Here is a 108157-nt window from a genome sequence, read left to right as displayed (position 1 = left end):
TGATTGAAAGTGATGATCACTGTTTTCAACACTCTCCAACATTTACCTGAAACTGCTGAAAGAGATCATCCAATGATTTGGGGTTTGGTGATGTACAAACATAATTGTACATTACCACCCTGGACCACACAGATGATACTGTCAACGTCTTGACCCCAATGTAGTGTGGGGAACTGGTTTGGGTGGGTGTGTGTGAAACATGCTGAGAGTAAACTCTGAGATGTTTCAGTTGTTGTTTGTTCATCATGAATTCCTGACATCTTCATTTGATGGGGTTAGTACTTACAGATGCTACTGGATAGGCAAATTGAGGGGGGCTTCACCTGGCTTTGACTTGCATGAGGTTGCAGCATTACCTGGGATGACAGGATCTCACAAGAATGACTCACAACTTATCACCACACTCGTGAAACCAAAGACAGCTTGGAAGTTTCAATTAGTATAGAATGCAGTTGCCTAATTGTTGCCAGAAACTTGCCAAGATGAGCACATTACACTTTGAGACCTGAGATATCTCCACTACCATCTCCTCCACTCACGTTCATCTACTGCTCCTGGGAAAATCTATTAATAGTCCCCATTTCTGGGTGATAATGAGGATGGAAGATTGCAGATGTGGCTTTTTGGTAGTAATAGTGATGCTATGGAACTCTCTACCCTGAAATCTAATCAGCTTTTAGTTTCAGAAAACTACAAAAACAGAGCTGTTTAATTCCATTCAGTTGTATATGTCACCTATTTTATTGCTTTTTGATAAGTTGGTTTTATTATCCATACTTCAGTTATTAAATATTGTTATTAAACTTATTTATACTGTGGATGTTTATTGAGATTCACTCCACCAATGGGCTTGGATTATTATTATTTAATAAATAAATGGCTGACATAGAGCAGCAAGAAACCTGATAGGGTTACCCAAGATCATTGTATGGTTTGATGTTAGCCCATAACACAATCACAATTGAGGGTGAAGGTTTGTTTCCTGTGCTTGTGGAATCACAATTTATTGGATTTTTTTAGGAATTGAAAGGAGTGGATCATGCCTGAACCAGTTACTTTGTGCAGTATTAAGAGAATTGGAGAAGACAATTTGGCCTTTGAATCAAATGAGTCATGTAAGCATTTGTACTTGGAACACTTCTTGACTTCATAGATTAAATTAGTAAACATGATTTGTTCATATCATTTCTTGGTTATGGTTTATTATATGGTCATTTTTATTATAATGTTTTCTCTACTATATTGCTTTTACTTTGCTATACTAAAGTACCATTAAAATAGATCCTAATTCACAGGGATATAAATCAAATCTTGTCCCTTTTTGTCTAAACAAATATTTGTTGAATTGGAGGGCTAATTGCTAAGTTTTGGCATTAATAATAGTCTTCAACATCTTTCAGGGATAAAATCGTGCTCGCATAAAGGAAAACAACAAAACTGATCCACTAATTTTACTAAAACCTAAAAAAACCGCCTCTCAGTAGCTATTTAAAGTTGTGTTTTCTCCCAAAAGGGCAATTCCATGTGTTGCATGAAAAGTCCATGCCCTTTGAAGCATATTTTTCCCTTTAAATCCAAAGTCCTGCACATTTTCACATAAATGTATACATGTAAATTGCAGTAGCCATTTGATTGCTGTGCAGGATATATTCACAGTGGCATGCAGTATAATGTCTGGTTTTTTTTAAGTGCCATTATCTTTATGAAACATCTAGCCTTAAAGGTGCGAGTATTATCTTTAAAGCTGTTAATGAGTTGGAGTCCAGCTATTCATTATCTACCTGCTTGGTTACGTTGGGAGAGTTTCCAGTGATGTCATGGCAACACAGGCGCGGGGAAGTGAAGCTCCGTTCCCCAAGCCCAATTTCTATCAGCTGGGGGGTCCAATATGACCGAAAGTCGCCCCGTAAAGGTGACTAGTCAAAGGGCGAAGCTTTGTAGATTGCGGGCCAGTGATAGCTGACCCACTTGATCCAAAGTAGCCCTCAGGACTGGCAGGAAGAAAGGCTGACCGCACCCATGCAGTCAGAAAAGGCCTTTTTGAGGACCCTCACCTCCACCACCAAAATCCTGCCTGCCTGCTACACTAGAAGGGGCTTTCTCCTGAGAAGTTCTCAGATGGAAGGACACACTCCCTGGGAAGCTATGTTTGGCCCAATATTCAGGAAGATAGAAAAAAGACATCTCTTCTACCAAACTTTTAATAGTTAATGCATTTTAATGTTTAATTTCAACTCCAATTTTAACTGTATTAATGTTCTCATTTTTTTACTCACTGTTAAGTCAGCATGATTATTTTTTTAAAAATGCAGAAAAGCAGAGTGGAAATCTAAAATCTAAAATAAATACTTTATAAAATGGGCAGAGTTAGATGTTTGAGTAGGCAACGGCAAGATAACTGAAAGCATAAGAGGTTTAAGGAAGTGTCAGAAGGGTTTTTGAATTAGTTAAATTAGAAAGCTAGTTTTCTTCCTATCTCAAAAGTGCTTTTTCAAGAGGCAACTGGACTGTTTTTTTCCTTGAGGAAAAAATAGTTTTTCTCCTACTTGAGAAAGAAGAAGTAGTTTTCCTCCTCCTACCTGTATTAAAAAGACAAAGATCAAAACTAAAATCTTTGTTATTCTTCATCGTGCATAAGGAACCAGTTTAGAGAAACAGAAAAGATGTTTCAATTTGGTCTATTTTGAATTTCTACAAAAGCTATGAACTCAAAGTCAGGGGAATCATTAATCAAGCACTGCATTGTGTAACTAAAAGATCAATGTAGCAAAAAGCAAGTAAATGGATATAGCAATTGGTAGGAGGAAGAAAAATATTTTGCTAAAGATTTAACTCCCACATTAACTCCCATGTGTTTTTTTTCCCCAACAGATAATGACATCAGCAAAGCAGAGTAAGTCAGAGCTCTAAAAGGGTGTAGAAATGAGGCCTGCAAAATATGTTGGATGTTGAGCTTTTATTTTTCCAGATGGCATCTACTCTGGCTATTTCTTAGGACTCTCCAGCTCATTTTCTCTGCCTCCCCTCCCTCATTGCATCCCCTGGTTGCTGAGCGTGCTCACCTCTCAACATTTTTATTCTAAGCTGTTTTGCTCTCTCTGCCTGGACTTCAACTCCCAGAATTCCTGAGCCAGCCATGCTGAGGGGAAAGAGAGAGGTTTCCAAGCTGAGCCGTGCTAGCTCAGGAATTCTGGGAGTTGAAGTCCTCTTGGTTCCTCTGAGCATGCTGGGTCCCACACCTTGTGAAGGTTTTATGTGAAGACTTCATTGAGGCATTTTGTGGAATGCGAAGGGGCTATTCTAGCTATTTAGCTAGAAATGGCCTTCTATATGTGTATGCCTTTGCTTCAACCCACTGTCTCCAATTAAGCAGCCATTCTGCTCTGCTGTTTAGAACAGGAGCCCTGTGGCTCAGCTTTAAAGGGGTGCTTTGACCGAAACTTCACCAAAGCAAAGTATCCTTTTAGAGATTTGTACAACCCCTCACTTCTTTCCCACTTTTGTCGGTTTTTCTACTGTGCTCAGTCTCCATCAATAATCAGCATGCTGTGTATGCTAAACCTGGTTCTGAATACCACTCTCTTTTCAAAAAACATACCGAAACAGGCTTTTGATTAGATGGAAAGCTCATTCTGAATAAAACCCACCTTTATATATATATATATATATTTCACAGCTTTTCAAATAGTTCTGTTAAAGATAATGCTCTTATTGAAATCTAACACAGAGAAAAAGCTGCAGACTATATTTAGAGGAATATTATCAGTGGGATGGACTCTGAACAGAACTGGACAGTTAATCTTGCTCCCAGTGAGAAAAATGTATTGCTTTTTGCAGGAGTTTTGGTGGGAAAAATGAAGCCTCTTCAAAGAACAATGCAAAAGCACACAAGTAAGATAAATGTTCTTCTTTTCTAGTAGTGCATTTGCTGATTTCATTCATTCCATTAAGCTTTTTTTTGTGGGGGGGGGGAGGAAGAGGAGGCAGGATGGAATAATACCAAGAGAATAAAACATTTTTATATGGTAATGCAAAAAATTAAATAGTCCTCAATCTAGATGCCTGAACAGGTTGGCTTCTGCTTAAAATATCAACCAGTTCTTTAAAAATGCTCTTATCTTTTGAATTTATAGCCTTTGGACTAATTATCTACCACATTTTCCTCTTTTTCTGGAAACAGCTGCCTGTGTGTCCTTATGTAACCAGTACGTCAAACGTTTCCCTTATCTACTTCAGGACGAGGCTTACAAAATCAAACTCGGAAGACCTCTTTTTTTGGTCACTGTCCAATCATTGGTTTCATGTGCAAAAGCTAGAGCAATAGCTTGACCAAACAAGACTACCCTTCCCTGAATAGTTGTTCATTTCCTAAAGTGCTCTCATCATCAAGAAGTTTCTTCCAATGTACAAAAATCTGTCCTCCTGTAACTTAAAAATCTAGTCCTGCAGAAAAATCACAGTGTCCTTTTCTGTAGGATAGTTTTCCAGAACTCCGAGAGTTCTATCATGTCCCTTCTCAGCCTTCTTTCCCCAGATCCTTATTAGGACTTGTCCTCTGTTCCTATTCTATTGCCTTCCTCTGACCCAGTTCTAGTCTGTATTCAAGTGTTTTTTTTAAATACCTGAAGTCCAGATTTAGCATATTAGATACTGCCTATTTTTATATAACATGGGACAATTATTCCCCACAATTTGGAAAGCGAGGCGATACTAATGCTTCCTAAAGTTCTAGTATTCATCCAGCTCTTTCAAATTTGCTCAAATGCAAGGCAATCACTAGGGACGGCAATAAGTCCCTGGAGTAGCTAATATGTGCAAAATTCTAAAAGTAAGGAAGCTGAATAAGAACGAAAAGATGTGAATCAGTGATGTCATTGGTGAGCTACTGATTCGACCTTTTCAGAAAACACAAACTAATCTCTTCAGATTTCCCCAATCTGTTGTTTCCCCATTATCTGGTACTACAACTCCCATAATTGCCAGCCTATGCAGCCATTAGCAAAATTCCCCTTTGCTTTTAACATGCATCAACAAAGTACTTCCTTCCAAGAAGTTACAGATATCAGACTAAGCGTGTTTGTAACACTTTCATATATTACTGCCAATGGTTGATTGTTCCATCAATTAACTGATGAGATCCTGTGAAAACCAAATCTGCACAAGGATGCTTAGGCATTTTATTTATGAGGCGTATTTCCATGCTGCTGCAATCCAAATGACTTTCAGCAGATTACAAAAAAAAAAGATACGATTTAGAATGTGCACAGTGCAACATAATACAATAAGCACATGATAGTTCATAAAACTAAAGATAACGGTGTCAGTCTCAACTCAGGGAACAGGTCTCTGGAACAGTTCAGGCTTTAAAATTTCCTAAAAGCCAGTAGAGAGGGTCCCTCATCTTCATGGGAAAGCCATTTTACAACATTTGATTTGAATGGGGGTCATCTGTGAGGCAAATCTGCTAGTAGGAAGATGCTGTCTTCCATCTTGGGATGTTTGAAGGAGGTCCTGGAAGATCTACTAGATAGAAGGAGAAAAGCTACATGTATAATGCCCCGTGTTTTTCTTTCTTTGAAGGCTACCACACAAGAAAAAAGATGGCATTCGAATTGGATTCTTTCAGCTGGTAATAGCATACCTGCTTTTTATTATTTTTCACATATAATGAGAGCAAGGCTCTCAAACATTTCTATCTAGCCCCACCAATTCATCTGTCACAAAACCTGATCCAATCAAGACAGAAACAAAAGCTCAGTTTTCCAAGAAAGGCATTTCTGTTTATCAGCACTCTGTTATTATATTTATGAGAGCCCTCTTGTTGGAGGCTGAGGCATCAAGCTAGAAATTTGGGGGGTCATGAGTTCTGGTTCCACCTTAGATAAAAAGCTATCTGGATGACCAGTCACTTTCTCTCAGCTCTAAGAAGGAGACTACAGCAAAATACTTTTGAAAACCCTTGCCAAGGACTTGTCCAGGCAACCTCTGACAATCAGATACAATTGAACAGAAAGATACGTGTATGCATGTATGCACATTCTGTTAAGACTATGTATCTAACCTGAGTTCCTGTATCATCAGTTGTGAGCTATGGTATCAAATCAAGGGGGTGGGGGAAGAGAAGAGAACAGCTGGTCACTTACTCAAAGCTCAATGTTTACAGACTGAAGCCAGATGCAAAATGGCCGAACAGAAGTTCAGCCTGGAAAGTGGCTTTCAGAATCAAGTGTGAGGTCCCAGTCATTTCGCTACACAAAGTCAAGCCATTTTTCTTCTCTAGATATTCTACTGGTACTCCTCATTTAACAACTGCCTCCTTTAGCAACTCTTCACAGTTACAACAGTGATGAAAAAGTAACTTTGCAATCAATGTTCACATTTACAATCTTCGCAAGTCTCTGAAGCAAAAGAAATCTGAAGATTGTAAGCACAGTTGTGATTTCACTTAACAACCACTTTGCTTAATGACCAAGTTGCTGGACCCAGTTGTGGTAACTAAATGAGGATTATCTTTTCAATTATCTGTGCGGGGGATTTAATTGAGAAGGTCCTCGGTTACAAGCTGAAGTTAGGAAGAGGGACATGTTACACCTGAAAGAATGCAATGCTACGCCATTAATAAAAATAATGGACTAGTAATATAAAAGCAAATGATGTGAAAACTACTGATGAACAAAACCTGCCTCTTATTCCTTACAGTTCAGATTTGCTTCTTCGGCTGAGATACTGATGATGCTTTTGGGAAGCATCTGTGCCATTCTTCATGGAGTAGCCCAGCCAGCCATGCTGATTGTTTTTGGGATCATGACAGACACATTTATTCAATATGACATTGAAAAACAAGAGCTGGAAGACCCAAACAAAGTGTGCATGAATAACACAATAGTTTGGATTAACAACTCTCACCATCAGAATGTCAGTAATGCATCAATAAGTTGTGGGTGAGTGAGCACAAAATATTTTCAATTTTATCAAATGGTGTTGGCTCAGTTCTTTGGGAGTTAATCCAGTGGGTTATCTAAATCAGCAAATGATTGGCCTATTTTGGCAGATAATTATTCCATTAAACTGAGTGCTGGATTTGCAGCCTCTGTTATTAGAGAAGTTAATATATTAAAAATGATAGTGTCTGACCACCTTCCAAATCATATGGGTTTAAAACAGATCTTGACACTTCTCCAAAGATAGGAGATATTGCAGCTTACTCAAGAGTTGATAAGCGCTTGTGTTAATAATCTACCACCACCTACACAGGGGCTAAAACTTAGAAGAACTATCGAGTTTAACAGATTTCAAAATGCTGCATTGTGCAATCACTTTTTTTTTCTTCAAGATTTGGTGATTATCCTGAAATAAAGAGGAAAATCTACATTGTTCTGTCACCTTTCTCCCTCCCTTCAGTTTCTATTATCTTGCAGGGGAACTAAGAATAATACATCTAGTGTATTAAGTTTCTGAGTCTATCCTTTTAGGCTTCAAATTCTAAAGCCAGAGTGTAGAAACTGATCATCGCAGAACACTTGGCTCAAGATTCAAAAAACAGACTAAATGTGAGGTGCATTTCATAATACAAAACTTCAAAAGAGTCCCTTGATTCAGTGGTGTAATTGAACCATCACATCAAAGCAGTTTGCAAACCAAAGGGTGGCTTTGCAGATTTCTATGCTGTTGTGGTTGTTATAGATGCAATGCATGTTGCAATTTCAATTCCATATGTGGAGAAGCTGAGGAAGGATTGACTAGTCCAGGGGTAGGCAACCTCGGCTCTTTTATGACTCATGGACTTCAACTCCCAGAATTCCTGAGTCAGCTGACTCAGGAATTCTGGGAGTTGAAGTCCATGAGGCATAAAAGAGCCAAGGTTGCCTACCCCTGGCCTAGTAGAATCTAGGTTTCTTCTGTGTTGTGGCCACCACAAGTCTTCACTTTCTTTCCGTTTGTGTCGATCAGAGGTCAGAGTGGTCCTGCTTGTTCTGTCCAATTAGCTGTTGGCACTCTGCATATGGGCTCAAGACCGATTAGTACATATTTTGTCCACAACACTGAAATCAAAACCTTGCCCCTTTTTAACGTGTTCGTTACAAATGCAAAAGAAAGGACAGGGCTTCAATTATGCCCAATGTCTTGGTTTGGTTTTTTTCATCCACTCCCTGTGGATGCCCCTGTTCTTAGATCAGATTTTGAGTAGGCAGTTTCAGTCTTTGGAAAATGACTGAAAGAATAGCAAGCTAAAATTGAACAGGTTTGCCCTGGAATCTTCTATTGCAAACTTAAATGAAAACACAGCATTTTTTGAATCTGTGATCTTCCATGTGAACTGAACTAAGCTGATTTGCCTGGAGCTACAGTAGTCAAGGTGGGGTGTCGGGAGAAGACTGGTTCCCTCTCTACAAGTATTGAAGAATGGGAAATCATTTGGTTGATTTATTGTCTGAGATAATAGCTGAGAAAATATCAAGGTGAGGTTTGGGGAGAAAAAGATTTTGATTTCTGTCTGTTTTCTGTTTTTCTTTCTTTCTTTCTTTCTTTCTTTCTTTCTTTCTTTCTTTCTTTCTTTCTTTCTTTCTTTCTTTCTTTCTTTCTTTCTTTCTTTCTTTCTTTCTTTCTTTCTTTCTTTCTTTTTATAAGTTTTTGATTGATTTTCCAATGTTACAATAGTATCTTTGAACAGCAATGTGGTGTCTGGGATACAATAGTTCCATTTCATACAAATACATATTATTACAAGTCTCCAATTAGTTGTAACCAGTATTTCCTCTCTTATTTTCCTTAAATACATATGTATTCTGTTTTTCTTTCTATAAAAATCCATGGATTACATTAGAATTGGTCCCTAGAGTTGACTTTAGATTTGCTCTGAGAAAAAGCAGATGTGTGTGATATTTTCATCCTAATTTCCCCAAAAGTAAGACTGAAGTAGCTTCAGGCAATTCAGTCTTCCCTACTTTAGCCTAGGCACCTCTGTATTTTGTCAAATTCAAGTAACTTGAATTGGACTTGGAATCTCTCTGAACTGCAACTATGGAAAGTTTCATTCAGAGTTTTGATTGCAGTCAAATCTTGACTCATTCTCAGAGATATAATCAGAACGATGTTTTGTTAATCTCCCCTGCGTGCAAATGCTCATTTGCATTTACAGGAGGAAGAGGTTGCTGGGAAGATGCTTTGGTTCCTCTTGCCTGAAAAAAGAACTGGAAAAATATCCAGGTGGAATTTTTAAAGGAAATTCTTATTTTCCCCCCCCATCATGTCTCTTGTAGACATGGCAAAGAATATGCCTGGCGCTCTATAGCAATAGCAATAGCACTTAGACTTATATACAGCTTCTCAGTGCTTTAGAGACCTCTCTAAACAGTTTACAGAGTCAGCATATTGTCCCCAACAATCTGAGTCCTTATTTTACTTACTTGGGCCCACCTCAGGATCGAACTGCCCAATTGCTGGCAGTCAGCAGAATTAGCCTGCAATACTGCATGCTAACCACTGCACCACCATGGCTCATCATGCATGTTGTTTCACCCATTGGGAAAACTCTTTCTATAGTGTGAAAGAGTGACTAGGAAGGTATCAAGGCTAACCTCTGGAATACTTGTAGTATTTTTCCCAATGAGTGAAACCACATGCATTAAAAAGGTTCAATGGCAGATGTTTACGTATAGCTTTATATAATACATGAGCTTAAATATGCTTTTTTCAGTTTTATTTCTTTTGCATAAGGGTATTCTTTATGCTAAAGTTGTTTGTAGCTTTTGTTTTGATTTTTTGGGAAGTATACGTGTTTGGTAAGATTAGATCCTGATGCTTTTGTCATGGTTCCAAGAGATGAAACCCTTCAAAAGAACTTCAAGACATTGTTTTCCTTAAAGAATCTTTTATTCAGGAAACAAAGGATCAGCACTACATAGTTGAACCCAAAAACTAAATTCCCTTCCCCTGGATACAAAGTAACAAAGTACAATTCCCACCCCCCAATAAACAGTCATAAAGCACATTCCCCAATTAGTGTGAAGCGTGGGCTTTCTCCTCATCTCGTCAGCCCGCCAAAATGTTATCAGCTCTGGACCCAGTTTGTCATTGGACGGCATAGTTATTATTATTATTATGACTAACTGAACTCTCATTCCAATTCCCCCTCCCAGCACTAACTAATTCTAACAGCACAGAGAAAATGGCTGCATTTTCATCTGTTGTCAAAGCAAGAACATCCGATGTTAGCAGCGTTGACAGCATTATTTTACTGTTTGGGGAATAATAAATAAATGTCAGACTTTATATTGGCTTGAAATATAATACAGATAGTCCCCTACTTACAGCCATTCATTTAGTGACCCGTTTGAAGTTACAACAGCACTGGAAAAAAGTGACACGACTGTTTATCACACTTATAACTGTTGCAGCATTCCCATCATCCCATGATCAAAATGAGGGATGCAAGGCAGCTGGCATGTATTTATGAGGGTTGCAGTGTCCTGGGGTCATGTGATTATCTTTTGCGACATGACAAAGTCAATGGGGGAAGCAAGACTCACTTAACAACCATGTTACTAACTTAACAACTGTACTTAACAATTGTAGCAAGAAAGGTCATGAAATGGGGCAAAACTCACTTAACAACTGTCTTGGGCTCAATTGTGGTTGTAAATCAAGGACTACTTTCATTTAGTGAATCAATTTGCTCTGGTAGTTAGAGGCACCAGGCTAGAAACCATAAAACCAATGTAAGTTCTAACCTTGTCTTAGGCATGAAGCTGGATGGATGGCTTTAGCCCAGTCCTTCTCTCTCAGTCCTAGAAATGGTAAACCACTTCCAAAATCTTGTCAAGGAAACTGCAGGGATTTGATTTAATTTAATTTGATTTGATTTGAGGGCAAGACAGACTTGAAGGATGGTTGTTGTTTTTTTTTAAAAAAGCAGCTTCTGTATGGAAAAAGAGGCCCAGGTATTTGCTGCTCCTGTTGTGAAAATAAGAGGAAAAAGCCAAGATTATTCTGATCAGGCCCCTTTGTTTGTGTCATTCTTTCTCTGATGTTGTCTGAATGCTATCTTTGTCCACCAAAAACTGAAGCCATTTTGGCAGCTGAAGCCATTTTGATGCTCTTCCATGGGATTTGTTTACCCTTGAATCACAAACACAAATAGAAACTTGCTGTATTTGGATTTGGGATCTCCAATTGAATCTCCTTGTATTTGCATAGGCTAATGAGTCTGGGGTTTGGGGCAAACTGTTAATCTCTTCCTCCTCTGAATGCAAGTGACCAGCCTATTGCACCTGTTGTAGAATTTGTTAGAAGATGCCAAAGGCAGAGTTGTCTTAAATAAGAGCTGGAAGAATCAAAGTGGATTTAAGAGAGAAGAACCTGTTCTTTCCATTATGTTTGAGTAGGGGTCTTCAAACATGGCCCCTTTATGACTTGTGGACTTCAACTCCCAGAATACACTGGCTGAGGAATTCTGGGAGTTGAAGTCCACAAGTCATAAAAGGGCCAAGTCTGAAGACCCTTGTGTTTGGGTATATACTTTGCTCTGCTTTTAGTATAGGTAGTTAAGAAGATGCTTGAGTCACCATAGCCTGAAAGAGCAGCTAGACAAGCTAGACAGGAGCCTGCATTTCCTGCATCAGATGAGAAGAGCACATCTTAATGGACCCTGAGCGGTTCCAGGCGGCGCTTGGGTCCCCACCTGCCTCCTTTGCTCACAGATCGGCCGATGCCCTAGTGGAAGCCTGGGAAAGGGCAGCCACAGAGGCACTTGACCGAGTTGTACCCATGCGGCCCTTGACCCGGTGCAGATCCCAATGGGCTCCATGGTTCTCCATGGAGCTCCGGGAGATGAAGCGTCGGAGACGGGGCCTAGAGAGCTGTTGGAGGTCCAGCCGATCTGAATCCGACCAGTTGCGACTAAGGTCGTTTACGAGATCTTATCTCACAGCGATGAGGGTCGCAAGGTCTAACCACTTTGCCACCCTCATTGCGTCCGCAGATAATCGCCCAGCCGCCCTGTTTAGGGTAACCTGCTCCCTCCTTAATCAGGAGGCGAGGGAGGAGCCCTTGCAGGGTCGCGCCGAGGAGTTTAGCCGATATCTGTCGGACAAAATCGCTTGGATTCAGACCGGTTTGGACTCCGATTGGGCAGAGTCTGACGATGAGGGCACGGGCAGTCTTGTCGATGTTATCTGGGAGGAGTTCGACCCTGTGACTCCTGAAGATGTGGACAGGATCATGGGGAAGCTGAGCTCCACCCCGTGTTTATTGGACCCGTGTCCCTCCTGGCTGGTTTATGCGGCCCGGGATGGGACATGAGGCTGGCTCCAGGCAGTGATAACTGCTTCTTTGAGTGAGGGTAGTTTTCCCGCCGCCTTGAAGGAGGCGGTGGTGAGACCCCTCCTCAAGAAGCCTGCCTTGCACCCAGCAATATTAAACAATTTTTGTCCGGTCTCCAACCTTCGCTTTCTTGTGAAGGTTGGTTGAGAGCGTGGTGGCGCATTAGCTACCTTTGTTCTTGGAGGAAGCTGATTATCTGGACCCGTACCAATCGGGTTTCAGGCCCGGGTACAGCACGGAGACGGCATTGGTCACGCTGGTGAATGATCTCTGGCGGGCTCGGGACAGGGGTTGTTCCTCTGTCCTAGTCCTATTAGACCTCTCAGCGGCTTTCGATACCATCGACCATGGTATCCTGCTGCGGCGTCTCAGGGGGTTGGGAGTGGGAGGCACAGTTTTTCAGTGGCTCTCCTCCTACCTTCTGGGACGTTCGCAGTCGGTGTTGGCAGGGGGGCAGAGGTCGACCTTGAGGCCTCTCATTTGTGGAGTTCCCCAGGGATCGGTCCTCTCGCCTCTCCTGTTCAACATCTATAAGAAGCCTCTGGGTGAGATCATTCGTGGTTTTGGAGTTGGGTATCATCAGTATGCTGATGATACCCAGCTTTTCATTTCAACCCCAAACCACCCCAGTGATGCCCTCGACGTGGTGTCCCGTTGCCTGGAGGCGGTCCGGGTCTGGATGGGGAGGAACAGGCTTCGGCTCAACCCTGACAAGACTGAGTGGCTGTTTGTGCCGGCATCCCGGGAAATTCAGATTACTCCATCTCTTGCTATGGGGGGTGAGCTATTGCCCCCCGTAGATAGGGCGTGCAACTTGGGGGTCCTCCTAGACTCACAGCTCTCTTTAGAAGATCATATAGGAGCTGTGACTAGGGGGGCCTTTGCCCAGGTTCGCCTGGTGCGCCAGTTGCGGCCCTATCTGAACTGGGATGCCTTGTGTACAGTCACTTATGCGCTCGTGACCTCTCGTTTGGACTACTGTAATGCTCTCTACATGGGACTGCCCTTGAAGACCACTCGGAGGCTCCAACTGGTGCAGAATGCAGCCGTGCGAGTTGTGTTGGGAGTCTCCCAATACTCCTATGTTACACCTTTGCTCCGCGAGCTGCATTGGTTGCCGGTTGTCTTCCGGGTGAGATTCAAGGTGCTGGTAATGACCTACAAAGCCCTACATGGCATGGGTCCAGATTACCTATGGCAGCACCTGCTGCCGGCGTCAACTTCCCTCCGTCCAGTGCGCTCCCACAGAGAGGGCCTCCTCAGGGTGCCTCCGATCAGAGAATGTCGACTGGTGGCCCCCAGGGGGAGGGCGTTCTCTGTGGGCGCGCCAGACCTGTGGAACCACTTGCCGGTTGAGCTCCGGATGGCCCCCGACCTTCGCTCCTTCCGGCGGGATCTAAAAACCTATTTATTTGAGCAATCCGGCCTGGTCTGATGGGTTTGGGGTTGGGTTTTTAATATGGTTTTAACTATTGTATATATCGGGCATAAATTATTTAATTGTTTTTTAACTTTTGTACTTTGTTTTTTAATATTTATTGCCCTGTACACCGCCCTTAGTCCTTCGGGAGAAGGGCGGTATAAAAATTTAATAAATAAATAAATAAATCTTTCTCCTTCTGTCCTGGCCACTTTTTACAGAGGCACAATTGAGAGCATTTTAACAAATTTCATCACTGTCTAGTTTGGTGGCAGCAGAGCCTCAGACAGAAAGTCCACACAGAGAATGGTAAGGACAGCCGAGAAGTTCACAGGAAGCTCGCTCCCTGGTATTCAGGATGCTGCTTATAAGCACTATGTGCTTAGAGCTCAAAGCATTGTTAGAAACTCCACAGGCCCACTTTACGGTCTGTTTCTGTTGCTCCCCTCTGGGAGGAGGTTTCAAAGTATTTATAGCAGGACTACCTAATTCTGTAATAGCTTTGCTCCCTATGCCACCCGTTTGGTAAACTCGCAAGATACGTTTTTCTCGCCATGCACATGTATACAGTACATAGCCCAAACTAGTCTGTTGTCTCTCTGTGTCATATAATATATGTGGGTATATGCATAATTCTGTATTTATTTATTTTTGTCATATTTATGTAGTGTATATTGGAGGTCATGACCCTTTGAGAGCTGAATTCAACAAAATTTCATTTTAATGTATTCCGATTAGTGCACATTCAAAGTGACAATAAAGTTATTATTCTATTCTTCAGAGTTTAATGGTTCAGGGATTTTTGAGCACTGTATGCATGGCACTTTTTTGTGGGGTGGGTGGGAATTGCCATAACTGTTCCAGAGTTCATTTAAATGTAAGCTTTTTTGTTTGAAGGACTAGCTTTGTGTCTTTTACATCTTTGATGTATTAATATGCTGTGACTAAAATTATAATAAGTTGCTTAAGCTTATTTGGAATGAGGGAGTGTGAGTTGCAACAGGGCAAGCCTTATCAACTGATTGTGAAAGGAAGATCAATGATAATGTTACACAAGGTTCTACAGTTTTGTTTTGCTATGTTTGGTAAGAGGGCATGGCTCAATTAGGTGAAGACACAGATCTAGCCAGGCCGTTGTGGGGAAAAAAATAATCCTGGTGCATTCTTATAGCAATAGCACTTATATGCTTATATACCACTCCATAATGCTTTACAGCACACACTGTGTGGTTTACAATGTCAGCATATTGCCCTCAACAATCTGGGTCCTCATTTTACTGACCTTGGAAGGATGGAAGGCCGAGTCCACCTTGAGCTGATCAGGACTGAGCTGTTGACAGTGAGCAGAGTTTGCCTGCAATACTGCTTTCTAACCACAGCTCCTTATGGGAGAAGCCTGGGAGCAGTCGATTGGAATGTTGCCAGCTCCTAAGCCCTTCCCTGTCCCTTCGTGTCATGTGATCTACAAAGAAGCGCCTATTAAGGGAGGGGGGAACTTGCCCTATTTTCTTTTAGTTAAATATCAAACCACTCAAAAAAAAATTGGTTAGCCCTTGACTCTTGTATTATATACAGACATCGAGATATTTCCTCTTCAGTTTGAGTTAAATCTAATTTGATTTGCATTGGCCTATCAAGATACGGTTTGGGCAGAAGAATATGATCTCTATGTTCCTCTCTATGCAAATGAGCACCCTCTTTTAGCTGCTGCCTGTTGCCCAAGGAAGGGGGATGGAAAAGAACCAAGATGAGGCTTTGGTGGAAAAAAAATTGAGTTGGCACCACCTGTACTTGTATAATTTGCCACATTCAGCTCTTGCAGAAGTGCAATGGGCACCATAACTTGAAAGACTCTCTAGGATTATCAAAAGAGAGAGGAACATTTTTTAAAAAAAAAATGTATAAATGATTAGTTTGTTCTTAAAGTAAGTCTGGAAGATGCTGGCCTTAGAATTAGGTGAAAGAAGGTTGAAGAGTGGAAACAATTGCTCCAAAGATGCCAACATCTGCCTACCAAGCCCGGTTCCCTTCTGATACATGCTCAGTTCCCAACCAAAGGGTCTTTTCTTTCTGGGCTAGCTATCACCTGCCAAACAGGTGGCAATCCTGCTCCATATTGGCACAATTTTTCAACCCTGAACCAAATATACCTTTTCCTTTATTCCCCAAGTTGGCGTGGTCTTTGAACTCTGATCCAGGAGTATTTTTCCTCCACATTAGCTTTCTACCAAAATGGGCCCCTCTTTTGGCAGATTCTCATAACTCTGGGACATTGGCATTTTTGTCAAGCAACCCATTTCTGGTTACAGAAGGAGAAAACCCTCTCCATGGGCATCCCTTTAAATCACAGAAGTAGAACAAATCCAGAGGCAATTGAGGTTCTATCCCTTGGTACATGTGCGGGGCACTGATGCATGTACAAAGGGGCAGGGTTTCGATTGCACATTTGCTGCGGCCATCTTGGGCATCCCAGGCTCTTCCGTTTTTTGCCATTTTGTCACAGAATGCAAACAATGCAGTGCTGGCTTAATCAGCTTGCCAATGGCGCTGAGAGCCCTCTTGGGCCGTGTTTCATTTTTAAGATTTGCAGGATGGGGAGGGGTTGAACTGAACCCTCTTACTGGTGAGGATCCTGCTTTTAAAATGGGGTATGGCAAGACTTGAAGAACGTTTTTTTTCTCGGTGGCTTGCACATTTAATTTTATCATTTATTCATTTCCCGCCCTTATTATTTTTTATAAATAACTCAAGACAGGGAACATAACTAAAACTCTCTTCTCCTCCTACTACTTTCCCCACAACAACCATGTAAGATGAGTTGGGCTGAGAGCGAGTGCCTGGTTCAAGATCACCCAGTTAGCTTTCATGCCTAAGGCAGGACTAGAACTCACCGTCTCCTGGCTTGTCGCTTGGGGCTTTCACCACTAGGCCAAACTGGCCCTCTGGCATTGTATCTCACTGGGCCACCATTTCTGCTTTCTTTTGCCGTGTGCCACATTGCCAGTTAGATAGATCATCCTGACACCCCTCAAAGATCCAGTGACGACGCAGAGCAAATCTTCAGCACCCAACAAGCAGCTTACATGGCTGTTCTGTTTAGAAGCTGCTCAGTCTGGCAGTCCATCAAAGCTTGTGAGGGGGGACGGAGGGCGGCAGACTTGCCCACACACTACACCGACCTTCTTGGTGCCCCAGAAGCGGATGACTGAAGATTGTGCAGCAGGGATCAGATCAGACCTAGTATCCCAGCAGAGCAAGACAGTTTTGGAAAACTTTCAGCTTAATTTTATTTACAGTCAAAAGCCCAAAGTTTTGGAAAACCTATATTTTAAAATTGGAGTTGCCCCTCTTTTTTGGGGGGGCGGCGGGGGGTGGGGTGTCAACCAGCTTCGCTATAGCTAGGCAATGGGGAAGCTGTTTGTTTCTCTTTTCTTTTGAAATCAGGAAGGTGCAGTATTTCCAAAAATGATAGTGATAAAATTATTGAATGCATCCGGCTGATTTTTTTTTTAAAATCCCATTTATATCCCGCCCTTCTCCGAAGACTCAGGGCGGCTTACAATCTAAGAAGCACAAATCAATGTGCTTAGCAATAGCCTTCATTCTATGTATATGCCTGCTTATTAGGGCTTTTGCCCCCCCCAAGCGGCATTATTACAAAGTCAGCTTATTGCCCCCAACAATCTGGGTCCAGATTGATGTCCATTAAAGAGGCTTTAATGTCTGCTATTTTCAGCCTATTCTGCCAAAAAAAGCCATTTCAGTTACTTTGAATTTTCCCCTAAGAACCTGTGGACAAATATGGAGAAAAATCTTGATGAGTCTCTCTTCTGTATGCTAATGAGCAATCTGTTCAAGAGGTGGGAGAAAAATGCTGCACTCACTGTAGCCTAAAAGGATGTCAGAGGAAGCTGGTATAAGTTGATATAAGTTGAATTATCTTTTTCCACTTTATCATACAATGTTAGATGATCTGATGGTTAACAACAGGATAATAACGAGTTAGAATACAAATTTGTTTTTGTTATTATTTGGTGGGCTAAATCTTGTAGGTATGGTCTTATTATGTGTGTGTGTGTGGGGGGGGAATAAGTAAGATTGTACTAGATGCAAGTTAGTTTTGTTTCTTTTGTAAGTAAGAACAGCTTTATTTTTCCTGAGGGATAATCAGTACTATTAAGACTACCCCCTTCCAATTTGTTTTTCTCCTTGAGAACATGAACTCATGGTTTAACATTAGAGCAGGTCAAAACTGATTGTCCCTCTGGGAATACGGCTAACATCCTCTCGTGCTGCCAAAGACTGAAGCAGCCATTAGAATGCTTTCTTGTTAGATTACACATGATTTTCTGGAACTAAAATCTTGAACCATCTGGAATGAAATCCTTTTGCCTTCAAACCTCAAGACTGAACATATCCCTCCTCCCTCCTCCTCCTCCTACTCCTCCTTCAAATTTCCTGTCTTCAAATTGAAATGTGTCATGCCTGATTTCTGCAAGGGGGGGCCCTATCAAGAGGGGGCTTGAGGGGTCCATATCTTTCCCATGCATGCAAATGAGTGGCCTGTTGAATCTCCAGGAGGGGTTGCTGGGAAGATGCTCGGGTCCCTGCTGCCCAGAAAGAAGGAGAGGCCAAAAACCAAGATGGAGCTTTGGGAAAACACATGTATCTTTCCCTCTTCTTTTTATTTTATGGTTTTGCCTCTTTCTCAAACAGTAAGACAGTTGCTTGACTCCCCCTAGCTTGAAACAATGGTTAGGAATGTGTCAGGGTGGGATCGCCGGATAATTGAGGGGTTTCTTTTAAAAGCATTTTGTTGAGGAACTAGCATCCTGTACAGTACTTGCTCTCTTTTTTTTGCTTATTAAGTTCCTTGTGTACTTTTTCAGAAGTAGTTTTATGCTTGTGATGGGATAGTTGTTTGAAATACAGTTTTTGTGATATATGAGTAATTTATTCCTTTCTGCATAAAAAGTTGGCCTGAAATCCTTTTCCAGACATAATTAAATAGTCTTGGAGTTTCCGCAGGAAGTCCTGACTGGGAGAAAGTTGACATTTGTTTAACTCTGTTTGGGAACAAGAGGCTGTGTGTATATCATTTTCAGCCAATTTTGTTCAGAGGGAAAGGGGCACGTCTTAGTCTTCCTGGGGAAAAATGTTGTCAGTGTGAATAAAGGTTGTCAGTACGATTAAGGTGGACTTCATTGGTTTACTTTATAAGCAATCTTCATTTAGTGGCATTTCCGGTTAGAATGGGGATGAAAAAGTATCTTTACAACAACTCCTCACATTTATTTTTATTTATTTTTTATTTTAATTCCATTTATATCCCGCCCTTCTCCGAAGACTCAGGGCGGCTTACAAGCTTAGCAGTAGCCTTCATTCTATGTATATGCCTGCTTGTTAGGGCTTTCACACACACCCCAAGCGGCATTCTTACAAAGTCAGCTTAATTGCCCCCAACAATCTGGGTCCTCATTTTACCTACCTCGGAAGGCTGGAAGGCTGAGTCAACCTTGACCTTCACAGACCCATAAAGCAAGCAAAAGCTGAAGTAAGATCAAAAACACAGTTGCGGTCTCACTTAGTGAATGTTTTGCTTAATGACTAAGTTGCCAGTCCCACTTTTGTTCACTAAACAACAACTAGCTATACTACCTCTGAGGGTAATATAGTGTATTGAACGGGAAACATTTGTCCAGTCTCAAATATTTAGTGAAGCAACAGAGGCTTTAATAAATCTGGAACTTTGGGAAGCCAATATTAAGCCCTACCTCATTTATATGCAAATCATCAACCTATTGCAGTAGTTAGTGCTGAGAAAAAAACCAAAGCCAGTGTTGTCTGAAAGAAGAGCTGGAAAGATTTTGAAGAAAAGATCTCTTTTCTTCCTCCATTATACTTAAATATCCCACTGTTTGAATAGATGGCAGATGCTGAGCTTGTCGATCAGAAGGTCGGCAGTTTGGCAGGTCGAATCCCGAGTGCCGCGTAGCAGAGTGAGCGCCTGTTACTTGTCCCAGCTTCTGCCAACCTAGCAGTTCGAAAGCACGTAAAAATGCAAGTAGAAAAATAGGGACCACTACGGTGGGAAGGTAACAGCGTTCTGTGCGCCTTTGGTCTAGTCATGCTGGCCACATGACCACGGAGATGTCCTCGGACGAGCAGCTTTGAAACGGAGATGAGCACCGGCCCCTAGAGTTGGAAACGACTAGCACGCATGTGCGGGGGAACCTTTACCTTTACCTTTATTATTATTTTTTGTCCCTGTACCCTAAAAGAAAGGTGGAGAAAGTATCAGTAAGGGATGCTGGAAAAAGGAGAAAATCAGTTGTTTTCTGCTTTGGAATTGTATCTTAAATAGGGGTGGAGTTATTGCTGTTTGGAAAATGGTAGATTCTGGGTTAATGTACGTAGAGTGGATTCTTGAAGATGCCTTGATTTCTGTAAGACTAAAATTGTGAAGTTGCTTTGTTAGCAAAGTGTAATCATAGGTAAGGTCAGGATAGGCTACAAAAGAAATGCAGAGCTGTGTTTTCTTCATGACTCACGTGTTCATCTTATCTTGACAAAAATTGAAATAGCTGTAGGTGGTATGATGTTTCCTTAACTATAGTCAATTGACTATTTTTTTGAATGGAATCTTGAAGCAGGTTGATCACAATTTGGAACAGAGCCATACCCCTTTCAAATCACACATTTTTAATGTGAATCTAATTACAACCAATTTAAAATGAATTTGAACTGGGTGCCCTAATTAACTGCATGTCGATCTTCAAGTTCTCATATCACCGTACTTACTCCGAAACATTTCTCCTTGATGCCCATAGGAAAGAGCACTGTAAAATCAACCTTGTTGAACATATGCAAATGCTGGCCTTTAATTTGTTAGGGAAATCAGAACGGTTTTAATTCCTAAAACTCTAACTGCTTAAAACAGTGTGACTCTTACTGTCATCATCCCGTGAAGATCATAAATTCAAGAGCATATAAATATTCTGTAGCCTTAGGAAAGTGTCTGCTTTTACAATGCAATCAGTGGCATATGGCAATGCATATAGGTAATGCATGCTATTGGATGTTTGGCATTAAAAAGCATCCTTGTCAGTGTTTCTGTTTGAAATTAGAGCACTTTTTTGGTTTAAAAAATTGATTAATTTTACTTGCTTTACTCTTTTTGAATAAGTCATCTTTTAATGCCAGTGTGGAGTTACAGAAATAGATACAGTTGCTGGATCCATTGTGTCAGACTACCTGTCTACGTATGTCATATTATGTTTTCAGTCTACGCTTGTGCTATGAATTATTCTGCCCTCTGTGGATTCTTGACTGATCTTTAGCAATCAATGCAGCTACTGTAGTTGATTGTAAGACAATTCCAGTTGCCATGCTATTTGCTCAGCCAATTTAACCCACACATTTAAATTGATTCACTGAAATGACAAACCTTAGGATCCCAAAATTATATCCTTCACTTCTATTTAATTAACCCAAAATAAAATGGGCTTTTCATGGGACTTGGCTCTTGAGATGTTTCGGTCCTGATTAATTTTTCTTCTTTTCTTCATAGGTTGCTGGATATTGAAAGTCAAATGATCTATTTTGCAAGTTCCTATGCAGGAACGGGCTGTGCTGTTCTAGTGCTTGGATACCTCCAAGTCAGTATTTACTTCTAGTCCTTCATTTTTCTCCCCACTCCAGAAGGGTAAAGAAGTCAGCTATTTAACAGCTGAGACTCATGACAATTCAAGACCCTATTAACATAATTGATTTGGAAATCAGCAACACTTTCTGTATCATATAAGCCATTTTTCTACCATAGACTCCTGAAACAGGCGATTCCTATGTCACTGTTGATTTGCATACATGTTAAATAAGCAATATTAATCCAAGTTGAGTCATGCAAACTACTGTGCATTAATACATAGCCTTCCTTTCTTCTCACTTCTTACATGCATGGACATCTCTGTGGACAAAATGATAAACCGTGATGGAAATAGGAACTATATGCCTTCTTGATCAGAGACGATTTTTTGATCAGAAACAAATATCAGCTTTGGGACTAGGGTGACTGAATAGACATCCTTTTACTTATAAAACACAGGGATCCATTTGCAAAACAAGTCCTTCAACACAATGTGTGAGGTAGATGAAGAAAAATGTTATACCGGTATTCTTCAACTTACAACCATTCATTTAATGACCGTTATGATGTCACTGCAAAAATTGACTAACCACCAATTGCAAGATAATGGTAGCAGAAGGCATAAAATCAATGCTAGGAATATTGAGATCGTTTTCCATTTAGCTTACTGGGCCCTCAGTTGGGCATTGTGTTTTAGTAATCAAGGAAAGGTTTGTCTATCTTCTAATAGTGTTTCTCCATCCCACCCAACCCTTTTTGTTAGATCTGCTTATGGGTAACATCAGCTGCTCGCCAGACCCAACAGATCCGAAAAGCCTATTTCAGGAAAATCATGAGGATGGACATAGGCTGGTTTGATTGTACATCGGTGGGGGAACTCAATACACGAATTTCTGAGTGAGTAACTCATGATAGCCACTGATGGGACTACGTATCAATTGACAGACTCTAGAAAGTCAGTGAATGTTTAAAAAGTTATTTCTACCAGCTTGATTCTCAGCTGTGCCAACTTGTCCACAACTGTTATCCATAGCAAGCCTGCAAATGGCTTTATGAAGTTGCTGTTGACAGGGCCAGCCCTGCCATTATCACCTGCCTGATAGGCCTTGTTTCTTGCCTTGTGAGAGCCAATATTTTGTGGGAGTGTTGAGATGTCAATATAGGAAGAATGATAGCGGCGACCCTAGACTGAGCAAAGAGTGGTTGAATCACATGGAGCTAATAAGAGAAAGATGGCACTTAGACATTTTTCTAGATTAGAGTTCCCCAAACTTTCCGGCTTTGCGTACTGGTGGGGGTGGGGGGGGAGAGGGGATAATTGTATGTGAGTGGCTCAGCTTCCATGGCCTGGTTCCGAACAGCTCACAGTCTAGTAGTGGGCCATTGCCTGGGGGTTGGGGACTCCTATTCTAAATGGATAAAAATGTCTGAGGAAAGGCCATCTGGCCAGATGATTGCAAAGAAATATGATCCTTCAACACCCCCCCTCCCCCACATCCAGTCAGAACTAATCCTTCCATCGCCCCCACCATCCCGCCAGAACCAGTGAAGTTTCCTGGATGAGAAGCGAAACATCTTCCTCAAGGAAAAACAGTCCAGTTGCCTTTTGAAAAGGCACCTTTGAGACAACTATGAGCTGGATGACTGAGAATCTCCACAGATGTCCATCTGGTCAGGCATTTTTCACAAGCTGTTGGTGCTTTACGAGCATCTGTGCAAATGTTATTTTCCCCATCTTGGCCTTGTTAAGCAGAATCTCTGCAGAGGGTCCAACCAATTGTCAGCTACTGGGGTGGGGGTGGGAGGATGAAAAATAGAAGCTTACATTTCATAACATGTAGAATCTTGGCGGGAATACTCCAGCGGGGCAAAATACTTGGAAATATAAGACCTTCTGCCTGCACCACGTTTAAGGTGAATCTTACATACAGGAAATAAACTCCCCAGACAAAAGAGTGAATAATTACCACGAAAAATCATTCTCATCCACATTTTCCCCAGCGTAGAAAGGAGTGATACCGTTTTGTGCCCGTTGGGAATTGTAATGAACGCAAAATGTATCTGCTGCTTCAATTTTTCTTGTTCTCCACAGTGACATTAATAAAATAAATGATGCTATTGCTGATCAAGTAGCCATCTTTATCCAGCGCTTCACCACCTTTGTTTGTGGATTCCTGCTAGGATTTGTCAGAGGCTGGAAGTTGACCTTGGTTATTATCGCAGTCAGTCCCCTAATTGGGATCGGAGCTGGCATAATTGGCCTGGTACGGAAGAATGTCATGTCTGTTGAAGGGGAGTTGCTGAGGTTATTTAGAGGGAATTGGGGGAAATTGGAAGGGAGGGGGAGGAGAGATTCCTCCATTTGGGGGAAATTGGGGAAAGATGTTCAAGTTATTGACCATTTCAGGAAGTGCCTTGGTAACCCTCCATCAAACCATTTACCAGTGCTTTTTCTTTTTTAAAAAAATTAGCCGCCATTTATTTGGCACAATTTCTCAGCAATAGTTTCTGTAGTTCCTTATAAGAACTGATAGGTGGGGCACCTCAAGGAATCATTGGCTTGCCATTGTTTTCTTCCTGAGGGCTGAGATGGAAAAACTGGCCCCAAATCATTTAGTGGGCTTCGTGCCTAGGATGTGACTAGAACTCACAGTCTCCTGGTTTCTAGTCTAGTCCTTGAACCGCTACCCCACGCTGGCTTCCATATGCATATACACACACCAACATTTTTTTTGTTTCATGCAGTTGATGAGCCATGGTGGCGCAGTGGTTAGAATGCAGTACCGCAGGCTAATTCTGCTGACTGCCGGCTGCCAGCAGTTTGGCAGTTCGAGTCTCACCGGGTTCAAGGTTGACTCATCCTTCCAACCTGCCGAGGTCGGCAAAATGAGGCCCCTGATGGTTGCGTGGGGGGGTATAATATGTTGACTCTGTAAACCGCTTAGAGAGGACTGTAAAGCACTGTGAAGTGGTATATAAATCTAAGTGCCATTGCTATCAGAGAGCTCTGATGTGTGACAGCTTATACTGCAGAGCATGGAGTCGCCTTTAAAGCATCTTGCCACTCTTTGCTGCTTCATAAGTCAAGGCTGAGTCAGTGTTCCTTGTTTAATCAAGGTGGTCATCTCCTTGGATTTTATAACTGTAAAGCAGGGGTGTCAAACTGCCGCACACAGGCTGGATGCCTCATGCTGAAACCCCGCCCACCCCATTGCCGGCAATGGAGAAAAGTTGCGATACGTGTCACGTGATGTTGCGAGTTTGACACCCCTGCTGTAAAGGCAAGCCTTTAATTCATCTCAGCTGTACCTACATGGAAGTCCTCTGCATAGCCAGAAGGTTGAGAAAGCCTTCCTAACAAACAGGTTTCCCCAAAGGCACAAAATATTGTGTTGACCTGCTCCTGAGTCTGATTTCATTAACTGAGCAAATTAGTTAGACCGGCAGTTGTTTCTTTTTAACTTGGCCACTGAAAAACGTCCAGAACGGGAGTGGAAGTTCATACATTTTATAGTAGCAAAATCTAAAAAAACAACTTGAGTTCAATTTTGGCTTATATAGCGCCATCAACCTTTTAAAAAGTGCCTTTGTGCCACATTTGTTCTTCTGACTTTTGTTTCTGTTGTGTTGAAGTCTGTGGCAAAGTTGACGGGTCTAGAGTTAAAGGCTTATGCAAAAGCTGGAGCCATTGCTGATGAAGTGCTCTCCTCGATCCGAACTGTGGCTGCTTTTGGAGGAGAAAGAAAAGAAGTTGAAAGGTTGGTAATATATATAGGTTGCTTCTGAGCACTAAATAAGGTGACGGAATCAAAACAGACCCTTATTGCTTAAGTGTTAAAGATGAATATTAACATATCATGACAATGGAAAACAAGCTCTTTCTTGAAGGAATAAACTTAAGCTGTGTCCAGGAATATTTTTACTCTAGCTTGTGCCAGATGCATAAAATGGGAAGGATGTCCTAAGAGTTTCCTCAGATTTAACTGCTTTAATTATACCAGCAATATTGTAGAGTTGGCCATGTATTAGCTAGGTGAGCATGTGCTGCCTGTCACACAGCCTTCACTTTAATTAGACTAGCATCCGATATGATGGTGATCCCTCTTTTGTTGCCAGTGTCAAAGTCTTTTTTAGCTCACCTGGAGTCATCAGAAAGCCATCTTGTGCTTTGCCTCCGGGATCAAAATGGTTTCCTGTGGCATTTTCAGTATTAATTCAAAACAAGACCTGGACATGTGTGATGGGGACCTAGAAAGCAGCTTTAATCTAAATCAGTCTTGTGGTTCCCTTAATTCGCTGTTTTACAAAGTGGATGGCTTCATCTATTATGCTTTTGTAAAAACACAGAGTTAGCCTTGAATAATGCAACCACCATTAGAGAAACATCTACTTAGCCCAAAAAGACAGGAGGGGGTATAGAAGAAACTCAAGTTTCTTCTGTCTTGACTTTCTATTGTTATAAGTGGGAAGGAAAGAGAATCTCTCTCGGACTTACTTTATTGTTATAGAATATAATAACAGAAAGCAGAGTGGTAGGCCTAGTAGAAAGTAGGCCTCATGGTGTCTGATTCCTACCTGGCCTACTTTGAATGGCTGATAGTGCTAGGCCAGGGGTAGGCAACCTTGGCTCTTTTATGACTCGTGGACTTCAATTCCCAGAATTCCTGAGTCAGCATAGCTGAGTCCACGAGTTGAAGTCCACGAGTCATAAAAGAGCCAAGGTTGCCTACCCCTGTATTTAACCATAGTTTCTTGATTAATATATGCAACAAATAAGGTTGAAAACCAAAGGTTAGTAACCACAATGGCTGAGCTCATGCAACCTGCTAAACCAAAATTAAACAGATATAGCTTAGCCTCATATGCGAACCCAGTCACAGATAGGCCAGCAAATAATCAGAGTTTAGGCAAGGGTCTTTTCCAGTCTTTCTTGGGAACGCAAAGAATGGACTGTGACACCACACGACAAGGAATTTTCCCATAAAGCCTCCCAGTTCTTATTTTTCAGCAATGAAAGCTGCCAAATGATCCTTTTAAATGTGCTCTTCCCAATTTTTTTTTCTTTCCTCAGATATGACAAAAATCTGGTGTTTGCTCAAAACTGGGGGATCAGAAAGGGAATCATAATGGGATTCTTCACAGGCTACATTTGGTGCATCATTTTCCTGTGTTATGCGCTAGCCTTCTGGTATGGCTCAAAACTTGTCCTTGATGAAGAGGAATATTCTGCTGGCACCCTTTTGCAGGCACGTGCTGTCTAAAACCTTTCCTCCTTTGAACACAGTCATTTAAATATGGGGAGAGTCAGTGACACCCAGAAGCCCTTCACTTGCTACCCAACTGCTTGGATAGGTCCTGGAGTGGATTATTTCATAAACCTAACTATTTAAAAGGGACGCGGTGGCTCAGTGGGTTAGGACGCTGAGCTTGTCGATCAGAAGGTCGGCAGTTTGGCGGGTCGAATCCTGAGTGCCGCGTAACAGAGTGAGCGCCTGTTACTCGTCCCAGCTTCTGCCAACCTAGCAGTTTGAAAGCACGTAAAAATGCAAGTAGAAAAATAGGGACCACTATGGTGGGAAGGTATCAGCGTTCTTCATCTCAATCAATACAATCAGAATAGAGCTGGAAGGGATCTTCGAGGTCTTCTAGTCCAGCCCCCCTGCTCAAGCAGGAGACCCTATATCATTTCAGACAAGTGGCTATCCAGTCTCTTCTTAAAAACTTCCAGCGATGAAGCACGTACAACTTATGGTGGCAAGCTGTTCTAGTGATTAATTGTTCTTACTGTCTGGAAGTTGCTCCTTAATTCCAGGTTGCTTTTCTCTTTGATCAGTTTCCAAATATTGTTTCTTGTCTTGCCCTTGGAGAATAATTTGACCCCCTCTTCTTTGTGGAAGCCCCTCAAATACAGGAAGACTGCTATCATGTCGCCCCTATTTCTTCTTTTCTTTAGACTAGCCAAACCTGAGCCATTCTTCATATGTTTTAGTCTCCAGGCCTAATCATCTTAGTTGCTCTTCTTTGCACTTTTTCCAAAGTCTCAACATCTTTTTTGAAATTTGGTGACCAAAACTGGATATAGTATTTCAGGTGTGGCTTTATAAAGCCACTACGGTGGGAAGGTAACAGCGTTCCGTGCGCCTTTGGCGTCTAGTCATGCCGGCCACATGACCACGGAGACGTCTTCGGACAAGTGCTGGCTCTTCGGCTTTGAAATGGAGATGAGCACCGGCCCCTAGAGTTGGAAACGACTAGCACACATGTGCAGGGGAACCTTTACCTTTAACTATTTTTAAAAAAATGGTTGACCTTTGTAGATAGCACTGAGGTAGCTATCTGCTTGGAACCTGCAAAGTACAAGAAGAAAAGCCATCCATTTGGGTTTTCCCATTTCTTTTGTCCTGCCACAGCATCCAGTGTTTCCAAAAAAGATTGGTGACAAGCCCAAATGAAGTGAAATTTTCAGAGCATAAACGCGAAAGGGCGAGTGGCAGAACCTTTCCGCTGACTCCAAGGGCTGGGTTGGATCTAAGCCCTGAGGATGCCAAGTCAGTTTCACCCTTTAGAAGGTGGTTCTGGTAGGGATGATTACAGTGCAACATGGGTACTGTTGGCGGACCCTTTCCAGGACCTTCCATTTTAATGCTGTGCAAATCACTAAAGGCGCTGCTTCCTTTGGAGACAGAAATGAGGCATCTCTTTTCCAGCTGTAAAAGCAGCTGTGCCTTTCACAAAGTCCAAGCAGCTGCTTCAGAAGTGATTCTCAGTTGCTCTCATGCAGAACCAGTTGACTTCAAGCCACTACTTTGCCCAGCCTTGCTCAATTCCATGTCCTTTCTGCCCGATGTTCTTCCCATCCCTGCTGTTGCAGTTTTGCGGCCCAGTGGCCTTGCATTGTCGCTAAGCATGTCTGCTGTAAATAGATCTGTTCTGGGGAGTTGGGGAGCTGTTTCTTTCTTTTCCTGAAGGTGAGTTGAATTTCTGTAGGCCATGCAATTGAAGCTGGTTAAGGCTTCCCTATTCTGTACTGCCATAAGACTCAGTGATTAGTTCATTAGAATAACAGAGTTGGATGGGACCTTGGAGGTCTTCTAGTCCAATTCCCAAACCTCCAGTGATGGAGCACCCACAACTTCTGGAAGCAAATCGTTCCAAGGATTAATTACTCTAACTTTCAGGGGATTTTTCCTTCGTTGTGTAGATTGGTTCTTTCTTAGTACGTACCGTGTATTTTCTAGATCTCTACAAATTGCTTTGAATTAAGGGGCCAGCCCCAGACCTGGAAACTGAAATGGTTTCCCTAGGCTAAAGTCCCTTTAATTCTGTTCCTGCCTTCTAATAGAGAGGAAGAGCATCTTGGATGTTATTTTTCAAAAGAACTAAGTATTTTATCTGCCTTCCAGAAATACCACTTTGGGGCATATATATAGCTTCTGGTTGTAATTTAGTATTGGCATGCAGAAACTAATTTTTTTCCCCTGTACCCTTCTCAGGTTTTTCTTGGCGTCCTAATAGGTGCCTTAAATCTTGGACAAGCATCCCCTTGCTTGGAAGCCTTTGCAACAGGCCGGGGGGCTGCCACAAATATATTTGAGACAATAGATGAAGTAAGTAACTGTCGCTTGCTTTGGGGGGAGGGGATGAGGAGAGCTTCAAGGAATATAAAGTAAGCTTCTGCCATGAGTGCAAATTAGAACTATTATAGTGATTAGAAGAAATTGATTGCAAGTTAAAGCAAACTAGTATCCTGCCTTACAAAGAGTGCATTCATCCAAATGACATTCCTAAGTGATTTTCTTATGAATATTCAGCTTCTCACTGAGCCCCACTCTGTCTGTCAAAGAGGGCTATACTTTATAAGGTACCTGATCATCAAGAAAGGCAGTGAGGCAATTTGCAAATTAAGTGGTTTTAGGAACTAAGTCATTCTGGCCCCTCAGGCATGTGATTCTAAGAAAGAAAGAAAAAAAAAGGAGGCCAGAAACTCCAAGAATGAAATTAATATGTATGGCACTGCCAATGCTTCAGAATTTCCCAAGGGGGAAAAAAACAACACTCATTAAAACTTTCCTACAATAATTCTGTGGATACCAACAAGCTATGGCTGTAGAAGTCAATGATATTCTATTCGTTTTATTTTTTGCTTTGCCAAAAATCAGTGAAATGCATATAAATAGGCAATTCTATGTATACTGAACAAAGCCACTGTGGACGTGTGGTTAAGGCATCAGGCTAGAAGTTAGGAGACCGTGAGTTCAAGTCATGCTTGAGAGCCAAAGCCAGCTGGGTGACACTAGGGCTGCTCATTCTTGCTCAGCTCTAAGAAAAAAAGCCAGGGCAAATAATTTCTAAACATTCTTGCCAAGAAAACTGCAGGGATTAGACCAGGCAGTGCCCAGGAGTCAGAAATTGACTTAAAGGCATCAAAACAAATCCATATAAAAACATATACTAATTTGTTTATTTAAGTAAGTCTTTTCTGCATTGGAGCACACAATCCAACTTCTGGTCCACCTTAAGCATAGAACCTGCCTGATGACTTTGGGCTTGTCACTCACTCTGAGTTCAACCTATCTCATAGAATTATTGTGGGTGAAATTTGGAGGAGTGATTCCTGTGTGTGCCACCTTTTGTTCCTGATAATAATAATAATAATAATAATAATAATAATAATAATAATAATAATAATAATAATAATAATAATAATAATAATAATAATAATAATAATAATTTTATTTGTATACCGCCCTTCTCCCGAAGGACTCAGGGTGGTGAACAGGGCAAACATATAAAAATACAAAGATACAAAAGTTAAAAAAGAATTAAACGACTGCCCAGGCTAAAACAATAGGTAAAAATATTTACAACAACAATAAAATCCCAACCCATCCCCCATCAGGCCAGGCCGGCTTGTTCGAACAAATGAGTCTTCAGATCACGCCGGAAGGAGCGAAGGTCGGGCGCCATAAACTAGCAAGCCAATCATTTGTATGGTCTAAATGCTCTGGGTGCCATGAATGGATGGTATAAAGCAGTGCTTCCCAACCTCGGCCACTTGAAGATGTATGGACTTCAGCTCCCATAATTCCCCAGCCAGCCAGGTTGAGGGTGGGCCCTGGATGGTTACATCTAGGGTTTCACGAGTTTGACACATTCTCTAGCTAGAAACTAGGGGATTTACCGAGACATTCATGGAAATGTTAAGTACTGAGTTGGGAGTGGAAATCGATAAGAGATGGAATTGCCACAAGGGCGTTTCTGAAGGTCTGTTCAAGGTCTAAGGGAGGAAAGATAAATCCTTCAGATGGAGAGGTGAAACTAGCTACTCTGTACTGAAAGAAAGCTTCTTGAGAAAAAAGCAGATTGAGCGATCTGATTACTTCTGCCCCAGAAACCTAGAATTGACTGTATGTCAGAAGATGGCTACAAACTGGACAAAGTCCGGGGTGAAATTGAATTCCATAATGTAACCTTCCATTACCCATCCAGGCCGGACGTTAAGGTAAGAACTCAAAGGTTCTAATTTGCAGCATTGCCATAATTTACAGATACCTAACTAGGCCTTTTCAAATGCAAAGCCATTTTCTTTCTTTTTTAAATCCAGATTTTAAATAACCTCAGCATGATTATCCAGCCAGGTGAAACCACAGCCTTTGTTGGTCCAAGCGGAGCAGGAAAAAGTACCACAATTCAGCTGATCCAGCGCTTGTATGACCCTACAGAAGGCATGGTGAGGCTTTGACCTAACTCTGCCATCTTTCTTTCATTGGAAAAAAAATCCCGAAGCTTGATCCATTCTTGCTGCAAACTTATGTTTGCAGTTTACCATGACGCCATGCCCTTAGCCTCCTCTAATCAGCCGGTCTTTGAACTCAAAGAGCAAAATAATCATTTATTTACTGAACTCAAATGGCTACCTGTCTCATATAATGATCCTAGCCAGCCCATAATAATCAACACCAACAGAGATAGAAATAGAACTATCTTTCCCACCAGGTGCCAGGCCAAACAGCCTCCCAGCTCAACCTCCATCCAAGCGCATCTCTTCATGGCCTTCTGAATGTTAAAAGGGTAGGGAACCCTTGAATCTCATGGAGGAGGCTGTTCCAAAGGACAGGGGCAGCTGTTGAGACAGTGTGCCTCTAAGGTACCATCAGATGACAACATTTAAGGAAGGGGACTGGACCGTACCCACCTAGCAAACCTAGTAGGATGGGAAAATCACCTCAGGGACTCCAAACATGTCAAAGAGGAATGAGGCCACATCCATATTATATGAGAGATGCCTGGGTTTCAAAACTGGGAATGGAAAACTTTGTTCAGCCTTGTGATTCCCCTCCCCTCCCCACCTCACCCCACCCCATGTGCACATCTCTGAGTGCATGGAAAGGCATCGTGTCATTGGCATGCAAAATGAATGGAGATGTTTTCCACTGTGTAATACATGAATATGAATGGGATATTTGTGCAAACGGAAAAATGTATCTTGGCCAGCAGTTCTCTCAAGACTCAGATCAGTTAAATGTCGTACTTTGTGGTAAGCTTCATGAACCCTCATTAAGTCAGAATTTTCTTAACTCTGATTTTGTTGAGGAAGTTAGCTGGGTACACCTATTTCATTAGGACAAAATGAAGAAGAAAAAAAATCCATTATGTTGTGCTCCAGGATGTGGCCCAATCCATCCGTATAAAAATATTTTTAAATTCTTTTCACGGTCTTTTAATATCCAATCCACCTAGATAAATGAAATTATTAAGTAATATTATCTCACAGGATTGCATCTGAATTAAAATGTCCAATAAAAAGAACATTAATCTCTGGGAAATTCAGAATTGGTTTGCACAGCCATCCTAAATACCGGTACCTAGAATTGTATCATTGCTTGTTTCATTTCATTGCTAACCAACTCTTACATATTTTACTAAGGAATTAAGTATATCATTTGTTCTACTAATGACAACTCCTGGGGTTCTTCCATAGGATACATCTGCAGAGGCATATCAATACAATGATCAGAATTCAAAGAATTGTGAAGCTAATGCCATGTGTCCAGAAAGACCTTGTGTTATTCTTACTTCCCCTTCCCTGCAAGGGATGCTCAGAAGTTCTAGAGCAGGGGGTCTTCAAACCTGGCCCTTTTATGACTTGTGGACTTCACCTCCCAGAATTCCTCAGCCCGGCATGCTGGCTGAGGAATTCTGGGAGTTGAAGTCCACAAGTCATAAAAGGGTCAAGTTTGAAGCCCCCTGCTGTAGAGCAGGTTATGTTTGAAACCAAGAGACATTCGTTTTTCTTTCCATGTATATATATATACATCTGAACTAGACTGTGTTGTTTCTCTGGGCCACATAGGTGTGTGCATCTGGGTACATGCATAATTTTATGTATTTGTTTATTTTGTCATAGTTATGCAGTGTATATTGGAGGTGGTTACCCTGAATGCAATGAAATCTCATTTTAATGTATGTTGATTAGTGTACATTTAAAGTGACAATAAAGTTATTCTGTTCTGTTCTGTTCACGTATGGCTTGAGATTAAGGGAAAATTGTGGAAAATTAATAGGCTAGACTTAGCCTCAGTAGCTGTGCTTCCAGGCATTGTATGTAGGAATTAGAAACGAAGCTGGAAGCAGCAGAGTATAATGCTGCTGTTTTAAGAAGTTTCCTGTTAAGAGAGGAAGATGCGGAATTGAAGGTGCAGGTGGCCATAGTCTTTACCTACAAACTGTTATTGTGCAGGTTACCCTGGATGGACACGACATTCGTTCCCTTAATATTCAGTGGCTGCGTTCTTTGATGGGTATCGTGGAACAAGAACCCGTCTTGTTTGCCACCACAATAGGAGAAAACATCCGCTACGGTCAGGAAGATGCCACTATGGAAGACATCATCAGAGCAGCCAAAGAAGCCAACGCCTACAACTTTATCATGGATCTGCCCCTGGTAAAAGGAACTCTATCCTATCCCTTCTCAGTCCTCTGCCAAGATTGCCTCTTAGACCACATCTGCGTAGTTTGAAATCACTAAGTCAGGGGTTGGCAACATGCTGTCACTCAATATTAATTTGGTTAAATGATCATTTCTAAGAAATGACCAGCATATCAAGACCTTCTTAAAGCTTAAGAACCCTTGCACACAATCTCCTTATGAGATTGTCCATATGCCCAGAACTGCCCGTACCTAGCTAATGGTTAGCAGTACTCAATGTAATGATCTATCTAAGGATTGTTTGTGTATCTAGTGAAACTTTTCAGACCATTTCTGTTTAATAGCTTTGCATAGTACAACATACAGGGTGCTTCATCTTATCCCTGCTGAAGCCACTTACACCTGGGGTAAAGGACGGTAGAAAACACATTGCTTCTGGTGAAGGAATAGAGGTGAACCAGTCTTTTTTTCACTAAGATTTTTCCTTGAAAAACTCTTAAAGGAGATTAAAACAAACAGAGCAGCTGCAGGAAAAAAAACCCTCTTGAAATCATAATCTATATGTGGATATGCACGTAAGGGTTATTATGCTTTATCGTGCATGTGTAATTATACGTGAGTTAGAGTTATTGTTATTTTTTTCCCATGGAAATGGAGGATATATATAAGAGTGCTACTAAAAGCTGAATTCGGTAGTCAGTAGTATCTTCAGATCTCATACATAATACATAATAATACATACCATTGTTCTGTACCAGCCTGCTACCGGCCCTGCAGCAAAAGCAGGGACGACCCCTTTACAAACGGCAAGAGGCTGGAATAAAGCCTGCCAAATTTATTCACATAAAACAAGAGCAAGACAAGTCACCAACCATAAAACACGAGCTAAGACGCAGGAACAATCCAAGCGGTTGCCTTCAGCAAACCAGCCCTCCCACACATTCCCCTTAAATACAGTTCAGGGCGTGGCCTCTCTGTGCCTCCTTCCGAGGTGCCCCATTGCCTCCCTCTGTTTACTCCTGACTGACTGCCTCCTGCGTCGGGCGTTCTTGAACAGGGCCAGCTGTGGGTCATCTTCATCCACGCTGTCACGCTCACACAGCTGGGTCTGCATCGTGACCAGATGAGAGGGGCCTTGCTGGGGGCTCTCATCAAACTGTCCAATCCCCTCAGCAAGCTCTTCAACACCCCCCTCCTCCTCCTCTGAGTCGTCCGACCCAACTCCCGAACCCACAGGCTGACCCTGAATCACAACAACCATGTCCAAATTCACTGCGATTGTTTTCAGGAATGATGACTTAGGAGTTAGACTTGATCTAAAGCAGCACCTTATCTGAGACCAGCCTTTGATGTTTTTCATATATACAGGTAGTCCTCAACTTACAATTTTCCATTTAATGACCAAAGTTACAACGCCACTGAAACAAGTGAGTTAAGACTGTTTTTCACACTCCCAACCATTGCAGCATCCCCGTAGTCACGCGATCAAAATTCAGATGCTTGGCAACTGCTTTGTATTTACGACGGGTTGCAGTGTCCCCGGGGTCACGTGATCACCTTCTGACAAACAAAGTCAATGGGGAAGCCAGAATGACTTTAACAACCGTGTTACTAACTTAATAATTGCGGTGATTCATTTAACAACCGTGGCAAGAAAGGTCGTAAATTGGGACAAAACTCACTTAACAACTATCTCGCTTAGCAAGGTGAATTTTGAGCTCAGCTGTGGTTGTAAGTCGAGGACTACCTATATTGGACTTCAGTTCCAATATAGTTCCTAGGCGGTGAGCATAATAGTGAGGGATTCTGGGAGTTGAAGCCCAATCTATCTAGATAGTAGCAGTTAGGGAAGTTGTTTTCCTCTTATATCCAAGAGTTGTACAATTGTTGCCCAGCAACATCTTTTTATTTCCTGTCTTGAACCCAGATCTTGCTTTCCTCTCGTCCCCAGGCCTGGAGTGAGCTTAATCATCTGTACTCTACCATTTTTTCCTCCATCTTGGCCCCCATACAAGCAGCCCCACAGCGGGTGACATCGTTTAGGCTTTTAAAACAGGCCTCAGACTGGCCATGGCTTGAAGCAGAGGCAGGGTAGGGATTAGAAAAACGCATGCCAGGATAGTTTTCTGCTGGGTCAAAGATTTGCAGAGCAGCACCAGCTCAGCAGCGAGGAGAGCCCTTAGGACTTCTGTTTTCCCCTTCTGCAAGAATTGTTACAGGATTGGCAGTTCCCCCTCCCTTGGCACGCTTCCTTTGCTGCGTTTCTCTTGCTGCAACATCCTTGCTTCATGAGCACATGGACCTTCCCTCTTGTTCTGTACCAGCCTACTACCGGCCCTGCAGAAAAGGCAGGGACAACCCCTTTACAAACGGCAAGAGGCTGGAACTAAGCCTGCCAAATTTATTAACATAAAACAGAGCAAAACAAGACACGAACCATGAAACAGGAACTATTCAAACGGTTGCCTTCAGCAAACCAGCCCTCCCACACATTCCCCTTTTAAACAGTTCAGGGCGTGGCTTCTCTCTGCCTCCTTCCGAGGTGCCCCATTGCCTTCCTCTGTTTACTCCTGATTGACTGCCTCCTGCATCGGGCGTCCTTGAACAGGGCCAGCTGTGGGTCATCTTCATTCACGCTGTCAGGCTCACACAGCTGGGTCTGCGTCATAACCAGATGGGAGGGGCCTGGCTGAGGGCTCTGCGGAGCCTCAAGGCCATCATCAGCAAGCTCTCCAACACCCTCTGCAAGCTCTCCAACACCCCCCCCTCCTCCTCCTCTGAATCGTCCAACCCAACTGCCGAACCCACAGGCTGACCCTGAATCACAACACCTCTGGAGCAAAGACAGGCTTCTTTTTTTTCACCACGTCTTTCGCCAGAAGGCCAAAGTCCCAGTTATTCCATGGCTGCTTCTCTGTCTTGTTCTCATTCGACATAATATTTTTGATTGACCTAAGGCAGGGGTGGGGAACGATGGCCCTTTTATGACTTATGGGCTTCCACTCTCCTGAGCGTGGCTGGCTCAGGAATCCTGGGAGTTGAAGTCCACAAGTCACAAAGGGGCCATCGTTCCCCACTACCTCTGACCTAAGAGGACTGAGATGAAAGCACTTTTAAACTTTTTGCTCTTTCCACTCTTTCAGCAATTTGACACCCTCGTTGGAGAAGGTGGTGGCCAAATGAGCGGAGGCCAGAAGCAGCGAATTGCCATTGCTCGGGCTTTAGTTCGAAAACCCCAAATCCTGTTGTTGGACATGGCTACATCAGCACTGGACAATGAAAGCGAGGCTACTGTGCAGAAGACACTCTCCAAGGTTATTGTACGATTTCAGTTCAGTGGGGTTAGGAATCCTTTGCTTTTTCAGTCTCTTTTAAGGACGGCCTCTTTACCAATAGAGGTGCGCCTTTTCCCTGGTTTTAACAACAGCTCTGGGATATAACATTATGATTAATGTGGTAAACTGGAGTCTCGGATGAGGAGTAGGAATTTCTTTTTGACTTTTCCATCCACCACTTAGGCAGATGTTGGCCGATTTCATACAGGGCACTACTAAGCGTGTGGTTTGCCTCGCTTCGGCTTTGCATACTGTATGAATCCAGACATCGTGCTTTGCAAATATGGTTTAGGGCTTAGTTAGGTTTGTGAGGGCAACTAATCTGCTTTATTCAGTTTAGATTATGGTTTGGCATAATCAATGAATTTGAGCGCTGTTTTAACTGTGGAGAGGGTAAATCTTGAGTGGGGAAGGGAGGCAGCTACAGTATTTCCTCTAAAGACGTTTGGGAACAACAAATAATCGATTTTATTTAGATTTTGCATCTTGTCCAATGCACGCAAGAGCTGTTGCTTGCTGCAGTCTTCCTTTGAAACGAACGTGACAGCTCTTGTGAACAGAAAGGCCTGTGTGTGCACTGGAACTCCATAAAGGTTTGTTTAAAAAATAGCGACAGAGACGTATTTCAAAACATTTAAACCTCACAAGCATTCGTTGTCTATCGGATGGGCTGGCAAGTTTCCAGAGAATTAGTTTCAGTAAGAATGGGTTGGAGTTCAGGATCTGAAGCCTGAGAGAAGCTGGCAAAAAGAATGTAGGGATATGCAGATCAATTCACCTGATGCTGGATTAGCAGGGCAGCATTCTGGTCCATTCAGATTTCGTAATCAGGTTTTTCTCTAAAACCTTTCTTCTATTTTTACCTGCAGTCTTGCTTAAGATACAGAAATTTGTGCAGTTTCCTACCACGTATATATTATTGCCGATTTGCAGGAAAATTGATTGCCGCTCTCTAAGAACTACTGTACCTTTAATCTCCTGAAGAGTCTGCAAGCATCATTTTGAAAAGAGGGTTGAGAGAGAGAGAGAGAGAGAGAGAGAGAGAGAGAGAGAGAGAGAGAGAGAGAGAGAAAAGGAAGGTATCCTTGTAGGGAAGGAAGTGGTTCTCTACTTCCTCTATAGCTTTTGCATTTAGAGTTTTTGTAATTTTTAAAAAGGACAGATGAAAGATCTTTGCTTCTTTTGTCTGCTGTGGTTCAATCACATTGCTCTCTAGGTTATTTCTTGGAAATACTATATTATTATTGTTTAAAATACATTTTAAAAATCGATGCATAAATGCTGCACGCAACAAATGCATGTTTCCTGCACACAACACATCCCGTTTTTCAAAAGCATTCTTAGCTCGAAGTAGATATGAGGCAGTGCTTTAAAAAATGCAATCACCCAGAAACAGCTGTGTTATTAAGAAAGAGGGGTGGAATACTCCATAGGGATTTCATTGGGGTTTCAGTAACACCGCTAATTTTATTTTTTAAAATATGATTTATGCATTTGGACCTACGCAGATGACTTTCTCTGTTAAAGAAAAGGAATGAGAGATTTTGCAACTTCATGGAAACTTAAATTCTGAAAACAGACATAGGTAAACAACAGAGGAAAATTAGATTGAAATAAGCAAGGGAAGAATATGTGATTGCTTTATCTTCTTGCAAAGTGTTGTAAAGGAAGATTTGGCAATAACCACTTCTGTAACCTCCAACCTCCAAAGATTGTACTGTCAAAGTCATTTTTTGCACTGTCATCCTCCTTCCTAGGCTAAGATGTGCACTGCCATGCTTTCCGCAGATCACAGAGCCTTTAAATGATAAGAAAAACGGTGCCCTGGCAACCCAGGAAGGTGCCCATCTTGGCACTGAGTATTGCACGATTCCTCAACATGGTATCTGTGGGGACGAATGTCCACCTCCCTTGGAATCCTTGGGGATTTGAATACTAGCCACATTGTAGCTATTTTATGAGTGAGTGAGCATGGGTGCAACATGGTTGTGATGGCAAGTCTCGTCTGCAGTGGTGGGATTCAAATACCTGAACAACCAGTTCTCTTATTGGATGCAGGCCTGGGTCTCTGAGGCCTAGAACGGACTTCCGGAAGTGGCATCCACACACTTCTGGTGGGCCATTCTAGGCCTGGGAGGCCTCCTCCAGGCCTCCGAGGCTAGACCGGGCTTCCAGAAGCAGTGTGCATTCAGCCGGTTCTCTGAACTCAGCAAAATTTAGCTACTGGTTCTGCTGAACCGGTGCAAACTGGCTGAATCCCACCACTGGTCATCTGGTACATTAGCCAATGTATTCTGCACAAATTGAAGCTTCCGGATCGTGCCCCATTTGGTAAACTGTGAAGCCCCCTCCCATCACCACCACCACATCTATCTGTCATGAAACAGGAGCTATGAATCCAGCAAATCCTGCTCTTTCGGGGGAAATGCCTCCACACACACACCCGCCACCAGAACATGACTGTCATAGCCATGAATGAACGAACAATTTCTGTCAATGCGAGAACAATTCAGGCATTCAGTTCACACAGGTTTATTAAGGTTATTTTGCTATTAAGTTACATGACACCTCAGCCCCCATATTAATTTAAGGAATCTTTTGACATTTATACACAGCATCCATACTTGTAGAGAGGAATCAGCTGATTAAGTTTCTTTCCATCCTCTGGGAGTACAGAAGTGCAGACCTAACTATTCTAGCTGTCATGAATGGTTGTGCCTCCAAAGATCATTCTTTCATTGCTGTAGGCTCGTTCTGGGCGCACTGCAATCTCCATAGCTCATCGCCTGTCCACAGTGAAATCTGCTGACATCATCGTGGGGTTTGAGCATGGAAGAGCTGTGGAAAGAGGGAAACACGAAGAGCTGATAGAACGGAAAGGAGTGTATTTCACACTGGTGACGTTGCAAAGCCAAGGCGACAAGGCACTCACGGAGACATCAATGCAAAGCAAGTGCCTGATTCTGTATCTTTAATGTTCCTAATTCAAATCATTAACTTCCTGTTAATGAAGCTTGAGTTTTATTTTCTTTGGGTCCACAGAGAAATTAGACTTTGCATATTTCATACCGAAGGAAGCCGTCCACTTTAGGATCAAATGTTTTCTTCTTGCATTGTATTAAAGATAGCTCAGATGTTATTTACTCTGATATTAGCTCTTTCAAGGTACTTTAAAAGCCTCCCATTTCTTTGAATTGAATATGCCTAGGGCTGAACCTTCAGCTTTGTGGAGGCAACACATGGCTCTGCTGCTACCAGGCAACAGGCCCTATGAAGAGTTGATGCAGTGATTTGTGGAAACCTACAGATACCTTCAGCCAGAGTTTTTTGCATATATCCAGTAATCAAATCCATTTGTGATGCAATAGTTCTTCCAAAGTATATTTTCTTTCACCTAGTGTTCTGAAAAGTGCTTTAGCAATAGCACTTAGATTTATATGCCGCTTCATAGGGCTTTACAGCCCTCTCTAAGCAATTTACAGACTCAGTGTATTGACCCCAACAATCTGGATCCTCATTTTACTGACCTCTGATGGATGGAAGGCTGAGTCAACCTTGAGCCGGCCAGGATTGAACTCCTGTCAGTGAGCAGTGAGTTAGCCTGCAATACTGCATTCTAACCACTGTGCCACCATAGCTCCTTTATCCAATGATAACTCTCATCTCCAACTACTTATATTTGTAGTGCAGGATGTGGTGGATACAGAGGCTCATGAGGAAGACTCTCTGCTGCCAACAACCATCTCTTGACTAGCATCACTAGCAGCACCTTAGCACCATCTGTTCAGGGTTCCTCCTCATCTCTTAGCAAATCTAATAGATGCTAATCTATTAGCGACTATCTCACTGGAAAGGGCCTTTATTTTAACTCTGTCAAAGAAAACAAGCCAACCTTGTGCTGGGCTCTTCCATTTTAGAACGAGGGAAGAAAAGCTTTCTCCATATAAAACGTGTTTGGTTCCAGAGTAAGTGGCCCTAGATCAGGGGTCTTCAAATGTGGCCCTTTTATGACTTGTGGACTTCAACTCCCAGAATTCCTCAGCCAGACACACTGGCTTAGGAATTCTGGGAGTTGAAGTCTACAAGTCACAAAAGGGCCACGTTTGAAGACCCCTGCCCTAGATTAACTTTCCTCTCAACTTTCTTGTAGTGAGTTTGTAACGATAGCTCGATAAAGGGGAGGACTCAAATACAACCGGGTGGCTACTTGAAACATGAAATGATACGACCAGGAACAGCACCTTCCTACGCCTTTGCTCCTGGCAAGGAGCTAGATGAGGGGCTCTTGGGTTTCACACAACTATAAGTGCAAGGGGCAACTGGTCTTCTTAAAACTCCCGGGCAAAGTCCAGTGCTACTGGAAGTTATGAAAAGAGATGACAGCTTTTTTGCCAAATGAGCAGAGCTAAGAAGGTGCTTTACCATCTGTTTAAATGATCGGAGAAGAATGGCAAGGCTTGAGAGGCAAGTGTTCAGTACCGTACAGAAATTTTCAGTCAATTTTTTTTAATAATAGATTGGCTTGATGTGATTGCTCTTTGACTAGATCCTTTTTTTTTCTCCTGGATTCTCCTACCTTTGATCGTTGTCATGAATCTTCTGTTATTGTATTGACAGTATCTGACCCAAGACTTGAAAAAACGCAGCCTTTCAGCAGGGGAAGCTATCAGGCGAGCTTACGGTAAGCTGGATGGATCCAAAATAAATGTAGAATTTAAACAAGAACGTATGGCCAAAAGTTTGATACTATCTTCCTGTGCGATGGTTTGAAATTTAGGAGAATGCGTTATGAATGTACCTATGGAAGTAAAAGGGAACGTTTTGCATCATACTTTCCGTAACAGTTTCTAGAAAAGAAAATAGATCCACACGCGTGGCTATAAAGAATGGAGTTGTCAACGCTGCTAACATCGGATGTTCTTGCTTTGACAACAGATGGAAATGTAGCCATTTTTTCTCTGTCGCTTTTAGAGTTCATTGATGCTGGGTGGGGGGATGTGGATGAGAGTCCAGCTAGTCATAACAACAATAACTCAGCCATAGGAACACAAGGTTATTAGGTCCAGAGTTGATAGAGATTTGGCGGGCTGGAGAGATGGGGAGAAAGCCTGCGCTTCAAGTTAATTGGGGAATATGATTTGTGACTGTTAATTGGAGGAGGGAATTGTGCTTTGCCGCTTTGGGCCCGGGGGTGGATGGGTGGGAATTCAGTTTTTGGCTTCAACTATGTAGTGCCGATACTTTGTTTTTTGAATAAAAGATTCTGTAAGGAAAACAATGCCTCGAAGTTCTTTTGAAGAGATTCATCTGTCGGAACCATGAAATTCTCTTTGTTCTTTACAAGTACAGAATCAGAAGCTTCTGGTTCTGAATAAAGATAATATTGGTAATAATGGATCCACCCCTTCCCATTTTATAATATTGCTGAAGGGGATGTCAGATGTGGAGTTCAGTCTTATTTTGCAGAAAATATTATGCTAAGAAAATGCCTGGTTTTCCCTTACCCACTTCCTGCATTTCCTTTTAATTCTTCTTGGAACATGGCAAAAGAAAGGAAAGGAATTGGAAAGATACTAACTAGATCTAGGACAGGGGTAGGCAACCTCGGCTCTTTTATGACTCTGGGAGTTGAAGTCCATGAGTCATAAAAGAGCCGAGGTTGCCTACCCCTGATCTAGGACATACTGTTGTGATTCAGGGTCAGCCTGTGGGTTCGGGAGTTGGGTCGGACGACTCAGAGGAGGAGGAGGGGAGTGTTGAAGAGCTTGCTGAGGGGATTGGACAGCTTGATGAGAGCCCCCAGCAAGGCCCCTCTCATCTGGTCACGATGCAGACCCAGCTGTGTGAGCCTGACAGCGTGGATGAAGATGACCCACAGCTGGCCCTGTTCAAGGACGCCCAACGCAGGAGGCAATCAGTCAGGAGTAAACAGAGGAAGGCAATGGGGCACCTCGGAAGGAGGCACAGAGAGGCCACACCCTGAACTGTATTTAAGGGGAATGTGTGGGAGGGCTGGTTTGCTGAAGGCAACCGCTTGGATTGTTCCTGCTTCTTAGCTCGTGTTTTATGGTTGGTGTCTTGTCTTACTCTGTTTTCTGTGAATAAATTTGGCAGGCGTAATTCCAGCCTCTTGCCGTTTCTAAAGGGGTTGACCCTGCCTTTTCTGCAGGGCCGGGAGCAGGCTGGTACAGAACACATACAAAGGTTGATGTATAATAACATATAACCTGTATACTGGCATTACCTTGAAAGCAAACAAACGCAAATATTGCAGATCAGAAATCCTTTTAGACTTTCAAAAACCCAAATAACTCAAATTATATGACTTTTAGGCAGCTAAATTTAAAAGGTTTTTTTTTTGAAGTTAATTTATTTGGGGAGATCGGAAAGTTTTATTTGGGAATGATAGAGTCCTGTCCCAAGAAATGGTAAAAAGTATGGTATCTTCTCCCCCTGTAAATGGTAAACCTGATCTTCCCAATGTCTCTGCACACTTAGATTTAGATGTTAAGGGGTTTAAAAAAAATCCTCTCAAGCTGCAGATGTATGAGAGAAAGTACAGAACTATGGGGGCATGGAATTAAAAAATTCATTTACGCCAGCTATCATGAATTGAGGCTATAAATATTAAGGCTGTGTGCACTAAGTATAATTAATACTGAGGGGGGCGGGTTGGATCTTATGTAGATGCAGTACCCCCCTGGGTTTTTTTTAGGAAAGGTCCCTTACCGTATCCAGGTTTCTGCACAAAGCTGGGGGGAAAAAAGGGACTGCTGCTGTAGCAAGTGGATTCCTCAAGAGTATTGACTTCTTTTTTTGCTGGCCTTGAGGAAATTTTGTCAGCCAGGTAACAATGAGGCCCGTGACATTTTTCCCTGGGTCTCTGGATGACTTAAACTGAACCGTGAATCTCAAATATCAGATGCAATAAGATTAATAGCGGCATCAGAATAAAGCTCAGGGTGGCATTTTATATTAGATAATAAAGTTATTTAATAAATGCCTTATTTCCTGAACTCCTGAGACAGACAGGAGTGCGACTGGACTTTTCTCTCTCTTTCTGTAGAGCATCTCTGCGACAGCGTTCCAGATCTCAGTTGTCAAATATAGTCCCTGACCATCCAGCATCAATTGTAGGATCCTATTCGGAGCACAACGGTAGCATTTCTCAGTATGAAGAAGATGGAAGTCCGTTTGTCAAGGTCAGTCAGAGTCACTGCAAGATCAAGAGAAGCTTCTGTTTGAGGTTCCTTTGTCTCTTCCCACCACATGACACCAGGCCTGGCCTCAGGGATAATTGTGTTGGGATTAAATAATTGCAAGTTACTCTCCTGGAGGCCTCCAATGAAGAAGCTTTGGAAAATGCAATTGGTTCGAACGTAGCAATGGCAAGGTGAGTGAGGGTTACAGGCAGGGATGCAGTATTACACTGGTCCTGTAAGAGAAGCAATGACTACTAATTTGACTGCAAGCAAATTAAAGCAGGGGTCCCCAACTCCCGGGCCGCAGCCCATTCAGAACCGGGCTGCGCGACTGTCAGGCTAGTGTGTGAGTGCACACCACTCCATTTACGTGATCAGTGCACGCGTGTGCTTGCAACTCCACTTGTGTGAGTGGAGGGTGCATGTGCCTGTCGCTCGCACAAATGGAGCTGCGGTCCCACGCGCACACACCTGCTGCTTGCACGGAACCCTCCCCTCCCCCCCTGCTACCAGTCCGCCAAGCTGGAAAGGTCGGGGACCACTGTCTTAAAGGCCTAAGCGGTGTAGGTCCAGATCAGTTTAGGAAACTGCTTGCTGTCAGCCTAAGATCCAATGGAGAGGCCCTTTCCCATGCCCAGGGTGAGTCAGAGGTTGGATGGGGAAGGACAAAAGGCAGACTTTCTTGGTGGTTGCACTTAAGCAGAGGAATCCTCCTGCAGAAAGCCACGTTGACAACTTCACCTTGTTAGCAACAGCGCAGTGATTCCCTCAAAATCTAAAGACCTATAATGAGGCGGAGATGTCTGCTGGTCCTGAGGCTTTCATAAAAATGATGAAAGTAGCACTGTGCTGCTGTAGCACATTCCCACCCTTTTATGCAGGTGCGTGGGATATCACACCACATATAGAGAAGAGGCGAAGGCTTTGCATCATAATGTTGCAAGCCGCTTTTCTTAGTTCCCCCCCTCCTTTTGATTCTTCCTGCAGAAAAATGGCAAGGGGGGGGGAGTGGTGGAGAGCTGTTTGCTTTTGTCCTCTGGCAGCAACATTCTTGAAGGTTAATATTTCTCTCTTTCCTTTTTACAAGGGACGGCTTCATGAAAAGGATGAGGAAGAAGTCATACCTGCTAATGTGACCAGGATTTTGAAGTACAACGCTCCCGAATGGCCCTATATGGTGCTTGGATCCCTTGGGGCAGCTGCCAATGGGGCGGTCAACCCTCTCTATGCCTTGCTCTTCAGTCAAATTATTGGAGTAGGTCCTATGACCAATGTTGTTTGCCTTGTAATAAATGATACTGAGCATCCTATGTTGTGCAGGAAATGGTGTGCCACGCTGACATAACCATTTCCTTTCTGTTATTTTTAATGAATTCACACATCACTCTCAGCTATAAAGTGGCTTCTTTGGTTTGTCCTGCAGTTTGTAAATTGTGGCCCAGAGCTTAGGATGAAGCTGGAATCTTGCCTAACGTGTGGCTTATCTAAGAAGCCACCGTTTTAAAAATGTACTTCGATGCAATAAGAAAATCTAACCACTGTGTTTGCATATAATCAAAGACACGTTCTGAAGACAAGTTTAAGACTGGTTCTCCAAGCAGGCCCTGTTATCCTACCAGCAGTATCCTAGGGAAGGAAGATGTGACAGTTTCCTTAATGGGCTCAAGATCAGAAGAAGTCTTTGGAATGTAGCTGGCAATTCAAAATTCTGTGGAAAAGCCAATTGTGTATCCCTATCCAAAGGCTAGTTTTCCTGTCTGTTTTGCTTTCAGCACAGAAGGAAATAATCCTACCTCTGATCTCAACATGATTTAGCACTAAAAAAAATCTCTCTGTACAAGGATGCTAGAGATGCTAGTTTTGGAGAGAGGCAAGACAGGGATGTGGCAACACTTGCATGATTATTGCTCCTAGCACTTCCTTTTTCCTTTAAAGCAGGCATGTCAAACTCGTGACGTCATGTGACATCACGCAACGTATCACAACTTTTTCCCTATTGCTGGCAATGGGGTGGGTGCGGTTTCGGCATGATGCATCCGGCCCGTGGGCCGGCAGTTTGACATGCCTGCTTTAAAGCATTTGAAAGGGGGTATTAGATATGGATATTTATTTATTTCATTTCCCCAGTGAGTAAATGAGCAAGTGGGGAATAAATGGGGAATTAGGAGCACCGGTGGTGCAGTGGTTAGAATGCTGTATTGCAGGTTGACTCTGCCCACAGCCTGGAGTTTGATCCTGACTGGCTCAAGGTTGACCTAGCCTTCTATCCGTCCGAGGTCAATAAAATGAGGACCCAGATTGTTGGGGGCAAAATGCTGACTCTGTAAACCGCTTAAGGTAAAGGTAAAGGTTCCCCCGCACATGTGTGCTAGTCGTTTCCGACTCTAGGGGCCGGTGCTCATCTCCGTTTCAAAGCCGAAGAGCCAGCGCTTGTCTGAGGACATCTCCGTGGTCATGTGGCCGGCATGACTAGACGCCAAAGGCGCACAGAACGCTGTTACCTTCCCACCGGAGTGGTCCCTATTTTTCTACTTGCATTTTTACGTGCTTTCGAACTGCTAGGTTGGCAGAAGCTGGGACGAGTAACAGGCGCTCACTCTGTTGACCTAGCCTTCTATCCGTCCGAGGTCAATAAAATGAGGACCCAGATTGTTGGGGGCAAAATGCTGACTCTGTAAACCGCTTAGAGAGTGGTATATAAGTCTATTACTTTTGCTAAATGTCTCCACTTAATTTGATGAGGATTCAGGGACATATGGTTGCCAAAGAAAATATGAGGGGGGGGGAATAAGATAATTGACCTACTTGTCCTACTGGGTGTTTCTTTGAAGAATCATTAATGGGTGTGAGACTTTTAAAAGACTTATGACATTGATTCTCCCTTCTTTTTACTGCTACTGCTCTTTCTTACTCCTCTTCGGAGCTGGATGGCTTTATTTGATCCATCATTACTTTCTTTGCACTTACCTAGATTTCTGCCTTCTCAACACATGCATATTTCTTCTGATGTATTTCATAAGGAGTGGGGAGGTGCAGTGTTAGGTTTCCTGGAGCTATACCACTAGAACAGTACACTTTCACTTTTAAAATTAAAAGAAAGGTGCTGACAAACTGGGAAGGGATCAGAGAGGGGCAACCAAGATAGTCACATGGAAGGAGCGTGGTGACTCATGTGGTTAGGATCCTGGGTTGGATGTTAGCAAGCTGACGTTTGAGACCCAGGTGCTGTCCTGGGTCAGGGTGAGCTCCCAACCTTTCGTCCAGCTCCTGCCAGGGATAATGGAAGGAACCCCCAACTGGGCGTCCCCCAGCAACAGTGATATCAGCAACTAATCTTTCTCAACCCGGAAGTGCCTCGGTGCTTCTGACGTGAGTGCGATGCTACCAGCATGGAAAACACTAATACGGAGATTCTGCTCTCTGATATTCATTTTTTACCCCTGATGATGTGAACAGCCCTGTTATGAACATTTGAAATGCCAGGCTGAAATAAACATGGATTGGCCTACGCAAGCATGTGTTTTCCTACATCACTGTGACTACCCTTTGGCCTAAACGCTCAACAAAAAAGTGTGCTTTCAGTTACCTTGTGCAAAAACTTATGTTTAATCTTACAGTGTTTCCTTTCCTTTCCCCAAGACCTTTTCTGTGCCTGATGAAGAAGAGCGAAGATCTCAGATCAACGGTGTCTGCTTGCTCTTCGTGGTTGTTGGACTCGTCTCGTTCTTCACCCAGTTCTTGCAGGTGATGACAACCAAATACTGTAGGCTTCTCAGCACGAGGGTGCCATTCCCTTGCTACTCTCTCTCTCTCCCCCCCCCCTTGTTTTCTTCTTTTTTGTACACGTGGACAGATGCTTAGATTTACACTTGTTAAAAATCCCTTGCAGGGGTATACTTTTGCAAAAGCTGGAGAATTGCTTACACGACGGTTAAGGAAAATTGGCTTCCAGGCTATGTTAGGCCAAGAAATTGGTTGGTTTGATGACCATATAAACAGCCCAGGGGCCTTGACTACAAGACTAGCAACGGATGCCTCTCAAGTTCAAGGGGTAAGAGTTTTTATTTAATAGCCGTTTCACAAATCGCCCGATATGATTTGCTTCAGAGTGAAGCAAAATAATAATTGCTACTGACAAGTGTATATTTCAGTAATTTGACAAAGGAAGAGTATACAATTTGAGTCCCTCCTGGGGCCGTGGACACAGCCTCCAAGGTGGGTGCAAAATTCCCAATGATCTATAATTATTAATGTAATAAAACAAGAAACTTACAAGGTATTATTAATACATGGTATGCAGATATCTGAAGCATCTAAGGCTGACTTCTCATTGCAGTTGTAAATCTGTATCTTCATTATAGTCTTTTCATCAGCCAGTGGAAGGCTGTCATGATTTATTCTGGCTTATTTTATTAAACCTTTCTCTCTTGCTCTTCTGTTGCAAACGCCACTGCTCAAAGCAGCTTTATAAAATTATGATTTCATCAAAACAATCATGTAAAACAACGCAAGGAGACAAGGCAAGCCGTTAAAACCCGGTTGTAAAATTATTATCTGCACATCCAAGGGCACAAAGCAGTCTTCAAGAACTGGTGATAAAATGGATGAGGGGAAAAAAAAGATCAGCTGCAATTTTTGGAGCAATACTTCCTACAATATAAGGCCTTTGTCTTCACTCATTCATTCACGCCCAGCTCCCTAAACCAGGGGTCCTCAACCTTGGCAACTTTTAAGACTTGTGGACTTCAACTCACAAAGCTGGCTAAGCAATTCTGGGACTTGAAGTCCACAAATCTTAAAGTTTCCAAGGTTGAGGACTCCTGCCCTAAACGGTCTGCCTATTGCAGTGTTTCCCAAACTTGGCAACTTGAAGATGTGTGGACTTCAGATCTCTTGAAGTCTACTGGAATGTATCCTCCCCGACAAGAGAACTTTACACACTATACAGAAAACACACACACTTTCCCTAGTCATCTATGGCACACACATAGGCAAGATCACATTTTCTCCTTTGAAGTTCCACTTCTGGTTTGACTTTGGGAGCAAGACATTCTGTTTACATCAGTAAGACGCAAGGTAAGACGCAAGGAACCAGAGCAATTCTGTGAGTAGACCAAAGTAGTTTCTTTATTGTTGACCACTTATTTATTTACAAGAGTCTTTGCCAGACTAACTGTATTCTCTTGGGAATAGGCAGATAAAGGCTTCAAGACTCTGGCCTCTGCCGCTTCCAAGCTAGATGACCTTTTTACTCTAGCTGGTGATTCCACCACTGTAAATGTGACTTTGGACCACTTTTGACTTTGCTACCCCTCTTGTCAGGTTACTACAAGTTGAGAAACCAAGAATAAAACAGACAAAGAACAAAAGTAGCAGTGACTACGTTGTGGCCGATGGGCCTATTTTGCAGTTAGAAATATCAGAGGTGGTCTGGTATACGTAAGAAAATAAAAAGAGCTGGCAATAGGTCAGATGGAAGTCATGAACTTTCATTCTTCCACAGTGTTCTGCTAATGGCGGCTCCGTGCTCTTTGTGAGAGAATAAGGGCTAGCCCAGGGGTAGGCAACCTCGGCTCTTTTATGACTCGTGGACTTCAACTCCCAGAATTCCTGAGCCAGCATGGCTCAGCATGGAAACCTCTCCCTTTCTCCTCAGCATGGCTGACCTGGATTGACGACGGGTTTTTAAAATGTTTTAATTTTTAATTGTTTAGTTAATTTATTTTGGGGCTGTTTATTTAATTTCTTTTAACTTTTGTATTGTTGTTTTTATTGTTGTTAGCTGCCCTGAGTCCTTCGGGAGATAGGGCGGCATATAAGTCCCAAAAATAAATAAATAAACAAATTCTGGGAGTTGAAGTCCACGAGTCATAAAAGAGCCAAGGTTGCCTACCCCTGGCCTAGCCTAAGATACTCTGAGCCCGAGAGGGCTGCCAAAATGGCTCACTCCTTTCCATGTAAAGAAATGGAATGACTTTCAACATGAGTGACTGAGGAACAGAATGGAGTAAGGCAGATGGTGGGACATATACACACCAGTCCTGGAATATTGCGTTGCCTCTCTGAGCTCTCCAGTGTCTGCTGCATAGAGCCAGCTTTGTCAGAGAAACTGTTGGTGATTGACTGATTGATGTCCCTTCCCTCTCCTCCTTTCCTAGGCAACCGGCACCCAGATAGGAATGATCGTGAATGCCTTCACCAATATCGGAGTTTCCATCATTATCGCTTTCTACTTCAGCTGGAAACTCAGCTTAGTCATAACTTGCTTCTTACCTCTCTTGGCTTTGTCGGGAATGGTGCAGTCTCGAATGCTGACTGGCTTCGCATCTCAGGACAAGAAAGCAATGGAAGCTACAGGAAGGGTAAAGGGCTTTATTTCTGTTTTACTCTTAAGACTGACCGAGATGATGAATAATTGCTCGAGCAATTGCCTTTGTCGGGTAATTATATCTGTATCTATCTCTCTGTGTATACACACATGCACAGAGCTTATTAAGCAGCAGAAGCTTCCCAGCTGTTCCCATTTCTAGTGTTCGAAAGACGGCTTGCTCCTTAGAGAATCTGTGGCTTCAAAGTGTCCACTTCTAAACCTGAAAAACATCATCATCATCATCATCATCATTGGAAGGGACCTTGGAGGTCATCTAGTCCAACCCCCCTGCTCAGACAGGAAACCCTATACCATTTCAGACAAATGGCTGTCCAGTCTCTTCTTAAAAACTTCCAGTGTCGGAGCATTCACAGCTTCTGGAGGCAGGTGGTTCCACTGGTTAATTGTTCTGTCAGGAAGTTTCTCCTTAGTTCTAGGTTGCTTCTCTCCTGGGGGTGGGACAGTTGTAAATGGCAGCTAAAAACTGGATTCAAGAGTGGACCCTCCCAAATCTTGTCATACGGGCTCTCCCCCACCCACCCACCCACCCAATGGGAGGCCCTTGTCTGCTGGAAATACTGGATGTTCACCGATTTTAATTTCTGAATTTTAATTTCCGAAGGCATAGATACAAGTGGTCCTTGACTTAATGATCACAGTTAAGCCCAAAATCTCCTTTGCTAAGCGAGACAGTTAAGTGAGTTTTGCCCCATTTTACAGCCTTTCTTGCCAAAGTGGAGTCCTTGCAAATTTTACTCGACTAGTTGTTGCCAACTATAAGGGGGTGGTGCTCATCTCTGTATCAAGGACATTGAGCCAGTGCTGTCCGAAGACATTTCTGTGTTCACCTGGCCAGCATGACATCATGGAGTGCTGTCACCTTGCCACCAAAGTGGTACCTACTGCAATTCTGGGAAAATAGTTTACATAGCTGTCATGTGACTCTCACTTCCTCAAGGGGTTTCTTGTGCAAATGCATCTTGTTCTTTTTTCCCTCTTCCTAGGGGAGGCTAAAGGGCTGAGAGTTTCTTGTCCAGGATTTTGCTTCTTTTCTTTTAATACCGCATTAGATTGGTTCCAGCCAGTCTGCAACATCTGAGCAATAAAAACAGACAGAAAAAAAGAGAATCACTAAATTGGGCAAAGTGCCCTCTTTCTGCTCATCCCTTTTTTATTCATTCTTAATAGCATTACAATTTACATTTATTGAGAAAACAGTTATTAATTGTAACATTATATATAAATGAGATAGTTTTATAATGAGACAATTTCCCACCTGTCCCCCGTGTGTTCCCGATAAAGATGATCTCCCCACCAACGTACAATATTAGCAACAAGCGGTAAAACAAGTTTCTGAACTGGAAAGCTTCTAAAACTTTTGAAATTTAAGGGCTAATCTATTAATTTTTAATTTTAATTATTTATCACATTTAGAAACCATCTGTCTCCCTTACAGAGAGACCCTGGGTGGTGTACAAACGTTAAAAACGTAAAAACTGAATACAACAATTTAAAATAGGGCAAGAATAGTTAAGAAGGCAGCTTATAAATTCAAACTAGTTTGAGACACTTTGCTGCCAAGGTCCCCATCTAGGAAATCCTGAGGAATATAGTGATTTTCTCACAAATTGTGCCACTAGATAACTTCACTCATGCACTCCTCGTGCTGAAAAGCAATAGCGATAGCCCTTAGACTTATATACTGCTTCACAGTGCTTTTACAGCCCTCTCTGAGCAGTTTTACAGAGTCAGCCTATTGCCCCCCAACAATCTGGGTCCTCATTTTACCGACTCCGGAAGGATGGAAGGCTGAGTTAACTTTGAACCAGTGAGAATCGAACTGCCAAACTCCTGACAGCCGGGAGCCAGCAGAAGTAGCCTGCAGTTCTGCATTCTAACCACTGTGCCACCAGAGCTCTAGCAGTTGGGAATAATCCCATGTTGTTAAGAAAGGCAGAGAATAGAATTATTTTCAAACTACAGGTAACTACAGGTAACTTATAACCATTTGTTTATTGATCATTTGAAGTTACGAGGGCACTGAAAAAGAAAAAAAGAAACTTATAATTGGTTTTCACACTTATCACTGTTTGTAGCATCCCCAGAGTCACGTGATCAAATTCAGGCCCTTGGCAACTGGCGCTTTTACTCTCATGGGATCACAATCTGCAACCTCCCCAGCTGTCTCCCAACAAGCAGAGTCAATGGGGGAGGCCAGATTTGCTTAACGACCGCTTGATTCCCTTAAAAACTGCACGGATTTGCTTAGCAACTGTGGCAAAAAGATCATAAAATGGGTCCAAACTCGCTTAGCAGCTGCCCTGCTTACCACGGAAATTTTGGTCCTAATTGTTGTCGTGAGTAAATTGAGGATTACCTGTACAGGTATATTGCTAGATGCAGGAACATTAACTATCGCTCAGCTTCATAAGGATGCAAAAAGAAGTCTTGACTACCGTAAGATCTGAATGTTACTTCATTTCCGTCCCCGCTCCTTCCTCCGGTTAACTCTGTGATGTGATATAATTTTAAAGACTTTATTCTGAATTCCGAAGGATATATTTGTTCTCAAACAAATTCAGTACCAGCCAGACTTCTGGGAAATGGCTCCTTAACTTGCATTCAGTTTATTGAACTTCAGCATAATCAGACAAAGAAGGAAAGGGGTTTGCAGAGCACCTTTATGAGCCTGGGTCCTGGTTTAGCGGTTCTGAAAATGCAAATGACATTAAAAACAACACCCTCTTGATCCTGAAAGAGCAGGCACACTCCTGGCTAATGCTAACAACCTGAGCACAGAACCAATAGGGCCAGTCAGCCGTAGCTTGACAGGGTTATTCAGGGATAAACAAGGTATACCTGTAATGCAGGACAGCCTGAACCTTACCCAGATGAAATAATTCATGCCACATATCATCAATTACAATAATAGTCTTGCCCCAGACAGGACAACTCATCTCTAGAATAATTATAGTTCTTGGATTAACACCGTGTTAAGCCTTAATTCAGTTCTGGCTACAGCTGGAAAGTAGGTCAGCTCTTTTCTTAGGAAGCTAAGCAATGAAGGGCAGAGGATCAGAATCAGAAATCAGAGTTTAGGAGAAGCAGAGCATTTAGGGCAAAGTCAGCCCAAACCATCCCCATGTCTATTCAGTAAGATAGTTCTTCAATCTGAGGAAATGACAAGTGTGTTGGAATCCCAACAAACCTGTTATGGAGAACCTTCTCATGAACAGTAATATAATTTTAATGTGAGTTTGGCTGAAATTAAATATAGGGTTTCCCCACCCCTGAGCTTGTCCACTAGTTTGACCCAAGGTTAACTACTTTTTAGAGTGATCCTCACACATTATCCAAAAGGAAAGAAGGAAAGAAAGAAAGAAGGAAAGAAAGAAGGAAGGAAGGAAGGAAGGAAGGAAGGAAGGAAGGAAGGAAGGAAGGAAGGAAGGAAGGAAGGAAGGAAGGAAGGAAGGAAGGAAAGAAAGAGAGACAGAAAGAGAAAGAGAAAGAGAAAGAGAAAGAAAGAAGAAAGAAAGAAAGAAAGAAAGAAAGAAAGAAAGAAAGAAAGAAAGAAAGAAAGAAAGAAAGAAAGAAGAATCTCCATTAATCTTTGAGGTTAGCAGGCATCATAAACAATCAGGGCTTATTCTTCCAGAGTTGTTAAGAGGCAGATTCTTGGTGACAAAGGAACAATAAACTAATCAGTATTTAGTCTAGTGTTCTATAGAAACCATCTCATCCTGTTGTGCATGATTTGCTGTCTGCTTTGGATTTGCCAATTCCTACTTCAGATGTCATGGAACCCCCACTTTAATATGTGAAAATCACAAGTCTGTAGTTCTCTAAAGTGAAATGTCTGTACAATAGTTGATAAACTTTTGTATAATCCTTAACAGACTTTTCTTTTTCTTTGGGAATCAGATTTCCAATGAAGCCCTTGCAAATATTAGGACCATTGCTGGCATTGGAAAGGAGAAAACGTTTATCGATGCTTATGAGAAACAGCTAGAAGTCCCTTACAAAGCAGCTGTTAAAAAAGCGAATGTTTACGGAGTTTGTTTTGGCTTTGCACAGTGTATTTTGTTCATAGCCAATTCCGCCTCTTACCGATACGGAGGATTTTTAGTTGAAAACGAAGGACTTCACTACAGCTACGTCTTTAGGTAAGAACACCCCTACATGGATATCATTTCTTTAAATACCACGGAATCTATGAATTCTCATATTGTTACAGGCAAATATCTGACTGTGAAAGCTAATCAATGTTCAAAAGGATGCAGAGGGGAGGTTATAAAATATTGTGATACCTAAATAATTTCCCTCACAATATTAAATACATACGTTAAAATCGAATTCTGGAGACCAGGCAGAAATAAGAGGCTCCAATTTTTACACCTTGGTTGTTAGCTTCTCAAGCCCAACTTGCTGATCCTGGTTGGAAACCCAACCAGAGATTTTCCAACTGATTCAGCAAAGCTTTTTTTTTTTTTAAAGTGCCCTGCAAACCAAAACATGTCTTTTCCGATTTCAGGGTGATTTCCTGCATTGTTACTAGTGGGACCGCTTTGGGAAGAGCATCTTCTTATACTCCAAGTTATGCCAAGGCTAAAATAGCAGCTGCCCGTTTTTTTCAGCTGGTGGATCGGATTCCCCGAATCAGTGCGTACAGTGACGTTGGAGAAAAATGGGTAAGAAGAAAAGAATTGCTGTTATTTGAATCACATAATTGTAGGCTTGGAAAGATCCAAAGGTCAGACAGTCCTCTGCCGCCCTCAAGCAAACTAGATTACAGTGTGCGGTGTGCCAGGAAACTACAGGAAAAGATCAAACGTGTCCTGGTATTCTGGTGAGCACAATGTGAGCTCAGTGTTGAGCAAATAATACATATTTAAGACAATAGGAAGGCACTCTGGTGCCAAGGCTGGAGGGTGTAATATTTGCTCTTAGGCACTGTGATTGTGGCTTGACTCTTTTTGTCCTCTTCTTTATATCCCAGAAGACATAATATCCTGTTCTGTTGCTCTGTTCCACTCCATTCCACTCCTTTTACTCTACTCTACTCTACTCTACTCTACTCTACTCTACTCTACTCTACTCTACTCTATTCTTGTTACATTGCCTTGAATGCCCTGGGTTTGAGCACTTCAGTCAGTTACAGGCTAACCCCAGAAGTTCATTGTGTATTTCACAGCAGGACACCCCTCAACACACACACACACACACAACACACTCAGCTGAACCAATGCTTACCATGCTTCATAGACCATTTTCACAGCTGCCTTTTTTACTGTAAACTTTATTTTATTTTATTTTAATCCCATTTATATCCCGCCCTTCTCCGAAGACTCAGGGTGGCTTACAATCTAAGCACAAATCAAATGTGCTTAGCAATAGCTTTATAATGAACGCCAGCAGTAATGATTCCTGTAAGGGTTAGGGTTTCCTAAACTGTGAGATGTACCGCCCTTGGGTTGTACAGTGCTACAATAAATTCACATTTCCCACAGTTTCATTGTCTTATTTTCATAGTTCATTTGTACTCATTTGGGAGTTTGAATTAAGATGAAACTAAAGGGAGGTGTAGTGGCAAAACGTTTAGGAAACACTGCTCTAAAAGACATTGAAAACAAGGCAGCAAGTATTTTATTAAAAAGTGTTTTGTTGTGTCTCCAAGTATAACATTTTGATGCTTTAACACACACACACATACACACACACACTCATACATGTATATATAACTTGCACATTTACATCCACCCATATTGAGCCATAATAAACGTATTAAAGTATGTATATTCAAGAAGATCTGTCCATAGGAAGCAAAGTGATTGGCCGTGATTCTCCAGAAACCAAAAGGTGGGAGGGTCCAGCAGTAGTAAATTGACCAATGGGAAGTAACATAGTCTATAGTCCAGATTGACTATCTTGTGAATTTTTGCCAGAGTATATCAGTCAAGAAAGAATATGCTTAAATTGGCTTTGATTCAAGCCAGCATGAGACCAGGAAAGGAGCAATTTAAATAATAAAATACAGATAAGCAGTATAACTCATTGTACACTGGAGAATCCTCTGTTTAAAGACATTGGCCGGTGGGATTTGTTTGAAATGTTTTGACCTCAGGCAAAATGAAAAACTTCAAAATTCTGGTGCAAATCCTAGTATTACACTGTGGATTCAGTTCAACTCTTGCAGTTGTTAGACAGTTGTAAATGAAGCATTCATTTAATGTTTATATACTTTCAATACTGCTTAGTGATTCTATGCTTTTAGTATTGTCTATAAAAGGAAAAAGACAGTTGCAAATGGTGACAAAATATTTATTAAAAAAACTTAAATCTCGGAGGACTTCCGGTGGCTCCGCGGCGACGGAGACAGCCTTCCCGGGCTGCCCGCGGCTCAGCTGTTGTTTTTTCGCCCGAAACAGCGCCGATCAGCTGTTCGGGCGAATTTGAAGCCCCCTCCTCGGGAGAAGAGGAGGGGGTGAGGCCCCAGGTAGGGGTAGAGTTCTCCGGGGCCGCCTGAGCATGGAGCTTGGGCGGCTGAAGGATTGAATTCCCCCGAAGCCTGGGTTGCTCCCAGCTGGCTGGCGTCTCTGCTCCGGACTTCTTGGAGCAGAGCCAGGCGTCTGCGACCACCCCTGCCTGAAGAAAGGACTATGGATTAAAGGAGCAGGCAGAGCGGTGCAAGAGGAAAAGGTGAAGAGGATTATTTTATTATACTCTCGAGCTTGATGGACTTTTTAAACTTTTAGTGAAAGTGCGTCATAATTGAAAAGTAAAAGATGGCGGCTAAACCTCCCCCTAAAACTCTACGGAGTGGTGGATCTCCTCCGGTGCAACAATCATCATTACAGGCGTTGCATCCTCCTGATGTATTGACAGTGAAGGACTTACGAGATGCTCTGGATAAACTTTTGGAATCAATTAATCAATCAATGGCTGATAAATTTGCACAGATGGAGGAGAAATTGGAGAAACTGGAGGAGAGAATGGAAGAGAGGATGGAACAGAAGCTCAGCGTGATGAAGGTAGACATTTTGTCTTCAGTGCATAAAGTGGCGGAATGTGTGGAAGATTTAGATGAAAAATTGGATGATTTGACTCAAAAGAATGAAATATTAGAAGTTAAAGTACGGGAGAATGAAAGTTTAAGAGACAAAATGGAAAGGGAGTTAAGCCTTGCCCAATATTACCAGATGCAGTTTGCTGTTAGAATCAGAGGTTTAAAAGAGAACATTAAGGAAGATTTAAAGCAGCTGGTTTCTGAGGCTTTTGAAGTGGTACTGAATCAGCCAGCATCTGAAATAAGAGCAGCTATGGATAAAGTGTTCCGTGTAAATTCATGGATTGCCAGACAGAGAAAGTTGCCTAGAGATGTGGTGGTTTACTTCACAAAAAGAGAAATCAGAGATGAAGTTATACAAGCTGCTTATGATGCTAAAGTTGTGATTGCTGATCAAGAAGTTTTGGTTTTAAAAGAGATCCCTCCAAAGATTTTGAGGAGAAGGAAGGATTTTACATTTCTTGTGCAAGAGCTCAAGCAACGAGATATAAGGTTCAGATGGGAGATTCCAGACGGGCTGATGGTGATGTATGAAGGCAAAAGGTACCGGTTGATTACTGTGAAGCAAGCGCGTGATTTCTACAATACTGTTTTAAAAGCAACCCCATTAACACTTCTGGAAGCTGCAAAGGGATTGGGAGAAGGAGAAGGAGAACAAGAGGATGAAACTGAGGAAAATGGTGCTGGAGGAGATCAAGCTATAACTTCTTTGGATGATCCTAGAGAGCAAAGGGTAACGCGTGCTGCTTTAAAAAGAGCAAAGAAAATAAAAGAACAAGATCAGCAAAAGTCTTCAGAATCTTCACAACGTTCTCATAGCCAAGCAGTGGGAGGAGCACGGCCTAAAGAAGATAGCCCTTTTAAAGCAGTGCTTTGAGAGCTTTGGGAGGATATGCATGGCAACTAAATTTTTGACTTGGAACGTTAATGGACTAAATTCACCACAGAAGAGAAAGAAGGTTTTTCAATATTTAAAACAATTTAAGATAGATGTTATATGTTTGCAAGAAACGCATATTAGGGCTATGGACCAAAAGTTTTTATCGAACTCAAGACTGGGTACGCATTTTGCTGCTTCTGCAATGAATAAGAAAAATGGAGTGGTTGTTTATATTAAAAGTGCCATAACAGCGGATTTAATTGAAGCAGATAAGCATGGAAGATACGTACTGATAGATTTGATGTTAGAAGGCAAAAGGACGCTTCTAGTTGGACTGTATGCCCCTAATCAACAACAACAACAGGCTGACTTTTTTAGTTTACTTTATACAAAGCTTACCCAGTTGGATTATAAATCTTTTATTTTTATGGGGGACTGGAATGGTGTGATGGATGTACAGATGGATAAGGCTGGAGCTTTTAAGCGCATTCCAAGTCATGCTAGACTGCCTAAATCTTTTTTTGAAATGAAGGATGACTTGGAATTGCGAGATATCTGGCGCGAGAGACACCTGCAGGAAAAGGATTATACTTTTTATTCTGATAGACATAAATCTTTTTCGAGGATTGATTTTATTTTGGTGACTAATGACTATTTTTTGAGGACTAAAAAGGTGAAGATTTGTGCAAGAACTATCTCTGATCACAGTCCAGTGTGGTTAGAGATTGATAAGGAGAAAAGAGACAGGCGCTCGTGGCGCGTAAATGAGAATTTGTTTAGAAATCAGAGAAATGTGGAAGAATGCAAACAGCGGATGAAGGATTTTTTTGAAATTAATATGAACAAAGGTACTTCTATGGATATGGTGTGGGATGCTAGCAAGGCATACATGAGAGGGGTGTTGATATATATGAACAATAAACATAGACGTGCTGTGGAAGCTAGGAGGAAAGAACTGGAGAATGAAATAAAGGAAAAAGAAAAGGCTTTGATTTTGAACTCAGAGGATGTGAAGACTAAGGAGGCTATTAAATTGTTAAGAGGACAATTTGACAAATTAATGGCTGACCAAGTGGCAACCAATCTGCGGTTTGCCAGGCATAACACTTTTTGTAACGCTAACAAACCAGGTAGATGGTTAGCTTATAGATTGAGGAAAAAACAAAGGGCTTCTAATATAGACAAGATTGAGCATAAAGGAAGGGTTGTGTTTCAACAGGACCTTATTAAGGATGCTTTTGTGGATTTTTATTCTAAATTATATGCTAAGGAGAAAATTAATGAAAAAGACATTGATATATATTTGGAAAATGCTAGCATCCCGGTTCTTACGCAAGTACAAAAAGAAGGGATTAATCAATTGATCACAGAAGAAGAAATCTTTACAGCAATTAAGGAATTGAAGGTGGATAAAGCACCAGGTACGGATGGCTTGACTGCGGCCTATTATAAAAATTTACAATTAGAAATGATAAAACCGTTAAAGGAACTGTTCCAGACAATCCAGAGGGGGGGAAAGGTGCCACCGTCTTGGAGAACAGCTTTTATCTCCTTGATTCTGAAGGAAGACCAAGATGCTACTCAAGTTAAAAATTATAGACCGGTATCGCTTTTAAACACAGATTACAAGATATTTGCTAAGGTTTTGGCTAATAGACTGATGAGGGTTCTGCAACAGGTGATTCATGGGGATCAAACAGGGTTTATTAGTGGTAGGCAAATGAAAAATAATGTGAGGCATATAGTTGATGTGTTAGAGTTTTTGGAAAGGAACAACCAGGTTGCTGCGGTGCTAATTTTTTTAGATGCTGAAAAAGCTTTTGATCAATTGAATTGGAAATTTTTGTTGAAAGTTCTAGATAAAATGGATTTTGGGGAAAATTTTTTACAACCGATTAGGGCATTATATCAAAAACAAACTGCCCGAATTATAGTTAATAATAGTTTGACAGAAGTATGTAATATTGAGAAGGGCACAAGGCAAGGGTGTCCGTTATCGCCCTTGTTATTTGTGTTAACATTAGAGATATTATTGGTTAAAATTCGGAATTCGGAAAAAATTAAGGGGATTCAAATTGGAGATCAGGACTACAGATTGAGAGCATTCGCAGACGATCTGGTTGTTACAGTGACCCAGCCAGAGAACTCTGTTGTGGACCTGATGGAGATAATAACACAATATGGGAAGGTTTCTGGATTTAAGGTTAACGTACAAAAAACAAAAATTTTGGCCAAAAACATGACAACACCGCAAAAGGCCCTTTTAGAAGGATTAACTGGATTTGAGATTGTTAAAAGGGTTAAATATTTGGGGGTGATTTTGTCGCCCTCTAATACAAAGCTATATAAAAATAATTATGAAAAATTATGGGGAAAAATTCAAAAAGAATTGGAGAGTTGGAAAAAATTGCAATTGTCTTTGTTGGGACGGATTGCAGCAATAAAAATGAATGTCCTGCCTAAATTTTTATTTTTATTTCAAATGATACCGATTCTTAAGAAAGATTCTAATCTGGAGGAATGGCAGCGAGGTATCAATAAATTTGTGTGGGCAGGGAAAAAACCACGAGTTAAACTTAAGATTATGCAGGATACTCGTGAGAGAGGTGGCCTTAAATTGCCTAATTTTAAATTATATTATGAAGCTGCTGCATTAGTAGGAATAAGTGACTGGATTAATTTGACGCAAGGGAGGTTATTAAATCTAGAGGGCCACGATTTGTTGTTTGGCTGGCATGCATATTTGTTGTATGATAAGAAGGTAGACAACGTGTTTAGGGTGCATATTTTAAGACAGGCATTGCTGAGAGTTTGGAAGAAGTACAGACACAAGTTAAGTTGCAAGATACCATTGTGGGCAATTCCAAAACACGCAATAGAAAATATACATGCTGGCTTCAAACATGATCTGACTACGTATAAGGAGATTCTCAGTTTGGAAAGAAACGTTTGGTGTTTGAAATCATATAGCCTCTTGCGAGAAGAGAAGGTTGTTCAAAATTGGTTTCAATATACTCAGTTACGGGCCAGGTGGAAAGAGGACCAGAAAAATGGATTTACAATGACTGATGAAAATTTGATAAAGCAAATTAGGAATCAGGGACCAGCACATATCAAACGGATATATCTTGCATTGATAGAGATTGACTCAGAAACAGAGCTTGTTAAGGATTGTATGATAAAATGGGCCCAAAATATCCAGGAAGTCATCACAATGGATACGTGGGAAAAGATTTGGGTGAGGAACGTAAAATTTACACAAGCTCAAAACTTAAGAGAGAATTTTTACAAAATGTTTTATAGATGGCATTTAGATCCTAAAAAGCTTGCAAGTATGTATCCGAATTATCAGCCTAAATGTTGGAGGTGCGGTGATGAAGACGCAACATATTTTCACATATGGTGGACTTGTAAAAAGGTTAAGGCTTTTTGGATAAAAGTCTGGTGGAATATGCAGAAGATTTTTAAACAGAGGTTAAAGTTTTGTCCGCAATTTTTTTTGTTGGGAATAATTACAGATGCCACAGTTGTGGACACCAAGTTGATGTTGAATTTAATTACGGCGGCAAGACTTTTGATAGGCCAATATTGGAAGAAAGAGGAATTGCCGACCATAGAGGAGTGGACTTTAAAGGTTTCCGACCTGGCAGAGATGGCGAAGATTTCGGCCTATTTGAAAGATCATTCGCAAGAACGCTATATTATGGAATGGAGAAAATGGATTGATTTTATCCAGAACAAGTATAGGGTTAAGAAGTTTTATGTAGCATTTGAATAAGTCTTCTTTCGTTTTTTTTCTTTTCTTATCTTAGTTTCTTTTTATATATATTTAATATTATCACTATTTGTTTTATCCTATATAAGCTAGAGAGTGATGGATTTTAGAGTTTATAATTGCTAGTATATGATTGTTTATGATTGCTTTTTATACATATACCTTGTATTTAGCTCTGGGAAGTCGGGGGGGAGGGGGGGAGGTAGGGAGGGGGGAGGAGGGAGGGGGAAGGGGGGATTCTTAAAGGAAAACTGTATTTTAAAACTTTTCAATAAAAAAAAAAAACTTAAATCTCGTGCATTATACTGATTGGCCCTGAATCTGCTAATCTCTGCCCTTTCACTGAAGTTGTTCAACTTTTAACTTTCTTTGAAGATTTGTTAGAGTAGGAAGAAATACAGCAAAGTGAAAATCAGATTAAGATACTATTGTCCCTTTTTTCCTTCTTTACTTTTCACAAAATATTAACTTTTTACAAATGAAAATGAAATAGGAAAACTTTGCACTGTGCTGAATGCAAATGGATTTCAGTTTTGTCCACTTCCAGTTGATTGATTTAAAGAGAGGCCTGTGACAGCTTTGGGAGGTACAGAAATAATCATCATTAGCTTCCTAAGAGTCATTTGCAAATTCTGAAGCAGGATTTTCTTTTTGCTGTTGTATAATCAGGATAATTTCCATGGCAGAATTGAATTTCTCAACTGTAAGTTCACATATCCAACTCGTCCTGATACCCAAGTGTTAAATGGCCTCACAGTGTCTGTGAATTCCGGGCAGACCCTTGCCTTCGTTGGAAGCAGCGGATGTGGAAAAAGCACCTGTGTTCAACTTCTGGAGAGGTTTTATGATGCTGATGAAGGAAGAGTGGTAAATAGCTTTTGTTGCTTTGATAACATAAAAGTATTAATAACTAAATTGGTAATTTGGTCTTCATATATCAGTTGTTTTTCAACCTTGGCAACTTTAAGACATGTGGACATCAGCTCCCAGAATTCCCCATCCAGCTTGGGAATTCCGGGAGTTGAAGTCCACATGTCTTAAAGTTGCCAAGGTTGAAAAATACCACTCTACAGATTTAACAGCCCCCCCTTTTTTTTTAAAAAAAAGGCGTCTTTGAAATCAAACTTAATTCCTTGTAAATACGCATTTCCCATCAATCAACTTCTCAGTCCAGTTTTCTTTGTGACAATACAGATGTGTAAATAAGTTTATAAATAATAAATAAATAATTTATCTGTTGTCATATAGATGCCTATTTCATTTTCAGTGGTTCTAGGCAGCTTACAGTAAAACAAATAAAATACACAGCATTAAAAAAAGGCAAATAAAAATGAAACGCGTAGTAACCAGGTATAAAATAAGCGAAGAAAGGAGTATTATGTATGTTCAACCCCTTGAGTTACTTATAAAATAATAAAGGCAGGATAAAAATCAAATCAATCAAAAAATAGAACCAATCACCCACACAACCAGGAAATTGTGGGTCTGTGCCACGCCCTGGGCCCGACTTAGGCACAAAGCCACATTTTCAAGGCCTTACAATAAGCCAACAGAGACGGACCCAATCTAATCTTTTTCCTTCTGGGGTCCACCATCCAACACTCCCTAGCACTCAGTACCCAGAGCGTATCCTTTGTGTCACATTGGGTGGACACAACTGGGGAGAGATGGTCCCATAACCAGCCCAGTCCTTTGTTTTGTTTTCTGTTTTGCTTTGGGGGTTTTTTTCAACTTCTCACTATACAATCCTGATATTTCCTGATGATTTTCCATCCAAACACTAAGTAAGTCTAATCCAGTTTAACACTTTGAAGTCAGACCAGATCAGACAGGTTGGCCAAGATTTGGCGTGGGAAGGTAGACTGCATAGATTTCACATGTTAATATTTTGCTGCAGGTTTTGCTTGTTCATGGAGGTAAATTCAGCGGAGGCCTCCAAATCTTTAATTCCAGAATTAGACCTGGGTGTCTGCAGGGGACAAATTGTAAAATGAGTGTCATATGTATGCATGCATGCAAGGGGTAGTGTTGTGTCACGTCGCTCATTTTATTGTTCTGACGAAACCCTGAGATTCTGCAGAACTTGTAGCTTGCAAATGTATTTTTTTTACTGATAACACCCGTGCAATTATCCACACAAATTGTGGTACTTAAATTTCAGATATATCCGCAAATACGAGCAAAGGTCTGAAGAAGAAATTTTGATTTTGTACCAAAGACGTTCTGTATGTTTTGTGTTTTTGATGTACAGCTGATAGATGGCCGTGACACCCGGCAAATAAACATCGAGTTTCTAAGATCTAGAATAGGAATAGTTTCTCAGGAACCTGTGCTGTTTGACTGTAGTATTGTCGACAACATTAAATATGGTGATAACAGCAGAGAAATATCTATGGATGAAGTGATAACAGCTGCCAAGAAAGCCCAATTGCATGAATTTGTGATGTCACTCCCCCAAGTGAGTACAATTTTTAAAATGATATGTTATAGAAAGAAGAACTGGTCTGAACAGTCCCTTCACTCCAATTTAAAATATTCTTAATACTTCTGCATCACAATAATGTTTTAAGTAGTTAGCCCTCTGCTTGCATTCCTTCTTTTGTGAATTGTTTGGCTTTCTCACCTTTGACAGATGTATGATAGCCTAAATTACAGTTCCAATTCGTTTTGCTCACTTCTTCAGATCCAGGAAATTGCTTGAGAATATTTGCAGGGTCTCTTGCTTGTTTCCTAATTGACCCACACCACTGGAAAGACGAAAAAATAAAAATCCAGGCACTGAATCACAAGTTCCAAAAATGTATTCTCAGAACTATGAAAGAGTTGTTACGTTCCAACTGCATTCCTTAATCATCAGTCTTTTGATGTGTGTCCATGAAGAGTAGGAAGCCACACTCGTAGCTTAATCTCTCACAGGGTTGTTGTGAGGGTAATATGGGAATCAAAATCCTGTCTCCTGCCTGTTGTGATTGGCGAGGGAAAAATGTTAATAAAGCAAAGGTGCCCTCTGGCTGACCAGAATCTACAGCTAAGTGCCTTTCTGATGGTTTCCCACTGAAGTATTAACCAGGAAAAATTCTGCTTAGCTTTTGACCTCAGTCAAGGCCAAGTTGTGAATGGTACAGTTTATCCTACAGCCCCGGAGTCTCCTAGTGGTCTCCCATCCAAGCGGTAACCAGACCTGACTTGCTTCACTGTTTCCAAGATCAGCTAGCTGCTGTCACTGGCTGTGACTATAGAGCCTTTTGGACAACTTTTACCCTGATTAAGCTAAAGCTCATTCTATCTAATAATATAAGTTCATTCATTTTCTTAAAAAAAAATCACTCGGTAACTTTCCATGGCTTACTTATAAAGCATTCAACTAAAAATGGCCATTTTCAATACCAAAATTAACACAGACTTACGGTAATAACCACATACGGTATTTTTCCGGTTTGCTTCTTAACTGAAGGTTCCCCTGCCCATAAAATAAAAGAATGTTAGAATAAAAGCAATGAAGTAGCTTCATTTTCTCACCGCACTAATTGTAATTTTGTTCTTATGGTAAACAAAGTCAGTGAGCCAATAAATATTGGAGGGGTTTTATTTTTTGCAGAAATATGAAACCAGTGTTGGGGCTCAGGGGTCTCTCTTGTCTCGAGGGCAAAAGCAGCGCATTGCCATTGCGCGGGCGATCGTTCGAGACCCTAAGATCTTATTATTGGATGAAGCAACTTCTGCACTGGATACAGAAAGCGAACAGGTAAACAGCAATGAATAAACAATAAACAGCATTTAGGCATTAGATTTTTTTTTAAATGCCCACCTTTATAAGTAACTCAAGCTGGAGAACATATATAATATACTCCTTCCTCCTCTGTGAGGTGGGTGGGCCGAGAGGGAGTGGCCCAAAGTCTGGATTTCATGCCTAAAGTGGGACTAGAACTCACCGTCTCCTGATTTCTAGGCTAGCACTTCTTCTATTCACCACTATACCAAACTGGCTCTAAAATAATCTGATGCTTTCGGATATCGGATAGTGAAAAGAAAACATATTTGATGGAGCATTGAGAATATATACATTAATGCAATCACATGGTGTTAAGTCCAAAAGGAACTTAGTCTCAAATAAGTGAATATAAAATCTCAGCCTTAAAGGAAGGGAAAGGAAGGATGTACTCATTTCAGTGTTACTTGGAGGCTATTGTGGGGTATAAAAATTGAAAAGGGCTGTAATTTGTAACTGAGTCTGAATGCACCTGTGCAGTGGGCAAAGTATAGTACAATACACTCATTGTGCAGAGTCACCGCTGGGAAGGTAGTTGAAGCGAGTAAAAAAGGCACGCTCACCCACAGGGCCCTCTGCTGTTACAGATAGCATTGAATCCAAGAAATTCCCCCACCTGCAAACTTAGGCTGCCTTCGTACGACACACTGAACGGTCCAATCACTTTTAGCCACCATTTACCTAGCTCACCTTCTGCGTAGCGTAGTGAGAATTCAATGGATGGAAGAAGGTGGCTTCTTCCAAATCCATCAGAGCCGGCTTTGCACTTTGATGACAGTAGCAATAAATGATTGTCTAAGTCTCTGGGGGGAAAGAATAGTACAGATGGGACCCTTACAGGCTTCCACTACTGTAAAGAAGGCAAGTGCCAAAGGCCGTGTTTCCCGAGTCACATTGCAACTATATTGTGAAATTATTCAAGCATAACTTTTACTAGTTGCCTGGATGAAGACCTTTATGGATGGATTTGCCCTTGGAATATATTGAAGTTTCTTGCATCTCTGCCAGGTTGCTCCATCTTAGCCATATTTTGCTCCATCTGATGATGCTTAAGTGTCTCTGCTGTTACCAATGTTCCAAAATGGATAGCCTCCGAAATACCTTCTAGTCTACCAAGAAGCTAAAGGGACTGTTGAGATCCAAGGAAGATTTGAGAAATGATAGGACAGCAGCTTACTGCTCCATGTCCTGTTTTCCCAACTTTTCTGAACTGCCGAGAGTATTACAGCTCTTAGGAGCAGAGTTCACTGATACTTGTCCCTGGCAATCTGCACCCCTGAATTCATGGAAGGGGAAGCAGATTTGCCATGCTTGTGAGTTACCGCTTAACCCCGCAGAGCCCAATTAGGTACCTTCCACATGATCCATGGAGACTGGAGTTGTGGACAGTAGGAGCTCTTCTGTTCTCCTCCTCTTTGAATTCACTGAATGTTTGAGGAGGGTTTTCGACACCACTAAATTTGGTTGATCAATGCCTTTCCCAAAACACAGTGACCTAAAGAGGCCAATTGGCTAGGTTCGTATTAATATAACTTGTCATGATGACCACGTAAAGAATCCTTCCTTCTCTTTTCCTCTTCTCCCTTCAGACTGTGCAGGCTGCCCTGGACAAAGCTCGAGAAGGCAGGACCTGCATCGTCATTGCGCACCGCTTGTCCACCATTCAGAATTCTGACATCATCGCGGTCATGTCTCAGGGAGTCATCATTGAGAAAGGCACTCACCAACAACTGATGGCCCAGGAGGGGGCATACTATAAACTGGTCACCACTGGGGCACCCATTAGCTGAGCTTCTGAAGTGTGGGCTGTGTTCACTTTCTTACGGGATGTACTAAAACCATTATGAACATATCAACCAGCCTTGTGTGGCAAAAGACGATGACAAACCACTTTAACTGAGAAAGGGAAGCCCTGGAGGCCAGCTTTTGACTGAGCTGTTCTCTCAAACCGCTGCAACTCTGGTTTCTGAAGAAAATGGCAGCCGTCTACCGGAGAAGGAAGATTATGCAGGAAGAGTGCTCAGAAACCTTTTCAATAATTAAGTGTCCGGAGATTATTTTTATTATCTATTTCTGTTGCTCCTGAATTTGCAATATTCAAAAAGCCTCATGAACTTCATTGTAGATCAGGAAGGAGGCTCCAATCAGCATTCAATGCAAACAGTTGCATTGAGCTTTATTGTCTACTGCCCCATCATCATCATCAACATCATCATCAATTTAACCTATATACTGCTTTGACTCTCAATGATTCTGGGTGGCTCCTAACAGTCAATGAAATTACAATGAAATCAATAAAGATGACCAAATTAAGATAAAAGATGGCAAGAGTGATGAAGTGAGGGATCTCACTCTCCCTTGCCAAAGGCCTGGGTGAAAAGCCTGCTCTTCCCAGTTTCCAAACAACAGTAGAGTTGGGGGGGGCACCCGCATCTTGAGGAACCCTCGTTTGAGAGGGCAGGTGCTGCAACAGAGAAGGATGTCTTCAGCATTATGACGGAGGAATACCAGACACAGATTCTTACGAAAATAAAAGAGCGGTATTGAAAACTGACTCTGCCTATCACTAGAGACTCCCTTATGTATACAATATCTTCTGTGTATAATGGTTCTCTATGCAGTGTTAAAAGCACTTTGGCCAGATTACAAAATACAATTATTCTATTCACTGCCAGTGAGACTATCAGCCATTGCAATTTCCCAAAGGGTCGTCATTTCTTTCGCACGAAAAAGGAGCTCTTTACAAAATAATACATTTATTAATGCATATTCCTGTCCACTAACCCAGCGCCTACAGTAAATTGACTGAATGCATCTCGCAGATGAGTGTCCCACTAAAGGATATTTGATAGAGAAGGCCTGATTACTATGCATAGGACAGAAACAAACAATAGCGGGAAAAAGAATAAAAACTCGGAGAATTAAATAGCCATGCAGCTCTACTACTTTTAACTTGCACACAGCAATTTAGCAGGAGATTAAAACATGCTTGAGAAATAGGGTAAGCGGGTGGTAGAGGCTGTTATTAAATCAAGCAATTGTACTTTATTGAATCCTTTTAACTAAAGCAGCTGAATCTACTTTGTCAGTGGATTCCTAAGGGGCCTTTTGCAGTCTTGCTGTCTTACACCCTTCAACAGGAGATCCTTATGAACCAGACCAGAATCATTTACACAAAGAACTTTCATTCTACTGCTGGGAGCTCATTCTGTAGCGGCTGAAGCTTCTTTCTCAAAGTCCCCTGATCATAAAGTAGAACGGGACAACTCGCCATGGCTAACTTGCCTCGGGACAACTCACCGCGGGTCAATTCAATTTAATCATTTAAAATGCTCCAACACTGGAATTTTGTAAGAAGAGACTGGGCAGCCATTTGTCTGAAATGGTATAGAGTTTCCTGCCTGAGCAGGGGGGTTGGACTAGATGACCTCCAAGGTCCCTTCCAACTTTTATTATTACTATTATAAAATAATTTTTAAAAATATTTTAATTTTTGTCATTCACATTTCATTTTGTCCCTTCTTTTGCATCTTTTCTTCAATGGTTCTGTGCCGCTATTGCTTCAATATTAGTGTAAATCTTGTTCCATGACAAGTTGTTCCGTAGCGAGTTGGCCATGGCGAGTTGTCCTAAACCAGGGGTAGGCAACCTCGGCTCTTTAATGACTCATGGACTTCAACTCCCAGAATTCCTGAGCTGGCTGGCTCAGGAATTCTGGGAGTTGAAGTCCATGAGTCATAAAAGAGCCGAGGTTGCCTACCCCTGTCCTAAACCTATCACAAAGCCATGCTCCATGCTAAAGCCTGCACCTGTCTCGCCCCATAAACCAGAGGAAAACTGGAAATCCATAGGGTTGTTTCTCTCAGTGCTGCAGAAACTGGGATCTTGTAAATAAAGGGGATTGAAAAGACTGATTAAAGGCAAATGCTCCTTGGAGGTGAGGGAGGTGGCTCGTTCATGGAATGCCTAAAACTATAAAATAAGCAGTGGCTCAAGCTATGAAAATCTAACATTCAGGAGCTGTTGTGGTATGAGGACAGAGAGGCAAAGACACAACCAAGGTCAAGGAAAGTGTCCTTTTCAACTGACCCATTTATCTAGCTGGCTCCCTCAATGCTAATTTCGGTTTTGATTTAAACAGGCAACGTTACAGTTCCCACTTTTGCATCTTCCTCCAGCTACGAGCCTTTTAGCACCTAACGCTGCTGTTTTTTGTTTGCTTGTTCCTTGTAGAGCTGCCGTATGGACATTTTTGTCCCAAAGTCTTCCTGTTCTCCCTTTTGCTGCCCTGGCCAAATGACGAGATCTTATAGCAAAATGTCAGACCGTGTTCATTCAACTGTTGGATGGAACTTTATTCTCCTGGTAGCCAGTGTGTAAAGTGCATGTTTGTGTATATGTTTTTATGTCAGTGTTTGATTTCTGGCATCTGCCTGGACAACTCCCTGCAGTTTGCTTGGCAAGGTTTCAGGAATTGTTTGTCATTGCCTCCGTCCTAGGGCACAGAGGGAGGGACTGGCTCAAGATTACCCAGATGGTTTCGTGTCTAAAGCAGGACTGGAACTCGTGACCTCCCAGTTCCTAGCCTGGTGCCTTAACTACTACTCTAAACTAGCCCCCCTATAAAGGTATATTGCCTCTGAATCTGGTGCTTCAGTTTGCTATCAAATCTAATACTTGTTGCTTTTATCATAACAATTCCTTTGTTAAAGCCATTTAAATGACCCTATCTTGGGGGCAAGAATTCTATAAAATTACTGATGAAACCAAGTCTTTTGACTGACTCTTTTGCAGTGTAATATGGTGAAAGTTATTTTCTTCAGATCATTTATAACTTTAACAGCTCATTACCCATTTATGAATCTTTTCACATATGGAAGAGTAATTCAACATATTATCATTTTGGTTTCCTTATTCTGCTCTCTGTGTGTGCTGTTGTTTTCCAGACGGAGCTGAACCATCAAATAATGTTAATGCTTGATGATGATGGTTAATTTTCTGCATCATGCATCATGTTATTCCAGGGCACATTCTTTTATTGCTCATTCATTCCCTTTGGAGCCCTTCATGGTCCCATTTATTTTGGCCATTCATGCCATTTCTATTCTTGACCAGCTCATTGGTCTAGAGCAGCATTTCTCAACCTTGGCAACTTTAAGATGTGTGGACTTATTTGCATTTTAGTGACTAGGCTATTTAAGGCTATTCCTTAGGCAGAGCAAAACCAAGTTTCTCCAGCTTTTTTTGTAAAGTTTCTGAAGGCTAAGCCAATCTAAGCAAAGCAATGGTGCTAATCTTGAGCAGTCGTTACACCTTAAAGCTCAGACAATTGAATACATTTGATGGTCTGGATGGGGACCAGTGACAGTAGAAGCTTAGCTGGATGATGCCTTAAGTGAAAGGATTTGAAACAAATATTAATTATAGGGATTATAGTACATTAACATGCACTCCTTTAAATATTACTTGGCAATCTCCCAAATCTCAATACCTACACAGCAACATTTTGCAGCCTTATTGGGAAACGTTTGTGTAGCCAAAAAAGGGATATTAAATTAAAAACTAGAATCCCCTGGGGTGGCTATTAGCCATTTATAGAGAGAACCATTAATGGGGGGAAATAATGGGGATTGCAACTTGCATGAGTCAACAGTTGTTCCTAAATCTCTTGTTCCGAGTTAAAACTGTCCATGCATTGCAAATTAGGTTCACAAGGTGACATTCTGCCACTTGTAAAGTGGGTTGTTTCCTCCTTTGCTTCAGGCAGCAAAATAGCAGGGGCTGGTTTTGTCTCTTGCCCATTGAATGCTCTGCATCCCGTAGCTATCTTGTTTAAAAAGATGGACTGATAATTTCAGCTATCCCTGCAAATCTACTTGCAGATGAATTAAATACAGAAAGATGGTATGCATCATTGTTTTGGGTTGTTTGGCCTTTGTATTCCTTTAATATTGATTCAGCTGCATTCAGGAGCTGAACATTGCTAAACTATGGCATTTGGAATGTGAGGCTATTTAAGAAATGTTTAATATATAAATTCCATTTCTATTTTCCATTGTACATTAGGGAAAAGCCAGGGGAGAACAGTGAAAACACAAGTAGGATTTTAAAAGAAAAAAAAATTAGCTGCAGAATATGGGCCATTAGAATAGGCCTGAAAAATCAAGAAGTGTAATTTTTAAAGAAGCAATTACTTTTGCTTCACATAGTCAGAAAAATCTGAAGATTATGTTTATAGTCACAGCTGGGATTAGCCACTTTGTTTTCCTACCAATATAGATGGCGTCCATTTTTCAGCAGTCATAAAGTGGCTGCTGTATGCCATTTTGATTAATTCCACTTTGATGACAGTCATTTTTTTGGTAAAAACAAATTTTTTAAAAAATGTAGAAATCAACAATATTCTAAAAAATCTGAACTTAGCACAGCCCCATACTGTATTATGCAAAGTTTCCAAAGATTCAGAAATTTGCCTTACTGGTTAAATAAAAATGCACTTACTGATCATTGTCATCCATATCATTTTTGTCCCAGCCACTTAGGATGGGACCAGGGAAGAAATCTGAAACAGTTATTCCAAATCCTTTAATACCTGATAATAATTGTAGACCAGTCTTATAAAGTCTGCAGTCAATTCCAAATTATGACCACTCCATAGCCAACATAGATCCACCTGAAATGGCTAAAAACTACTAAGATTGAGTACCTCAGATAAGTTCCATTTCCTTTGCTCTACTGAATTAGTAGAACTAAAACCCTGAAGTAGAAGTTCTTGAAACAATACTTTGTGCATTTATATCCTTGGTAGCAGATTTATTGCAAAGGGCTTTTAAGTTTAAGAAATAAAGAGTGCATTTTCTTGTTGGTTGGTGATGTCACCAGATGAGAGGCAAGTGTTAAGGTTTCTTGTCCTTCTTTGCTGCCATCTACTGCTCACTTAGAGCTTTGCAGCCAGATTTTTGGTAGCCCAATTTTCACCCAAGATCCAACACTTCTAATTAATTAATTCTAATCTAATTAATCTCATCTAATTAATTTCACCTGCTGCTATAAAGGCTGGGAGAAATACATTAATAATTAATTACTCCCAGCAGAAATTATTAAAGCTTTGCATTTTTATTTCAAATTAAAAATTGCCAATGTGACCTCATTCATCACTTAGTTCAGCGATGCCTTTAAAGTGTGAATGCCAACAGTAAGAATATATAAGCAGTAAAGAAGAAGTTTGAAGCTGGTGGCTCCCAAATTTTATTTGCTTGGCACAAGACATTATTTCAAGCATTTATTTGCCACTTCCCACTAAAGAAAAGTTGCAGAAATTTAAAAAAAATATTAAAATAATGAAATCAATAGGTTAAAATACTAGGAAAGAATAAAATGACTAAAATATTCTAGAAAACACATAAGCAATGAAATAAAGAAAGAGTCAGGGATAATGTAAAAACAGTAATAAAAGGTAAAGGTAAAGGTTCCCCCGCACATGCGTGCTAGTCGTTTCCGACTCTAGGGGCCGGTGCTCATCTCCGTTTCATAGCCGAAGAGCCAGCGCTTGTCCGAGGACGTCTCCGTGGTCATGTGGCCGGCATGACTAGACGCCAAAGGCGCACGGAACGCTGTTACCTTCCCACCGTAGTGGTCCCTATTTGTCTACTTGCATTTTTACGTGCTTTCGAACTGCTAGGTGGGCAGAAGCTGGGACGAGTAACAGGCGCTCACTCTGTTACGCGGCACTCGGGATTCGACCCGCCAAACTGCCGACCTTCCGATCGACAAGCTCAGCGTCCTAACCCACTGAGCCACCGCGTCCCTTAAAAAAAACAGTAATAACAGCTGTTTATCAGTGTGTGTCACCCAGAGTCATATATATGAGATGGCAACTATATAAACTGAATCAACGAATAAATACACATTTATCAAAAGCCAGGGATGGGGGGGAAAGGTCTTTGCTTACTGCCAAGAAGATAATGAGGAGCATATCTTAGTGAGGAGGACATTCCAAATCTGAGGGAATGCTACTGAAAAGGCTTGCTGTTTGCTAGCCATTTGCTCAGTATGAAAGGATAACTGGAACAGCCTGAATACACTGTATAATATTCTTCTAATCAAGGCTTGCTCATACAGGGTCATATAGAAAAGAGCTGGAAGGGACCTTGGAGGTCTTCCAGTCAAACCTGCTGCTCAAGCAGGAGACCCTACACCAGGGGTCAACAACCTGAAACAGTGAAAGAGCCACTCGGAACCGGTTCCCTCACAAAAGGAAAAACTGGGAGCCGCGAAAAATGTGTGCGCATGCGCGTACATGCGTGCATGCGCAGAACAGGGTTTGACTGAAGAGTGGAGGCAAGGCGAGATATGCACCTACCCTGCATATTTGAATTGATTGGTTGAACTTTTTTAGTCCCATTTTTTTTTGACTGCACATGGCAGAGGACTGGGAGCTGCAGGAGACGGCTGAAAGAGTCGCATGCGGCTCTGGAGCCGCGGGTTGCAGACCTGTGCCCTACACCATGTCAGACAGGTGGTTGTCCTGTCTCTTCTTAAAAGCCTCCAGTGATGAAGCATCCACAACTTCTGAAGGCAAGCTGTTCCACTGGTTAATTGTTCACAGGAACTACAGAGATGAATCATAGAGTAGCAATGTGACACAGGAAACAAGTACAATAGAGATGAATGATAGAACTGCATATAAGGTAAACATAACACCCGTAACAATTCGTTTCCATCCATTGTTTCTTGTCCTGCCTTCAGGTGCTTTGGAAAAATAGATTGATCCTCTCTTCTTTGTGGCAGTCCCTCTAATATCGGCACACTGCTGTCATGTCACCCCTAGTCCTTCTTTTCTCTAGACTAGCTATACCCAATTCCTGCAACTGTTCTTCATATGTTTAAGTCTCTAGGCTCTTAATCGTCTTAGTTGCTCTTTTCTGCACTTTTTCCAAAGTCTCAACATTTTTTTATATATAATGTGGTGACCTAAACTGGATGCTAATCAAGTTTTGATTGTTCCCTCTCTTCTTCATGGCCTAATACAGTGTTTCTCAGCCTTAGCAACTTCAAGATAAATGAATGTCAACTTCCAGAATTCTGACAGTTGAAGTCCGCCTATCTTTAAACTGCTACGGTTGAGAAAGATTGGCCTAGAGCAGGGGTGTCAAACTTGTTGTCACAACTCGTCCTGCAGCAAGCAGGGCAGAGTGCCGAACACAGGAACGAGAGACTTCCGCTGCGGTCTAGAAGCACTTTATTTTCCAGGGCAACAGCCGCAACAAGAAACAAAGCCAGCGTTGGCCGCTACCTGCAGCCAACGCTACTATATACACACCCGAAAACCCCACCCATACTCCACCCAAACACGCCCATGCCCTCCCATTCCCTATAACTTCCCCACCCCTCCCCTACAAGGCCCTTCGCCCAACGCCCAGTCAGGTAAGCCCCCTCCCGTGCTTTGCCACCACCGTGCTCCTCCCCCTCACCCCCTCCCTGCCGCGCCCAACTCCGAACCCCCCTGTCGTCGTCCACGCTCGAGGCCTCCAGCCACCCGGGCACCGCGGCGGGGAGGGACCCGTCCCCTAACGGCCTCGCCAGCTCCCGAACAACACAGTCCCGCGCAGGCATGGCATCGGCCGGAGGAGACAGCCGCAGCGGCGGGGTCTCCAAAGCTTTCTGCTGCACGGCCGAAGCTCCCGAAGCCTCCCAGGCCGCCGAGACGCTGGGTTGGTCCGGGCCTCTACCGGACACGCCGTAGGCCGGGGAGCCCTGCGCAGACGCGCCGCCGGGCGAAGACGGCAGCCACGGCGCGTCTGGGGGCAGCTGAAGCGGCGGCGCGGTCCCCGGAGCCTTTCGAGCCGGGGAGCCCTGCTCAGACGCGCCGCCGGGCGAAGACGGCAGCCGCGGCGCGTCCGGAAGCAGCTGAAGCGGCGGTGCGGTCCCCGGAGCCTTTCGAGCCAGGGAGCCCTGCGCAGACGTGCCGCCGGGCGAAGACGGCAGCCCCGGCGCGTCTGGAGGCGGCTGAAGCGGCGGCGCGGTCCCCGGTGCTTTACGGGTCGCCGAGGAGCCAGGTGAGTTCGGCGGCTGGAAGGCAGGGGGTGCCGGGGGGGGGTGGAGGGGCCCCCCCTCGAGTGTCGGGCTCCCGAGGCCCGACACTTGTGACATCACATGACGTGTCGTGACGTATCGTGACTTTTTTTCCATTGCTGGCAACGGGGTGGGTGCGGTTTCGCCATGACACATCTGGCCCGCGGGCCGGCAATTTGATACCCCTGGCCTAGAGGCTGTTCTCACAGAGGCTATTCTGCAATGTTGTGGTGTGAGAGGCAAAAAACATAAGTTTTGATGGGTTCATTTCTTTGCTATCGTAATTACTGAGCTCACACAAAGTGATAAGCCTGTTTAGTAATGAACTAGTTCAGGGGTAGGCAACCTTGGCCCTTTTATGACTCGTGGACTTCAACTCCCAGAATTCCTGAGCCAGCCACGCTGAGGGAAAAGGGAGAGGTTTCCAAGCTGAGCCATGCTGCCTCAGGAATTCTGGGAGTTGAAGTCCACGAGTAATAAAAGAGCCAAGGTTGCCTATTCCTGAACTAGGTTCACTCCTCCTTGGCTCCGCCTGCAAGCGGAAGTGGCTACAGAAACCAGGAATTTGTAGCCATGGAGAGCATTTGGTCTGGTTTGTCTCTTGCATGGCAAGCTGAGATTTGGAATTCTTGGTTTAAAAATCTTGTTAGAGGGAATGAAATGCCAAGAGGTTTTCCTCATAATATCACAGCTGAGATCTTTGTTCCTGGAAACACTTGCACTTATAGGCCCATTTAGGAAAGCCCATTTGCTCATAGAGAAAAGCCAAGCAGCTCAAAAATCTGAAGTTATTCTCTAGTGCAAATGCAACTATTATTAGACAAAAAAAAAGATAGAATAAGGGTATTTTCTATTGTTTTCATGTAAGTATATCTCTAACATCTTGCAGAATACAAGAATTATATAAGACAAGATCATGAAGGAAAAGAAGAATTTGAACAATAACCAAAAAACAGCCTTCATGAAGCGATAATCCTTAAGAAGATAGTCCTTCTTTGGGCTCTGAATGCAGAATGTCCTTCTATTGGCATTAATTTGTTTTTTCAGGGCCAAGTACATCTACCTCTATTTTTCTAGGTTCCTTAGAGAGAGTTTTGAATTGTTGAAATGAAGTTTAATTTGCCATAGACAGTTTCGTTTTTACTTGCTTGCTTTATGTTTGTTCACCTATTTAACTTTTACAATTATTGTTTTGCTTCTTTAACTTTACGAATGCAGATTGCTCTGGAATTGCATTCAACAAAGAAACAGTGGAGAAATATTTATAATACGAGTGACAGTGGAGATGAAAAGTGGTTGAGGGGAACAACACAGATAATTGTTTAATAGAAGCATAGAAAGCTACGTAAAACAGGTTTTTCAATAATAATAATAATAATAATAATAATAATAATAATAATAATAATAATAAGAAGAAGAAGAAGAAGAAGAAGAAGAAGAAGAAGAAGAAGAAGAAGAAGAAGAAGAAGAAGAAGAAGAAGAAGAAGAAGAAGAAGTTGGAAGGGACCTTGGAGGTCATCTAGTCCAACCCCCAGCTCAGGCAGGAAACCCTATACCATTTCAGACAAATGGCTGTCCGGTCTCTTCTCAAAAACTTCCAGTGTTGAAGCATTCACCACTTCTGGAGGCAGGTTGTTCTACTGTTTAATTGTTCTCACTGTCAGGAAGTTTCTCCTTAGTTCTAGGTTGCTTCTCTCCTTGACTAGTTTCCATCCGTTGCTTCTTGTCCTGCTTTCAGGTGCTTTGGAGAATAGCTTGACTCCCTCTTCTTTGTGGTAGCCCCTGAGATATTGCTGCTATCATGTCACCTGTTATGTACTGGGCTTGTGGTGATACACCACGTGCATTGCTGGAGCAGCTAACAGCTCTCCAGTAACCCAGACTAGCTGTCTCCTGTCCTGCAATTGGCTAGCCCCAGGCAGCAAGAGTGGGTTCAAACCTATTGGCTGCCACCTAGGGGCTAGACTATATATTGTGGCTGGTTGTAGCCAAGTTTCAGTACAGTTCTAGCAAGAATAAAGTATGTGTTATCCTGTACTCAGCCTCGTGTCTTCCTTCCTGCACCAAAGAGCCCACTACTTAACATCACCCCTCACCCTTCTCTTCATTAAACTACACATACCCAATTCCAGCAACCGTTCCCTATATGTTTTAGCCTCCAGTCCCCCAATCATCTTTGTTGCTGTTCTCTGTACCCTTTCTAGAGTCTCAACATCTTTTTTACATCGTGGTGACCAAAACTGGATGCAGTATTCCAGGTGTGGCCTTACCAAGGCATTGTAAAGTGGTATTAGTACTTCACGTGATCTTGATTCTATCCCTCTGTTAATGCAGCCTAGCACTGTGTTGGCTTTTTTGGCAGCTGCAGCACACTGCTGGCTCATATTGAAGTGATTGTCTACTAGGACTCCGAGATTCCTCTCACAGTTACTACTATTGAGCAAGGTACCACCTATACTATACCTGTGCATTTGATTTTTCCTGCCTAAATGTAGAACCTTACTTTTTTCACCATTGAATTTCATTTTGTTAGATAGCCCAGTGTTCGAGTCTGTCCAGATCCTCCTGTATTTTAAGCCTATCTTCTGGAGTATTGGCTATTCCTGCCAGCTTGGTGTCGTCTGCAAATTTGATGAGTTCCCCATCTATCCCCTCATCCAAATCGTTGATGAAGATGTTGAAGAGCACTGGCCTCAGAACAGAGCCCTGGGGCACCCCACTACACACTTCCTTCCATGTAGATGCAGTTCCATTGAGGACCACATGCTGAGTACGGCCTGTCAGCCAGCTACGAATCCATCTGGTGGTGATGCTATCTAACCCACATTTTTCTATCTTATCAAGTAGTAGGTTGTGATCTACTTTATCAAATGCCTTACTGAAGTCCAAGTAAATTATATCTACAGCATTCCTCTGGTCCACTAATTTTGTCACTTGGTCAAAGAATGCAATAAGATTTGTCTGGCATGATCTGTTTTTGACAAACCCGTGTTGACTTTTAGTGATGACTTTGTTTGCTTCTAGGTGTTCGCTGATTCATTGCTTATCTTTTCCAGAATCTTCCCAGGTATTAAGGTCAGGCTGATAGATCTGTAGTTTCCTGGATCTATTTTTTTCCCTTTTTTGAAGATGGGAACTACATCAGCTCTCTTCCAGTCCTCTGGTAGTGCCCCAGTGCTCCAGGATCTTTGAAAAATATAGTTCAGTGGTTCTGAGATCACGTCTGCCAGTTCCTTGAGAACTTTGGGGTGTAATTCATCCTTTATTGGTTCTCTGCTTTTAAAGAGATAAATGGGTTGAAGATTTTGCATATTCAGCTTTAGCCTGTATACCATTCTTAGTGTTCAGGGTCTAAAAAGGGTTTCTGTTACCTAACTAAGAATATTCTGGTTACTACAGTTGTGTCTTTCTTCCATGCTTCTCTAGATCTACTGTTCATTGGTTATTTCCATGGTGTTTTATTTTAATTTATTTTAATTTATATTTTAATTTATTCATTTGGGAAATAAGTGACCTGAAATATCCAGCAATTGTTTGAAAAGCAACTGAAACTAGTTGGATAATGTTTTCTTAATATACAGAGGGTAAAATAAATAAATAAATAAAATAAAATATTTTATAAATAAAATAAAATGCTTTTAAGGAAACCATTTACTCTCCTACTTTGCGTAAAGTATTTGCTACTTTACTTGCTAGGTTTTAATTCCATTTTCAAAACCCACAAAAGGGATTATATGTTTGCTGATTTTGAATATATATTTTAATTATTAAATATATTTTTAAAAGATATTTTTTTAAAATTATATATATATATATATATATATATATATATATATATATATATATATATATATATATATATATATATATATATATATATATATATATATATATATATATATATATATATATATATATATATATATATATATATATATATACCGTATATACTTGAGTATAAGCCGAATTTTTCAGCCCACTTTTTGGGCTGAAAAATTCCACTTCGGCTTATACTCCAGTCAACAAAAAAAACTTACCGAGGACTTGTGCGCGGCCGAGGCTTTGGTGCTTCCGGGATCGCGCGCACCTCTCCCAAGCCACCGCCATCCGGAGACCTGCCGAAGTTTGGGGAGGTTTGGGGAGGTGCGCGCGCACCTCCCCAAACCTCCCCAAACGTCGGCAGGTCTCCGGACCTCCGCGCCTTGCCTGCCTGCTTCTTTCCGCAGCGGAAAGAAGCAGGCAGGCAGGGCGCGGAGGAACGGAGACCTGCCGACGTTTGGGGAGGTTTGGGCGCCTCCCCAAACCTCCCCAAACCTCGGCAGGTCTCCGTTCCTCCTGCCGACCTTTGGGGAGGTTTGGGCGCCTCCCCAAACCTCCCCAAACCTCGGCAGGTCTCCGTTCCTCCTGCCGACCTTTGGGGAGGTTTGGGCGCCTCCCCAAACCTCCCCAAACCTCGGCAGGTCTCCGTTCCTCCTGCCGACCTTTGGGGAGGTTTGGGCGCCTCCCCAAACCTCCCCAAACCTCGGCAGGTCTCCGTTCCTGTTTGGGGAGGTTTGGGCGCCTCCCCAAACCTCCCCAAACCTCGGCAGGTCTCCGTTCCTCCTGCCGACCTTTGGGGAGGTTTGGGCGCCTCCCCAAACCTCCCCAAACCTCGGCAGGTCTCCGTTCCTCCGCGCAGACCTGCCGACGTTTGGGGAGGTTTGGGCGCCTCCCCAAACCTCGGCAGGTCTCCGTTCCTCCGCGCAGACCTGCCGACGTTTGGGGAGGTTTGGGCGCCTCCCCAAACGTCCCCAAACGTCGGCAGGTCTCCGTTCCTGTTTGGGGAGGTTTGGGCGCCTCCCCAAACCTCCCCAAACCTCGGCAGGTCACCGTTCTTCCTGCCGACCTTTGGGGAGGTTTGGGCGCCTCCCCAAACCTCCCCAAACCTCGGCAGGTCTCCGTTCCTCCTGCCGACCTTTGGGGAGGTTTGGGCGCCTCCCCAAACCTCCCCAAACCTCGGCAGGTCTCCGTTCCTCCTGCCGACCTTTGGGGAGGTTTGGGCGCCTCCCCAAACCTCGGCAGGTCTCCATTCCTCCGCGCAGACCTGCCGACGTTTGGGGAGGTTTGGGCGCCTCCCCAAACCTCCCCAAACCTCGGCAGGTCTCCGTTCCTGTTTGGGGAGGTTTGGGCGCCTCCCCAAACCTCGGCAGGTCTCCGTTCCTCCGCGCAGACCTGCCGACGTTTGGGGAGGTTTTGGCGCCTCCCCAAACCTCGGCAGGTCTCCGTTCTTCCTGCCGACCTTTGGGGAGGTTTGGGCGCCTCCCCAAACCTCGGCAGGTCTCCGTTCCTCCGCACAGACCTGCCGACGTTTGGGGAGCTTTGGGCGCCTCCCCAAACCTCCCCAAACCTCGGCAGGTCTCCGTTCCTGTTTGGGGAGGTTTGGGCGCCTCCCCAAACCTCCCCAAACCTCGGCAGGTCTCCGTTCCTCCGCGCAGACCTGCCGACCTTTGGGGAGGTTTGGGCGCCTCCCCAAACCTCGGCAGGTCTCCGTTCCTCCTGCCGACCTTTGGGGAGGTTTGGGCGCCTCCCCAAACCTCGGCAGGTCTCCGTTCCTCCTGCCGACCTTTGGGGAGGTTTGGGCGCCTCCCCAAACCTCGGCAGGTCTCCGTTCCTCCGCGCAGACCTGCCGACCTTTGGGGAGGTTTGGGCGCCTCCCCAAACCTCCCCAAACCTCGGCAGGTCTCCGTTCCTGTTTGGGGAGGTTTGGGCGCCTCCCCAAACCTCCCCAAACCTCGGCAGGTCTCCATTCCTCCGCGCAGACCTGCCGACGTTTGGGGAGGCGCCCAAACCTCCCCAAAGGTCGGCAGGAGGAACGGAGACCTGCCGAGGTTTGGGGAGGTTTGGGGAGGCGCCCAAACCTCCCCAAAGGTCGGCAGGAAGAACGGAGACCTGCCGAGGTTTGGGGAGGTTTGGGGAGGCGCCCAAACCTCCCCAAAGGTCGGCAGGTCTGCGCGGAGGAACGGAGACCTGCCGAGGTTTGGGGAGGTTTGGGGAGGCGCCCAAACCTCCCCAAACAGGAACGGAGACCTGCCGAGGTTTGGGGAGGTGCCCAAACCTCCCCAAACGTCGGCAGGTCTGCGCGGAGGAACGGAGACCTGCCGAGGTTTGGGGAGGTTTGGGGAGGCGCCCAAACCTCCCCAAACAGGAACGGAGACCTGCCGAGGTTTGGGGAGGTTTGGGGAGGTGCCCAAACCTCCCCAAACGTCGGCAGGTCTGTGCGGAGGAAGGGAGACCTGCCGAGGTTTGGGGAGGTTTGGGGAGGCACCCAAACCTCCCCAAAGGTCGGCAGGAGGAACGGAGACCTGCCGAGGTTTGGGGAGGTTTGGGGAGGCGCCCAAACCTCCCCAAAGGTCGGCAGGAAGAACGGAGACCTGCCGAGGTTTGGGGAGGTTTGGGGAGGCGCCCAAACCTCCCCAAAGGTCGGCAGGTCTGTGCAGAGGAACGGAGACCTGCCGAGGTTTGGGGAGGTTTGGGGAGGCGCCCAAACCTCCCCAAACAGGAACGGAGACCTGCCGAGGTTTGGGGAGGTTTGGGGAGGCGCCCAAACCTCCCCAAACGTCGGCAGGTCTGCGCGGAGGAAGGGAGACCTGCCGAGGTTTGGGGAGGCGCCCAAACCTCCCCAAACGTCGGCAGGTCTGCGCGGAGGAACAGAGACCTGCCGAGGTTTGGGGAGGTTTGGGGAGGCGCCCAAACCTCCCCAAAGGTCGGCAGGAGGAACGGAGACCTGCCGAGGTTTGGGGAGGTTTGGGGAGGCGCCCAAACCTCCCCAAAGGTCGGCAGGAGGAACGGAGACCTGCCGACGTTTGGGGAGGTTTGGGGAGGTGCGCGCGATCCTGGAAGCACCGAAGCCTCGGCCGCGCGCAAGTCCTCGGTAAGCTCCGGGCGGTCACTTGCTTCGCGTCTCCTGAGGGAAGGGGGGGCGACTGGAGCGGGCGTGTTTCCTCGCCTGCTGGGCGCCGCGATTTGCCCGGGGAACGCGCGGGCCCCGAATGGCAGCGTGGAGCGAGGAAGCGGACAGCCAGGGCTTCCCCGAGAGCCGTGGCCACACAGGGTATTCCTGTGTATTCAGGCTTGCAAAATGGCGGATCGAGCCTCTGCTGGCGGCAGAGGCTTGCAGAACGGCGGATCGGCTTATACTCGAGTCAATAACTTTTTCCAGTTTTTGGGGGTGAAATTGGGGGTCTCGGCTTATACTCGAGTCGGCTTATACTCAAGTATATACGGTATATATGTTTAAGTATTTGTCAAGGCTTTTTTTATATATATGTTCCACCAGATGGCAGCACCTTTCAACCTTGATTGATCCCCCAAACATAGGAAGGGTGGCAGCTGATTCTCTCTTTGAGATTGCTTGGGTCTGGGATCCTGCCGAGTGCATTCAAACAGGCATTACCTTGACTAACTAACATCAGCAGCACTCCATCGGCAGCTTTTAGAACCAATTAAATCCCCATTATTCCTATTGGCTTAATGTTACCCACCTTGTCAAATCAGCATAAACCTCAAAGTGGTTTTTCAACCCACCTCACAGGGTTGTTTGTTTGAAGAAAATAGGAAGAGGAAGGTGTGTTGATGTGTTTGCCTCCTCGAGTTATTTGTAAAAATAATAAGATAGAATGGAAGTAAGTAAAAAAACAAAAAACAAATAAATGATAGATAATTGTTTGCAGACAAAACAAACCCACATTTTTGCAGATCTGTCTCCTGCAGAATGCAGGAATCAAGCCCTGTAAATGAGGCCTGTCAAGGAAATCAGGGAATCCAGGCAGTTCATATGAATGTAAAAGTTTATTGCAAACTTAAGCTGTCTACAAGAATCTGAACTACTAACAGTCCAGGCAAATTGGTGGTTAAAAAAAAGAGTCAATGGAATTCAAAGTGGGCTGGACTTAGATCTATCGTGAACGTGAAGGGACTCGAGACTGATGATGCATTTCACCCCTCCCTCAGGCTCAGCCTGGTCATCTCCTACAATGAACCTATTGGCCCCAAGATTTACATCAAGACTTTTCCTCCCATCCTTTCAACTCCATGGCTTTCTGGGTGTTCTTGTCCCAACCTCAAATACACTCACACCATATATACACAGTCCTGTAGCCAGCCTAAACAGTTGGTTCCCCTCTTGTCAGCTTCAGCCCTCACACACACACACACACACACACACACACACACTGCAAGAGCAAAATAGACCTAACTTGATAGTGCAGGCTGAAAAAATGTAGAATTCTGTTTCTGACCTAAGATGTTGTTTTTTTTTTTGATGTTCAGTATTGCCCACCCATTGACATTGACTTGCTGGCCAGCAAATCCCACCTGTATGGAAATGGCTTCAGTGATCACGCAGGTTGTGTTGCACTCCCAGAGATACATACACCATCTCCAATGAGTTCATTAATGATTTCCCGTAAAGGGTCTCACGCTGCCCTGCTTGGATAAATTAAATACCCCAGCAGTGCTCCTGACTCATCCCAGAGCTTTGTAAATGCACGATGCTTGGCGGGGAAGAATGGAAGAAAGCATGCTCCACTGAACTTTAAGCCAAAGTGGCATTTTTGCTTTTCTCTGCTGATTTCTTATTGAAATCACTTAACTCTGGATTTGGGTCACAGCTGCACTCTGAGCACAGCAGTTCCTGGAGTTGTCCATCATGTGCCTGAGAGCTGGTCTCTGCATGAATATGGCTAATTTAAAACTAATTAAACCAGCATATGCATCGTTCTGTAGGGACGCGGTGGCTCAGTGGGTTAGAACGCTGAGCCTGTCGATCAGAAGGTCGGCAGTTTGGCGGGTCGAATCCCGAGTGCCGCGTAGCAGAGTGAGCGCCTGTTACTCGTCCCAGCTTCTGCCAACCTAGCAGTTCAAAAGCACATAAAAATGCAAGTAGAAAAATAGGGACCACTCCGGTGGGAAGGTAACAGCGTTCCGTGCGCCTTTGGCGTCCAGTCATGCCGGCCACATGACCACGGAGACGTCCTCAGACAAGCGCTGGCTCTTCGGCTTTGAAACGGAGATGAGCACCGGCCCCTAGAGTCGGAAACGACTAGCACGCATGTGCGGGGGAACCTTTACCTTTACCTTTACCTATGCATCGTTCTACATTTTCTCCCCCTCTGTTGCATATTCATTTGGATTTGCAAGTAGTGAATTTTATCCTTCAAGTACCTTGTTCATTTCTTGGGGGTGGTCCCCTCGCTCACCTTAATAATTTCCTCTAGACTTGCATAATTGAACTTTGTCCAATTATACCTTTTGCCACTTCACTGTTGAATTTCTTTTAAGAGTTGAACTACACACCTTCCCCCCCCCGTATATTTTATTGATTTTTTTAAAACATAAATCACTTAATAGTTGGTAAACGGTGTGTTTGCTGGGTTTACATTTGTAAAGAAAAATAATTAACCATTGGTTTCTATAATCCATAATCCACATAGTACATTTAGTTGATTTCCCCTTTTCCCCAAAATGTCTTCTTTGCAAACTTTGAAATAATACAGTTCTTATTTTTTTGATAAATAAGAGTTATATATATATGATTTTTCCCAATATTCCTAGAAATAATGATCACATCAATATAATATTTATTTTCTATCTAATCATTCTGGTTTCCTCATCTTGTATCCTGTTACAGCCCTTATTTAGTTCTGTTTCTCCCATAAAGTTCAAAGTATTCTTGCTGGTTAAGATTTTCTCAACAGTTAATTACATTTAAAGATTTAAATCCATTTTTCCCATATAAACCATCTCAACGCTTTTACATTTCTTAAAGAATAGGTAAAAACAGTAAAGAAAAGGAAAAGAGAGCAAGAGTAAAGAAACAAAGTAAAATACTACTTAAAATATATACCGGTATTCCTCCTAAGCTAATATATATTCATTCCCAAAATTTCTTATTCTTTTTAACCATGATTAAAAATATATTTAATCTTTAAATAATCCATTTAATGTGCCTAGCCATGTAATCCTTTAATTCTTATTCAAAACATTTTTTTCCTTTTTTATACATTATAATTTTCCTAAATTCAGACACATTTAATTATCTAAAACATTTCCTTCATCTATGCCATTTCAGCAGTATTATATTACTTATATCAAGAAATAAAATAAAAAGGGGGGGAAGCATACAGTATTATTTAAGGAATTCATCTCTCTTAGAATAACATACATATTCAAAATCTTTTCTATTTCTTTAACCATATTCAAACAAATGTTTCTTTTTAAAATATTTTCTGGCAAATCCCATCATCTATTTTCTTAATTTTCACTTTGATCTTTTTCCTTTGACCAGTATCTTTCTTGATCAATGTGTTTTGCTGAATCAAAAAGTTTTTCCATATATTCATGACTGTTGCTGTAGGTATAAGAAGTAAATTGAATAAATTTTCTTTATGTGAGGCTTTTGCCTTTCCATGTTTCTTGAAAATGTTTTTCTCTTTCTCCTTCTTTGCTTTTCTTATCACTTCCTTTATCTCTGATGTTTTCAACATCACTACATTCCACTTTATCCAATCTGTTTTTTTGTCCTCAGAGTTATTTTGTAGTCTTAAGGGATGAGTTGTTTTTTTCCATTTCTTGTAATTTTTCGCCCACTAGGATTAAATCATGTTTTCTTGCTTTGTTAAATTCTGTCTTTGAGTCTCTATTTTCAATTTTATGTCCACTTATTTGTTTTGTCTGCTCCTTCTCTGTTGTTATTTCCTGGAAGTTTTTTTTTGTTGTTGTAAAGTTAACAGAGATAGATTGATTTGTATTTTCAAAGTTATTTTGGATTTGTGATTTGAACTCAGTGTTATTTGAATTAATTGCAGTATACTATATATCTCCTCCTGAGAGGTATTTATGTTTTCTTGGTGTGTTCTGTCTACATGTCTCTGATCCATGATGGCCAAAATTTGGAGTTTTCCTTCTTATCTGCAAATAGCTTTAGAGTCCCAGTTAAATAGATATTTGTAATCCAAAGAGTTCAAAAAAGTTTTTTTCTAAAGTTTATAATTATCTCTGTCTGCAGCCCAGGTTGTTATCCTTTTTTTGTCACAGCTGTTCTTTATTATTAAAGCTTTGAAGGTCACAAACACAGATTTACTTTTCCCACGTTTTGGCAAGTTCTCTATGGAAATCATAGCTGTCATAATCTTCATCCACCACTAGGTGTCAGCATCTATTTAGTTTTCAACATGAACAATGGTCTTTAAAATGAGTCTTAACCATTCAACAATCTTAAACTTGTCCAAATTTTAGCTTTCAAGTTTATAAATTTATTTCACTACCATATATTTTGATCATCCATAGAAATTTTAATCCACCAGTTCCGTTAGTATAAGGATGGGGTAGAAGTTCCCCTCTTTCTCTTTCGGAGGTATTTTGCTTCTTGGGGATCTTTTCCAGGAAATTAAGTGTAGGATAGAAAAGGGAAAATCAGATTCCTCACCCAGTTTCAAGCACGCTGTTTACTGTAGTGCCGGTTAGTTCTTTTGGACTGCGGTTGCAAGTAGCTTGGGCTGATTGATGAAATACAGCCTTTCTCCTGTCGGGTTAGAAGGCTTTCCCCAAGATGAATGGAACAACTGCCGTCATTCTAGAGTCGCTGGGGCACCCTGCTTTCTTCACTGCCTCTCCAGGGTGTCTTGGACCCATTACAGTCTCCAGGCAGGACAAAAGTTGGCTGCAGGGGTGTGGCGGTCCCCAAGCCCACGACCAGTTGCTACCATGCAAGACTGGAAGTCCTTGAACTACACTCCTCTTCTCAAGTTACTCTCCGTGTGATGGGATAGGATAGGATATTATTAAATCCTTCTGTATCAACATGAAAAACATCAACATCCTAATTGTATTACCAGGTCATTGCTAATGAGCTACTTCTTCAGCAATGCAAAAAAACAATAACAAACAAACAAACAAACACTTGCAGCTTTATTTTTTAGAGATAGTAAAAAAAATGGTAGCTTGAATCAAATTCTATAATTTTCAGACATTAATCCCCCTTTTATTACTTGAAAATACATCATCATGTTTGCAAACACCCTAAAGCAGGAGTCCCCAACCCTCAGGCCACAAACCAGTACCGGTCCATGGCCTGTTAGGAACTGGGCCACACATCTGGAGGTGAGCAGTGGGCGAGCAAGTGAAAGAGAAACCATCCCCCCCACAGTCCATGGAACAATTATCTTCCATGAAACTGGTCCCTGGTGCCAAATAGGTTGGGGACCGCTGGGGCTTAGAGAAACCAGACTGGGAATGGAAGGACAACAAATAATTATTTTATTCATGAGTATTTTATTTTGTCTGCTAGAAAGGGGACAAGCATATATTTGATTCACATGCCAGCATGACTTGATTGATCTCATATGTCTTGATTTTGACAATCTATTTATTGTAGAACTTGGCTACCAAAATGTGTTGAATTAGTGCTGGGTACCCCATCTCCCTCCCAACCTCAGCCTCAGTGATGACAAAAAAAATTCCACAAGTTTTTCGTTCACACTTCAAAGATTAACGCATTTAGCATCATTTCCTTTTTTGTGAATATCTCCACCTTGTCAAATGAATGGAATGAACCCCTGACGGTTAGATTTCTATGGGTACCTACCGTTACAGGGAGATAAAAGAAAGTGGAGGAAAGGGAATTGTTGAAAACAGACAACATTCTGCTAAAAAGCTGAGAAACAAAGAAACAAAATTACAGTGATAATGCTCATCAATAAAATATTGGTTTCTCCCGCTGTGACCATTTGATGGTGATCAAATATAAAAGCATTCGCTTTCTGTCTTTTTGCTTCAGATCTAACTTAGAACCAATATATCCAATAATTTCCCTCTGCCTGAATATCTGATTTTTAAAAAAACAATAAATTATGTCAATAAACACATTTTCCATAGTTGTATGCCTACGTATAATAGGCTTTAGTTTTTATTAAAAAGTTCAGTTGATCAATGGTGTTTTCAACACTGAAGGAAATGTGAACCTTAAAAGCTGATGAATCTTTTCTTTTTATATAAAATATCGATTACTAATTGCTGAATTCATTACATACACTTTTTAAAGGACCAATAACTTTTTTATTTATTTATTTATTTATTTATTTATTTATTTATTTATTTATTTATTTATTTATTTATTTATTTATTAATGGGGCTTATATCCCGCCCTATCTCCCAAAGGACTCAGGGTGGCTAACAGCAATAATATACAATAAATACAGAAATTAAGATTAAATTAAATTAAAATTACAGTTGGTAAGGTGCTACCAGTTCTGGTTTCGTACTAATAGTTTCACTGTTTCTCAAGATCTACCAAAATCAATTAAACACAGCCCTGTTTCAATTTCAGAGATGTTTTATTGTCTGGTTTGGCAAAACCTTGAGGATTCAAAGATCCTTACCATTAAGCTTGTTAAATCCTGCTTTATGGGACTCAAACAGAAGCATCTTGAAATGTTGCCACTGTTTCTGATTAAAGAAAAAGCATTTTGTGGTATAGCTCGAATCGGCTCCTCAACTGGGCTTTTGATACTTAGACTAGAACATGTTGTCATTTGTGCTGGTCAGTTAAGTTGTTAAGAGAACTGAATGACATCTGGGATTTGATTCCACAAGGAAGTTTTAACACATGCAGGCATGCAGATAACACCTGCCTGCACTCTTTAAAGCAGCCGCATTTTCCCTCAGGAATAAGGCCCTCAAACAGATGCTGTGTTTCTGCTCCTGCTTTCCCCAAAGCATTTTTGGGTATTTTTTTAAAAAATAGTAATTTTATTAAACATTACCATTACAGTGATAATGGAAACTTAGAAAATAAAAGAATATAAAAAATAGAAGGCACAGAAAAGAAAATAGAAACAAAAGAAGAAAAAACAAAAAGAGCTAGTAAAGAAAAAGAAAATACTTCCTCTTCATTACAAATACAAACAATTTTAGTAGCTTATCTCTGTCTCTTAAAATATCATAAATGATCTGTTTTTCCCATATCCAATCTCTCATCTATAACGAAATCCTTAAATCCTCATCAATTCAATCAGCAAAAATCCATTAAGGGTTACCAGAGACAACATATCTAACTTTGGTTAAATAAACCAACTTCATATTATTTTCCTTTACTTTTCACAATCTACATCATTAGTCCCCTCAAACAATGTTCTACAATTTGTTGTTGTTTTTCACTCATTTTTGTTTTGTCTGTTCCCACAAAATGGGAAGTTTTAACAAGCCTACTTTGTAAATCCAGTATAGGAAAATTATTCAGGTCACTCTGTTTATTATTTATATATTCCTTTTAATTATTAAAACAAGACACATGGTGACTTCTGTGGTTAGGATACTGGCTTGACAAGCAGCAAGGTCATGTTCAAGACCTGTGTACTGCTGTGGGAAGGAGTGAGCTACCGTCCTTCGCTCCAACTTCTTCCAGGGACATGAAAGGAGCCCCCAACTGGGCATCCCCCGGGCAATCCTTTCAACCTGGAAGTGCTTTAATGCCTTCAACATGAGTGCAAATAATAATAATAATAATAAAAAACATCACCTAGTTTCTTTTGTATGACCAATGGATATGCAAGACACTTTTTTGTAATCAAATTCTGATATAAAATATTTTGCAAAGTCACATACTGTGGAAAAAATGTGTGCAAAATTTGGGAAACTAAACAAGAATTTCAACTCTTTAAAAATCATTGGTTTCTGGAGGCATGCACTTTCTCCTGATATGTGCGAGACGATTGTCATAATTTCTAATTTTAAAACCAAGAAAATGTAGTAGACATCTGGCAATCAATTTTTTTAGTTAATATAGTGAGTCATTCTCAGTATACTAAAATTTTCCTCACATTCTGCTATGTTAATTAATAAAAGCTCATGATTACAAAAATAAGTGGTAACTTATTTTATTAAAGCCTTTATATTAAACTTACACATATGAGAAGGAAAAAAAAACCAGAATGTCCATTGTTGGAAGATTTATCACCAGGTCTGTTAGAGGGAAGAGTGGAAATTCTTCTGCTTCTGGCTAGTGATAATTATTTCATCTCCAGCTTGGAACCAGGATTCAAAAAATTGAAGGGAACAATCTGAGCCTGATTGCTGTGACTCACATTACACAACTAATTGAGGATGTGGGTGTCCAGGTTAAATGGGCCTCATTCTGTAAGCCAAAACTGAGTAGGCAAATTTAAAACAGTTTTCTGCAGCACCAGTAAAAAATAACCTCACCAATGTGAAACATGTCCCCTTCCCACACTCAGCCTAAGTCGATTCAGCAGTGTAAAGTGTCAAATGGAAATTTTTTCTCCAGTGATACAACCCAAACCTGCTAGCAGTATTTCAAAACACTCTAAGGCTGCCCCCCTTTAATGGAAGCATGTCACAATTCAGGGATTCATGTGGAGAGGACAATAATATGATATTAAAATGAAAGATTAGTTCAGAGAACATTGATCCAAAACCTGGGCACCAACTGTGAGCAATTACTCTATATTCAAAGGATCCCTTGTTAGTCTCTATTTTACTTAGCTCAAGAGTTCCTGGACACATTTGGAACTGTCATAATGTACAATACCATCACATTTCTTTGAGGACATGTATCTCTGCAGGATCTTAAATGCACAGTGTTTATCTTTAAATCATTCCCTGAGGGGGGGAAAAGGCTTCACTTAACTAAAGTAAAAAAAACTGTTATATATTAAAACAGGCAAATTTAGGGGGAAAAACATCTGAAGGGTAATTCAGCACGATGCAACATTCACACAGCATGGAGTAACTAAGCAATTTCTTTATGAAGGCTCATGAAGTAATTGCCTCACAGCCTATCTGAGCCCTAAGTAAGACCCAACTGAGCTGATTCTTTTTGCCTCAAAGATATTTATCAGTACAGTATATATTTATGCAAGATAGATGAATATAGCTAAAATTCATGCACAAGCCTGAAACCTTGTTTTGTGAAGTTCATGAACAATGGTGTTGGGCCAACTCACCTCTCATTTATAATCTTCCACTGAGGAGCCCAAATGCTCAAGCTGAGACACTGCAGGGTTGCCCATAGTTCAGTTTGAGAGTTATTGAAAGCAAAAGAGGACATGCCTGTGATTATAGGAAACTTAAATTTCAAAGTACACACCCCTGGCTGCATTAATAGAGGGATAGAATCAAGATCACGTGAAATATTAATACCACTTTATAATGCCTTGGTAAGGCCACACGTGGAATATTGCATCCAGTTTTGGTTGCCACAATATAAAAAAATGTTGAGACTCTAAAAAGAGTGCAGAGAAGAGCAACAAAAGATGATTAGGAGACTGAAAACTAAAACATATGAAGAATGTTTGGAGGAATTGGGTATGTCTAGTCCAGTGAAAAGCAAGATTAGGGATGACATGATAGCAGTGTTGCAATATCTCAGGGGTTGCCACAAAGATGAGGGAGTCAACCTATTCTCCAAACATCTGAAGGCAGAACAAGAATAAATGGATGGAAAGTAGTCAAGCAGAGAACCAACCTAGAACTAAGGAGAAATTTCCTGACAGTTTACATTTAAAAAAATAAAATAAAAAATCATATAGATTCTAAACTCACTGAATTAATCAGCAGAATGATTTGCCTACAGAAGCTGTGAATGGTCCAACACTGGAGGTTTTTAAGAAGAGATTGAACAACCATTTGTCTGAAATGGTATAGGGCAATGATGGTCAGCAGTTTAGAGACCGAGTGCCCAAACTGTGACCCAAAACCCACTTATGTATTGTCGGGTGCCAACAGGGCATGGCCCATTGGGTGGGCGTGGCCCATTGGGTGGGTGTGGCTGCAGTGCTAAAAACTTTGATCAATTATTCCAACTATGTGAGATCTTTTTTTTTCCCCGCGAGTTGAAATTGATTGATTGATTGAACCTTTTTTTTTTGCACACGGCAGCGGAGGCCTAAATTAAAAAGGTTTTATAAAACAAAGCTGAAGGCCTAGAACTGGGGGGACAGTGCACGTGCCCACAGAGAGGGCTCTGCATGCCACCTGTGGCACGCATCCCATCGATTTGCCACCATGGACTTAGGGTTAGGGTCAGGTCACCATGAACTCATAGAGGAAAATGGACATCGCCAGCAAACTTGGAGTGTTTGGGTATGGTTAGGAGGACACTTACTTTTCTAGGCTGCCCTATCTATGTTTCCTGGTAAAATACATGGGAAAATCCCATTGGAGGAAAATTCCACTTAGGGTTAGGGTTAGGTCACCATGAACTCATAGAGGAAAATGGACATCGCCCACAACCTCGGAGTGCTGGGGTATGTTTAGGAGGGCACTTACTTTTCTAGCCTGCCCTATCTATGTTTCCTGGTAAAATACATGGGAAAATCCCATTGGAGGAAAATTCCACTTAGGGTTAGGGTTAGGTCACCATAAACTCATAGAGCAAAATGGACATCGCCATTTATTTATTTATTTTACACACGGTGGTGGAGGCCTAAAGCGAAAAGGTTTTATAAAACCCAGCTGAAGTCTTAGGACTGGGGCAACGGCGCTCGTGCCAACAGAGAGGACTCTGTGTGCCACCTGTGGCACGCATGCCATAGGTTCGCCACCACGGGTATAGGGTTTCCTGCCTGAGCAGGGTGTTGGACTAGAAGACCTCAAATATTTTGAGGGCAGGTATTGCTTAGGGCAGCTGTTTATGAAAAGGAAAAGGCAGCCAGTTATTTTTATAGCAGCCTGAATTTCACTTAATGTTAGTATGGTATGTTTTTGTGTTAACACACCAGGCACACTGAGTAACACGAACTTTAGATAGCCCAATTTTGCAGAGGATAGATTTCCTCTCCCTTCTCTAGGAAGTAATTCTTGGACTACAATCAGTAGAATCGCTCAGGAGGTTAAGGGCATTTTCAAGAGGTGCTGAAATTCTTTTAAAAAATCATTATCATATAGATTCTAAACTCACTGAATTTTGTTCAAAGATGTACGCAGGTTTAAAGTTAATGCACAGGAAAGTGTTAAAATGATGCAACATAACCCTGGAAATCTATGAGGGGCATGACCTCTGCATCCAAAAGTTCAGTTTTTAGTTGAATTTGAGGTATGTCTTCATGCCAATATGTTATATACATTTTACATTGTCATGTCATCCCACAGTTGTTAGTACATTATGTAAACCCAGCCACGATAAACCATGTTTTTGGCTTTGTAAGGACAAAACCAATTATTTGTTCAATAAACCATGGATAAGAAAATTGTACGAGTTTTGTTACGTAATTTCACCTCCAGTACTGCTACACCATTGATCCAAAATATAGGCAAAATTCCAAAGGCCATATTATCTGTTAAAAACAGAGTCCCTTGTAAACTTCCCATACAACAGTAGTAGCCTTAATCTCAGGCTCCACCTGATGTTATTTTTACACCTATTCCTTCTCCTGTGACTTTAACAGCAACCATGCTGCTCACAGAATGTGAACCAAGGAATGTCTGTTTGTCAAGGTCAATTAAAGGTACAGGAACTGGGCCAATAAACACCTAATTTCTCGATTTCTATGTTCACAGACTACCTACTTTCTGCACTCACCTACGATAACATGGCTCCTTATGAGGTTTTTGCATGGTTTTGGAAAATATCCAGTCAGCAAGATTCTGCTGTAGAGAAAGAGGATATTATATCAACTAAAACTGAGGTTCATTCATTTTGGGAGCTACCGTAGTTTCCGGCATATAAGACTACTTTTTAACCCATGAAAATCTTCTCAAAAGTCAGGGGTCGTCTTATACGCCGGGTGCTGAAAATTTAGGGACAGGGCTGGCTGGAAAACCTGGAGCGGATCTCCCATTTAGTCTGCGCAGGGAAAGCGGAACCAATTGGAGAAGAAGCTGCAGTCTGTGATTTTTTACAGGCTGGGGTCTGGGCGTCTTTCCTTCTAAAGTTGAAGAGCAACTGTAGTATATCCCAACTTGAAAGGCAGGTGGGGAAGGCAGCAGCCAGAGCAGCGGCTTAGCTCTAAGGACACATTTGACTCAGGAACTGGGCGGGCTGGCTGGAAAACCTGGAGCGGATCTCCCATTTGGTCTTTTTTTTTTAATCCCATTTATATCCTGCCCTTCTCTGAAGACTCAGGGTGGCTTACAATTTATAGCACAAATCAATGTGCTTAGCAATAGCCTTCATTCTGTGTATATGCCTGTTTATTAGGGCTTTCACCCCCCCCAAGCAGCATTATTACAAAGTCAGCTTATTGCCCCCAACAATCTGGGTCCTCATTTTACCTACCTTGGAAGGATGGAAAGCTGAGTCAACCTTGAGCCTGGTGGGATGCGAACCTGCACTAATTACAGGCAGCTGGTGTTATTTAAGGCTCTGCGCAGGGAAAGCTTTAGAGTGAATTAGGAAAAGTGAAAAAGTGAATTAGGAAAATAGGGAACGGTTGCTGGAATTGGGTATGTGTAGCTTAACGAAGAGAAGGGTGAGGGGTGACATGATAGCAGTGTTCCAATATCTCAGGGGCTGCCACAAAGCAGAGGGAGCCAAGCTATTCTCCAAAGCACCTGAAAGCAGGACAAGAAGCAATGGATGGAAACTAGTCAAGGAGAGAAGCAACCTAGAACTAAGGAGAAACTTCCTGACAGTTAGAACAATTAACCAGTGGAACAACCTGCCTCCAGAAGTGGTGAATGCTCCAACACTGGAAGTTTTTAAGAAGAGACTGGACAGCCATTTGTCTGAAATGGTATAGGGTTTCCTGCCTTAGCAGGGGCTTGGACTAGATGACCTCCAAGGTCCCCTCCAACAACTTCTTCTTCTTCTTCTTCTTCTTCTTCTTCTTCTTTTTCTTTTTCTTTTTCTTTTTCTTCTTCTTCTTCTTCTTCTTCTTCTTCTTCTTATTATTATTATTATTATTATTATTATTATTATTATTATTATTATTATTATTATTATTATAGTTTAATCCACTTGCACTGTTTTATGTTTACATGTTTGATGACAAACAGCCTTATGTTTATAAGTGACAGTTTTCCTACTAAGCACCTGCATGTCATAAGCATTTGAATTAAAATTACCATATTAAAATCAAATCTGATGTTTTTTAATTTTTATTTGGTGTGCGTTGGAAGAGGGGTAGTCTTATACGGTGAGTATAGCCCAAACCCTATAATTTAACAGGAAATGTAGGGGGTCGTCTTATACGCCCAGTCGTCTTATACGCCGGAAAATACGGTATCTGAATGGAAAAGATTGTTTTTAACCTAGAATTTTTTTTTGCATAAATCAAGCAAGCAAACTACTATTTTATTTCTGCATTCCATTTATCTGAAAGCTTGCTTGTTTTACCCAAGTATTGGAAATAGATTCAAAATAACAACTTTCAGGATAACAGGGAGAAGGTGGGGGGGGGGGTGGGGAGAGAGGAAAAAGAGATTTTTAACTTCTCTGACCAAGTAGCCTCAGGAGAGGACTGATGCACCCTGAATCATTCTGGGGACCAGATATAAGTTTTCATGACTACAGAATATGCCCTCATTCTAATGAATTGTACCAAAATGAAAATTCATGACTTGAACAAGAAGCTTTGCTTCCCCCACCCTCCCCTTTTTTTGTTAGTGTACGTTATAATTGTGTTCACATGACACAGACTAAGCTGAAATGTGGCAATAGGTATCCTAGCTTTACAGAATACAAGCTTTACAATTGTGTTTGTAATTTCTTGATTTAACATTTCAGTTTTTCCATAAACTGGATTAAAGAGCTCTGATTAAAGAGCTGCCTAGAAGAGACTGAGACAGTGATAACCATTATGTACTTGCGAGCCTTTCTAACTTAGCAACAGGCAATTACAGCTGTTGCCTAATGTAAGTTTTTATAGCCTGAAAACTTATCCAGGGGTTTTTGTGTGTGTGTGGTTTGTTTTTTTTTTTTTTTTTGTAGACTTGAGCTGATCTAATAAAGATCTTGACTTAAACTAAAAGATGACTTTTCCCTTATGGCTAAAGATAACTGGCGTTGCTGTTTGGCCTTTTCTATCCATCTTTTTCTGGTTAGACAAGCAATTGCAGAATGTTGATTTCTTTTGACCAGTAGGTTGGCCTGGAAATAAATTTATTTATTTATTTATTTATTTATTTATTTATTTATTTATTTATTTATTTATTTATTTATTTATTTATTTGGTTTGTATACCGCCCTACTCCCAAAGGACTCAGGGCGGTTTACAAGGCAAAATTTAAAAACAATACAATATAAAATTAAAATAAAATAAAATTAAGTCTAGCCGCAAAAAATTAAAATCACAATTTAAAAACATTGGGAGTGCAACCCTCCATTTACAAAATAGATTTGCTGCAGAAAGGGTTTCTTCTCAAATTCACTCCATTTGAGAAAATGCCCTTTCTGCAGCAAATCTATTGTGTAAATGGAGGGTTGCACTCCCAATTTCCAGGCAAGCCAACTCTACCAGTCAACTGAGTTTCTGCATGTTTTATTAAAATCTGCTGTATTTTTAGTTGCTGTCATGCCACCAAGCACAAATGTGAACGTGCCTTTACTGTACCCAATGGGGGAAAATGATTGTGGGCTTAAATATAGGTTAGTATTATAGAAAATTGTTACTGTGTTAGTTACCAACGGGGGCATGAAAGAACTCCCATTTTATCAGGAATCTTCAAAACGTTTGCACTTTTTTTTAATTAACTATTTAATAAGACTTGCTATGATATGGCATAAAACTAGATTTCTACATGAAAGCCTTTATAGTCAAAGAATACACTGTTTATTCAGGTAGTCCTCAACATACGACCCCAATGGAGCCCAAAATTTATGTGGCTAAGTGAGCCATTTGTTAAGTGATTTTTGCCCCATCTTATGACCTTATTTGCCACGGGTTTTTTTTATTAAAGAGTTTTACAAAAAAAAATTTACAATATATCCCCAAATCCCTCCCACCCCAAACCCACCCACTTCCCAGAGCTAAATACAGGATTATAGTTACAATAATCATATTCTAAATAAAAATTACCGTATGCATAATATACAATTAACCAAATTCATAATGCGCTTTAACTCTCTTTTAACATAACTACAAACAACGTACCAGTAACAATATCCCACTAAAATCTACTCATAAGCTAAATGATACTTTTTAGTCCCATATTTGTTTTGAATATAATTTATCCATCTCCTCCAAACTGAATATATCTTTCCTGTGAATGATCCTTCAGATAAGCAGAAATCTTAGACATTTCTGCAAGATTCAAAACTTTAAACACCCATTCTTCTATAGTGGGCAAACTATCCTTCTTCCAATATTGTCCCACCAGTAACCGTGCTGCTGTTATCATGTTCAACATCAAGTTAGTTTCTTTAACATCACAATCTACAACAATGCCCAATAAAAACAATTGCGGGGAAAACTTTATCTTTCTCTTAAAAATCTTTTGAATGTTCCACCAAATTTTAATCCAAAAAGCTTTTATATTTCTACAAGTCCACCACATGTGAAAATAGGTAGCTTCTAAACTACCACACCTCCAACATTTAGACTGTAGATTAGGATACATGTTGGACAGCTTCTTGGGATCCAGATGCCATCTATAAAACATTTTATAAAAATTTTCTCTTAAGTTTTGAGCCTGGGTAAATTTAACATTTCTGACCCAAATTATCTCCCACGGTTTGCCACGGTTGTTAAGTGAATCATTGCAGTTGTTCAGTTAGTAACATGGTTGCTAAGTGAATCTGGCTTCTCCATTTGCTTTGCTTGTCAGAAGTTCTCAGAAGGTGATCTCATGATCCCAGGACACGGCAACTCTCATAAATTTGAACCAGTTGCCAAGCATTCGAATTTTGTTCATGTAACCATAGGAATGCTGCAACTGTTGTAACTGTGAAAAATGGTGATAGGTCACTTTTTCAGGGCTGTTGTAATTTTGAACGGTCATTAAATGAACTGTTGTAAGTCGAAGACTACCTGTAATTGAAAACAGTTTAGAATAAATATAATCTTCAATCTCAAAGCTTTCAGGTTTCAAATTACAGAAAAGTGAAAGTTGTGCAATGAAAGGATTTTAGCTGCTTCATAAATTTGAACACCAAGAATCCTACTTCCCTATGAACAATCAATATTTAGTTAGCCTCCGAGACCTCCCATAACATCTTAAAGAGCTATGTTTGAATGTTATTAGGGAAGGATAAAATATGGCTGCAAAATTCCAGGCATTCTATAGAGCTAATGTGGGTTTGCATTCACTTAAGAAATCAATTTACAGAAAATCCAGAACCAGTTTATATATGATCTTGTGAATACGGCCGCTTATTAACAGAAACCCCTAAGATTTGCAATTGCCGAAATGTTTTTGCCCCTGCAGAATGCTTCGTCAGGCCCCCCCACAAATATTCTCTGAGCAGCCACGTAGTCAGGTAGTCCTCAACTTATGATAATTCATTTAATGACCGTTCAAAGTTACAACAGCACTGAAAGAAGTGACATGACCGTGTTTTACACTTGTGACCATTGTAGCATCCCCAAGGTCATGTGATCAAAATTCAGATGCCTGGCAACTGCTTCATATTTATGACGGTTTCAGTGTCCCAAGGTCATGTGATCAACTTTTGCAACCTTCTGACAAGTAAAATCAGTTTCACTTAACAATTGTGGCAAGAAAAATCGTAACATGGGGCAAAACTCACTTAACAAATGTCTCACTTAGCAACATAAATTTTGGACTCAATTCTGGTCGTAAGCCGAAAACTACCTATATTAGAAGTTGCACTTGAGTGCATTGTATGATTGTTATTACTTGGAAATAGCACTTAATGAGAAGATGTGGACAGGAAAGGGACTGGCCGTGTGTTCAGGTGGGCTGTCTACTCCTAATGTAACTTGCAACAGGTAGCTAGCCGCCTATTGGCTTTGTCTTTATTTTTAACTTCTCTGTTCTGGTAAGAAACATAACGTGGTCTCAGAGGTGGACTGAGAGCTTTTGATGGTGCCAGTGTAGCAAGGAATCAGGTGCAGATAGCAATTGCACTGAGACTTATATACCGCTTCACAGTGCTTTACAGCCCTCTCTAAGCGGTTTGCAGAGTCAGCATATTCCACCCAACAATCCGGGTCCTCATTTTACCGACCTCGGAAGGATGGAAGGCTGAGTCAACCTTGAGCCGGTGAGACTCAAACTGCCGAACTGCAGGCAGCCGGCAGTCAGCAGAAGTAGCCAGCAGTATTGCACTCTAACCACTGCGCCACCACATTAAATTGGAAGCGTGGCAGGGAACTGGAATAGAGGCTAACAAAAGTTTGAGCTGTACTGCGTACTGAGTCATGCTGACAAAAAGATATAACTAGCAATGTATTGTGAAAACCCACAGGTATCTTTTTTACTTCCTGTGTTTGTTGTGGTAAGAAAGTGGCAGATCCTGGCTGTGCATCCTCCTCCTCCAGCTTCAGTCCTGGTGCCTTTTCCTGCTCCATCATTTCTCCCTTTCCCGGATGGACTTTTGGGTTAGGGAGTCTCTGTTTCCTGTTGTTTTAACTGATCTTCTGTAAGCCACTGACTAGAAGAGTTTTCTCTGCTGAAGCACAAAGTAAATGTGCCATGAGCAAACATAGCCCCTGCTTCCTGGCCTCATCAAAGTCGCGTCTGCAGTTTGAGATGGGCATAATAGCTTCCCAAGCGTGTCCCCACAAATGTTTGCTCTGACACTGTTGAACATGAAAATACACAAAGCAGAGAAGACACACAAAGGCTTTAGAGACCAAAGCGCTTCCTGACTTTCGTGATCCCCGCAAGCCGAAACTATAAAATAACACAAAACGTCAGTTTGTGAACGGAGAATAGAACAAGACACGGAGGCCACTTGACAGATTAAAATAGAAGAATTCAGGGTGCATGAGCTGAAAAGCTAAAAAAAAAAAATGAAACGGAGACTGTAGACCAAAGCATGTTTTAAAGAACTGTTTTTGCAACTAGCCAAATGAAAGGATTCTTTTACTGGATGACAAAGTATTACCTCATTAATATACTGGAGGCTTTCTAATGTAGTGTCTTGAAACATTTTAAAAATGATTGACATTTAAGATCCAGATGGATGCTTGGCACAAGTAATAGGGCAGCTTGCGACGCATCTTAAAATGCATTACCTGTGAACATCCCCAGAGTGGGGGAGGTACATGATGACATGTGTGCAATGACCTCATTAGGCATGCCATGGCTCACATACTGTACGTGCATATCTAGGACACATGTAGCGTTGCTAGTCTATGATCCAGAGTGTCCAAGTTGTGATTCTAAGACTGCATTTCCCATCAAAGCCTTGGAGGAAGGCACCAGAGGCTTTCCAGAAATTACCACCTAATTTTAAGTTTAATAAAGCAAAAGAAAATGATTAAATACTTGTCAATAATCACTCATCCTGTGTGTGTGGTCCTGGAATGCCAATTAAAGATCAAAAGAGACTTCTTTCATTTAGGAAAATGCAGATTTTTATTCTACTGCAACTTGGTAATATACACAAGGCTATAATACCCTGTTTCCCTGAAAATAAGACCTATCCCGAAAATAAACCCTAGCTTGATTTTTATATAAGCCCTACCTCCAAAATAAGCCAGTTAAGGGCCTGTGCAGCTGGACACCCGCCCATTCCATCTGGTTGTTTGTGGTGCCACCACCATGAGGTAAGGTGAGGCAGGTGGAGGAGGGGGTGGAGCTGCCCCACGTGCTTGCACCTGCTTACCTCATGTCTCCCATGCTTTGACATGTGCCTTGCCTTGCGGCAGCAGCACCAACACCAACAACCCCATCCAGCTGGAGCCCACGTGGCCACTTGCAGCTCACTTCTGCGGCCACTTGCCACTGCTTGCGCCCGTTGCCCCCAGCCTCTGTTTTGCCAGCAGAGGCCTTCAGGAAAGGCCTCTGCAGTCAAGAACGGAGCCCCGATTGACCCCACGTGTCACCCCCCACAACTCTGTTACACCGGCAGAGGCCTTCAAGAAAGGCAAAACGGAGGCCAGGTGGTGATGCGCATGTCAACCCGGCGTTCGGTTCTCAGTTGCAGAGGCCTTTCTTGAAGGCCTCTGCCAGCAAAACGGAAACTGTTTGTGCCACTGCCACAAGACAAGACAGTGGAAAAAATAAGACATTCCTTGAAAATGAAACCTGACGCCTCTTTTCGAGGCAAAAAAAAATATAAGACCAGATCTTATTTTGGGGGAAACACGGTAGTAATATTTCTTTCCAGTTGTTTTTCTGGAGATATTTTGTTTTACCGAGCAATTGTGTGGGGGGGTTATATCTGTGGAGCCTGCCCAGGAGAATGGAATTGATTTATTTTACAAAGCTAGAGTTGTATAACCACTTTTTAATAAATAGCTTTAGAGAGTTGTTACTTTTCTGAGAGACAAGAAATAATCCTCTATCACTGTCACACAAAACAGATGGTCTTTTAAACTGAAGACCAGCAATCCTAATAAAATAACTCAGAATCACTCACAAATCTTTTTCAAGCAGCCTCAGTTTGTTTCTTATACATTCTGGGTTTTTTTGTTCTTTGTTTCTGTCAACGGGGAAATAAGCGAACAGCAGGGAAGCAAACGTGATCTCTAATTAACACCTGCACAGGCAGAAAACAGAGAATAGAACAAGACACGGAGGCCACTTGACAGAGTAAAATAGAAGAATTCAGGGTGCATGAGCTGAAAAGCTAAAAAAAAATGAAACAGACTGTAGACCAAAGCGTGTTTTAAAGAACTGTTTTTGCAACTAGTCAAATGAAAGGATTCAGTTTAGGGAGCACATCCAGCTTTCATTAAGAAACAGCAATCTACTGTAAAAAGAAGTGAAAAGTACAGAGATTTGTTTCCAGGATGAATGACACAACAGAAATATTCCGTTTCAAAACAGTGGAGAACATACTGCAGAGCACATAACCATTCATTAGGCAGTTTGCTATTTATTATTGCAACCCAGCTACAGCTTTCCAGTGCTGCTTGTTCAACATCTTATTCTGGCTTTTAACAATTGACAGTTGCAAAATAAGATTCTTACCACAAAGTCTGAAATATGTTTGTGTTCAGACAGAGTTTATACCTGAAGAAAACAATTTTCTGCAATCTGAACTCTGTAAGAGATGAAAATTAAGGTGCAGTACTACCAAAGATGACAGCATAGGCATTTGCTGATATAAATGTTTTAATATTTATTTTTGCTCTGTGCTCTGCAAAGACAGAGGAGTTATCTGGCGGGGTAAAGCAGAGGTGTTGGAGTGTCCAAAAAAGTAAAGACACCAGGCATGATTGTGTGACTGAAGCACACAATATCCATTCACTATGGACATTCAAGAAGTAGGGTGTCAAAACCCATTCCTATTTTATTTCATTTCTATTTCATCCCACCTTTCCTGAGTTTTGCCATACTTCCAAGGGGGAGGGGGGATGTGCCCGCAGGGCTATTACTTTTACTTCCTCCATTCACTAAAATGTAATCCTTTATTTTGTTTATTGGGTCTGTATCCTGTTTCCTGCATTATCTCTCTCTCTCTCTGAACTCTATCTTTTAAACTGTCAGTTAAGAACAAAGGCAGAAATAAGGAATGTAACCTCAGTGCCTGGTTTATGTCTACGCTCCCAGAGAAAGGTGTGAAGAAGCTGCCGACCTTCACTGCGTGAGCTGGAGATGGACCGATGTTATCTCCCCGGTTCCCACAACGGACTTAACACTTGGGGATTGGCTATCCCACATCAGGCAGTCAATCTATGGGGTGGGGTCCTGCTTGGGGGACACTATAATCTGCTGCGTTGTGCAGGAAATCTCAGATCCTGTCTATTATGTCTGCTATCACCTACTCTTAATAAAAGTTCCTGCTTAGAAGAAATTGTTTCCAAGAGTTCTGCTTTCTTAAGATGTGGGCTTAAAGTGGGTCCTGACACAGGGATTCAGTCCAGAGGTTGTGCCTACCATGCTGACATTTTTTAATTCCCACCCGTCCACAAGGTGCTTCTGGAGAAGAGTTAGTTTAACTTCAAAAGAGACTATGGCTGCTCAGGGTTAAAGTCAATCCCCACAGTGATTTTTGTTGGGGGCAATTAATGGAATTCCTTTGTGATCCTTAAATTAGCAAGCAAGCCTGAAAAAGAAAGTGCTATTTCTAAATGACTCTTGTGTCTTGAGGATTGAAGCTTTAACAGAACCAGCTCATCATGCTTGATTACTGAGGGAGACTAGCAAAAGCCTAGCCCCTCTCTGCTGGAGCTCATGCGATCACAGAATCATAGGACTGGAAGGGACCTTGGAGATCTTCTAGTCCGCCCCCCTGCTCAAGGCAGGGAGTCCTTATAGCATCCCGGACAAATGGTTTCCTGAATACCTCCAAATGGTTTCTTGAAAACCTCCAGCAATGGAGCAATTCACACCTCAGGGAGGCAAGGTTTTCCATGGAGAAACCCAACCTATTGCTCAGTGGTGTGCTATGTTGGCAAATCTTGATATTAGTTAACAGAAACTATTAAATAGTGTGGGGGTATTAAATAGTGTGGGGGAAAGAGCTTATTGTTTCTACAGAAATTGCAGAAGACATGCTAGCCTGTGAAGAAATACATTGTATATATATTTTAATCTCATGAGCCTAGCTGAAGCTTGAGAATTGTATGTAGGAAAGCCTCTGCTATGCTAGAAACCAGTTTTAACCAGAATTTGCTGATAGGATAGTTACTCCAGAGACAACTAGGAACTAGTAGCCATAAAAGGTAATTTGTAAATAAGGGCAGTGGGTGATAGAATTAGAGTAATGGGAGTTGTAATCAGGGGCGGAGATAATGTATTCACTTTAGGCGCTTCGGATAGGTTGCGACGGCACGAGTACTCAGCTAATGAGGAAAAGATGGGAGGTAAATATGTAAGGGCCACAGGGAATATAAAAAAAGAATATTGATAATTTAAGGTGTCCACTGTGCCTGCGTGTACATGAAATACCCTCTTTGCAAAGTAGTACAGATAAATTACTGTTGCTTTCTCTTGGAAGTTTTGGCTGGTGATTGTTTATTTCAACTAGACAACAAATCCCACAATAGCTTTTGCCTTTGGGCAAAGTTCCCCAGCTGATAGAGGTACCCAGGGACCAGTTTTTGTTCTTCCATTGGGAGTAAGAGTCAGTGGCAAAAGTAGAGAGCCCCAGGTGTGGTTGGTCAGGAAGGTGTGACCTGTTGTTTCGTCCAACTAAGGCATTCCTGGTGGGTGAGGAAAATTTTTGCCATGAACCTAAGTGGTTTTCAACAGTCTGAAACTGAAGCAGAAACAACTGTTTACATTACATAAAATGAAATAAAAAAATCATGTTTAGCCTGTAAGGGGGGGGGGAAGCAACATTAAAATGCAAGCAGTTGGATTTCCCCTTCCTCCCTAGCCGTGAAGACAAATCACTGGAGCAAAAGAATTTCTAATAAATTGGCAAGGTGGGGAGAAAATATGACAGTTACAAATAAAAGTTATACAATTTTATTTATTATGAAATTCATCCTATTTTTCTTCAACAATCCTGTTTGGCACTGAACTTTTCATGGCTGATTAAGAAAAAATCTTGGGGCTTCTGGTTCACGCATGCGGTGCCTACGGACATGCAGGAAGAGCTCTCTCCCTGCCGTCCAATCCTTCTTCCTTGGAGGACTCAGAAAAGGGTCGAAAGTCGCCCTGCAGGGGCGACCACCGCAAGGAGGCCCTCCCTGTGATCACGGAAGAATTACAAGAAGAATCTGAACTCTCCTGTCTCAATCCCACATCTTAACCAGACAGTGGGGACGTTTCACATCTTCGCATAAGGCAGTCAGATCTGGGTTGTAAAAGTCTAGTAGGTAACTATTGCAGATGACAGTAAAGAGAACAGAAAATTCTGTATGACTCATAAAGCCTTACATAGCTCCGAACTTGGGTAGGAAAGCCCCTCTTCATTTCAATCAATACAATCAGAATAGAGCTGGAAGGGATCTTTGAGGTCTTCTAGTCCAGCCCCCTGCTCAAGCAGGAGACCCTATATCAGGGGTCGGCAACCTAAAAAAGAAAAAGAGCCACTGGGAACCGGTTCCATCACAAATTAAAAAAAGAGGGAGCCGCGTGCGTGTGTCCATGCACGCGCATGCGCAAAAAGGTTTTTTTGCGCATGCGCGGACGCACGCGGCTGCCATTTTTTTAAAAATGAGATGGAACCGGTTCCCGGTTGCCCGATGGCGACGGCCCGTCTGCAAAGCTGCCGCTTTCGGCAGCTTTGCAGACGGGCCGTGGCAGCTTCCTCAAAGAGCGGCGCCCCTGCCCATTCCGAGAGGTGCGCGCGCACCTCTCCGAACGACCGGAGTTGTGCGCGCACCTCCCCAAACCTTTGGGGAGGTGCGCGCGTACCTCCGTGCGAAGGGGCAGCGGCGCCGCTCTTTGAGGAAGCTGCCGAAAGCGGCAGCTTCCTGAAAGAGCGGCACCGCTGCCCGTTCGCGCGGAGGTACGCGCGCACCTCCCCAAAGGTTTGGGGAGGTGCGCGCGCACCTCCGGTCGTTCGGAGAGGTGCGCGCGCACCTCTCGGAATGGGCAGGGGCGCCGCTCTTTCAGGAAGCTGCCGCGGCCCATCTGCTAAGCTGCCGCTTTCGGCAGCTTCACAGACGGGCCGCGGCAGCTTCCTGAAAGAGCGGCACCGCTGCCCGTTCGCGCGGAGGTACGCGCGCACCTCTCCAAAGGTTTGGGGAGGTGCGCGCGCACCTCCGCCCATTTGGGGAGGTGCGCGCGCACCTCTCCAAACGGGCGGTGCCACTCTCCATTTGGAGAGGTGCGCGCGCACCACTGCCCGTTGGAAGAGTTGCGCGCGCACCGGGCGGCTGGGAGCTGCAAGAGACGGCTCAAAGAGCCGCATGCGGCTCCGGAGCCGCAGGTTGCCGACCTGTGCCCTATATCATTTCAGACAAGTGGCTATCCAGTCTTTTCTTAAAAACCTCCAGTGATGAAGCACCTACAACTTATGGAGGCAAGCTGTTCTAGTGATTAATTGTTCTTACTGTCTGGAAGTTGCTTCTTAATTCCAGGTTGCTTCTCTCTATGATCAGTTTCCAACCATTGTTTCTTGTCTTGCCCTTGAAGAATAATTTGACCCCCTCTTCTTTGTGGAAGCCCCTCAAATACAGGAAGACTGCTATCATGTCGCCCCTATTTCTTCTTTTCTTTAGACTAGCCAAACCTGAGCCATTCTTCATATGTTTTAGTCTCCAGGCCTTTAATCATCTTAGTTGCTCTTCTTTGCACTTTTTCCAAAGTCTCAACATCTTTTTTGAAATTTGGTGACCAAAACTGGATATAGTATTTCAGGTGTGGCTTTATAAAGCCACTACGGTGGGAAGGTAACAGCGCTCCGTGCACCTTTGGCGTCTAGTCATGCCGGCCACATGACCACGGAGACGTCCTCAGACAAGTGCTGGCTCTTCGGCTTTGAAACGGAGATGAGCACCGGCCCCTAGAGTTGGAAACGACTAGCACGCATGTGCGGGGGAACCTTTACCTTTATAATACTTCACATGATTATGATTCTGTGCCTCTGTTTATACAACCCAGGATTGCATTAGCTTTTTCGGCTGCTGCCATACACTGCTCGCTCGTGTTTAAGTGATTGTCCATTAGGTCCCCAAGGTTCCTCTCACAGTTACTGTTTTTGAGCCAGGTTTCACCTAATCTGTACTTGTACCTTTGGTTTTTCCTGCCTAGGTGTAAAATCTTGCTTTTCTCCACATTAAATTTCATGTTGTTGGAAAGGGCCCATTGTTCAAGTCTGTCAAGATCCGTTTGGATCCTGAGTTTGTCTTCTGGAGTTTTAGTTATTCCTGCCAGCTTAGTGTCATCCACAGATTTGATGAGTTTCCTTTCTATTCCCTCATCTAAGTCATTGATGAAGATATTAAAGAGTACTGGGCCTAAGATGAAACCTTGTGGTACCCTTCTGCTTACTTCCCTCCATGAAGATATGGTACCATTAAGGACAACTTGCTGAGTACGGTTTGTCAGCCAGTTACAAATCCATATGGTGGTGATGCTGTCTATCCCACTTTTTTCTAGCTTACCAAGAAGTAGGTTGCGGTCTACTTTGTTGAATGCCTTGCTGAATACTAAATATACTATGTCAACAGCATTTTACTGGTCTACTAATTTAGTCACTTTGTCAAAGAATGAAATAAGATTGGTTTGGCATGATCTGTTTTTAACAAACCCATGCTGGCTTTTCATTATAACTTTATTTGTATCTTCCCAGGTATTGATGTTAGGCTGATTGGTCTGTAGTCACCTGCGTCTGTCCCCCCCCCTTTTTTTTTTGAAGATGGGAACATTAGCTCTTTTCCAGTCTGATAATCAGGTAATCCCCTGATGT

General features: G+C 42.2%; 1 protein-coding gene across 1 annotated transcript; it reads left to right on the top strand.

Annotated features, from left to right (window-relative positions):
* Positions 1-1039: 1039 nt before the first annotated feature.
* Positions 1040-67499, top strand: ABCB11 (ATP binding cassette subfamily B member 11; the record flags this gene model as incomplete). Its single annotated transcript, XM_081339629.1, has 27 exons — positions 1040-1115; positions 2872-2893; positions 5581-5629; positions 6700-6941; positions 21312-21399; positions 22150-22283; positions 23479-23650; positions 25020-25144; positions 26458-26632; positions 28880-28993; positions 30778-30888; positions 30991-31116; positions 33127-33330; positions 36459-36629; positions 39398-39599; positions 41268-41331; positions 43717-43846; positions 44940-45107; positions 47492-47596; positions 47742-47903; positions 50011-50214; positions 54144-54385; positions 54754-54910; positions 62610-62807; positions 64192-64398; positions 65539-65685; positions 67299-67499. 27 exons carry the CDS (start codon positions 1040-1042, stop codon positions 67497-67499), a joined length of 3996 nt encoding a protein of 1331 aa, XP_081195755.1.
* Between the last annotated feature and the right edge of the window lie 40658 nt (positions 67500-108157).

Source organism: Vipera berus (genome assembly GCF_964194415.1).
Source record: "Vipera berus genome assembly, chromosome: 1".
In the NCBI taxonomy this organism is placed as follows: Eukaryota; Metazoa; Chordata; class Lepidosauria; order Squamata; family Viperidae; genus Vipera; species Vipera berus.
The sequence above is the reverse complement of the archived record's forward strand: the minus strand, read 5'-3'. Positions and strand labels throughout refer to the sequence as shown.